General features: G+C 46.2%; 2 protein-coding genes across 3 annotated transcripts; both read right to left on the reverse strand.

Annotated features, from left to right (window-relative positions):
* Positions 1-17,453: 17,453 nt before the first annotated feature.
* On the reverse strand, positions 17,454-107,772 carry VSTM4 (V-set and transmembrane domain containing 4). Of its 2 annotated transcripts, XM_082601169.1 has the most exons (8): positions 107,679-107,772; positions 98,658-99,056; positions 84,160-84,228; positions 76,570-76,677; positions 66,733-66,766; positions 46,077-46,183; positions 44,626-44,687; positions 17,454-18,835 (listed from the first exon to the last, which is right to left on the reverse strand). In XM_082601169.1, the coding sequence occupies exons 1-8, from the start codon at positions 107,731-107,733 to the stop codon at positions 18,710-18,712; spliced, it is 960 nt and encodes a 319-aa protein (XP_082457295.1). In that variant the 5' UTR covers positions 107,734-107,772; the 3' UTR covers positions 17,454-18,709. The 2 variants fall into 2 exon arrangements, with proteins under 2 accessions (XP_082457295.1, XP_082457296.1); XM_082601170.1 differs by lacking the exons at positions 17,454-18,835; positions 44,626-44,687; positions 46,077-46,183 and adding an exon at positions 62,207-66,451.
* A 14,520-nt stretch (positions 107,773-122,292) lies between these two features.
* On the reverse strand, positions 122,293-124,481 carry FAM170B (family with sequence similarity 170 member B; the record flags this gene model as incomplete). Its single annotated transcript, XM_082643505.1, is given in 4 exon segments — positions 122,293-122,892; positions 122,896-122,943; positions 122,946-123,052; positions 124,370-124,481. Coding segments are annotated over 4 exon segments (867 nt in total).
* Positions 124,482-144,179: the final 19,698 nt, after the last annotated feature.

Here is a 144,179-nt window from a genome sequence, read left to right on the forward strand (position 1 = left end):
ACCCGGGATGTGGCTGGGGACGGTGCCAGCATCGTGGGGTGAAAAGGTCGATGCCCTCCACAGAGCTGGCAGCCGTGGAGCATCCGTGGGAGCAGGAGAGGCTGCGGGCAGAACGAGCCCCGAGGAGGCGGCAGAGAAGGAGCCGGGGAGGCAGGGTCACCGTCAGGGCGCTGTGTCAGGGAGGGTTCGGGGGACTACCTGGTGGCAGCTCCTTCCTAGTGGCACTGAACTGAGGGCCTATGTTCCACCAAGACCAGCCCCCTGTGACCTAGAGGAGGGAAGCTCGGTGCACAGATCCAGAGGGGAGCAGGGACACCCCGACCCTCGCTGCAGACTGGCCCCCCGTGGGCTCCAGCGGGGTCAGAGCAGAGTCTGCTGGAGTAACAAACAGAGTGGCCCTGGGATGGGGGCAGGGAGAGAAGCCCCAGGCACAGCGGGGGTCCAGGGTCCGAAGGTCCTCGGCAACCTGGGTGACAGGAGACTCCTGCTGGCCTCAGTATTCCAGAAGTCAGCCAGCCTGGGGTCCCTGACGATTGTCAGTGATGGAGGGAAGTCCAGGACAGAGGCCCGAGGAGTGGGGAGGGAGAGCGGGCTGGGCACCAGGGCCCCCAACAGAGGGGCAGGCAGGGCAGAAGCCAGGCACACCGGCCAACTGGGCTGAAGTGCGAGGGCCGTGCAGATACAGGCCTGCCAGCACCCCAAATCCAGCAGGGACAAGGGGCCCCCAGAGCAGGAGCTGTGCCAAACTGTGCAGCCACCGCTCCGTATCTGGAGACCAGAATCTGAGGACAGGCACGCACAGTGAAGGTCACAGATAAGAGCTGCGCCCAGGCACCAGGCAGCCTGAGCCCCGTTCCCAGTGTCCCCACTTCCTGCCAACTTCAGCCTCAGTTTCTGTATCTGGAAAATCAGATTCCAGTGTCTACACGATGGCTTGTCGTGAGATTGAAATCCTACCTGTTTATTTGATGGAGAGATGAAGCAAATGACAGACCGCCAGTCCCCGACATGATGTAATCTTTCAACACATCACTTGTTCATTCACTTACCAGTATCTTTTCTTGCTGAGCCAGGCCTTGTGCCAGGGCCCTGGGGACAGAGAGGCCATTCTGCCCTTCCCCGGGGAGTGCCCTGCCCAGCCTGGGCAGGGGACAGAGGAAACACGACAGGAAGCATGCTCACTCTCACTCCCAGAGGTTTATCAGGCTGAAGGCAGGTGCTCACACGGGAATGGCATTTCTTTGGGAACATCCTGGAAGGCAAGTCTGACTCTCAGGCTCTGGGGCTCAGTTAGAGCAGAAGCCACAGCCTTCGTGTTAAAAAAATAATCGCTTGGATGATGCTGATGTGGGCTGCAGAGTCCCCACTTGGAGGAGATATTCTGGAGTAGACAGAGACAGGACAGGGTGAGAATGGAGGCGTTTGCCCTCTGCTACCCACCCACCAAGAACAGGTGGCTTGTGAGGGGCCTCTGGGGTCAGGGACTCCCGTATTCTACTCACATTCACCAGCTCAGCCTGAGACAGCAGCCGTGCCCAGCTCTCACCCAGCTGAACCTTCTTAATAACTTCTTAATAACTGTGACGACTTCCTAATAACTCCCATGACACCTTCCTAATAACTGTGAGACCAGCCCCCAGCCCACCTCCACAAGCAACGCTGTAGCCACTGCTCCCGCCCTGGGAAAGTCTCAACTCTGTCACCATTCCCAATAAAAGCTGCTCTCCGAGCCATTCATCATGGCGACACTCCACATCCTCTGAGAGGCAGGGAAGAGGACCCAGTGCAACTGACATCCCTCTAATTGCAGAGAGGAGAGCAGGGCTTTCCAGTGGGGCTGTGAAAGCACCAGATCAGGATGTGCACCCGAGTCCACCCTCAGGGAGATGGTTCTACATACTGTGGCCCCTAGGAAGGCTTAGGACGTGCCCACCTCACCATCTCGATAGGCCTGGGCTCACCTGGACATACTTGCAAGAGAAAAGTATTCGTTGTTTATTGGAAGTTCACATGTAACTGGGCGTCTTGTATTTGTATTTGTTAAGTCTGGTCACCCTGCTCCCTGGACCCCTTAGAGGCCGGGAAGGATGGTGCCCTGCCCAAGGGCCCAACACCACCTGCTGGTACTCGGTGTGTGATGGGTGAATCCCTTCTCCTGAGCAGACTGAAATTCAACAGTGGAAGCAGGTGGAGGGCTCACATGGGGCTCGCTCTTCGTGCCACCAACCAAGTTTCCAGGGCCTCTGGGTCCCTCTGGCCCTCACTTCTGGGGGATAGAGCCTCCTGCCCCATGCTGGCCCTCTGCTCTCATTCCTTTGTGCCCTGGCCTCCAAGGAGAGCAGCCCAGGGCTCTGGAAGCTACTTGTGACAGCAACTGCCTCCCCCAAGCCCAGCCAGCAGCCAGAAGCCAAGTCCTGAGAACCCAGTCCTGGGACCTACAGAGGACTTGGAGATTGGATTTGACCACATTAACATGTAGCCAAGAAGGGCACATTTGGGCAGGAAAAGACTCTTCATATGAAAATCCTGATGAAATTTGTTTAGCATAAAATCAAATCTCTTAAACCAAAATCAGTTTTGCCTCAGTAAGTTCTTGGGTACACATCACATGCCCCGATTGGACGGGAGGTGTGTGTGTGTGTGTGTGTGTGTGTGTGTGTGTGTGTGTGTGTGGCTTCCATTGCCCTCTTGCGGGCTGCTGCCTGCAGCACCTTCATAGCTTCTTAGTAAGTAGAAGGATTCTCCCAATTGTCTCCTTCCTCCAAACCTCTGAAAGCTCAGGGAATACTGTGTTGCCCTGGCTGAGATCTCTGCCCCTAAACTGGTTAATACAGACACACCCCTTGAGCAAGACCCTTTACCGCCATTTGCCAGGAGTGCATCATTAGAGAAACACCACTGCACAATGACTTGGAAGTGGTCCAGGCCCCCAGTGTGACTGGTGCTCGGTGAAGCTGAGAGGCACAAGTATGGGGTACAAGCAGCAGGGCCAGTGGTGGGGGGCCTCACGGGGCTGGAAGCGACCCTCACAGAGAAGCTGCAGCGGTAGAGTCCATGGGGATCAGACCTTGAGGGCACGAGACGCTCCCCGGGCAACTTCTTAAAATAACTGAGGGGTCCCATGTGGATGACCCGCCACTGTACAATGGGGAACACAGCCCATGAAAGCGGGGCATTCCCACTCCTCTTGAACAACAGGCTGAAGAAGCCTGGGGATCTTGGTGTCCCATGGTACAAGTGTGAGCATCACCCTCACCAGTGTGAGGGGCCTTGGCTCTTCAGAAGCCTGCAATGACCAGGGGATTGGCCAGTTGTGCATCTGGCCCCTTTAGTCTTCAGGGCAGCCAGTTGTGATACCCCCAGCAGCCCAGGGAAGAGGGCACCCAGACTCCCAGTCTCTATACTGGTGATCTCTGAAGCTTTGAGACCATAGCAAGGTTACAAACTGGTGGTTTGGGGGACCAGGTAGAGTCTGTAAGTGCCTTCAGCTTGAGCCATTCAGTGCTAATTGTTATTTTGAGTTTAAATGCCTTGAAGAGGCTGGTTTAGCATTTGCAGTTTGCAACAGACCCTTCCTCTTCCTATTGCTGCTTCTGGCAGTCACATTATTAGACTGGCCCCAGAACCTGTTTTACTTTACCACCGCTGGGCCAGCACTTAGGGGTAGATTCACGGTGTGGGAAATGTGCAGACACCCCCGCCTCACTGCATGCAGGGCAAAAGAGCACCCCACACCATCCCACAGAGCCCAGCGCCTTAGAGGCACTCAGCGGTTTGTAAGAATTTCCAAATAATTCACTGGGGTGACACCCTCTGCCAGGCACTCTCCAATTCATTCCATATTTATTCATAATTATTTATCAAGCTCCTACGCTCCTCAGTGCCAGGGTACGATGTTGTACGAGACGGATAAGGTCCCCGCCCTCAGGGAGTTTACAGTCCACACGGGGAGGCAGACAAGGACAAAATTGAGAAGATCACAGCTGGTGAGGAAGGCTGTGGAGGAGTGCCATCCTGTGAGATGGGACATCAGGGGACTCAGGGGGCGGAGTGGTGAGGGACATCCTCCAGGGACCTGGGAGCTGAAGGGTAAAGGATCCAGATCCTGTCTGCATGTAATCCTCACATCTCACAGTTAGGGAAACTGAGGCTCAGGAAGCTGAGTGCCCCATCCCAGCTGAAGCATCCTCTGTGGGAATGAGTCTATCTCACACACACACACCCCCATCCTCCCACCCCCCACTGCAGGAGAGCCTTGTCGGGGAAGCTCTAACAGCACCGAGCCCTGCCAGCTCCCCCAGCCTCCTTTCCTTGGCTCTAGGATGTGGCCACCCTGTCCCTCCCCTGTCCTTCCAGGACACATCATTGGCTGTCTCTCTCCTGTGCCCTCACTGCCCTCACACAGGCCACCTGGGAAGCACTTTTCTATTTGCTGTCTGCCTCTCCCTGGGCGGTCCTATCACCAAGACAGGGGCCCCTGACTGCTTCCTCTGAGCGCCAGTGCAAAGGCCAGGCCCTGCTGCAGGGGAGCAGGGACCCAATGCACTAAGCGGCCCACAGCTGTACTCTTCCCTGGTCCCTTTTACTCCATGCTGCCTCTATCCCAGCCCAATGCTCTGGATTGAAATTTCCCATTTTCCAGCCAACCTCCAAGCATCTGTGAGGTCCTCAAGGTCAGAGATAATGTCCTATTTATTTGTCTCTATTCAGCCCACGGGGCCAGGAGGGCTGCTCCCACGTGGGTGCTCCATAAATATGGGAATGAATGAATGAATGAGTGAATGAATGAATGATGAATCGAAAGAAGCTCTCAAAAGTTCTGCAAACGTGTTTTCTCAGTGTCTTGCCAAGGGCATGATAAACGGAGCGTTGAGCACCACGGCAGCTGGGAGGGAGGGAGCTGAGCTCGGGCAGGAGAACCGCCTCCACCTGGGCACCAGCAGACGCTTGGCCTCGAGCTAAAAGAGCAAGGGTTGGAGGTAGGAAAACAGAGGCTCAAAGGGAATGAGAGATACAAAGAGAAAGAGTGGGCAATGTGATGGGAGCAGGGGCTGCCGACTGTCCACTTGCATGGGGCCCCTCTCAGGACAGGGCCTGGGCAGGGGGCAGGAGGCCTGGCCAACAGCTAAACACAGCTGGACCTTCCCGAGATTGGCGGGCTCTGTGCAGCTGCCATCAGCCAGGGACACTGAGCCCTGGTCAAGATGTGGCTTTGTAGTAAGACAGGCTGGGGCCCATAGCCCAGGTCTGCCCAAGCCCAGTGGGCAGGTACTGGAGGAACCTTGCACAACTCTCTGAGCCTCAGTTTCCAAATGTGTAATATGTCCACAACACCCAATCCTGGCGGAGGGTTAAAATGCATAATGTACAGCAGTAATTAATACAACATTGTAGATCAACCATACTTCAATTAAAAAAAAAGTTGTGATAAAATGCTTAACGTACAATGAATGCATTCCCTGAGCCAATTTCCTGGCATAGCTGGTAAGGGGCGAGGCTGGCCTCAGAGCCTGCTTGTCAACCAGCCTAGAGCCATGGGTTGCCCTCTCCATGGACCTTCCAACCTGGAGCTGGCCTGCTCTCCTGGCCTTCCATCCACTCACTCATTCACTATATACTGAATACTTGTCTTGAATCCATTACTGTGTGTCTGGTGCTATCAAGGCACACTGAGATGGAGCAGTGACTCCTAAAAACCCCAGCCTGCAAGGAGCTTGCCGTCTACTTTGGGACACAAATAATAGTCATGTAAGAAAAATACCAGTTAAACAAGGTACCTCTCTAAGGAGAGAAAAACAGCAACAACAACCACCAAGTGAGGAAGGGGCCAGGGAGTATGGGAAGGGAAACATGAGCCAGGGTGACCAAGCCAACCTCCCCAGTAAGATGGCACCTGAGAGCTGTAGCAGCAGGAGAGTGAGCATTGGATGTCGGTGGGAGACGGTGGGGGGAGGATATTCCAGCACACAGATGAGCACGGGCACATCCCTGAAAAAGAAGCGTGCTGCTCTGAGAAACAGCAGGGAGGTGACTGTGATTTGGGTCAGAGTGATGGAGAGTGTCAGGGACAGGGTCAGAGTGGAGATGAAGGGACGGTCATAGGAGCCTGTCACCCTGGGGCCAGGGGCTTTCAGGCTGCCTCTGCTCTGGAGAGTGGAGGGAAGCCTCTAAAAAAATGGCCACAGAAGGTACCAGTCTGGCCAGGTGTGGCCAGGTGATGTTGGCCTCACACCACCCACATCCTGGGAAGGTACCTCCTGCCTTTGCCCTACGAGGCAGAGTGCCCGCCCCCTGATCCCAGTGGCCCACCTCTGGCCTTTCCTTCCTGTCCCAGTGGCCCCGGCATCTCACATTCCTGGCAGCTGTGCCTTGGAGGCTAGGCACAGGGCTGTGCGCATTAATTGACTGGGAGGCCCAGGTCAAGCCTCCTCTCCGCACTTGGCTGAGGCCAGGCTCCCGGCAGGGACCAGTCCTGTCTGCTCCAGAACACGCATCCTCGGCCGGGGAGAAATTCCAGCTGCCAGACTCCAGGCCCAGCCCAGGGCCGCGCAAGGGGATCGCTGTGAAAAATAACAGAGATGGTGAGCTTGGCCATTTCCTGTACAACACATAATTAGGTTAGATAAGAAACTAGCTGTGTCTAAGTGCTATAAATGTCTATATTAAGCTATTTTGAAAGTGCTGAGCACTTTGACATTTGAGAGTTCAGAGTAATTGAGGTATTGAAATAAAATTGCTTCTGTTATTTAAAAGGTCATTATCGTCTTCAGCTAGATATATGAGGACTATTTTCCACTCTAGTGAGCCGTTCTCCCTGGCACAATTAGTATCGCTTGAGCAGAGGCCGCTGGGGGACTCCCATCCGCAGCCCCCGCCAGAGGCCCAAGGTAGCTGTTAAGACACATGGAGCACGAGGAAAGCAGAGGAAAGCAAAGGAAAGCCTCCGTCACCCAGAATCATCACCGGCCCAGGGAGTGCTGTCACCGTCAACTCATCACCTACTCTGTACTGGTCTCTGCATGGATGCTTTCTGTGCAATTTTGTCTCATCCTCACAAAAGGGCCTCAAGGACGCCCTTAGTGTCAGAACATTGCAGGTGAAGACTTGAGGCCCTCTGAAGGGAAGGGACGGAATGGTGGGCCGGGCAGGAGGCTAGCACTGTCCCCCATTCACTGAGCATTGAGCACGCTCCGGGAGGCCGCTAACCCTTTCCTGTCCTGGCTTCTTTAAGCCTCGTAACCATCTCAGGACGAACCATCTCTATTTCACAGATGAGAAAACTGAGACTTGGAGAGGTTAAGAAACGAAACAGCAAGAAAGTGGCTGGAAAATGCTTCAAGACAAGAATTTTAAGAATGTTGGACTTCCCTGGTGGTCCAGTGGTTAGGACTCCTCGCTTCCACGGCAGGGGACACAGGTTTGATCCCCGGTCAGGGAAGCTCTGCATGCTGTGCGGTGCGGCCAGAAAGAAAAAAAAAATAATGTCACCCAGTGCCTAACCCTTCTACACTCCAGCCCCCCACGGCTCAGACATGTCCTGACCCTCCTTCTGTCATGCCCTGCCCCTCCCCCAGCCTGTTGGACCGCATGCCTTTAAGGTTCCTCTCAAAGAACAGAAATAAGAGTGGCCCCAGCTGAACTAGTTACATGGATGGATTCAGACCAGCAGTTCTTGGGATGGAGACTCTGCTGAATGAGGGCGCTGGCCTATGGGGAGCATGCCACAGGCCTGAGACCTTCACCAGGCCCCTGAGTCTGTCCGTCCTCATCAGTCACACGGTGTTCCTGAGAGGATCCAAATTAGGTACAGACATCAAACTATGCTCAGCAAACATTACTGTTAGAATGTTCCACTATAAAAAACAAAGATGGGAGCTTTTCTCCAATTCTCACTCAAGACACTTCACCCCCCTCCCCCAATTGTTAAGGTAAATAAATAGAATGTCCTTAACTACAAATTAGATATCTAAGTTAGTACTCAATTATATCCTTGGTTATCATTGATTGGATATATCACAATTTCTAAATGTCTCTCAAAAAGATCCTTGACTTCCAAAGGCATCTTCGTCTCAATAGCAGGGGACTCACTGCTCTAGGGAATGGATAAACGGCAATAAGTCAGCACTTACAGGGCACTCCCTCTGTGTGAAGCCCTGTCCTGAGCAATGGCGATCAGCCTCTTAAAAAAATGCATCCTTTGAAAGCATGGTCTCAAACAGATACTTGTATACTCAAATTCATAGCAGCATCATTCACGGTAGCCCAAAGGTGGAGATAACCCAAGTGTCCATCGATGGATGAATGGATAAACAAACTGATCTATACGTACTACGGATTATTACTGAGCCTTAAAAAGGGAGGAAGTTCTGACATATGCCATGATATGGATGAACCTTGAGGACATAATGATGAGTGAAGTAAGTCAGTCACAATATCCTGGACTCTCCAAATCGCCAGCATCACTACTCTTGCGCTTTGAGGCCATTATTAAGTGCAATAAGGGTTACTTGAACACAAGCACAGCGATACTGATATTGCAACAGTTGATCTGATAACCGAGGCGGCTACTAAGTGACTTACAGGCAGGATACCCTGGACAAAAGGATGATTCACATCCTGGGTGGGACAGAGCAGGACGGTGTGATATTTTATCACACTACTCGGAACAGCCTGCAATTTCAAACTTATGAATTGTTTATTTCTGGAATTTTCCATTCAGTATTTCAGGACTGCTGTTGACCACGGGTAACTGAAACTGCAGAAAGTAAAACTGCGGATAAGAGGGGGGGATGACTGTAATCCATTTTACGTTTGCCTTACTTAGGTTCATTAAAAGTTCTGTTTTTCTGTTGCAAGATTTTTATGAGCTGCAGAGTCCCACTGAATTACTCAGAGGAAAACTGAGCCGGGCTGGATGTTACAAGCGGCAGGGCAGGTGGTGACGTGGCGTCACTGGGGTATGAGAGGCAACTTAACAGGGACAAGGAACAGGAGAAGGACGAGTGGGCGGGGGTATAGGGAAGCAGCAGGAGACACCCCTTCTTCTGCTAAGTAGCAGGGAAGGGCTAGAGTGGTTGGAAATTAGACCAACCCCTGCGCTTTCCTCAGAGAGGGTACTAAAAAAAAATATGTGTTGAATTTGGGGGAGAAACACAATACACCAGGAACACCCTTTGTAAAAATGTAAGCAACTTAACAAACATAAGCTACTCTCACAACCTTGCTCCAGAGCTGGGATTTCATCTGGGGAAATAAAATATTGCTGAAGCTTCTATGCATTAGCCTGAAACTGTCTCATATGGAGGCCAGGTATCTTCCTAGGAAGTCGAGGACTTTTCCCCCAGGCCCAAGACCTTAGCTGTGGTCTTCTGATGGCGGTAGTTTCAGAGGCTGCTGGAGGGTCCTGAGACTGCCTCCTGGTCCATCCTGGTCCAGTGCTTCTCTGGGAAAATACACCAGCTCCTTCTGGTCCCACAGAAGAGGCACCTCTGCAGGTCCCCGAGGTGGTAGACACCCCAGGATTCCTGTCAGGCGTCCTCCCTCCCCCCACTGGGCCAGACCACAGCCAGAGGGTGCTGGCAGCCACTGTGGCCTTGTCACCCCCCCAGACAAATGTGTTATTTCAGGCTGTTCTTTCACGGAAATTAGCAGAGGGGGCTGCCAGGAGGATAAATATAGCAGTGCCTTTTTGCTGAGTTGTAGAAGCTCTGGATGATGTGGTCTGAGGCATAGCATCTGGATGCCTTTAGGGAGGAACAAAATTTATAGGAAAAAAAAATCCATTCCACATGGGTTGTTTTTTAGTTTTCAAAGAGCCTCCCCAGTCCTTGGCTGTTGATACCCTTTCTAAGTACTGAGAAGCAGGTGGGTACCAGGCTCTGTGACAGGCTGCAGGGACAGTGTGGTGACAAGGCACACAGGGGCCTGCCCTTAGTGGCATTATTTAATTGCCCTGCTCACCAAGGCACAGCAGTCTGAGGAAGTAAAACCGGCAGCCGGAGACCGATCTCAGGGCTCAGGGAAGGCTCTGGAGAGCTTTCTCTGCACGAGGCCTGGCGTTCACACGGGTCAAATAAATACTAGCAGATGTTGTTATCCGCAGCTAAGCTGAGAACAAGCTGATGGGAGAGCCAGCCCCGGGGGGCTAGACCCTCCCAGCTCAGCATGAGCATGAGCATGAGCACTCTCAGTCCTCGGCCTGTGGGGTGGCTCTCCCTGGGGGGCAGCCACCTCTCTGTAGTCTCCACATGCCTATCCCTCCCCTGCTGTCATCCGAGGTGACTGTGAGCCCATCCCTGCCCTCTCTCCCAGCGAACTTATTCCCCACGGGAAGATAGCTCTTTATTTATTTTTTTTTATTTTATTTTTTTTATTTTTTAATTTAATTTTATTTTTTTATTAGTTTCTGCTTTATAACAAAGTGAATCAGTCACACATATACATCTGTTCCCACATCCCTTCCCTCATGCATCTCCCTCCCTCCCACCCTCCCCATCCCACCCCTCCAGGCGGTCACAAAGCACCGAGCTGATCTCCCTGTGCTCTGCGGCTGCCTCCCACTATCTATCCACCCTACGTTTGGTAGTGTATATATGTCCGTGCCTCTCCCTCGCTTTGTCACAGCTTACCCCCCACGGGAAGATAGCTCTTTAAATCCTGTTGGCCCTGGCTCTTTTTCACATGAAGACACTGTAGGTTGGAGGGCTCAGATGGCTTCTCAAAGACACACAGCAGTTAAAAGGCAGGCCCGAGATTTGGACCAGATCTTCTGCCTCTAAATCCTATACTCACGCTACTGAGTGAGAAAAGCCAGGATTCCAGCAAAAGAAAAAGAAATGTGTGGGAAGAGAAAGAACGCCAGACACGGAACTCATCTGGAGACTCTGATCCTGACTCTGGAGCCCAAGTCAGAGAGATGGCTTGGACGTATTTGCTTGGTTCATAGCCTGCTTATGGCACATGACGCAAATGATGACTTTACTTGTAAATGGAATGAAGGGGCAGGGAGAGACGAAAAGAAGGAGATGATGATAAAAAGAGATAGAGAGAGATGTGGGCCAGGGTTGGATGGGGAAGGGCATATGTGGGCATGTAGAGGAGAAGCAGAGAAGCTGACAGAGACGGAGAAGGGAGGGAGGTCCCTTTGCAGAAGGAGAGATGGAGGCCGAAGGTCCGCACGTTCTCAGCGATGGCCACCAGGTGGCACTGTCCACCCCGAGTAGCAGGGCTACGGTCCAGGGTTGGCCTCAAGAGGGACGGAGGTGGGAGAAGAAGCCTGGGAGTGGCCGCCGAGGGGCAAGGAAACTGTCACCACCACAGCCGCGTCTGTTAACTCAGGAAGTCCCTAACCCAGAATGAATCCTTCACAACATCCCTTCTTGACAGTTATATGCTGTCAACAGTCAAGCTGGCCATAAACAGAAGAGTTTGTAAATTAGCAAAGGTCTCTTTATTCACATATTCATAAACCATGTGGACAGTTGTTTGCATAAATTCCCAATCTGTCAAAATCAAGAGAACAAATCGGAGACAAAAGTAACCAGGCCACCAAGCACCCTTCATCGGGGATGAGAGTGGGGAAGAATTCCTCAATTAGGGACTTGAAGGTGGAAAACTTCTCCCTGCAGAGTATCTTTTTGGTCTCTCTGCCATCCCTTGGGCACCCCAAATGATCCCTTTTATTGCAGTTTTTCCTCACTTCAGAATGGCCTCAGTTCCTCATGATAAAATAAGGTGATCTCAAGTGCTGGTTGTGAGGGAGAGCATGACGGGGTGGGACGTTCATGATGGTGGTCAGGAAGGGACATTGGCTTCTGAGAAGTGAGAAGGATGCTTGGGGGGGACGGCTGGTGGGGATACATGGAGCTCGGGAGAGGGGTCCCGTTGGAGCCAGGAATGCGGGGTCCTGAGGCTGCAGCTAAAGAGTGGTCAGAGACACAGGTGTGCATGCAAAGAGAGAGAGAGGATGGCACTTTAGAGAAAGCCATCCCTGAAGCGCTGAGTGGAGGAGGGGTGATTACAGGGTGGCCTAGGGGGCGCAACTGGGTAAGTCAGGGAAAGGATGCCTGCGTCAAATGCTAGAACACACGCTCCACAGTAGAGCCCGTGCTCAGCCACGATCCCCGAAGGTCCGGGGCAGAGCTGCATTCAGGGATGGGGATGAAGGCAGCCAGTGGAGGCTGAGAGGCGAGAGGGGCAGAGGAGGGAGCGTAGACTCCGGGTTATGGAGGGAAAGAGAGGAGGAGACCGCGTGGGAGGTGGGCCACTCAGCCTGAGAAATGCCTGCCACTCTGGAGACTGAGGGAGCAGCTGAAGGTACAAAACAAGAGGGGGGATACCTAGTGAAGGAGACCCCTGAAGAGCCAGGAAACGGAATCCAGAAGACGTGGGGGGACGAGGAGGGGAGCAAGACATTTTAAACGACTCCAAGTTGGCCACAGGCTGGGCCAGGTGCAGTCATGGGGCCCCCAACTGGGGTTCCCTGAGAACTGGGGATGTGCAGGGGGGCTGAGGAAGGACAGGGATGGGGGAGATCCTGAAAGGGGAGGCTGGGCAGCCCTGATCCTTAGCTAGGCCAAAGATCAGCCCTGCAGCAGGCCAGGGTGGAAACAGGTAGGCTTCCTGGAGACAGAACTTGACGGTGGGCGTGGGGCTTATGGGTGGGCTTCATGGATGTCCCTGGGCTGGGAGTCACCGGCTCTGCCACCAACTAGCAGGTTCTTTTCTGTCTCCTTCGTTTCCCCAGCTACAAAGGGACCAGCTTCATCATGATGCTCTGGGGGACCTGGCAGTTAGGACCGTGGCAAAGAGTCTCTAAAGGGTCCATCTTTAGTGGCTCGTGGACCCCTTTAGAAAACCGAAGAGAGCATCAGACTCTCAGATACGCAGTGCAAACTTCTGCATAAAAATCCCCGAGTGTTTGTGGATTCTCTAAGATCCACCCATACACCCAGGAACCTGAGGTTCTAATCATACTCATAAATAGGAAGCAATCACACCCGATACCCCACCAGCTAGAAACCTGTAATAAAGGGAAATAGAACGCTAGCTCTTTCGGCAGCAGCCACGGCCCGCACACAGACCAGCTCCTAACGAGTCTTTCTCCTGTTTGCTGATGGAGGACACTTGTAATAGAGTTTAATGTGGAAGAACAAGGTGCATTTAACCAAAGCTGTAAACATCTCTAATTCTATTTAAAACTATAGGGTGTGGTACATTAACATTTAACAATCGGACACTCAATCGGTGTGAAGTTGGTTGAGCTGTGTTTATTAGAAAGCAGGCTCCAAGTCATCTTTTATCAATGACAACAGAAGCAGAAACCCTCCGTGGCAAGCCTCCCGCCCCACCCTATGCATTAATTAAGAGTCCTCTCCAAATCTTCCGCCCTGTGGAAAGACACCGATTGCTTTGGAAAAAATCCCCTGAGCAGGGCAGATGTGGCTCAGCACCAACGTCTGTCAGGCTTGTGCACTCGGAGAATTGTTTGCCCCAGTAAAACAAATCTTTTTTTAAAATGTGCAATGAACAGTTAATTCAGAATGAGCAGCGGTTTAACCTCTATTCTACTTGACCGCTGCAGAGTTCACACCCCTGAGCCCTTCCTCCTTTCAGAAACTCCCAGACACAGCTTTCTCTGACCGTCTCCGACTCCTCTGAGCTTGCTCTGCTCTGGTCCCCGTCAGGCTCCTTGCCTGCTCTCCAGACCAGACCTGCGGGCAGGGGAGTGCCCACCGCTCAGGCCTGGTACCTTCCCTCCTGGCTGACCCGCCTCTCTCTGGAGGAGTTTGCTCACTGCCAGGGCTTCAGCTGTGACCTATATTCTGAGGACACCCCCATCCCCTCTGGGGTTCCAGATCCGCATTTCCCAACAGTTTACATCCTTGCTACTCAAAGTGTGCTCTGGGGACCAGAAGCATGGGCATCCCCTGGGAGCTTGTTAGAAACACAGACTACCAGGGCCCACCCAGACTTCCTGAACCGTGAGCCACAGTTTAACAAAGATCCAGGTGATTCACACACACGTTAAAGCTTAGGGAGAACTAGTCTATCCTATCTATCTGGACACTTCCCGGAGCCCAAATTCAGCAGGTCCAGGCTGAAGGCAGATCCTTCCTCCAAAACACGAAGTCCTTCTTTGTTTTCCATCCCAGTGAATAGCTTCTATCTGGTGTATGGGGCGGGGGTGGGGTGTGTTATGCTGGGTTGGGGGGAAGGTCAACATTCCCAGCAAGTGGCTGCCTCATCTTATAACAGGCTCCCTCCTGCCCAGGGATACTGGAAAGACAGCATGTTCTATGTGGAAGCCTGCCTAAACTTCAGGGCCAGCCAGCACAAAAAGGCTCCCTCCAAGGTCCACATGATAGGGCTCGCCCTGTCAAGTCTCTACCCTGTGCCCTTCCCCTGTTGCCACCAGCATGGCTCAGTACTGCCAGGGTCCCTACTCCAAAACAGAGAGTCCCTCTCTTAGGAGAGCATCAGGCCTGAACCCTGATGGTCCCTCTCCATGGAGAAGGGCATCTTCGGAGCCCTGTGAGGGCCCCACTGAGTGAGAAACAGAGGGCAGCAGGAGCTCGTGGCTGCCAGTTCAGTTGCTGGATGTGATGGAAGTGGGCTCCTTGGGTGGTACCCTCAGTAAAATTCTTTGTTTCCTGGGCTGGAAACAGCTTTTTTTTTTTTTTTTTTTTTTTTTTTGCGGTACGCGTGCCTCTCACTGCTGTGGCCTCTCCCGTTGTGGAGCACAGGCTCTGGACGCGCAGGCTCAGTGGCCATGGCTCACGGGCCTAGCTGCTCCGCGGCATGTGGGATCTTCCCGGACCGGGGCACGAACCTGCGTCCCCTGCATCGTCAGGCGGACCCTCAACCACTGTGCCACCCGGGAAGCCCTGGGAAACAGCTTTGATGCATACTGTATTAGTCAGAATTCTCTCCACTGCAATCTGACTAGCTTGAGCAAAACCAGGATTTAGATAGTAGGAGAAGTGGGTAGTTTATTGAATCGAAAGAAGATCTAAAGGAAAAAGAAGAGTCTGGGGGATCTTAGGGGATGGGAGCTGGGATTCCGTGCTCCCAGGACCCTGTCCTCCCTGCTGCTTTCTCAGCATCTCCTTCACTCGCCAAGCCTTCTCCGCTTGGCAGGAGACGTCGCTGTAGGTGGTTCTGATAGGTGGCATCCCAGCTTAGCTGCCCAAGGGAAAGATGCTTTCTTTTCCCTAAGAATTCTGATCAGCCAAGACCAGGCCTCATGCACGCTTTGGCCCATTTTTTTGTGGCCTGGGACATGAGTCCCATTCTTGGCCCAGCCTAGGTTGTAGTCATGCGTATCAGGGGCTGAGTGATGAACAAGGCCATGAGCAGTCCCTAAAAGCATCAACTGGTTTAGCGTTCTTATCCCAAGTGAGTCTTTGGGCATATCAATGTGTGGGATGATGACTATGCACTAAAAAATATGAAGTGTGGGCTTCCCTGGTGGCGCAGTGGTTGAGAGTCTGCCTGCCGATGCAGGGGACACGGGTTCGTGCCCCGGTCCGGGAAGATTCCACATGCCGCGGAGCGGCTAGGCCCGTGAGCCATGGCTGCTGGGCCTGCGCGTCCGGAGCCTGTGCTCCGCAATGGGAGAGGCCACAGCAGTGAGAGGCCCATGTACCGCAAAAAAAATAAATAAATTAAAAAAATGAAGTGCCCCATGTCATTTTCACACCAACAAATATGAGGGGGAGGGTTAGGCTTGGCTTTTACTTCTATGCCCTGTGAGTTAACAGAGATATGATGATTTAATGAAGAGGTGATCTTAAAGAAATCCCAGCCCTGTCCTCCTACCACAGCTGCTTTAGTTCAGGGCCTGGGCCTTTGACTTGGCAAGACAGTTGCATTCGGGGAATACCCCTTTCCCCCTCCTCTCCTCCTGTGAAGATTCTGCCATGCATGGTCTAGGCCGAAATCCACCACCGAATCTGAGAGTATGTGCACTCTGCCTGCAAGTACCACTGCATTCCATTCTGAGCAATGGGTTCTTTGTTCTAACTTTATTTAAATGCACAGGCCATTTTCCATGTTGAAAACAGCTTGTCTATAGTTGTTCCCACAGATGCTTTATAGCAAAACAAATGGAAGAACTTTTCCTAATTTCTATTTGAATGATGTGTATTCCTTTACTTATCTTTAGAAATGTCAATACAGACTTAGTGGTGTATTTGATAGAGAACAAATAAGTAGACCCATTTTTAAGTTTATTATGACAATAATATCAAGGTTTATCATCCCGAAGAAGCGTCAGGTGCAAATCATCCATCGCTCCCAGTTCTGAGCAGAGCTTGGACAGTTTGCTTCTAAAGATAATAGTGGGACAAGCTCTGCTTAGATGTTGTCAAGAGCTTCCATGATTCCCTTGGGAAGCATTTTCAGTAGACAGTGATGGTCTTGCCGCCTCCTTTTATACCCTAGGTCAGCAGGTCCCCCGCTCACGCACCTCAGTGTGGATGTATGCAGCTATGACCAGAGTTTAGGAGAGTCTGAATTGAATCATTGAATAGCAATGACTTGTTGGACTTAACCTACAGCTACCAGCTCTTCAAAGCTTGTGCTCTTCTTGGTGGAATGCATTCACTTCCATATGTGATGGCACGGAGCTCCCACTGAATTTAAGGGGGTGTGTTTGGGGGTGATTGAAGTTCAGTTCTGCAGAGGCCTGGAGATCTCCTACTCCATGGCCCTCTCCCCAACATCGCCTCTTCACACACCCCAACTCTCCACTCTCACCTGGCACTCCCAGGGCCCCACCAGTCCAAATAGGTCCTTGTGTAAATCAGGGAATCATCCTCCTGCCCCAAAACACCATATAACCATGTTCTGCTGGAAGACTGCTATGATAAAAATATGATAGGATGCCTAGGATAATTATGATATGAATGGTATACTAACCTTATATCCTCCTGTCCTAAAGAGATGCTCTGGGAAGTTCCTCCTCAAAAACTGCGCAGTTTATTCACTACCTTGGAAATCGGGCAGCGAGGGAGGGAATGAGACGCAGGTACAGGCTACAGAGAATGACTTCCTCTTTGTAAAGTCAGGTTATTTTTGCTTCTGGAAAATCATTACCTGCTCCCGATTGGTCCCTTTCCAGTAAGCTATCATGGGTCTTTGGGAAAGTTACTGTAGAGCTAAGTTTTATGGACAAATATTTACTTTTTAAAGTTATTGCAATGAGAGCCTTAAATAGTAAAGACATTTTCATTTTTTGAAAATATGGACTGGTTTTAGCATGTATGTTAACATAGTGTACTTGTGTAGCTATTTATAGTGTCCAGAATCTTCCAATAGTCATTATCCTATTACAAGAATTCTATGAGAGGTTAACTCACCTTTGTATAAACATAGAGTCTGAGACAATTAGGGGATAAGAAACTAAACCAAGTTCACATGGCTGTACAGAGGGGCACAACTCACACTCAAGGTTGTGTTTAAAATATATAATTTACCATATATACACGGTCCATTACAAAGCCAAACTTCTGTAGTGTGCACTAAAAATCAACCCAGACCACACTCACACATCAAGAAGTGTGTCCTTAACAACACAGCTGATAGGATGACTCTGTACCAAAACGGATCCATCTTCAGTGAGATCCCGGATGTCATATAGGCCCACAGAGCCACTTCCCCATGGATCTATTTGCCATATGCATCACTGCCTCCCAGCCAAGCCAATTAGAATTCACATGCAAAGTTGAGTCAGGCAAGGCACTTTATAACAGAAGGGTGTTCAGGACACGTTTTTCCAGCCCTGCTAATACTTCCTACTCTCCTACCATTGGGGAACCAGGCAAAAGACTACGCTCTCACATGAGTGGACATTCAATTAGAGTTGGTAACCCCGGCACACTTCTAAGAGGTCCCCTTCTTCCATTCTGTCAATTGATGGCAAACCCCCCGGCTCCTTTGGAAAAGGGTGAGTGAGAACTTCTTGAAGAATATAAGTCTCTATACCAGGATAAGCCCCCGTGCCAAAGGGGTGGAAGCCCTTCAGAATGAAAGATGTTCTACTTGTCCGGTGGCCGTGGGTGATAGTGGGTAGAGAAACGGGCACTGGGGTATCCAGATAGTTCACTGTCAGCTTAGATGTCAGACTGCCTCACAGTCTGTCTCTCTGCCCTTGAATCACCAGGGTCAGTGCATCTATTTAAAACAAGAGATGCTATCTTGAGTGACCGCTTGCAATAAGCACTTTGCACTGCTCTGGGTGCCCTGGCAATGTTATCTGATCCTTTGAAAACCAATTAGTACATATCTACCATCTCACACTTGGGCCTATAATGGCATTTCCTCTAGCTATATATTATGAGCTTGATATCACAGATACAGGAAAGGTAGAAGATCAAAATTCAGATTAAAAATTATAAAACCCAGAGAAACAAGAAGAAACATGAAGGGGTTTGGCTCAGCAGAAAATCTCCTTGGATGGTCTCAGAATCAAGAGTCCTCACCGCTCAGGACTCAGACCCAGAAAATCTTGTTCTGGGAGATTTGTCCAAGGGCTGCAGCCCCTGCTCTTTTGCAGAGAGGAGCCTTGTACCTCTCTGAAGGCACCTGGGATGCCATTGGAATGGGGCTCCCACCACACAGAAGGCACTAGTGAAAATACAAAAATAAGGACTTTGTATCCAAGGTTTCATAAATAACTGGGGTGGCAGATATTAAATACAATGCAGAGTTACAGTTTGTTCTCCTCAAAGAGGATCTGGGCATAGACGGTGCTGGTGGGAATGCCTTTGGCAACCTGGTGGGGCTTGATCAGCTCCAGCTCAGCATAGGTCAAATTCTCTTCGGCAATCTTTGGCTATAAGACAAAACACAACACAATTTGAGCTGACTGCTGGGAGTTCAACATCACACATACATTCATCAGGCATGTATTTTCATAGCATTTTGGGGATTCAAAGGGAAACAAATGGACGAAAAATTTAAAAGGGTATGTAAAACCTAAATAACATAAGATAGATCTTGTTATCTTATACAGAACACTATGTCTTGCAAAAAACACTATGATTTATTTTTAAGTTGTCACAGAATACTAACAAAAAAAATTATTAAACATGAGGCCACAAAGTAAACTTTAATTCTGAAAAGTAAAAATAATGTAACTACAGTCTCTCATCAAAAGGATAAACTAGAGGTAGAGACAGAAACAAAAAGTCCAAAACTTGACAACAAAACTAGAATGCTACCATCTAGAAATTTTCAGTGACTTAACCTGTATAAAACTGAAATTTCAGCATATCTTGAAAATAATGATGAAGATATTACATGCCAGAACCTAAAGAATGTAGTACTCAGAGAAAAATCACAACCTTAAATATCTATATTAAACAACATGAATTAAATGGATCAAGCATCCAACTGAAGTTAGTAAAAAAAAAAGAACAAAATAAAGAAAAGCAGAAGGAAGAATGAAAAAAATTAACACTAGACTGTATAAGTCAGAAAATAGAAAACAGTAGAATAAACAAAAATATCCAAAAGCTTGTGCTTGAAAAACACCAATGAGACAAACAAAAAAATTAATCAAGATAAAAAGGGAAAAAGCAAAAATGAATCAAATAGGAAATGAGAAAGGAGGTATAATAAAATGAAAGACGTTTTAAAACTTCAACTTTGCTCAACATATTGCAAAAACCTTGAAATACAGGATAAAATGAGTACTAGTCCAGAAAAATATAAATTATGAACATTAGCTCCAGAAAATGTCAATGTACTAACTACCATCAAAAATAAAGAATGAAAAGAAAGGAACAGAGGAAGGAAGGCCAGAAGGCAGGCAAGAAAATATTGTCAAAAGCACCAGGCACAGGCAGTTTGATAAGAGAATTTCTAAGAGAGATTCCTTTAAGGAACAGACAATTCCAATATAATTAAACTGATCCAGAGCATTACAGAAAAGTAAAAACTTCACATATTTTAGAACAATTTCATGTATTAGTATAAATTAGCATAAATCAGATTTACTCAGAGACTATGAAAAGGCACACTAAAGATAGATAATCATGTTCAAGTTGACTTTTTTCCAGGAATGCAAAGATGGTTCAATATTAGAAAAATCTATTAATATAATTCACAGTAGTAACAGAGAGAAAAACCATATGGTTATCTCTATAGATGCTGTAAAGGCATTTAATAAAAATTTTAAAATTTTTGTTAAAAATAATTCTTGATAATGTAGCCATAGATTTTTTTTCTTACCATGATTAAGAAACATTATTAAAATAAAGAATAATTGATGATCCAACTCCAGTCATATTAAAAATAAAGCTGCTATAATTAAAACACTGTGGTATCAACAAATGAATAGACCTCAGTGGGACTGATGAAAACATCCAGAAATTAACCCAAATATTATTTTTCAAATAACGGTGTTGGGATACTCGGGTAGCCATTTGAAAAACAAATCATATCCTTTATGTCATTCTTTACATTAGGTAAATTCCAGATGAATTAAAATTTTAATATGGAAAATGAACTCATAAAAGTGTTAGAAGAATGTGTGGGGAAATTTTCAAAAAAATAATCTCAGCATATGGAAGGTGTTTCAAAGTCTAACACAAAATCCAGGAGCAACAGAAAAAAGATATGTAAATTTTCATGCTGTATATTGCAGAATATTCTCTAAATAAAGTCAAAGGACAATTGAAAACATGAGCAAAATATTTGCAACTCATATGAAAGGGCCTTACAGTTTAACAAAGATAATGGCCAACAGTCCATTAGAAAATTAAGCAAAGAACAAGAGACAGGACCAGAGAGTGCACAGGAAGAGAAACACAAAGGCTCTTACACATATTAAGTGTGACTTAACCTCTCTCAAAATAAGACAAGAGAGATTTAAAATCACTTAGACATCAGTTTTTGTCTTTCAAGTTGACAAAGAAACTAAAAGTTTTCCAAAAGAAACAGAAAGAAACAGGTCCTCTTGTATATTGTTGGTGGAAGTGTTTATTGGTACAAGCAAAAAACTGCAAGCACTTCAGTGGACATCAATAGGAGCCTGATGCATTCATAATGGAGTATCCGGTACAGTCTTTAAAAAGAATGATGGATGGAGCTGTATATGTATACTGTATGTTTTCCTATCATTTGTGTACTGTATAGGAGTATATATACATGTATATATGTTATATACTCAGAAAACCCTTGGAACTTGCCTGGAAGTCAAGAACCTGGTCTCCAAGGTTCCCTCTGGGGAAGTAAATGGGGTGGCTGGAGAGAGACTCAACCTTTTTTGTAGACATTGGTTGGCACCTTTCAAATTTTCTAGATGGTACATTATTTAAACAGCACATTAATTAATTTTAATTCACAATTAGAAAAATAAAAGCTGGTCACTAATTTATAGTCGTAAAAGACACATCACTTTCATTTAAGCAGCCCTGCTTTTGTTTTTTGGCTGCTTTGGCTGTGTTGTCATTGTTTTATTTTTATTTTTGGGGTTATACCTTGGTTAACTCACCAGAATTCAGGACAAATAAATCGTACACATTCAATTTAAGTTTCTTAAAAAGTATGCCAAAAGCAAAAAGCCTCTTTTCTTTTGAGATGAAGCATCACACTAGAGGACAGGGAGCAAGAGACAAAGAGAGAATGTAAAGAACTCCTTACGGCCAGTATTGACTGGTCAGGGGCGACCGCTGAGCGACCTTCAAAATTGTCTGGCCCTTTTTAAATTTCAACGTTAAGGACAATTTAGGGATCAGAGCCTTCTGCTTGTCTTTTGATACCAAAAATCTTTATGTTGTTTCTTAGTCGTCCATATCTTACCAGCCAACAAAAATACCATTTACATCTTGCCTTTCAGTTTAATTACATTTCACATTATAATGATTCCATTTAGAAATGCCATGTGTCCTCAAATAAGCACACAAAACCCAACTCATGTAAATTTTAGAACCAAGATTTATGAAATCATATTGTCCAGGTGTTTTATTACATTACTTTGAAATTGCATTGTTTTCTAGCATAGATTCTGTTTATTCTTAAGTTATTCCATTACGTTTGGATATGAAAAATAACACTAGCTTTCTCAATATAGGTCACCAGGCCGGCTTGGCTGATGTGTTGTTTTCATACATTTTTATGATGTTCCTATAGTAAACATAATTTAATAAAGCCAAAAGCACACTAAATAAATAATTGCATCTAGAAAAGCAATAAAAACAAATAAAATTAGTACTTTCATAAGTGGAAAGGTACTTCAATTACTGCTACAAGCAACAACCCACCATAACATGTGTAGAATCATTTCCCTTATGCATATTTCTGGAATATTATAATTTGATTGAAGATATGAGGCAGCACGCAGGAGGCGCTGAATTGTGAAGTGTATACAGTTTCCAACAGGAGATGCATAATATTAGCCCTTGGCACCTTTAAAGAACGTATTGTTTTTCTGGCATGCACCCTTGGTTATCCCCATCAACCATGTGCTTAATTACATTTCCCAGCTTGTTTAACTAGAAATAAATTCCTAACAGCCACTGAAATGGGCAAAACGTAGACTCCTCACCAGTTTTCACCCAGCTACCTTTCTTTGCACTGACGCTTTAGTGGAAGGTTTAGGCGCATTAAGAAGTAGCTTAGAGAAAATTAATGGCGTATCAGTGAGACCAGGTAAGACTGTAGAACTGGTAGTAAAACTGGGAGCCAGGAGCAGAATGTAAAGGTTAAAGTGGGCAATTGCAACGAGGCAGAGGCAGGGTGAGGGACCTGCTGCAGAGCCCTACCTGTATGTCAGGTGATGTCTGCCATCTTGCCAACACAAACCTGTTTGGATTTAAGATAAGGAATCACTCCTAATGTGTACGGCAATTCAAGAACTGGAGTACAGTGAATGGGTCTCCGAAGGTGAGTCAAGACATACTTCTGTTAGTTCCCTGACAGCTTCTGGCCCTCAAATGACCCTCTCTTCAAGCCCCCGTCCTGTTCCTGGTGGTTCAGGAAGTACATGGGGCATCAGCACTCAAGAAGACAAAATTTAATACTTTTTGTGTGTGTGTGTGTGGTACGCGGGCCTCTCACTGTTGTGGCCTCTCCCGTTGTGGAGCACAGGCTCCGGACGCACATGCTCCACGGCCATGGCTCATGGGCCCAGCCGCTCTGCGGCATGTGGGATCTTCCCGGACCGGGGCACGAACCCGTGTCCCCTGCATCGGCAGGCGGACTCTCAACCACTGTGCCACCAGGGAAGCCCAGAATTTAATACTCTTGAACTGGCTGTTCACAAACACGCCTGCAGCAGCTCTCGATTGCACTGGAAAACACAAAGGAAACTGTGGACGGCTTCCAGGCCTCAGACATGAGCTTTACACTTAGGTCTGCTGTTGCTGTGTTCCCGGAAACAGGAGGGGGCTGGGGACCAACAGCTGGAAGTTCTGGTAGGGTCCTTTAGAAGAGGCTCCAGAACTTTCTAAACATGTGAGAAGCAATAGTGCCATTTCCTCTTTCCCAGGACTGTTTGGTTTTACTTTCTTTTCCCTTTCACCCAGCCTGAAGAGACTCCTGGTCCATTTCTCTTTCTACTCCTCCAACAAAGGCCTGGTATTTGTGTCAACTGCTTGGAGTCTCGTAGGTTCTAAACCCCTTTGTTTTATGTGCCTTTAATCTCACTTTTCATACATTTCCTCCTAGTCATGAAGAATCCACTCCCTAGTCTGGAATGGGATTCTATGAGCAAGAGGGGATGGAGGTTCAGATGTAGACACGTGTCACTGCACCCAAGGAAGGTGAGAATAAAAGGAAATTCTCCCAGTTCAGTGAAAGTGTTCACGGCAAGGAGGTGAGGAGAGAGGCCGTCACCCGGTGGCTGCGTGCAGAGCGTGGGTGCAGGAGGAACTGGGTCAAATGCCAGCTGTGGGACCTTGGGCCAGTTCCATCACGGGCACTCAAGGACCTACCCTGCTGATGTAAATGAAGACTTAAATGAGATGATGTATGGAATGAGTCTGGCACCACTGGGCCTACCCCACAGAAGATGCTAAACACGTGCCTGCTGAATGAATAAATGTTCTGGTGTCATCATTTTTCTCTAGAGTGTCAGCTCAACTATCCATTTGTGTACCTTCTGAGATCTTCATGAGTTACCAACAACTATGTGAACTAAGTAGTCCTGGATATCTTCTGACACATAAGGAAGAGATTCCAGGAAATTAGTTGTTATGGGCTGAATTGTGTCCCTGCAAAACTCATATGTTGAAGCCCTTACCTGCAATACCCCAGAATGTGACTATATCTGGAATCAGGGTTTTTAAAGAGGTAATTCAGGTAAAATGAGGTCATTAGAGTGGGCCCTAATCCGAGATGACTTGTGTCCTTATAAGGAGAGGACATTAGGACTCATATACATATAGAGAGAAGATCATGTAAAGATACAGGGAGAAGATGGCCATTTATCAGCCAAGGCAAGAGGCCTCAGAAGACACTAGCCCTGCAGACAACTTGATCTCAGACTTCTAGTCTCCAGAACTGTGAGAAATATTTGTTTAAGCCACCCAATCTATGGTACTTTGTCTGACAGCTGAGCAGACTGATAGATTAGTCAGGATGGTGACAGAAGAGAAGGGAACAGGGAATGGGCTGCCTTAGTGGGAGAGGACTGGGGTGGGTGCATATAATAAGTCACTGCATTTTATGTCAGCATGGGAGGAGAGCCGTCCTCTCCCCCTATTTGGTGAGGAACAACACTGGAATAAAGAGGCTCTAGGACTCTCTCATATGGCACAACTCCCACCCCCCAAGACACACACACACACACACACACCCCTCCAACCCCTGCAGCCCTGCCCCCCATGGCGTAGCTGGACCCTGGGCTGCAACAGACCTAGCTGCATTGCTGGGCCATATACCTATTAGCTTTTAGGAAACATGGGATGGGGATGCTGGCATTTATATCCTGCTAAGAAGGGCGCTTGGTTCCAGCCATGAGAAGGAGGCTACTGCAGGCAGCAACCGAGGCCCAGGCACGGCTGCCTCCATGTGAATAATGGGCTGCAAGACAGTCTTGCCCTCTGAACTGAATCCAGGGCACAGACAGAGCCCACGCTTATCCTCATCTTTACGACTGAGCAAACAGAGCTCTGAGTGTGGAGCAGTCAGCTTTATCGAATCAGGTTGCTTCTGCCCGAATCCCAGTGCACCCACCTGCCCCTCCCCAGCTCTCCCTGAAGCCACTGCTTTTGTTGCCATTTCTCATGCAGCTGGTATAAGGAGAAGCAAACCTCAGGAAAAGACTTGGACGAGGTTTAGCAAGTGTTGAGTAGAAGACAGATTGAAATCCCACAGAAAAGGGCTCCTTGATCCAGGGAGGTGATGATACATCTGTGCGCTCAGACCTTCTTGGGCAAGGTGTCTTGTCTCTTCCCAGTGAAAAATAAATGGAATTAATTTTGAGACTTGTGGCAAAAAGAATGGAAACCAGGGTCCACGTGCTCAAGATACTGGAGCCTCTTGGTCTCAGGAAACCAAGGCCCCGAGGTTTAGGTAACTGAGGGTTGAAATTCACTCCATGCTCAGCTTTCCCAAGAGGGTGCAGGGCTGTTCCAACAGTGCCGCGGAGCTCTTCTGCAATCCGTCTATTCAGAAGGGGCGCTCTTCTATGATCTACATAAAAGTGCCGCATGCACTAGCACTGGCCCTCGCCTGTGCCCAGATACCTTGTTGTAAAAGACAAATAAATGACAATCTGTTTCAAAATAAAATGAAATACGTAAAATAAACCAAGATTTTGGAAACTCCTACTCCCAGGGCTAAGTGGAAGTGGCCAGATGGTGTGGGGCAGTGACCTGTGATCTCCGGTAGCTCTCAGCAATCATGGCAGCCTGGAGTCTGCTGCCTCTGGTACGGAAAAAGAGGACCCAGCCCGCTGTGGGTGTAGGATTGGGTGGGGCTCAGGATATGTGTGTCAACATGAGCCAGAAGCAGGGCTAGATTTATTCTTTCACAGTACCTTCCTCTCGGATCTTTCTGATCAAAGAAGTTCTTTAGCAATACGTGTTGTTAGGTTGCAAGCCCCCAAGGGAAGGCACTGATGTCCTTTGGACATCCTGCCACTGCTAAGAGTGCCAAGGCTTATGCTCTAGCTGCAAACTATCCCACGTGACTTGCTTTCAGTCTTCCTCCCAGGTTCCCCACCTGTAACGTCCCAAGCAGGTGAGGGGAGCTCAGGTTTCAATTGATGCTGGATCCCTCAGCATGGAATTCCCTCTCCCCTCATACATACACAAGGCGGACCCCTCCTTCTTCAAAACCCAACCAAGCCCTCGGTGAGGCCTCCTGGACACTATCTTTGGCCACATCTTCCTCCATACCACTGCCCAACCTTGTGAGGTCTTCTGAGATTGCACTGGGATCCACCATGACATATTCTCTTGCCCCCCCCACCTCTAATAATAGTAATCATCAAACTGCTCACTGGCCAAAGAATGAAGAGATGTTATAATAAATTCTTATTTATTTATTTACATAAATAAATATTTAAACCTTTCTAAGCATGCTCCTGAGCTATGTTCTCCAACACAGGCAACACCCCCTAACCCCCCAGCCCACAGGTTCACGCACGCACCGTGCACCCCCAGCCCTAGGATTACAGATTTATTCACACCTCTCACTATGCCTTCCAGAGACACCAAGGAGATTTTTATTTCACTTTTTAATTTAATTTTCTTAAAAGACATGCAGTAAAAGTGACTTTTTAGGGGGATCGTTGTATGCATCTGAACACAAGTACAGGTTTCTGGGCCCAGGACACAGGACAGTCCCATCACATGCCCTCATGCTTTCCTCTGAGGTCATGTCCTCCCTCCAACCTGACCATGGGGCAACCTGATCTGTGTTCTGTCACTATGGTTTTCTCTCTTAGAGAATGTCATATGGAAGGCATCATACAGTATGTAACCTTGTGGGATCAGCTTTTTTCTCTCAGCATAATTCCCTCACATTTCATCCAAATTGCTGCATGTATCAACAGTTTGCTCCTTTCGATTGTAAGGAGTATTCCATGGTGTGTCACATGCCACACTTTGCTTATACATTCACCTGCTGAAGAACATTTGGGTCGTTTTAAGTTTTTGGTGGTTATGAATCAAGTTGCTATAAATATTCATTGCAGGTTTGTGTGTGATGTGTCATTACTCCAGGGTAAACATCCAGCAATGGGGTTGCTGGGTTGCATGAAAAGTACGTTTAACTTCAAAAGAAACTGCCATACTATTTGTCCAAAGCGTCTACACCATTCTTCCCTCCCTCCAGCAATATCCGAGAGTTTTAATTGCTCTGCATACATGATGGCACTTGGTGTTGCCTGTATTTTTTACTTTAGCCATTCGAGTAGGTGCTAGTGATCCAGTAATTACTATTTCACTGTCCACGAGGGACTCACCAATTCTAGACTTGCACTCAAGTTCTCACTGAGGGCCACTGAGCCAGATTAAATTCCCACACAGCATGACACCCCCTCAGAAGAACTGGGAAAGGATTATCACACAGACCAGTTTTCTGATGCAGTGATGGAATCTTCTGGACTCCAGGCGTAACAAAGTGAGTATGCAAGTTTCAAAGTCTGAAACACCATGTCTCCCATCCCCTATCCTTCTGTTCTGCCAGTGAAGAGACACTGCTACAGCAGACGACAGCCTCCAGGCTGGACCTCCCACTTCTCATTTAAGCCCCACTTACCCCCAGTTTTAGGGTGATGATTATGGGACATATATCTATGGGGAATGATTTACTGGATAAAACTAGCACCAGAAAAGTCGACCCCCAAAAGGCAGAAGTTGTGTAACTCTTGGGAACACACCTCACTTCGAGCTCCTAACTGGAAGTTTCTTGAGTATTTCATTTTGTAGGTGTGTTTCTGAGATTCAAGCCAAGAATGAACTTTCCTACTAGGAGAGAGAGAGATTTAACATTCTATGCAGACTTCTGCAAAACAACACTTTTTCACAGAGATCACAGTTGGACGTGCGAGTTGAATTAAATTGCAGGAATAAAAGAAAAATGCAATTGCAGCCACTGCAAGTTCTCCAATGTCAGAAGTTCAATTGGGTAATACCATTACCGCAGCAACAGATCAATAACTAGGACATGGGATGTTTATGCTAACGTCACCTTAGAGTTTAAAAATGTGATTGCAGTTCTACTGAGTTGCATGATCAGGAATCTATTTACCCAAGAGAGAATTACATATTATCCATATTATCAAGGGCAGACTTCCTCTTCCCCCTTTGAGATAAGTGCTCATTTTTTATTCAACAGAGGAGTACCTGCTAAAACAAACTCTCGCCTCCCGATATCCGTACACATGTGACTATGGCCACTGGGGTGAGGGATGCTGTGCATTCAGTGAAGCTCTATTTGATGGAGGGCCCTCAATGGATACCTGTAGGTCCCAACTCAGGAAAGAAAACTCTGTTGTGGTCCTTATATGTCCTGTAAGAATCAACATGCCTTGGAAATGAACTTGACTTAATTTTGAGTTCCAAAGGTCTGCTGTTTACGTTTATATGTTTATTTATATTTAAACATATTATAGAAAGAAAAAGTAGAGTTCCCTGGTATGCACGTTAAATTAAAGAATCAAACTGAACAAACGAGACACCTTTCCAAGACAGAGGTGTTAAACTGTGGTATGAAGGACACAATGCAGAAGTGACTTTGGGAGGCGACAGAGGATGGGGGTTGAGAAGTGGTCCTTCCGAGACAGAACTCAGGAAATGTCAACTAACCTTCACCAACTCAGTCAGTCCTCACATACCAGCCCTGAGGTATGCGAGGTGGAGGCAACGGTCATGCCCACTTCACAGAGGGGCAAACAGGCTTTAAAAGACAGGTACATCACTCACGGTCCTGCAGCCATTGCTGGATGGAGTCTGGACTCAGAGCCAGGCAGTGCCCTCTGCTCATGAGCAGTGCCCCACACTTACAAGTACAGGGCCAGCCGCAGTGACTAAGGCTCTGGTGTGGATGCCTGGTACCCAGGTGAGCCAGCCAGGCAGACAGCAGACCTTGAAATCCCAAGGGGGAAAAGAGTAACCTTCCAAAGACAAGGGGGAAGATTCACTGGGACAAATCTCAGGAGAGTGTGTTTTCAGAACAGGTCTGCACTGCTCAGTGGGCAGGTGAGCTCCAGCTAAAGGGGAACTGGGGCAAGGAGAGCTGCCTCGTGCTCATCAGAGGCCTGGCTTGGTGTGGAGGGACAGAGTACGTGAGGGCGTGGCTCCAAGAGCAGACACGTGCTGCTGACACTGACGAGAGGATGATGAAGGAAGAGGGAATCCCTTCAGGTGACCACTTGTCTTGCTCCACAGTCTCACCCACAAAGGACTCAACCTCCAAGGATGGAGCAAGTGTGCCTCTTACCAGCATGGGATGGAAGTGACAAGGGTGCAGGCTCTGCTTTGGCCAGGCTGCGTGTGAGGTGGCAACAGACTCTTGATTAGAGGTGCCCATTGAACAGGTAGAAATATGAAGCCAAGCGTCAATGGGGTAGGACTGGAAAATCCAGGGGAATTTTCCGAGGTACCCGCCGGAGCCACATGCCAGGTCTGCTCTCACCGTGTCCTTGGGGCTGAGGTCAGTGGTCCAATGGGACCTCTGGCTCTAGTGGTATAAATGATACCAGAATCCTCCCTCAGAGCTGGGAGCTGGAATCCAGCTGCATTCTCACATCCAGCAGGCAGCTGTGACTGCTGACTTAGGTGCATCTTGACAATCTGAGCCAGGACCCAGAGACCAGGACCCTTCGTTTCTGTGCACGGAGATAGAGGCGCTCTCTGAGGCCCACTTCCTTTGTTGTTTCAGCCATCGCCTTGCAATTATATTTGCCTACCTCACACCCAGCTTCCCTTCCACATGGTTACTCGGTGACTAATGGCCAATAACCCAGTGTTCTCTAGGACTTTGGAAGGCTTAGAAAGGCTCTGTAACTCAGTAGAGAAGCCTTGGATGGAGATGAAGATTTTAAAGTCTTATCCAGGCGTGTTGGCACCTTGGGTTGGATGAAGTCATTCAGAAATCATGAGCTGAGCAAATTCACATCATACTCCTGAATCTGGAGAATTCAAAGGCTCTTTAGCAAAGTGCATTACCAGAATGAATTTGACATGACGGAAAGTCACATGCCCCTGGCTAATTGCTCTGAGGACAGACAGAAGTGACCAGCTTTAGAAAGTGCTGAAGCTTTGCACTGAAAGGCCTGAGGCATTACAAGTCATCAGACAGATGGATATCTCTAGATTTCACCAACATATGTTTTGGAAGCTAAAATGTGATTATAGATAACGCTCTTGGGGAGGGTCCTGATACATGAAACTTTTAACAGTGGCACAGTGAGAGCTCCATGATCTAATACAGTCACGTATTTTCTCTTCCCCGTGGACCATAGATGTATGTTTTCCCAGCTGCCTTCCAAAATTACTTTTCCTGGCAGTATTATTCAAGAGAATGCTTATGCTTTGAAAAAGAAAGTGTTTGGTTACCTACTACATAGGAGTCCACTCTGAGAGTCTTCAGTCTTGAACACTCTTGATCTTCTAATCAACTGCAATCTTTAACACTTTTCTAGATTCATCGGATTGGGCAAGGGTCTGTCTAGGGGTACTTAAGAGCATGGACTCTCGGAGACTGAAAGACTGCTATTTACTGGCTGTGTGACCTTAGGTAAGTTACTTAACCACTCTGTGCCTCTGTTTCCTCATCAGAGGCATGGGATTCATAAAGTGGGATTAATAATAGTACCTATCTCACGGGATTATTTTGAGGATTAAATGCATTAATATATGTAACGTACTTAGAAAATTACCTGGTAGCTCAACAGTAAATGCTACACAAGGGCTCGACTATGACTACAATTTTTATCATAGAAACGAACAAGTGTTGCTTTAACAATTTCCCTTTGAAATATTTAGAGGCAGAGAACTGAAGATATTCAGAGGTCATTTGGAAAACATCATGTACCAGATGCTGCTGGATGCCATTGGACCTCAGAAACCAAGGCAAAGAAATGGGAGGCTTGGGCTCAATAGCTAGCAAGCGACAGAGCCAGCGCAAGAGCTGGCCTATAATCACACCACTCAGGTCCATGGGAGTGGTAACTTTGTCAAACTTATCCACTGCTGCACCCAGTGGTGTGCAGGGAAATTGCCGAGCAACTGGCCCTCCAAGAAGAAAACTCTAATTTGTAGCATTTGCTGATTTACATGTGTAAATCCTCCCACAATGGCTGATTTCAAGATGCCAAAGGGATTTGTTTTCCTCTAGTGGATAGGAGTGGGCTGGAGCACTCCACTGTTTATAACTTAGCTCCTAGGAAGATACCTGACCCAGGTGCTACCTGGCACATAGGAGATACTCAGTGCTCATTTTTAAATGAATGAGTGAATGAATGAATAAGACAAAATGAAAGAAAACCAGTCTGACACTCATTAAAAACTGTTCTGTGGATATCCTTGGTCCCAGGAATGTAGGGAGGGGATGCTCTCAGAAATCATGGGCAGAACCATGGGACTCATTTCTCTTTCAGCCTATCTAGGGTTTCCATGAGGACAGTCTACTGAGAAGTAGGATGCCTGGGTTCTACTACTTGGAATCATGTAAAATCTGCATATGGCTTTCAACTTTATGGTTTTAAAGATAGATGATAGATAGATATAGATAGATGATAGATAGATAGATAGATAGATAGATAGAGAGATGATAGAAAGAAAGATATCCTACACTGGGGAGGGTATGAGGAAATATTCGCTCTCATCCTTTGTTGGTGGGAGAATAAAATAAGAAAACACTTTGGGACGGTAATTGGGCAGAATCTATCAAAATTGAAAATGCAGATATACTTTCCCATCATAATCCCATTTCTAAAAATCTCTCCTACAGAAACACCATTAAGCAAATTTGTATCTGAAAGAATATTCACTAGAGCATTGATCCAAAGAGTTAGAAATTAGAGTTGGGACTGATTAAAGAAACAATGATGCCATAACACTTTGCAGTCATGAGAAGAATGGGGTAGATCTATATGTACTGACATAGAAATATGAGCCTGATATATTGTTAATGAGAAGACAATTCAACGTGTGAACATTTTGTTTAGGATTGTTTTTAGGGAACACACAGAAATGGATTTGTCATAATCTGTGGACAGGACCTACAATGACTGTGGGTCGACTGTACATACACTTTGGGAATATACACATATATATGGATTTAAGTTTACATGTACATAGAAAAATTCTTAGAAGAATATAAGCCAATCTTCTAACAGAAGCCACCTGTTAGGAGGCCCAAGGAAGAATTTTACTTTCTGTTTTAAATAGAGATCCTGAATTGCCAGCCTTACTCCTGCACCCCATGCAGAATTACCATTACAGCTTTCATCATGAAAACACATCCAGTAAAGTCAGGACAGAGAACACCCTAGACCCAGTGGCCTAGGACTTTACTGAGTGCTTTTGATGAGAGGCAGAAGACCCCAGAGTCCAGGGAGGAAGAACAGGGACTGGGGGCCAAGTGTCTGGTCAGATCCAGCTCTGCCACTTCCTGGAGGGGGAGTTTGTGCTGGTACTACTTCCCTATGCCTCCCCTGCCTCATCTATGAGATGGACACATTACAATGCATAGGTCAGAGTCATCCCAATGTTCATATTGGTAAACACTGGGATAGTGCCTGCATGGGCAAGTGCCATCAAAATGAAGTGTGTATATCATCACCATCACCATCATCATCAACATCATCACCACCAGCATTATGTTCTAGACACAATGTACAGGCAAGCATTAGGAGAAAATACAAAATAGTAGGAGGTATGCTAGCTTATTTGTTGGATTCATATGTAATATGGGCAATGGGCACATACGATTGAATTCATAGTTCGTATTCATCATCTTTCTATGCACACTCTAATCTTAATTCACAAGACTGTGTCTTATTGCATCACATGTACTTGTTGGAATTTATAAATTCAACTTTAGGAACTTATAATAATAAATGAGAATTGAATCTGGCTAGGGAAACAAAATCCCCTACATGTACCATTAGTTTGTCATGAACTCAGGGTTTCACATAGAAATTTTCTTCCTGATATTTTGGATGCCTACCTTGATGTTACAGATAGGTTGATGATGTTTTTCTTTCTTTTCTTTTTTTCCAAAATGGCACTTCATTTCTAGTATTCTCTATTTGAGACTGAAAAAGTCTTTTAATAACAACTCTGAAGTGCTCCGCATTCAAAACTGAAGTTTTAAATGAAATAGGCTTTTTAAAAAAAAAATCAAATGTGAGCACAAATGATATTGTTCCAGGAGATTACAAAAATAAAATAGAGTGAAAAAGTTACAAAAAAATATTTCCCAGCAGTGCAATGATCCCAGCAATGAAGTGCCCAATAAAGGCAGCAAATCAGCTGAGCTGAGATGGAAAACAAGCTACCACTCTGAAGGGACATTCCCTGCAGATACACAGAGATGGCCCTGCCCCAGAGTGGGCCCAGGACCCCCGGGAGCAGGGTGGGCCTGTGCAACCAGGCGGGGTCACTCAGAGGACTGGACCCGCTGGGCTTCTGACCTGCCTCCAGCCTGGACCATCCTCGGGCCCAGCTCACCTCTCTGCTGCCTGTTCACCTTTGTCAGGGGGCTCCAAGGCTCCTGTCCCCATAGCACCTCGTACGCTGCCTGTCAACACTGAGTGGGAGACTGCAAAATGATCCAAAGGAATCTGTGATGCAGCAAACTGGAGAAACACAGCTCCAAGGTGGTCAATTCCGAAATCACCTCCCTCCTGAAAGCACAAAGCCACACTACCCTTCTAGAACAGGGCGAGGCAGACTCCCTCTGCATCACTTCTAGAGGATCCCTGTCATCTCCCAAAAGGGGGTTCCCAATGAGCGCTTAAAAGACTCCTGAAGGTAACGGCTTCACGGGGCCCATTGTTAGTAACATCAGAGCCTCAACCAACCTCCACTGGCCCATGATGAAGCTGAGAAGCATCCAGCCCCGTAGCTGTTTTTAGACAGTGCGAAGCACAGAGGGGCCTCGGCACGGACCTCGTGGCCTGAGGGGAAGTGACAGCCCTGCGTCAGGGCTAAGAGTCTCTAATACAAGATGTTCCCACTGCCACTTCGGGGAGGCCTGATCTCGCCTCCTTGGTGATCACATCCCACTTACGAAAGGCCCAGCCACCTGCCCTCCCCCGACTGAAGGAAGCCCATGAAACGAAATGACTTCTGTTTTCCCCACTCTCATCCCTTCCGAAGCCCCGGCATCTATTCTTCCCTCCAGTCGACATACATAACTCCCTGTGACAATAATGGGATGTGCATGTGTACCGAGGGGGGCATAGAATTTTTATCTCTGTAAAAATGGTGCTAGCGTGGTACAAGCAAAGTTTTTGTTTTCTTCCCAAGGCTTTTACTTGGGGAGATATATTGTTCATGTGCTTGTGGGTTTTTCCTTCTTTTTAATTTTAAATCGAGATTATGAACATATTTTATGCAGGTTAATATATTCTTTTCATGCAAAATTTAACTGAAACCAGTGTTAGCACATTTAATGACAACAAGAGAAATTCTTCAGCTTATTATAAACATCCTTCAAGAAACCTGAAATGCGTGTCCTCTGGAAATAATTTTGCTGGGATTTGGGTTATTATTAAAATCCTCTCAGAATTCTATCACTGGTGTCTAATGTGCCTCAAAGCCCTTTTCTGCTACTGAGCAGAGAAAAACACTTTTTGGTCTTGCAAGTACACTGTCGATAGTGAAAACTGAACTGGAAGAGGGGGCTTCTTTCCTGACACCAGGCAAACACTCAGTAGGGCTGGCATCTCAGTCCTGGGCTGACCACTGGGTGCAAGTCCCACTCCTAAGACAGGTTCCCTTCAACTATGATGGAATGAACCTCGTCCCTCTGTTTTAAGTGCTCTGATCTTTCAGATTCCATGAGAGGAGGCAGGTTTACTGCAGACTTTAAACTCAAGGGAATCCCAGACAAGCAGGCCTTGGTCATACATTCCCTACGTGTCAGAATTCTCTACCTGCGACTGTGAGGGGTCCTAGGAGATCGTAGGGCAGGGCTACACACAGCTGAGACAGGGATGAGCTATCCAGGAAAGGTTTACAGGAATGAAAGAGAGTCACAATACCCTTTAGAAGCAGATTCTCATGTTTAATTCTCTCTTTGTGGATAAATAAGAAAACCCACCATTCTCCCAAGTGGGCTGAACTGTCTCACTAAAATGTAAATACAACTGTCTCCGGAGGTGGCCGGGGATGACTCTGTCCCACCAGCCATGACCTAACCAGAGTTGGCTGCTGTTTGTTAAGTTACTTAGAGCTGCACTTCTTAAACTTCAACGTTCACCAGATTCATCTGGAACCTTATTGAATTGCAGATTCTAATTCAGTAGGTCTAGGGCGGGGCCTGAGCTTCCATTTTTCCAACAAGCTCCCAGGCAATGCCCAGGCTGCTGGTCCGTGGACCTCACGTTGAGCAGTGAGGACTTAGATCTCCAATCTCAGATCTCTGCCCTCAATTGTTCATTCATTCTACACATAGTCTGCAGATCCCAGCTCCCCCACTGGGGACAGAGTGATGGGCAGGTTGTCGATGACTTTAAAACTAATGCTAATCAAAATTTTAAACTTCTGGGCATCAAAGGATATATCAACAAAGTGCAAAGGCAACCTACAGAATGGATGAAAATACGTGCAAATTGTATATCCAAAAGGGGTTAATATCCAGAGTATATACAGAACTTCTATAAACACAACAAAAAGCAAGCAATCTGATTTTAAAATGGGGGAAAGACTTGAATAGACATTTCTCCAAAGAAGATATACAAATGGCCAACAGGCACATGAAAAGATGCTCAACATCACTAATCATTATGGAAATGCAAATCAAAACCACAATACGATACCATCTCACACCCATTAGGCTGGCTACTATATTAAAAAAAAAAAAACAGAAAATAACGAGTGTCAGTAAGGATGTAGAGAAACTAGAACCCTTGTGCACTGTTGGTGGGAATGTAAAATCATGCAACCACTATGGAAAAGAGTACAGCAGTTCCTCAAAAAATTAAACAGAGAACTACCATGTGATCCAGGGATTCCACTTCTAGGTACATATCCAAAATATTTGAATGCAGGGACTCAAAGAGATATTTGTACAACCATATTCACAGCAGTATTATTCATAATAGCTAACATGTGGAAGTAACCCAAGTGTCCATCCACAGATGAATCGATAAACAAAATGTAGTATGTATACATAAACTGAAATATTATTCAGCCTTTAAAAAGGAAGAAAATTCTGACCCATGTTGCAACATAAATGATCCTTGACAACATCATGCTAAGTAAAATAAGCCAGTCACAGAAGGATAAACACCATATGATTCTACTTATATGAGGTACCCAGAGTGGTCAAATTTATAGACAAAGTAGAAGGGTACTTTTCAAGGGCTGGAGGAGGAGAGAGTAGAGATGAGTACTTAATGAGTACAGACCTTTGCAAGATGAAGAGCTGTGGAGATTGCACAGCAATATGAATATACTTAACACCACTGAACTGTACACTTCAGAATGGTTAAGATGGTAAATTTTATGTTATGTGTATTTTAACATAATTAAAAAAAAACCAGTTCCCACAGTCTGCACTGTCTAAGGTGTCTACAATGTACAGCCTTCACAGCAAGAGAGATGTAGAGGTCACTTTGTAAAAAGGAACCACGTGGTTGCAGTGGAGGAGAAAGTCCATTCAGGTGGGTTAACATGACTTCAACATGGAGTGGGAAGTGCTGAGACACAGGTGAGGCCAAGTGCTGTAGGAGGCCTGTGGAGAGACCCTGGAGTCAGATGGATGGGGAGGTGGTGGGTGTGACAACCAGCCATGGCGGGGGGTTAGCCTGGGGTCAAGCCCAGGCTCCTGCGAAGTAACAGACAGGCTTCGGTCACCAGTAGACATGGGGGTAAGGGAGAAGGCACATAGATTCTGGACAGCATGATATCCCAGGTGGAGCAGGACTGTGGGAAGGTGATGAGGTCTGTGTGTGCCGTGGTAAGTTTGGGGCACGCTTGGAGCCTCCTGCGGGGTGTATCATAAACAGTCAGAAGAACCAGGCTGGAATTGACTTGAAGACCCAGGTTAGGGAATCAGTGGGCTGCACAGGTGGCCGCTGCACCTGTGAGAGTGTTGACCCTCGCAGGCAATGTGTTCAAGGAGAAGAGGACCCCAGAGACAGGTAATACTCTAGAGAAGTGGAGCGGGGGAAGCCAGCCTAACCATCTGGGGAGGGGCGACAGCCAGGAGGGAAAGCAGTCAGCTGGGGCTATGGCAGGTGACCCACGTTTACCTCCAGGGACAAGGGCATCGATGCATCGAGGGTCAGAAATGAGAGATTAACTGAAAAGGGTCCTGAGAGTTGGCGATGGGAGGTCCCTGACATGCAGAGCATAACTCTGATGCCTGGGCGAGTCCAGATTTGTGGAGAAGTGGGACTGAAGGGACAGGAGGCCTCAAAAAGAAGGAGGTGAGCGATCCCCATCTTGGAGGTGAGCGGCAGCTCTGTGGGAGGACGAGCAGGGCAACAGGTCCGGACAGAGCCCGTGGGGCCCAGGGTAAGATGACCTGGACCACACGGGGTAACGGGGTGGAGCGTGAGACAGATGATGACAGCTGCCACGCGCGGGAAGCCCTGCTTCATCCTGGAGGCAAGGGGGGGCCCACGAGAGTATTTTAAGCAGGGAAATGACATGATTGGAGTTGCGTTTTAGAAAAATCCCTAGGCAGCAATGTGGGAGAGGGATCAGAGTGGGAGACCAGATACAAGAGACCCACTGGGAAACTGGTGGTAATTAAGCCCCTGATGTTCCTACTTTTCCTGTGTCTTCAGTCTTTTGCTCACAAGTGACAGTTTTCTCCTTATAGAACGGGGGTGGCCTGACCTTTCTGGCTAGCGAGTGCTACATACGAGTGACTTGATTATGGAGAGAGAGAACTCAGAGGTGAGGTACTGACGGACCCTCCATGAGGAGGCATGACCCTGAGGCAGAAGGAGCCCACGGGACTGCATCCTCCTCTGTGAGTTGGTCTGGGGATGCTGCCCACCCTCCCTTCCAGCTCACGGTCCCTGTTGCTACTGAGGTCTCGCCTCCACATCACAGAAACTATTTGCTTTCTCTTCCTCCACTCAGTCTCTGAATCAATAAGTGACCTAAGGCAAGAAAAACAAATCAAATGCACTTCCGGCTTTCTCTGCTTCTTCTGAAACAAGGAAGCAGTGACAGCTTTTCCTGGAAGTGTGTGAATTAGCTCAGTGGGTTCAGGGAGCCCTAAACCATAGGGAAGAAATGTGGGTCTTCACTGTCAGTGTTCAAGGTTGTTAGACAAAGGGATCACATTGCCCATCAGAAAGAGCCTTGGTGGGCTTCCCTGGTGGCGCAGTGGTTGAGAGTCCGCCTGCCGATACAGGGGACATGGGTTTGTGCCCCGGTCCGGGAAGATCCCACATGCCGTGGAGCAGCTGGGCCCGTGAGCCATGGCCTATGAGCCTGCGCGTCCGGAGCCTGTGCTCTGCAACGGGAGAGGCCACAACAGTGAGAGGGCCAGGTACCGCAAAAAAAAAAAAAAAAAAAAAAGAGGCTTGGTGATAACACGTGGCTTCATGAGCTGATGAGCTAACTTTGAGAGCAGGTTGTTGTGTTAAAATAGGGGAGAACAATTTTGATAACTTGATTATAAAAAGTCTAAAGTGCCTTTCTCACCTCTGTTTTTCTTCTTGAGTCCTATCATTTTTTTAAACCTTCCAACCACTGTTAGTCTCTGGTATACACAGTTCTTGCAAAATGCCATGTTATCTTGGAAACATAAGAAAAGATGCCCACTTGTTAATGCTCTGAGGGTGAAAACACAAGGAGCCAGGCTTGTCATTTTCGCCTGGAGTCTGAGGGTCTGCTGGGAGTTGGCATGTGAGATGAGGTGAGGGAGATGGAGCCTACAAAGCACCTAGCAGAGGGGTTGGCACACAGTAGGTGCTCAGTAAATGGGGGTTCTTGCTTTTTGCCAATGAGTCAGTGGAGGTGGCAGGCAGGTTGATTCCTTGGGATGAGCATGGGTCAGTATCACTCTGGAAAGAGCAGCTGGGTGACTGAAGGGCTCTGTGGCCTGTGACCACTCCAGGAAGCATGGTTTTATGGATTTTGTGGCAAAATGCAACAATTACAGAATTAAACACCTAAACTGGTACCAGACCCCAAAGAAAAGATGTCAAATTATTTTCTAAATTACCCACTAAGGCCTGTGTGAGTCAACAAGTAGCTATTGACTTTAGTTTCAGCTGCCATCAAGACTTATTGATTTGAGAGAGAAATATTGACCAAATTGAGACCAAGGTCAATGCTGGCCTCCTGGGAAAATAAATCTTAATATTAACCAAAAACTGCAGACGCTAGGCCTGGTATTTTTGACTCTAAACTGCTGGTCAGACAGAGGTCCACTCAAAGTCAGCTCTTTACTTCACTGTGTATTGTTAGAGGTGCAAACTGGTCTCCAAATTGACTCGTTTCTGGAAAATTTGGTATAAAAATTTCAAGCTTTTTCATATCTTAAAAGATCAAAGGACAATTGGTATTTAAGAACTGTAATGGGTGATATTTCCATAAAACAAAGAATCCATTTTGAAGTGCAGATAAGTGCCCCAACTTACTTTCTGTGAAAATTAAGAATTTCCTATGTTGAATCTCCATCCAGAGGGGCATACCAGCTCAAAGAAAAACTTAACCATAAAAACTTGCAATTAAGACCAGTTATTTTTGAAAATGCTGTTGAATCTACTTTGTTTATAAATGCCCCAAATTGCTTAAGGCAAACTGCTTTTACAGCTGTGGACTAAAGAAAGTTGTCCATTCAAGGCTGCTGACACTGCCCCATCTATTAGGACAGCAGCACTGTCTTCATGAGAGATGAAACACTACCCGCTGTGGGTTGTAGGAACTCACTTCTCTGAAACAGAGTGTTTGTGTGTCCTCACAGGCAAATCTGGGAGTGGGGGGACTTACTGTGAGAATTAAATATGATGACATGCAAAAAGCACTTTTTCTTATATATCCCTGGGATATATCAATGGAACGTCAAATGAAGAGCGGTTTCTGTTGTTACCAGGGGTAAAAGATTGGATAAGAAACAACAGGCCCTGAGCAACTTAGAATGTAAGATGGGGGAAATTTACAAAGTATAATCATTCTTGAGATTGTTGATAAATATCAGGATTAAGAACAGAAGATCTGGAAAAGATACACACACAGATGTGTAGTGATATGGACCGCTGGGAGAGAGTGAGCTCAGACTATCTGGGGAAACTGACTCTCAACGGATGGGATGAAGGATGCTCCAAGGAAAGTTGATAGTTTTAGCCTTTGTGTTCAGTTGAGTTTCCCAAAGTCTACTGAATGATCAGAAATCTATTAAAATCAGCAAAAACCCCGCTGCTACATTTGAGGACAAGACAGTGTAGTCAACAGAGCAGAACTGATAAGGAATTTTTGATGATATGAACCTGACGGAATCACACTGTATGAAAAGCCCTTCAGGACCCACAACTCATTGCAGGCAAAAGGAGGCTTTCTTTGGAAAACAGAGGAACCATCCTGTCTAGGAGAACAGCAGAAACCTGGGCACAGAATAGGAAGGTGAGGGGCAAGGCTGAGCCATGAGAGGATGTCAGAATCATGCGCAGAGATCCAGGTTCCACTCTGAGACAAGGATTCAATTAAGCTGGTTAAAACCTTATGCTCTGGCTTCAGAAGGACAAAGGTTCAAGTCCTGACTGCAGCCCACAAGCTGCATGACCTTGGGTTAGTCGTCCATCTGTCACCTTACTGACTCCGAGTCTCACTGTGCCCATCTATAAAAGCACAATGAAGCAGCCGCATAACACAGGGAGATCAGCTCGGTGCTTTGTGACCGCCTGGAGGGGTGGGATAGGGAGGGTGGGAGGGAGGGAGACGCAAGAGGGAAGAGATATGGGAACATATGTACATGTATAACTGATTCACTTTGTTATAAAGCAGAAACTAACACACCATTGTAAAGCAATTATACTCCAATAAAGATGTTAAAAAAAAAAAAGCACAATGACAGAACCTACTCCACAAAGCTGGGGTGCAAAATCACACATCCCCATCCTGTTGGACACTGCTCTGGTGTGGAGAACACAGCACTGACCAGAGCAGACAACCTCCCTGCCTTCATGGACCTTGCATTCTGAGAAGAGAAAGGCAGGTAATAGATACATGTAAAAGTACATCAGGATGCCTCTCATGGGGAGTTCCTTCAGAGGGTGGGTGGTGTTTTACATAGAGTTTCAGGAAGGCTTCTCCACTGAGTTGATATTTGAATAGAGACCCTAAGGGGTGAGTAATAAGCCACAGACATAGCCTGGGGAGGACGGTCCAGGCATATAAGACAACAAAAGCCATACCAGAACATGCTTGGTATGTTTAAGGACTAGCAAGGAAGACAGAATGATGGGAGGGGAACGAGAAAGGGGGACAGTGGTAAAAATCATGTCAAAGAGGTCATGGGGGCTAGATCATTATAGGGCTGCGCTGTCCAATATGGTAACCAATAGCCAAATGTGACTATTAAGCTCTTGAACTGTGGTTCTGAAATGAGATGTGCAGGAAGCATAACATACACACTGGATTTTGAAGACTTAGCAGAACAATAAGCATTAAAATGTTTCATTAATAATTTTTATACTGGTTATATGTTTAAATGATAATATTTTGATATATTGGGTTAAATAAGCCATATTATGAAAATTGGTTTCACCTGTTTGTTTTTACGTCTTTAATGTGGTTACTGGAAAATTTAAATTACATGTGTCTCGCATGATATAAGGCATTAGATGCCACAGTAATGAGCATGGCATTTATGCTGAGCAATATGGGAAGTAAACAGAAATGCACACAAAGTGCTTAGCATATTTCCCAGAACAGAGTGAAAATGTTTATGAAACTAGAATTCCATTCACAGACAAACTACTCAAATGTAAAGGCAAATACATTTAGGGGGGAAGACGCTGGATTCAAGAAAAGATAATAACAGAACTAATAAAAGTTAAGTGTAAATAATTGTTTAGAATGTAGTGATGAAGTATAATGAAACTGGCAAGTAGCGATTATTGAAATATGAAACATAAAGTTAAATAAAAAAGAATCTGACAAAAAAGAATGACAGATAAAACTGGAGCCATTCCTAAATTCCAAACGGATCAGAGAAAAACAGGCAGAAAAAGAAAGGAAACCATATAAGTATTTCACTGTAGCCATCCTGGTAGATGTGAACTGGTTTTCTGCTTCTAACCTCCATTTCCATGACACCAATGAGATTAAATACTTTTCATGTGCTGACTGGCTATTTGTATGTCTTCTTTGGTGAAGCACATGTTTAAGACTTCTGCCTATTTTTTTTGTAGTGTTGCCTTTTTCTTTTTTATTGATTTGTAGGTGTTCACAAATGCTAGGTAAGAAGCCTTCATCAAATATACACGTGGCAGGTACACTCTCCCCATAGGTGGCTTCCCTTTTCATTCTTGTACTGATATCTTTAATCAGAATAGACCTTCTAAATTTTAATGTAATCCAAAGTTTTCAATCTTTTCCTTTTGGGCTCATACATTACATGTCTTGTTTAAAAATCTTTGCTTGCCCTGACCTTATGTAGATAAGCTAATTTTAGGGAGTTTTATTTTTACCTTTCTTACTTAAGTGTATGAACCTTCTCTAATTAATTTGTGTGTGTGGTGTGAAGTACAGGTTATGGATCATTGTTTTTCATGTGGAGATCCTACAGACCCATCAGTGTATACTGAAAATATAATCCTTTCTTCACTGCACTGCAATGTCACTTTTGTCATAAAATCAAGTGACAATACATATGTAGATATGTTTGGGGCTCTTTATTATGTTCCTTTGGTTTATTTGTCTGTTCTTGTGCTAATACCATTACTTACTATACAGCTTAATTACTATGGCTTTAATATAAATCTTGTGGATTGGTATATAATTTCTTCACTTTGTTCTTTTCCTTCAAGATTATCTTGGCCCTCCGCAAGGCCAAGATAATCTTATTATCTTACACACACATTTTAAAATTGGTTTGCCAGTTTCTCTGCCTCTCTCTCCCTCTTTCTCTCTTTCTCTCTCTCACACACAAATACACAGCTGCTGAACAAAATTGGCAACAAAATAAATAACAATACGATTACAAACTTAAAAGAAATTAAATCTTCATGCATCCATACTGATATAAAGAAATTACTGAATAAGTCAATGAGGAAAGGGATCCAGCTCTTCCTTACAGAAGAATTTCAAGTAGTAAATGGAGATGGATTGAGGAAAACAGAAAATCACCATCAGTTCACCATAGTAATAAGTGCTGCAAGCAAAATCCACGGATGAATGCTAAAACGAGTAGACGAAAGTTCAAGGAAAAACAGGCTATTTGCACAGGCTTGATGTATCTCCCCTAAAATACCTATTAATTACTGTGGTGGTCTTCATATGTGTCCACAAAGTCTTTGAGACCCCTTCCTGAATTCAGGAGGTGCCGCTTCACTCTCCTCCCCTTGAGTGTGACCAGTGACTTAATGACTGGCTTCTAACAAATAAAGTATGGAAAGGGAAAAATAGTGATTTATACTGAAGGAACCTGGTAGACCCACCTTCACCAAGTGGTCACGGTCAGCATCATAGCACGTCTGCTCCATGGGACGCTATGAGAAAGGCATATCTCCTCTGTGTTGTTCTTCCCTCAAATCCATAACCTCATTTCTAATCATCAGAAAACCTCAGAGAAACCCAAATCAAGAGGCACTGTAAAAAATGCAGCTACTACTCTTTAAAAGTGTCAAGGCTGTAGAAGCAGACAGACGGAGGCGCTGGCCCTGATTGGAGGAGACTAAGGAGACAAGACCACGAAATGCGATGTGACAGCCTGGATGGGATCCTGCACCAGAAAAAGAACATTCGTGGAAAAACTGCTGAAATCTGATCCAAGTCTGGAGTGCAGTTAATGGTAATGTGCTGATGGTAACTTCTTAGTTTTGACAAATACACCATGGCTATGTGAGAAGTTAAGCTTAGGAGAAGCTGGGCAAAGGGTAGACGGGAACTCTCTGTACCATCTTTCTAACTCTTCTGTAAAACTGAAATTGTTTCAAAATTAAAAGTATAACATGTTTTCTGGAAAGTTCTTCAGCAGTCTCTTCTGAGTGGTTATCAAGACAAATTTATACAAGCTGGTCCACTTTCTATTTTATACCTTTCTGAGTGCGATTTTTTCCCCTTCTTTTCAAAAAAGGAGCATTGATAATGAAAAGTAATTCCATTTGGATTTTTAAAAAGCCACTCTGTGGGAACTAGCTATGGAGAAAAGCTGACTCAAAAGCTGACCCAAGAAGAGAGAATGCCTTTGCTTGGGAACAAAGCACCAAGAACTTGGAGCATGTTTTCAGTCAATAAAGGTACTCCTTGGACCAGAGTTGTGTTTAGGGCTTGAGGGGACAACACAGAGAATGTGGTTACTCACCAGGGCGACTTTCCTTTGTGGCTTCAGCAGCTTCGGTTTATGGAACGGGGCAGCGATGGGAGCTGTGGAAGCACATCAAAGGTTTAGTTTGCAATTCCTCCCAGGACTCTTAAAACCCACATATCATGAGCACCACAGACAGAGAGCCTCAGACATAGGGCCACTTCCTGTCCTCGTGGAGGAACTCTAGTTTCTGATCCAGGTAACAGCTGGACTGGTGCCCCTCGGGGGAGGGTGATCCTCTCCTAGCCTTTGGATACGTCATCCTCTCCTCTCAACAAGGTCAACAAAACCACAGCATAAAACACCGCCAGCTACAAAGAGGTCAGATGTGCAGGTGAGAACCAGGTGCACTTGGTAAAGGCTGAGGCTGGGACCTTCCCTGGGGCTTCCTCCTAGCTGCATGCTAACGCTGACAGCGGTGACCTTTGACCCTCACAGCTGCCCTGGGAGGTCAGCAAGGAGGGTCTTATCGTCCCCATCTAACAGAGGAGGAAACCAAGGCTCTTCTTCTAACATCATGTAACTACCTAGTATTTAGATGCATTGGGACTTGAACTCAAAGCCAGGCTCAACCACGTGGCTCTCTGAGTCTCATTTTCTTCTTTCATAAAGTAGGGCACCATCTATGCTGATTGAATGAGGTGATACAGCAGTACAACGCCTGGCGCAGAGCAGGGACAGCCCCCTTCCCTCCCCAGATCCACAAGTGTCATGCCTCGCAGGATGCTCACGCCTCCCAGCCCCTTCTGTCCACCCAGTATACGTTCAGTCTCAGCACCACTGCCTTCCACCACAGGGCGCAAAGGGTGCCAAGGGGCCATCCTGGAAAACCCCAGTTGAGGGATAAAATGGATCCTGTCTTGTTCTTAAATTATTCACCTGGGCAACCCTTGTACTCCTAACTGTATATCAAATCCTTTGATGTATGACCTTCTCCTAAATTGGCCACAGTTATTTTAGGAACGATTTATAAACAGTTTTACTTCTCGCCTCAGGAAATGCCCATCTTCCTCATTTATGTTGCTCTAAGTCATAATTGGAATCAGGTAATAACCCTCATTTTAATCCCCAGAACAAATCCAAAACAAATTACACACCTGGTTTTTATCTTCAGGAAAATCACAGAGCCTTCTTTCCCTTGAATGAACCAAGAGGATGCTGACACTCCCCAGGTCCACCCTGCTATGTGCAGAGCATGTTAGTACTTCAAAGGGAAATACACTGTGGAATAGTCTGTAGAGGTTGACCCCTGCTAAAGCCATGCGCAGCCAATGGCAATGCCCCCAGCCCACCTCAGGGAGGGGCTCAGTTATGACCAGAATCTAGGTGGGGTTCTCCAGACCATATAATCAGGGCTGTCACATCCTCCACCTGCCTACTCTCCTGTCCTGATCTCACATCAGACCCCAGGTGCTCTCCACATGGATGACTGCTGGCTGGCTTCCTACCTTTGGCAGGGACTGCGGGAGGAACATCAGCTTTTTCCTTCCGCCTCTTTCCCTTCTTGGGCTGCAGTGGGACCAAGCTGGTCACGCTGGTGACAGTCTCGCCTGAGCTGGAGAAGAAAAAGGTCCTGGTGAAGGCAAAGGCAGGCTTGTTCCGGGGAAAGGAAAAGGAAGCAATAGTTTCCGAGTACCCCATGTACCTGAGTGTAAGGTAGGGTACTCTTAGAGCTGGACTGGATCACTCTGTGCCTATCTCCAGGGATGGCTGGAGGTCTGGTACTGACCCTTGGCTAAGGATGATGAGTTGAGCTAGTTAGGGATTTGTAATGTGCTGTGTAAAGTTCTAAAATCTCTGGAGAGACCCAGGGCCAGCTTGCCTACATTGTTTTGGGATGTATAGATTGTTTGTAGAGATTGTTTACACCTGGTTAATGGGTTTACACAGTCTGGCTTGGTTACATCACCAGTAGGATATTAAGATATCACTAAAAACTTCTCCTTGAGCTTCCCTAAAACCAACGTTCCCTGCACACATCTTTGTGGTTCACAATCCAGAGACAGAGCAGCACCTGTGCAAGTGAGAAGGGACCCTGGGGAGTTGCAGCTGGGAGTCCCTAGGGTCCCCCATGATTGTTCACACTTTCTCCTCCTGCTGTATGAACCTTCACCTTTAAGGTAAAGACTGAGTTAACCCTCAGGAGTGTTGTGAGTGTTTTCAATTATCTGGGTGGTTACCTGTGTAATCACTGTAGTATCAGATTCTATGTGTTATCGTTATAACACAAAGTAATAGGTAAGCCTTACATTACAGGTAACAAAACCAAGATTCAAAGATGCTAAGTGGGGCTTCCCTGGTGGCGCAGTGGTTGAGAGTCCGCCTGCCGATGCAGGAGACACGGGTTCGTGCCCCGGTCCAGGAGGATCCCATATGCCATGGAGTGGCTGGGCCACGCAGGCTCCAGAGCCTGTGCTCCACAGCGGGAGTGGCCACAGCGGTAAGAGGCCCGCGTACCGCAAAAAAAAAAAAAAAAAAAAAAAGACGCTAAGTGACTTGCTCTAAGTGACACTGTTTGTAAGCAGACAACACGAAAGCTGCAAACCAGACTGGCCTGATGTGAAGCCTGTTCTCCATGCTACCTGTGGGGTGGAGTCCAAGCACTTCCTTGAATGGCCATCGTCTTATTTCAAATGCATCCTATGGCTCCAGCAACCCAGAGGGCAGCCTCTTTTGGAATCTCTTGTCCTCAGGCACATATTCCAGCCAGGTAGGTACAGTTACCAAGACAGGCTTGGTAACTCCCTTGATCTCCCTAATACAAAGGATTTCTAGAAATCCATAAGATATGACCTAATAGTCAAAATGAATGAAGGTGGTAAACAGTTTTCACACAAGAGGAAAGGCTCGTACCTAAGAAAACATGCTAAAACTTCCTCAAGAAAGAGAAAGCCAAATTAAAATGTACTGCACTTTCTTTCTGCACATATCAGAATGGCAACAATCAAACTTAAGGCAAAGCGCTCTTTTGGCAGGGGTGTGAGGAATCAGGCACTCAGAAGTATTGCTGGTACAAGCGTAAACCCTTCCTGATGGAGAGTAATTCGGCAATCAGGATCACAGGGACTATCAGAATTACAGAGGCTTATACTCTGTGACCCGGCAATTTCACTTCTGGGAATTTATTCTGTGGATATCTTTGCATGGGTATGAAATGTACATATAAGTCATTATAGTCCTGTTGGTAATAGCAATAGATTAGAAACAACCCAACTGTCCATCAGTGGGGGACTGGTTAAGGAAATTATGGTGAATCCACAAATCCACACATGGGGTCCTTTGTAACTGTAATGAGGAATGAGGAAGCTATTTATACAGGGATAAGAAAAGACACATTGTTAAGTGAAAAAGCTAGGTGTTGGACAATGTGTAAGATGTGTCATTTCTTTTGTATAAAAATACAGGAAAATAATATATATTAGTATTTATGTATACAAATAGAGAAACTTTGGAAATATTCACAAGAATTTAAAAATAGTGGTTCCTTAAAATAGGGGTGCTGAGGAAACAGAAGGAAGATTGGACAAGGAGAATTATTTTTCATTATTATTATTACATATTACATAATATAATATAATAATAATAAAATTAATAATTATATTATATAATAATATATTATTATATAATTGAATTATTATTACATATATTTTAAAATTAATTATTTAACTTTAAATTTTAATTATTAAATCATGTGATTGTATAATCTGTGAAAAACAGTAAACACTAATAAATATTTACATATATTTAATGAAAGAAAACAGACTATTCTAATATAGTCCTGGAGTTTTAAAGATAAACAAAGACTGAGTCATGCTGTGGGGAAATTTCCAAGGATACAGTTCACACTGAGAGTCCCCAAAGATAGCTTATTTTTATTGGGAACAGAAATTCTAACTGGCCATGGCTTTAGAGTACAGGGTCAACTGTGTAAATTTACAAATAGCTAAAAGGGATGTGTGTTTACAAAACTCTGGCCACAAAGAGAAAACAAGGGATCAGAAACCCTCAGAACTGTTTAAATACACAACCACACATATAGCTTCATTTCCTAGCTTTTTAAACTCTTGAAATGTTTATTTTTTCTTTCCATTATAAATTAATGCACGTTCATGTTTTAAAATGGTAATTACAAGCATGGAGACGAAAGAAAATAAGTCTATCGTAACCAAAACATGACCTTCATAAATATTCCCAGCCTTTTTCCTCTTCCTTGATTTATTTTTTTAAAAAGACTTTATCTTTTAGAGCGGTTCTATGTTCACAACAAAATTGAGCAAAAGATACAGAGATTTTCCATAGACCCCTGACCACCCCCATTATGAACATCCCCACCAGAGTGGTACATTTGTTTTAATTGATGAAACTACCTTGACACACATCATCACCCAAAGTCCACAGTTTACATTAGGGTTCACTCTTGGTGTTGTACATTCTATGGGTTTGGACAAATTTATAATGTAGCCATTACTGTACTATCATACAGAATAGCTTCCATGCCCTAAAATTCCTCTGTGCTCTTCCTGTTCATCCCTCCCTCCCCCACCTCTGGCAACCACTGATCTATTAACTGTCTCTACAGCTTTGCCTTTTCCAGAATGTCACATATAGTTTGAATCATACAGTATGTAGCCTTTTCAGATTGGCTTCATTAACTTAGAAATATGCATTTAAGTTTTCTCCATGTCTTTTCATAGCTTGATAGCTTATTTCTTTTTAATGTTGAATAATATTACATTGTCTGGATGTACCAGGGTTTATTTATTTATTCATCTACTGAAGGACATCTTTTTTGCTCCCGAGTTTTGGAAATTATGACTAAAGCTGCTGTCAACATCCATATGCAGGCTTTTTGGGGACATAGGTTTCAACTCTTCCTTGGTTCTTATACATTGTTTTTTTTAAAAAATAATATTGTATTACAATTTTGCATCCTCCTTTTTACTTAATCTACATTTTCCATATTGTTACATCCTCCCACTATTCCAGTGAGAAGACATGCCACAGTTTACTTAGCCTTCCCGACGTCTAAACATCTGATTTGTTTCCCAGTTTGATATACAAATAACATTGCTATAAATATATTTGTGCATAATGGTTTTCCATTCTGAGACTTTTGTTTTTGGATTCTTAGACCTGGAAATACTAGTTCACAGAGGAGGATCATTTTCAAGGTTATTCAATACCCACTGTCAAAAAAAAAAAAAATTACCCACTGTCAAAATGATTTCCGACAAGTTAGTACTGCTTTATAGCCTCTTGGTCAATGGATGAGGACATTTATCTTTTCATCCTTTTTAACACCAGATTTATCAGTTTAAAAAATTTCTCACTTAATGAAGAAAAATGTGATATCTCCTTTTACTTGCACTTTTTGCTTGCTAGGAGGAACATTTCCTGTGTTTGTCTGTGTTTCCTTATTTATGAATGATGTATGGACACCTTCTGCTATTACTTATTAGGATTGTGAGTCATTCTTATAGATCTGTTTGCATCTTTGATATCAATCTGACATGCTTATTACAAACATTTCCCTACTTTTGAATTTTGACTTTTTGTTAAATGCATGGTCATTTGTTTTTGCTAAAATCGTTTGATAGTTTCCTTTTGTCTATTGCCTCTGAGTTGGGATTATCCTCCCCAGTTGCACCTCACACCCCGCAAAATCAAATAATATCCCCCCTTCCTCTTCTCTTTTCTTGGCTTTAATTCTTTAGCTCTTTAACATAAAATGAAAATTTTGAGACATCATAAACTTAGGCCATTATGCCCAGGGCTTTCAGTAAGCTGAAAAAAGATCTGCTTTGTCATCACCATTCTCCTTGAAAACAGTAAAACTGCACTAAACTAAATTTAGTTCTACTTCATACCTCAATCATGAACACTCAGATACAATGAGTCACCACAATGACATACGATAGACAGTTACTCCCTCAGAATCTTACGTCTCCCGTTGAGCCAGCAGGGCTGGTAGGAATTTTTGACAAAGTCCGTCTTATGATTCACTTACGAGAAAAGTTATTCTACGTCTTGGGTTGCAACAGGACTGTATTTTGTGTCTGACACAAGGGAGTGGGCATTGCTGGAGCCAGTCAAACCAAGGAAGATAGAAAATAGGCCGGAAACTCCAGCTAAATTAGAGAGCTGTGTGATTGGAGAGAAGTGCTATTTGTGGGGAACAGGGCTGTTTTTCTGGCTCCAACAAGGGTAGGGCAGGAGGTGCACATGTGGGACCCTTGTTGTGACATGTACAAAGTTCCGGCCTGGCCGCCTCTCATAGGAGTCTCTGTCCTACAAAGACTGGGCACCTCTGCTCCGTGGCACGTAGTGGCTGGATCTAGCAAAACGGGCACTGGACAGGGGCAGAAAGCCTGCACTAAATCTGCTTCCACTCTGACTAGAGAGGTGATACAGGGCAAGTCACTCACTTCCCTGGGCCGCATCCCCCAACCTGTAAGATGGGAAGATGTACCCTTGCTATCTATCTCACAGGGTTATAGTTAGGGTTAGATAAGAAAGCTCAGCCTAAATTAGATGGGGCATGAAATGGCTAAACAGCATGGATCCTAATCTCCAGCATGTAGATGCAGTAGGGGGGTAGGGGCATGTCATGGTGTTACCCAGGGAAAACAATTCTGCTACTTGGGTATCTCATGATGCCATGTCTTGGCCCTGAGGGGAAGCACAAACTTCAACTTAAACTTTGATCTGAAAATCTTTCTGCCGAGGGAGCACAGTGCACCCTCCTAGAGCCACAGACGTACCAGTGCTGTACAAGTGCCAAGTAGGACAGAGCAGGCGAGCAGGGCGTAGAGAAAGGCTGAACCCCTGAGGAATGGGTGGCCACTCCAGGACACTAGGTAAAGCAGGCAACCTGGATTTTACCAGGCACTGAACAAATTGTGAGCAATCATATTTTGCAGAAGCCAAAGTTAGTAAGAGCTATGTCTGTCTACCCTATGCAAAGCACTGTGAAAAGTGCCTGACATCCATAATCTCTGACCCGCCCAGATGGGAAAATTAAGCCTCGGAGAGGTCCAGGCAGGAGATCTGGGATCTGATCCGGGTGGACCTGCCTCCTTGGCCCTGAAGCAAGGACTCTGAGCCCAGCCCAGACAACAGAGAACAAGAGAACTAGGGCAGGAAGAAGGTCAATCAAGCCAGATCCACAATGGCTGCTCTAGGCTTAAACCAGCTCCCCAAAAAGGTACCGGAAGGCGATATCAGCATTCCACTGCACTTTCAGTCTATAATAAATCCAGGACTGTTACAGCTGCTCAAAGCCCTGCCCTGGTGGGAGGAAGAGGGGCCAGCCCGAGTGCTAGGGTCCTGGAGGCAGGAGCAGTGACTGGTGCCCAAGACCAAGGGCCATCCTGGCCCAAGACTGGGTAGAGAAGGAGGGGAACACATGCCTGTCCCTGGGATTGTCTGAAATAAACAATATCAGCTGCCCAAAGGGAGGTGGGTGTGGGTAGGCCCGCCATGTGGAAATTCTTTGCCTCTACAACTAAGTGTGTCTGGGAGCAGAAAAAAAAAAAAAGTATAAACTGAGATGAACCCACCAAGGAACATTTTTAAAATGAAGAGCCAGGCACACCTTGCTTTCATAAGTGAATGTAAGCTCAAAGCGCCCTCATACTGAACCACAGCGCCTGTGCGTAAGGAGTGCCACCCCTCCATCAAATACCTGCCTCACTGGGATACACCAGAGGAGCAGTTAACTGTTCCCACCAAGGAGCATTCAGACACCCAACCTTCATCCCCCAGATGCCTGGTGTTTCCCTGGATCCAGGACAAGCTTTGTGCCTCCACATATGAACTACGCCCCCTTGGGGTCTGTTCAATCCCGTTTCCGGCTGAATGAGCAGAGTAGCCTCATTCTGGCATAAAGCTGTCCATCACATACTGCAGAGGGTTTCAGTGTGGCCTGAACTGGGATGGCTGGGATGCCAAGTGTGGTCTGTCAGGCAAAAGATCCCGACCCAGAAAGCCCTCCGCGAGCAGGGCTGAGGAAGATGTGCCAACCTGGCCCTGCCAGCATCCTTCTGGGCCTGCCCTCCCTGAACCCTTCCCGCTCCCACACCAGCTTTGAAAGTGTTTCCGTTGATCCATTTTACCTTCCGGAGTGTCCACGTGCTTCCTTTCCTCCATCCTGCACACCTCAGTTCAGACCGTGAGAACTCACCAGGACCCCCAGAGGGCTTCCTCAGTCCCTCTCCGAGCAGCTCCAGGCTGCCTTTCTGAGACTGCCCGCGACACACTCGTCACCCTATAACCTTGTGCCCTGCAATGTCAAGTGTGGAATCTTGCAGGAGGAACGCAGGTCTCAACAACTATGTTAGCATCTCACTGTCATTTACAATGACAGGTCCCCCGCCCAAGGTAGCTGCCGTTGATAAAGGCCAAGGACTAGTGCAAATAGGGCGAGTTTCCTGACATCTCGCTCTAGGCTTTTGAAAGTGCTCCACGGGCTTTCCTTGCCACACAAGGTCAATTGACAGCACATGCCAAGGAGCTGCGTACAAGTTACAGAACTTAACTTTCGAGGCAGACGAATGGTGCCTCCCTTGAGATGACTCTTTCTCATAAATGAGTAATACACGTCAAGCACGTAGAACTGCATCTGGTACGTTGTGTCACCTATTACTATCTTACCAGCATTATGATCATCATTATTATGGAATCTGCTCTCTGAGTCCTTGAATAGGGACTGGACGGACATGCCAGGGTTCTCAGAAACCTGTGCCAGAGTGGGAGCACCCAGAAAGGACCTGCAGACCCCGGGGGTCCTGATGCACTACTTTCTGCAGCTTTCATCCTATGTATGACATTTTTGCATGCATTTTGTGAAGAGCACCAGGATAAAAGCTGCTCCTTCGTGAGGCAGTTGCCAAGGCACCTCCCTGTCCACAGCCTCCCCATGGCCTTTCATCATAAATGGTTTACATCCCCTCAGAGGTTCTGCTGGGCCTCACCATGAGAGCTCATCCTTTGTGGTCCCTGCCTGTTTCACAGAGTCTGCACAAAGGCTTGGAGGTGGTTTAGTTTGTAAGTTTGAAATCTCTGAACACTAACTGGTAAGGTCAGGAGGTGCTTCCTTAATATTGGGTGGGCCAAAAAGTGCCTTCAGTTTTGTAAGTAAAAATAAAAGACACATTTTTCATTTTCACCAAGAACTTTATTGAAAAACGTATTCACCCTTTTGTTCCACTATCTTCTGCCATTTGTCAGGCAACTTCATAATTCCATCTTCCCAAAACTTTTTTTTTCTTAACATCCTTATTGGAGTATAATTGCTTTACAGTGTTGTGTTAGTTTCTGCTGTATAACAGAGTGAATCAGCTGTACGTATACATGTATCCCCATATCCCCTCCCTCTTGTGCGTCCCTCCCACCCTCCCTATCCCACCCCTCTAGGTGGTCACAAAGCACTGAGCTGATCTCCCTGTGCTATGTGGCTGCTTCCCACTAGCTATCTATTTTACATTTGGTAGTATATATTAGTCCATGCCACTCTCTCACTTCATCCCAGCTTACCCTTCCCCCTCCCCGGGTCCTCAAGTCCATTCTCTACATCTGCATCTTTATTCCTGTCCTGCCCCTAGGTTCATCAGAACCTTTTTTTTTTTTTTTTAGATTCCATATATATATGCGTTAGCATACAGTATTTGTTTTTCTCTTTCTGACTTACTTCACTCTGTATGACAGATTCTAGGTCCATCCACCTCACTACAAATAACTCAATTTCATTTCTTTTTATGGCTGAGTAATACTCCATTGTATATATGTGCCACATCTTCTTTATCCATTCATCTGTCGATGGACACTTAGGTTGCTTCCATATCCTGGCTATTGTAAATAGTGCTGCAATGAACACTGTGGTACATGTATCTTTTTGAATTATGGTTTTCTCAAAACTTTTTATCTTCCTGAGCAAAAAACTGTTTCAGGTGCCTTTTATAGTCTTCCTGGGAATTGAAATTTTTTCCATTATGATAATTTTGTAAAGACCAAAATAAATGGAAATCCGAAGGTGCAATGTCTGGTGAATACAGCAGATGAATCAGAACTTCCCAGTCAAGCTGTAACAGTTTTTGCCTGGTCACCAAAGAAACATGCAGTCTTGCGTTATCCTGATGGAAGATTATGCGTTTTCTGTTGACTAATTCTGGTTGCTTTTCGTCGAGTGCTGCTCTCAGTTGGTCTAACTGGGAGCAGTACTTCTTGTGATTAATCGTTTGGTTTTCCGGAAGGAGCTCATAATAGAGGACTCCCTTCCAATCCCACCATATACACAACATCACCTTCTTTGGATGAAGACCGGCCTTTGGTGTGGTTGGTGGTGGTTCATTTCCCTTGCCCCATGATCTCATCGGTTCCACATTGTACAGCATCCACTTTTCATTGCCTGTTACAATTTGTTTTAAAAACAGAACGTTTTCATTATGTTTCAGTGGAGAATCGAATGCGGAAATATGGTCAAGAAGGTTTTTTTCCCTTAACTTACGTGGAACCCAAACATCAAAGCGATTCACATAACCAAGCTGGTGTAAATGATTTTCAACCCTTGATTTGGATATTTTGAGCACGTTGGCTGTCTCCCATGTGGTATAATGTTGATTGTTCTTAATTATTGTTTCGATTTGATTGCTATCAACTTCAGCTGGTCTACCTGACTGTGGAGCATCGTCCAGTGAGAAATCTCCAGCACGAAACTTCACAAACCACTTTTGACATGTTCGATCAGTCACAGCACCTTCTCCATACACTGCACAAATCTTTTTGTGCATTTTGGTTGCATTTTTACCTTCCTTGAAATAATAAAGCATAATATGCCGAAAATGTTGCTTTTTTTCTTCCAACTTCAATATTAAAAAGGCTACACAAAAATCCACCAATTTTGATATCTTTTTTTAAATGCATGCTGATATGACAGCTGTCACATACGATCTAACAAAATTGTTTCGAATGAAGTTAAAGACAACTAAGTGCTACTAGAGCCATCTTACGGAAAAAACTGAACGAACCTTTTGGGCCACCCAAAATTTAGCAGTTCTGTGTAGTGTTGGTCTTGGGTCATAAGAATAAAAGCAAGGAGAGGTCGCTGGGGTTACCTGCCCAGCATCCACTCCCTGCCGCCTAGGGCTAAAGACACATGTTTGGGTGGCACTGACCCCCACCCCCTGCTCGGCAAAGTTTTATCCTCTGGCCTTAGTGCTTGGTTCAGGTTGGTCCCATAACAGTGAGTTCAGTTGTGTTTGCTCATTAGGAAGCAAGATGACTCCTTCATGAGGCCAGGGGTGAAAGCACGTGCTGCCACCGTTCCCTTCCCAAGGGGAGCTGGCCTGGCCTGAGGACACATCAAAGCCTGGAGGCAGCACTGCCCAGAGAAGGGCTGGGAGCAGAAGCCACTGCCCTAAGGACCCTGTGCCCCCGGAGCAAAGCCCACCTACTGCAGCATCCCCGGTCAGGTGAGCCAGCCAAGTCCCTTCCTGGGTAAGACCATCTGAGCTGGCTTTTCTGTTACCTTGAATCAAAAGGTCCGTAAATAGTACAGAGGGCTAGCTCTTCATCTAAGAGTTGGCAGTTTTATTCATGTTCTTAATCTGGGGAGATTAATTTGTACCTTGCAGGGTTTTTATGAGGATTAGAAGTAAATCCCATAAAGTGTTCAGCTGCAGAGGTACACGGGCACTCCGTGAGTAATTATGAGGAATTAGTCCACAGCCGGTATTATCTCACTGAATCCTCACAACGACCCTGAGCCATAGGGACAAAGGCAGGTTTGTGCCCATTTTGTGGAGGGTGAAATATTCCCAGAGAAGCTGAGTGACTGGTCCAACATCACCAAGCTGCTGAGTGGCACAGCTCAAACTGACACTAAAACCAGGTGGATGTTTGTCACGTTATTCCAAGAATAACAACCAGGTCCCATTGCACAGGCCTGTCCTCCTCATGCCTGCCTCTGCCTAGGGCTCTGGAAGGAGGGAGCTGAGCCTGAGCCCTGGGGTGGGGTGAGGACAAGACTGCACAGAAATGATGTCAGGGATGCAGGAGGAAGGTCAGGAGACACACACCCAAGTCTGCCATCCCTGCCTTCACCCCCTTGCTTGCTCAGCTGAATGTGGACAGAGGCTCAGACACCCACAAATCGATGCCTATGACCAGAGGGATGCACTTTTCAAAGTCAAGGGATGCAGGGAAGCTGCAGCCATCCCCAGCATCGATAGCCAAACCCTTCCCGCTTCTCCTTCCATTGCCCTAACATTTCTGCAGCATCTACTTCTTGTTCATTTGTGTGAATGCCAACACCAAAGCTCTCACAGTCAGATCCAAGCTTCCCAGCACACCTATGCTAATGTGTGAGCCCTGGAGCCAGGTGGTCTGGGCTGGCAGCCCTCACTGTTCTTCCTCTCACTGGCCAGGAGACCTTACCAACATCGACACTTTTTGTATTGGTTTCTCATCTGTAGCATGGAGATAATCACAGCACCCACTCATGGGGCTGTTGTGAGGCGGGAAGAAGATGGTGTGTGTCCCATGCTTAGCACTGTGCCAGGGCACGGCATTTAATAACAGTGTGGCTCCATTATTGTTATTACTATGATGACTACCATCCCCTGGCATCTGGCCCTGCCACCAACTCCAGCCTCACCTCCCTGCTGCTCTGCCCTGAATCTCCAGGGTTCCTCACCTCCATGGACTAAGTCCCTTCATCCGCTGTGCTTTTCTCTCCCCAGTTCTGGGTGCTGCCCTCCCCCAACCCTCTTCTCCTGTAATGCGCTAACTCACCCTTCAAGACTTGGCCCAGATTTCACCCCCAGGAAGCCTTCCCTATCACCCAAAGACCCCTGGGACAGAGTTAGGAGCACCTCCTCTGGGTGTCCGTGACAGCTCCGTGGGCATCCCATGGGTGCTGCCACGGTCTTGTTTCTCTGGGTCTCCCACTAGAGGCAGACCTCAGGGCATGGGCTGTGTGTTATTTCATCCTTGTTCTATGGGCCTTACAAGCTTACAGAAGAATCAATCGTAAGTATTGACTGAATAATAACAGAACCATTTGCATAGAACTCACCATTTACCTGTTGGAAGCACTTTATACAGACTAACTCATGAAATCCTCCCAACACACTATATGCTAGGACAATTATTGTATCAGAGAGGTTTTATCAGAGAGGTTGAAAAATTAGCTAAAGGCACACAGCAATCAGTGGCAGAGCCCAGATGTGAACTGAGGCAGCCTGGCCACAGAATCTTTAACCATCACAGCAGATTGCCTTTCACAGAAGGAATAAATGTTTTATAACACTGCTACTATTCAGTATTATACAAATGAAGCAAGTAGTTACATATCTTAGTTTTGAGCATATATCTTCATATTCTCTTTGAAATCACATCTCTGCCTTCACTCTAAATCCTGAACAAATCACTTATTAAATCCCATACTTCGACTGTGGGAGTATGTTTAAAAATCTCTGATGGTTCAGAAAAGACTGAAAAATGCTTTAAACTAAGCTCACAAAGTACAGTAAAACTGTGCCTGTAATCTATCCAACATGTGAATAGTCTATGGCCCTGACTCTTTATCCTTGAGAAAGCGTATGCACCAGAAAACATGAAGAAAGTTTACACAACTTCAGCTGTAACTGCATCAGCACAGGTGACACAATGTCCATTTTAATTTCTCCCATCTGCAAAAATTTATTATCTCAAACCCATAAGAAGAGGTCAAGCAAAAGGTCAGGAAACGTACTGGCTGGGAATCGCCTTTTAGGTGCCCCCGTCCACCCTCTTGACAATTTTCTTGAACTTGAAGAAAGGCACCTGAGTGCACTGAGGAGGTATCATGGTATGAAAACACGTTATAACTCTATGAAATTGGTGGCATTTCAACTAAAATCTGATTTTCCAGGACTCTGGGGTACAGTTTCATACCTACCAGTTGAGCTGCTCTCAGGGCTGCTTTCCCCAGGGAGGGAACGCTTAAAATCTTGCAGAATCCTGAGCAGCTCGCTAAGGCCTGGATCTCTGCTGCGGAAGAGAGCACTCTGCCATCAGAAAGGAACTGTCCCCAGCCCCACAGGTCAAGGCCGCCCCTCCCAGGATATGGCAACTTCCAACTTCAAGGGTGACACACATTCGAGATGAGACTTGTTTTCCTTCTGTTTGAGCTTCTCTCAGTAAGTCATGGAAGTCCCTAGAGTCCCCAGGTTCTGCCCTAGTCACTAGGCAAGGTCCCTGTCTCAGTGACCACAGCCTCAGCGCCAGCATGTGGCCTCTTCCTGAGAGTCCCTCCCCTGCCTGAGGGTTTCTGTTCCTGGCATCTTGCCCTGGTCTTGTGCTCTCTGCCCATTCTCCCTTAGGAGGAAGTGGTCAGAGGACAGAGAAGGACATTTGTTCCGATCACAGATTGAGACTCCAGGGCCCGGCTGCCCACTGCCATAGCACAGATGAAGGAGCTGGGATCCGGGAGCCCTCTGGCACAACAGGGACGGAACAAAAAAATGCCTGGGCTGCAGAGGCAGAGAACAATTCGGGTCAAGGCCAGTTAAAATGGCAAGGATTGACCAGTTCACAAGTGAGGCCCTGTCGCAGGGAATGGGCTGCACTAGGTCAAATCAGCATGAGGTTCTAATAGAAAGATGAATGCAAGTCAGAAGGGCACCCGCTACCAGGTTCATGGGGGCAGGCCTGGCCCCTGCAGGGTCCTGGGGTGCAGTGGACTAGAAGAGGCAGGCTTTTCCAGAGGCAGATCTGTGGGCTGGCCCGACAGGAGATACGCCAACAGGGAGCGCTCAACTCAGGCGCCCAACCAGTTTCACTGACAGCACCAGCGGGTAGAGGGGGCAGCATTTAAGCAGGACTCTGTGGTCATCTCTGACCTCTGGCAGGCATCGCAGGGCTGGGGGAGACCAAACTCTAATGCCCACCAGGCTGGGGTGACATCTCCGCTGTACTTCCAGCCTCAGCACCAGCTCTGAATAGGGGCAGCTGAAGGGGAAGGCCAGGGAATGGAAGGAAGTGGATCCCAAATTCCCACACTGCTTGCTAAGAATGTAAGGCCAGATGCTAGATCACAGTATGCAAATCCTGAGAAACACTGGCAGGCTGGTCCCTCCACAGCCTCTGATCACCTGAGCCATAACCTTCCCCCACGCCTGAAATGTGGGTCCTTGGAGCCTTTTCGGGGCATATGCTTTAAAAAAGAAACAAATAGCTTTATTGAAGCATAATTTAATCCCCATAAAATTCACTGATCATAAGTGTACAATTCAATAATTTTAGTAGATTCATAAAGTTATACTATCATCACCGCAATACAGTTTTAGAACATCTCTATCACCCCCCAAAACTATAAATAAATAGTTATTTATAGTTAATCCCTATTCCCACCCTCAGCCCTAAGCAACTACTAATCTACTTTCTGACTCTATAAATCTCCCTTTTCAGGACAGTTCAAATAAGTGGAATCATACAATACGTAATTTTTTGCATCTGGCTTAGCTGACTTAGTACAACGTTTTTTGAGGTTCACCGCTGTGGTAGCATAGATCAGCAGTTTCTTACTTTTTATTATCAAATCGTATTTCAGTGAATGAATTACTAAATTTTGTTTATCCATTCACCAGTTGATGGATATATTTAGATTGTTTCCAGCTTCTGGTGATTATGAATAAAGCAGCTATGAAAAGCTGCATGCATGGATTTGTGTGGACATATGTTTTCATTCTCCTGGGTAGATTCCTACCAGTGAAATTACTGGGTCATATGGTTAAGTTTATGTTTAACGTTTTAAGAAATCACCAAACCATTTCTCCAAAATAGCTACACCATTTTACATTCCCACCAGCAATGTACAGGGTTCCAGTTTCACCACAACATGGCCAACACTTGACATTTTCTATCTTTTTTATGATAGCCATTGTAGTGGGTGTTTAGTGGCACCACGTTGTGGTTTTATTCACACTTCTCTAATGACTAATCATATTGAACATATTTTCATGAACTTGCAAGCCATTTATGTATCTTCTTTAGGGAAATATCTATTCAAGTCTTTTTTGTTCATTTTTTTAAATTGAGATATAGTTGCTGTACAATATTATGCAAGTTTCAGGTGTACAACATAGTGATTCACAATTTTTTTTTTTTTTTTTTTTTTTGCAGTACACGAGCCGCTCACTGTAGTGGCCTCTCCCGTTGCGGAGCACAGGCTCCGGACGTGCAGGCTTAGCAGCCATGGCTCACGGGCCTAGCCGCTCCATGGCATGTGGGATCTTCCTGGACCGGGGCACGAACCCGTGTCCCCTGCATCGGCAGGCGGACTCTCAACCACTGCGCCACCAGGGAAGCCCGATTCACAATTTTTTAAGGTTATACTCCATTTATAGTTATTATAAAATACTGGCTATATTCCCTGTGTTGCACCATATATCCTTGTACCTTATTTATTTTATACATAGCAATTTGTACCTCTTAATCCCCTTCCCTCTCCCCACTGGTAACTACCAGTTTGTTCTCTATATCTGTGAGTCAGTTCCTTTTTTATTATATTTACTGGTTTTTTAGATTCCACGTATAAGTGATATCACACAGTATTTGTCTTTCTGTCTGGCTTGTTTCACTTAGCATAATACCCTCCAAGTCCATCCATGTTGCTGCAAATGGCAAAATTTCATTCTTTTTTATGGCTGAGTAGTATTCCATTGTATATATATACCACATCTTCTTTATCCACTCATCTGTTGATGGACACTTAGGTTGCTTCCATATCTTGGCAATCATAAATAGTGCTCTTATGAACATAGGAGTGCACGTATCTTTTCAAATTAGTGTTTTTGTTTTTTTTCAAATATATACCCAGGAGTGGAATTACTGGGTCATGTGGTAGTTCTATTTTTAGTTTTTTGAGAAACCTCCACACTGTTTTCCACAGTGGCTATACCAACTTACCTCCCCACCAACAGTGTATGAGGGTTCCCTTCTCTCTACATCCTTGCCAACATTTGTTATTTGTGTTATTTTTGATTCTAGCCATTCTGACAGGTATGAGATGATATCTCACTGTGGTTTAATTTGCATTTCTCTGATGATTAATGATGCTGAGCATATTTTCATGTGCCTGTTGGCCATCTGTATGTTTTCTTTATCCATTTTTAATTGTGTTATTTATCATGTTATTATTGAGTTGTAAGTGTTCTTTATATATTTTGTCCTAGCATCATTTGTTGAAAAGACTACGCTTTCTCAACTTTTTGGAAAGACTTTGTGAGAGGTTGGTATTCTTATTTGCCTTTAATACTTGGTATGCTTCACCAGTAAATCAAGGTGGGCTTAGGCTTTTCATGGCTGGAAAGTTTTTAGTTAACAATTTAACTTCTGGACTTATTATAGGTTTATTCAGACTATAGCTTTCTTTTTAAATCAGTTTTGGAAATTTGTGTTTTTCTAGGAATTTTTCCATTTCATTTATGTTGTCTAATTTGTTAGAATATACCTGGATTATCAGGATTATAACCTTTTAATTTTTGTAGGGTTTGTAGTGATTCCTTTTTCCTTTCCTAATTTTGGTAATTGGTTATTTTCTCTCTTTTTTATTTTCATGGACAGTCTAACTTAAGGTTTGTCAAGTCCATTGATCTTTTCAAAGAACCAACTTTTGGTTTCATTGATACTTCTTTTTTTTTTTTTTTGTGATATGCGGGCCTCTCACTGTTGCGGCCTCTCCCGTTGCGGAGCCCAGGATCTGGAAGTGCAGGCACAGTGGCCATGGCTCATGGGCCCAGCAGCTCCGCGGCATGTGGGATCTTCCCGGTCCGGGGCACGAATCCTTGTCCCCTGCATCGGCAGGCGGACTCTCAACCACTGCGCCACCAGGGAAGCCCTCATTGATACTTCTTTATGTGTGTGTGTGTGTGTGTGTGTGTGTGTGTAAGTGTTTTCCATGCCATTGATTTCTGTTCTAATCTCTATTATAACCTTTCTTCTGCTTACTTTGGATTTCACTTACACTTCTTTTTTCTAGTCTCTTATGGTGAAAGCTTGTATTGATTTTAGACCCTTCTCCTTGTCTGATATAGGCATTTAAAGGCCATAAATTTTTCTCTAAGCACTACTTTAGCTGCATCCTATAGGTTTGATATGCTGTGTTTTCATTTTTATTTAATTCAAAATATTTTCTAATTTTTCTTTTGATTTCTTCTTTGACCCACATATTATTTTAAAGTATGTTGTTTGAAATTCAAAACATTTAGGAATTTCCCAGATTTCTTTCTGTCACTAATTTCTATTTAATTCTGTTGTGGTCAGAGAACAGACCTCATATGATTTCTTACATAAATAAAATACTAATTTTATAAAGATTTGCTTTATGGCCTAGCATACGGCCTATCCTGGAGAATGTGCCAAATAAACTTGAAAAGAATACATTATGCAGTCACTGGGTAAAGCATTCTTATTTGTCAGGTAAAACTGCTTCATCTTCTGTGTCCTGGTTGATTTTCTCTCTCAGTATTCTATCAATTATTGAGAGTGGAGCATTGAAATTTCCAGCTATTACTCTAGAATAATTGAAAATTTTCATCTTTTAATTTTCTGTTTTTGCTTCATGTATGTTGAGGCTCTGTTGTTTGGTCCATGCAATGTGTTAAATTATCCTGATATGTTGATCTTTTATAGTTAAAAAACTTCTTTCTTTGTCTCTAGTAATATTTCTTGTCTTAAAGTATGTCTTATTAACTTAGCTACCACCTCTCTTATTGTTACTACTTTCATGGTTTATCTTTTTCTATCCTTTGCGTGCCCTCCACTCTCCTCTGCACATGCATGTTGTCTCAGCCAGAGATATGCTTGACCCAACTGTGACCCAAACCTCAGGCTAGCAGAACCACTGGGCCTCCCTGCTCAGTACTGCTAAGACTGCCACTTCCACTGCCAACACTGCTGAACGTGGGCTTTGCACACTGCTCCAAGTCAAGTGAGCCCCCTTCTACCACAATAGAGAGGCTGATGGTCCTCCCAGCACTTCCTGCCTTAAAAGAATCTCCTCATCAGCCAAGCTGGGAGGGGAGAATATCAGGGCAGCCCAAGGCCAAAACTCCACAGGGTATCACTGTTCCTCTCAGCAGTTCAGCAGTTTTTCAAGTAGAAAAGCCTCTCAGGTTGATATATACCTCTGGTCTTTCCAAAGTGCTAAAATGGTTACTTCTGTCAATTTTGTTAAGATTTATAGTTGCTTTCTGGGGGAGAGGACTTGCTAATCCCCTCACTCAACCATACTCAGACATCTCTCCTGGGGACATAGACACATACATTTGCACTCACGAAGGCAGGGACTTCTGTCTCTTTACTTCACTACTGCCTCCCAAGCTCCTAGAACAGTACCTGGTAGACAGTAAGCTCTCGATAAAATAACTTTTCATTTTGATATGAGTAACAGGATTTCTGAGGATCCCAAACTCAATAGCAGGAACACAAAGCAGTCAAGTATAGGGATTGTTGGGACTGTAAACAGGATCCCCCAGAGATATCAAATACAATTTTTAATTGAAACTTTAACAGAGGTAATTGTACATTCACATACAGTCATAAGAAATAAAGCAGAGAGATCCTATGTACACGTTTCCCATTTTTTCCCAAAGGTTTCCTAAGAAACAGCTTTTTGTTTCATTGATTTTCTCTATCACATTGCTGTTTTCAATTTCATCAGTTCCTGCTTTGATCTTTATTATCTCCTTCCTTCTGTTTGCTTCAGGTTTATTTTGCTCTTTTCCTAATTTCCTGAGGTGAGACCTCAGAATGTTGATTGGAGGGCTTTCCTCTCTTCTAATGTAAGCGTTTAATACTATAAATTTCACTGTTAGCACAGCTTTAGCTGCATACCACATATTCTGTTATGTTTATTCTCATTTTTGGTCAATCCTATGTATTTTTTATTTCCTTCTAGACTCCCTCTTTGACCCATGGATTTTTTTTTAAGTGTGCTGTTTAATTTCCACATGGTTAGAGATTTTCTTGCTGTTGTTTTATTTCTGCTTTATGGTTTGATTCCACTGTAGCCAGAGAACACATTTTATATGATTTTAATTATTTTAAATTTGTTGGGATTTGTTTTATAACCCAGGATTTGGTCTAAGACAAACCATATCTTATGGTGAATGTTGCATGGGGGATGGAAAAAAAATGTGTTCTGCTGTTGGTGGTTGGAGTGTTTGATACATATCAATTTGGTCCTCTTGGGTGACTGTGTTGTTTAGATCTTCAAAATCCTTGCTAATCCTCTATCTAGTTTGTCTATCTACTGTTGAGAGGGGATGTTGAAGTTGCCAATTATCATTGTGGACTTATCTATTTCTTCTTTCAGTTTTTGCTTTAGGCATTTTGTGGTTCTGCTATTTGATATGTACACATTTAGGATCTTTGTCTTCCTGGTGGATTGACACTTTTATCATTATTTAATGTCCCTCTTTATCTCTAGTAAGTTTCTTTGCTCTGAAGTCTATTTTATCATGTATTAGTATGCCCACTCTTGAATTTTTTGGTAATGTTTGCATGGTATATCTTTTTCCATCCTTCTATTTCAATCTTCCTATGTCACTGTGTTTGAAATGAGTTCCTTGTAAAGAGCATATATTTAGGTCATTTTTTTTTAATCCACTCTGTCAGCCTCTGTCATCTGATGTATTTAAACCACTTACATTTAAGATAAATAGTATGTCAGCAATTAAGTCTGCCATTTTATTATTTGCTTTCTGTCTGTTTTCTGCGGTTCTCATCCCTCTGTTTCTTTATGTTACTTGAACATATTTTAGGATTCTATCTTTATTATTCTATATTGTTTTTGAATGTATTTTTCATAATTCTTTAATAATTGCTTTGAGCATTGCAATACACACACGTGACACCACAGCGCATTGGTAAAAATGTTCTATCACTTGAAGTAAAGTGTGGAAATCTCATTTCTATTTAGGTCACTTACCCTCCTCATTTTTACATATCATAATGCTCTTCTTGAGTATCAGATGGTTTTATAATTTTTGTTTCAATCATCAAATATTATTTTTTAAATTCATGAAGAAAAGAATAGTCTACTTATGCACCCAGATTTCTGCTCTTTCAATTCTTCCTTCTTCCTTCCTAATGCATCAAGATATTTCCTTTTATTTCAAGAATTTCTTTTAGCCATTCTTTTAAAGTAGGCCTGATAGTGAAACTAAAAATTCTTTTCGTTTCCCTTCATCTGAGAATGTCTTTATATCCCCTTCATTCCTAAAGGATAGTTTTGCTGAATATAGAATTTGTGGGTGACAGTTCTTTTCTTGCAGTATTTGAAAAATGGGCTGCTTCTTTCTGCCCTCCACGGATTCAGATGAAAAATGCACTGTCATTCAAATTTGCGTTTCCCTGTAGGTAATGCATTGTTTCTCTCTGATGCTTTTAACATATTTCTCTTTGCCTTTGTCTTTCATCATTTTCTTCTTACTACCTTTCAGAGTCCTCCTTTGTCTGTCTCTTATATTATTTCCAGAATTGATAGTTGTGCTTATTAGCAGGGAAGAGCAGAGAGAAATTGATCTAATCCATCCTGTCTGGACCAGAAGTCCCAAATTTTTAAATACTATGAGTTTGCAATATCTACCATAATTCCATAACTATTGTTACCTGTGAGGTGTGTCCCATCAGCTAAAAGGCTAGCATCTTAGCACATGTATCACTAATGGACGCATTCTGTAGAGTAGGACATAGGACAAGCAGGCGTTGGTGGAAGGGGATCAGGAGTGTTTGTGGCCAGAAGGCATCAAAGTGGTTCAGTCCACCTGCCAGCTCCTTCCTAAACAGGGGAACTGTCATTCAAGAGCAGGCGTCAAGCCTCCTCCAGCATTTATGTTGGGCCAGCATGAGCCACATGTTTGCTGGCCCCTCTCAGGGCAACAGTCAGAACATGAAATCTGGAAACATGCAAGTGCATGCAGAACACACATTTTAGGCCAATTTTTGAACTACTATGCAGATGTTAAGGTAAAGATATGAATTTAACCATTTCTTGGTAATATCAAAAGAAAGTAAAATAGCAAAGAGTTTTACTTGAAAACAAGAAGAAAATATTCCTACCTGTTCTGAGGGCATTTCACCAAATAGTGTCTCACTGTGAAAGGAAAAAGAAATAGAAGATGGTAAATAAATGCTACTTTAGATATATAATCTCCAGGAATTCCTAGGAAATGTAGGTGGCCAGGTATTGCCCAAATGTTGGCACAAACCACCTCTCAGGGCTATTATACTTATCTTTGGATGAGTACAGCAGAGCCAGGGCAAAGACACTACAGTGACTTGATATTGTTCCATACCTGGATCAAGCCAGGCATGAAGCCATACACCTCAGGCTTCCTGGTTACATAACCCCCAAAATTCATTTTTGTTTGCCAAGCCAGGTTGAAATGGTTCTAACCTAGAGTTATAGAGTCACCCAACTTCTGAGCTCTGCCTTAGTCATGAGAAAGCCTTCTTGGGGCAACTTTTCTCCACTTAGGCGCTCCTCTCTATAAAATGGGTTTTAATTCTCTGATCAAAGCTCTTCTAGGACTAAGAGAAGGTCCTGGGGGAAAAAATAGCCTTTTTTTAATTTTTATTTTTTGCAATGACATCCTCCATAGTAGGTCTCCTTCAGAAAAACCGTGTTCTAGCTACAGAGGAAAAATAAGAATACCTAGGCAGTTATCCTAACAAGTGTCCAATCTAAGCTCATCGTTGAGTTCACTTCAAATAGAAGTAAAGCTGAAACAGCCACAGGGCCCTGGAGTTGTGTAGTAGAGTGTTACATCAATGGCCCCAATGAATCACACATTAATATATCTATCCACATCCTTGTGTAACTCCCTCCCACACTGACTCTGAGCTTGGCCACACGATGTGCTTTGGCCAATGAAATATTAGCCAATCAGTCACAAGCAGAAGCATAAAAGGCCCTGTGCTCTGAGGTTTGTGAGCTGTCTCTCTCTCTCTCTCTCTCTCTCTCTCTCTCTCTCTCTCCTCTCTCTCATTGCAGGGAACTCTTCTGCTATCACATGAAGAAGCCTGGCTAGCCTACTGGAAGATGAGACCACATGAAACAGACACGAGTCATCCCAGATGAGGCGCCGAAGGAGCCAGGCCCCAGCTGACCCACTAGCAGGCTGCAGCTGCATGAGTGATCCAGCTGAGGCCAGAAGAACTGCTCAGCTGAGCCCAGGTCAACTTGCTGACCTGCAGAATTGTGAGCAAATAAAACAGTTGTTGTTTCAAGCTCCTACACTTGAAGTGATCTGTGATGCAAGTGACCAATGCAGGCTCCAAACCAGAATGACAGAATCAGCTTTAGAGGGGCTTTTTTGGTTTGTCTTGTCCAGCCCCCTAATAGTATCTGAACTCTTTCTGCATTCCATTTACTTAATACCTACTATATGCTGGATAATTTATAGATGCAATAATAATAAAACCATAGTTCATACTTCCTGAACACTTCATATGTTCCTGGCACTATTCTAAGCTTATTATATAGATCAGTGGTCTTTAGTCTGGGGTTTGCATTCCCCTGGGCACTCTTAGGAAGAACAGTTTTAAGGACATCTGTTTCTGGATCCTCACCTCCCATGGTATTCTTTCCTTAGAATTCATTCCCCTGGAACTTGCCTGAGGTCTGGCTGTATTCCTTTCCCTCCCTCCCTGTTATATCACCCTTTCTACTTCATAAAATCAAGGCATACCTCTTACCCATCCTGACTTGTACTACAGAGACCTGTCCTGGGGGTAAAAGCCAGTGGGCACATCAATAGCCCCAATGAATCAATAAATGATTTAAAATATTGGTGTCAGTGTTGAGAAAGCAATGACTGGGCAAATAAACTTTTCACTAGAGGAAAGCTTTCCAATATTTTGCTTTCAACAAGGATTGAAATATGACCTAATCCAGTCGTCAGCTAGTAGAGTATTAAAATCATTTTCGATGATAGATCATTGTGACTTTTGACATAAAACTCAGAAGCAGTTTAAAGTACTGAGTGGTATAAGGAAACTTCATCCATTCCTGCCTCTTTTTATATTGAAAGAGGTATTTCAGAGCTAACATCTCTTAAAAATATAGGAATAGAAATGATGCTGAATTCTATTGCAAATTCATACAAGAATATAGGAAGTAAAAATAAAAATCTATTTCAATAAATATACATTTCCAATAAAATTTTACTTCTTATGATTATTATTTATCTAAACTTGTATTTATGTGGTTTTGATTAATTTTATATACATTTCTAAATCTTTACTAATTGTGCAGTATTTACTGATAACTCAATCCAGGAAAAAAATTTAGCACCTAGAGACTTGTGGAATAAGGAAATTTTTAAAATCTTAATTTAAATTTTTATACACATACTATTTTACAGAGAAACATAATCAGTGATCAACAAAGAACTTTCAAAACAAAAATGTATGAAAATAGGATAAAATTTTGTGGGGGAAGTGGACTGAAGATAAAAATTCAAAGAGAAGAAGGGACAATATAAAATTTCTAACAGCTAAAGTTTGTTTATGGAGTCTTTTTAAATCAACAGATGTAGTTAAATTCATGATACTTAGATGTAAAGGAAAGATTTAACCATTTCTTTTCTTTTCTTTTCTTTTCTTTTTTTTTGCGGTACGCGGGCCTCTGACTGTTGTGGCCTCTCCCGTTGCGGAGCACAGGCTCCGGACATGCAGGCTGAGCAGCCACGGCTCACGGGCTCAGCCGCTCCGCGGCATGTGGGATCCTCCCAGACCGGGGCACGAACCTGCATCCCCTGCATTGGCAGGCAGACTCTCAACCACTGCTCCACCAGGGAAGCCCCAACCATTTCTTAAGATGTCAATATTTGCCTTGGAGATTTCATCCTTTACAACAATTTATATTTATGATGAAAAAGTTTAGATGTCAAAAATAAAAAACGTTCAATGATGCATAAACTTTTAAATGATTTTAGGGGTTATGCAAACAAAAATGTTTGAAGACCACAACTTTGTACTCTAATTCAATCTTCACAATAACTTTGTCATCATACCTATTTTACAGTGGAGGACACTGAGGCACAGAGAGGTTAAGGGCCTTGCCCAAGGTCACACAGCTAATATTATGGGCTGAGCTGTACCCCCTCCCAAATTCATATGTTGAAGCCCTAAAGGCCAATACCTCAAAATACGACTGCATTTGGAGATAGGGCCTTTAAAGGAGTGAGTAAGTTAAAATGAGGTCATTAGGGTGGGCTGGTGTCCTTATAAGAAGAGATTAGGGATACCGACATGCACAGAGGGAAAACCATGTGAAGACACAGGGAGACAACGGCCACCTATAAGCTTTGCTATGGCAGCCCAAGCAAACTAACACATCTGCGAAGGGACAAAACTGGGCAGCCTGACTCCAGAGCCCTCTTGTAACTACTCCACACCATTCTCAGACGAACTGGGCGGCTGGTATTAGGGCTCCTACAGACGAAAAAAGTAGTGTCCAGGATAAACAGCTGGTCCCCTGTCCCAGGGCTGGAACAGGGCAGAGCCGGGACTGGGCCCTAGAGAACCCCGTGCTCTGACCTGTGTTTGGGAAAGTCCGGTCCAGGGGCAGGAAGGCGGGCAGCCTTCAGATCAGGAAGCCAGGGAGCAGGAGAGCAGCTGGGGGGCTCCTTAGTAATTGGCCATGGGGGCGGGGGGCTAACTCAGAAGGGCCAGGAGCCTGGCGAGGAGAGTCAGTGCCAGGCACAGGCCGTGCACCTCGTCCAGCACTTGCCAACTGAAGCTTATGAAGTCTCAGCCCAGTGAATGCAGGGCTGATGTCCCTTTAATGAAGAGGGACAGCCCAGCGGCCAAAAGTGATCCTGGACACCAAGGGGAAGAATTATGGGCATCTGAGAAATAGACCTTGCCTGGAATCTCCCTTAAATATGCATAGCATAATCACTGCTGATTACATAACTGTGTCACCTGTCTTAGCTAGGGGTTCCCAGAAGTGGAGCCTGTAAGACAGGGATTCAAGTGCAGAGTCTATGTGGGAGGTGATCCTAAGAGTGGAGAGTGGGGAAATGAGACCAGGAAGAGAAGAAAAGCAATGAAGGGTGATTTTAGAGCCAGTCTCCACCACAGGCCACAGCCTGGCACCCAGGGCACTTGACCCAAAGGCTCCCGGCTCCACGCAAGGCAACCAACCTGCAGAGAAATGAAAACTCGGGACATGGTGTTTTTTAAGTGGTGACTTGTGATCTTCAGGACTCTGAGGACTCTAGAAGAAAGGGCTGTTTTTCTCACCTCTTCTGATAGGAAGACATCTGTGAGCACGAGGTCCTGAGCCACCCTTCCTCTGCCTCGTAGCCTGGGGCCACACTGCACCCAGACGCCACCACGTGGCCAAACCTCCCAGATGACATGTCCAGGCTGGAGGCCATCACTGTCACCTGGGACTGTCCCTGTCACCACTACCTACCCCACTATGGTTAATTTGGGGTGGAGGCAGCCATGCCTCCCATCCTATCACACTCTGTAGCAGTGTTAGGGCCTCTGAGGTATGGCTGACCTTCCCCCTCATTGCCCCCCAACTTGCCTGCACCTTCTTCAGGACCCCAGGCCTTGCAGAGACTCTGAGATAGGTCCTGTGGATATTCCTGCTCCGCTCACAGAGCATTCTAGATGCACGGTGAGCGCAGTGGCATCCCCTGCACAGGGCCCGGTGCATTTGCACAGTGCTCTCCCAGCATCCTCCCGCCCCAGCACAGGCAGGTGCCCTGCAGCCTGGAAAAGCACCATCTGCCTCTCTCTGGAGGGAGGGTCAGGACTGGGATGCCCTCTTCCTATCCCAGCCGTTTCCTCTGTGCAGCAGGGTGCTCCCGCCACGCCAAGCTCAAGAGCCAGCCCCTCCAGGAAGCAGCCCTGCCTTGACCACGTTTCCAGGCCGGCACGGTTACAGGTAAAGCCGTCTCCCTCAGTCACCAGGTGGAAGGCTGAGGGGGAGAACCAAGTTTTCTACCTCCTGTTGTCTTGGTACAAAGAGCATTTTAGGGCCACAGCCGTTCAGTGAAAGCACCAGTGCATAAAGCTCTCTAGAGTCATGCTGTCCTGTATGGTAGTCGTGAGCTGGGGTGGCTATCAAGTACGGGAAATGTAACTGGTCCAGAATATGATGTGCTGGAACTGTGAAATCTTAGGGGCTCAGGGTGTTTATTTGGGGCCTGAGAAGACCTGCTGGATTTCAGCCTTCGTATGGAAAAAGGAATGTAAAATATCTCTTTCAGAATCTTTATGATGATGCTTGTTGAAATGGTATTTCAGATATATTGGGTTTAATAAAATGGATTAAAATTAATGTCACCTGTTATCTTTTTGCTTTTTAAATGTGACTACTAAAAAAAAAATGTCCAACTACATGCACAGCCCATCTTGTATTTCTACTCAGGACAGTGCACAGGGGGGTTGTATTTGCCCTAGCCGTCAGGAGGGCTGAGCCACCGTCACCATGACTACAATGGAGGGATGCCACCTGGAGAGGTGGACCACACACAGAAGAAGGTGGCCCCTGGAGCTGCCCAGGTCCAGGACTGGCAGCCACGGCACCGGGAAAAGTGTCCCCAGAGCCCTGTGAGGTAAGAGTAACTTTTATCCCCATTTCCCAGTGAGGACACATGGGGCTCAGGACATTTATTTGGGGCTTGAGAAGACCTGTTTTACAAGTAAAGGAGCTTGAATCCAGGCCCTAGGTCCAGCGCTCTATTCATGAAGCTACTGGGGAGGCTTCCGAGCACCCAATCGGGGAGACGGGCTCCCTTCTGATGGGGCAGTGGGCCCAGGAGAGCTCACTGAGCCTTCCCACAAGCTCTGATGACCAAGCCTGCGTCTCAGAAGTGTTTGGCGGGGAGAGCTCGTGCTGGGGTGTCCCAGTGTCCGAGCGTCTCTGATGCCAGGCTGGTGAGCCCTTCATCCTCCCCAAGGTCCCAGGGACACCTTGTCCACAGCCACCCCATTCCGTACCTGGCAGCCTCCTGCCTCCACTAAGCGGGGCTGTGAGTGGGAGGCAGCGCCCCAGCTCCCTCTTTCTTGGACTTCTGGGAGAAAAGATCACAGGCCCTTCGATCCCATCACCACGGGGAAGCAAGCGGAGAGCCAGTTTGTGGCAGGCGGATGTGGGTGCCTAGCAAGCCGTGGGGAGCCTGGCTTTGGAGCGAGGGTTTTAGCACATCAAGTGCAAGCTAAATGCAGTCATGACAAGCATGAGAGCCGAGACAAAGGGGCTAGACCCCTCTCCCTCTGGTTGCATGTGCCTTCAAAGCCCTCCTTTTAAAAGCTCAAACATGGAAGGTTGCGGGATCGTTGGGGCCACACCAAAGCAGCAGGTATGGACTCATTCCGGGAGAAGCAAAGGCCTTTGAAACCAGTGTGCTTGAAAATCCACTAGAGTAACGCCACCAGGATTGGTGCATTCCAGGGTGACTCAGAGCTGCAGAGGCCCTGGGATGAAGTTCCAGGCATCCCGGCACTCACAAAGATTAGGGATGGAGACTCACAGCTCAGAGGAAAGTAGAAAGTAAGTCACACGTGGGGCAATTAACTCCAGCTCTATGAACAATGAGCGCCCTAGGAGGACAGGGTGAGGGCAGGGCGGCAGGAAGGTGAGAGAGAAGGGGACTGGCCCTCAGGTCCCCTGGCTTCCAGGATGGGGTGTGTGTATCTCAGGGGCCCAGCGGGAGATCACATCAGGAGCAGAGACAGCTACTCTGACATCCTCTTTTCAGACAGATCTTGCTGAGCAAGCGGGAGAGCGGGTTCCAGGCTGTCCTCTGCTTCCCACGTGTGTGTGAGGAGCCTGCAAACCTGGGTGCTCTGTGGCTCCCACGCAGGCAAGAGGATGCAGAAGGACCAACAAACACACTTGCATAGGAAACCCAGAAACTGTCTATATAACAAGGGGGTCTGGGCCTGATTTGATTGTTGTGCATCCAGGGAGCATAAGTTTATCTATGAGTTTCATTTCAAGATAGTAATGGGATCATTTCAAAATATTCACTGTAAAGAGAAGTGCTGAGTAGGCTAGAGTGAAGAAGAACTGGTTCTAAGGCCTTGCTACTCAAAGTGAGGCCTCCCATCATCAGGGTGGCACTGCCTTGCGCTTCTCATTAGAAATGCAGACTGTCAGGCCTGCCCTTATGCTCTGAATCAGAATCTGCATTGGAGCACGTTCCCAGGTGAGCAGTCTGTTCCTGAAGGTTTGGGCAGTGCTGCTCTAAGCCTCCCAGGTCCAGGTGAGGGCTAACGCCAGGCCTAACATGCACGGTCCTGCCAGGGATACAGGATGCCAGCCTGCGGGCAGAGGTTGTACCAGATGGATGCCAAGCCCCCGAGGAGCTGCGGGAGCCGTGAACTGCTGCCTGGGGAGGACCTAAGCAACAACCGCATTGAAGGCTGAAGGAAAATTCCTCGGCAACGTCGGCCCCCAGATGGCTGAGGTTTTCTTGAACAGAAACACGGAGGCTGAGGATCGGGCTGGGCTTGGGCTCTGCCACTCCCTTGTTTCAGGACTTGATCAAGTTCCCCAGCTGTGTCCTCTGTCAAATGGGAGCAATATGGGCTGTCATTCGGGCTGGTGGTGAGGACTCATGAGAATGTGGGGGGGCCAGCAAGGGGTCTGACCCACAGCAGGTGCTCAGGCAAAGCTCTTGACAGATCATAGGGCTTCAGATGCTGTGCACAGGCACACATGAGGCCATCTGGAGCCCACTCCCAGGGGCACGAGGGCAGCTAAGATCTGGGTTCTCAGTGGCTCTGTGGGAAGCCTGGAGCTTATGTCCCAGTCTGCCTTGTTGGCTTTGGAGGAGAAGGACTTCTCCTGAACTGCCTACGTTGCTTTGTTTCCCTGCTCCTCCCCACGGTCTAACAGGGCCTGCACTCCAGGCAGATTTCTCTATCATGCCCCTGAGCCCAGGCAGAGGTGCCTTTCGAGCAAAACAGGCTTGGAGACTGCCAATGTGGCATGAAAACTCCAACAGCTGGGAACAAAGCAGCTGGGAAACAAAGCCATTTGCCCACCATTTGTTGAGCAGCTGTCATGAGCCGAATTCCAAGGAGAATGGGTCAGATGCATGGTCCCTGTCTTACACACCATCCTCCTGGAGGGAGGCAAATACATTTGCACGTGTGCAACATGTGCCACGAGCTCATCAAAGCCATCAAGTCTTTGGAACAGGAGAAAAGCTCGGGCGCCGTGGATGAGGTATGCGCAGGCGTGGAGGGAGGCTCTCAGAGTGCAGCACAGACACACAGAGCACGGTAGGCAGGGCACGGGCTGCGGAAGAAGGATCTGGCTAGAGCTCTGGCTCTGATTCCCGTGCTGCATGGCTCTGCGCACCCGTCCAGCTCCCCATCCCTTCTCCACCCTGCTCAGGCCCTGGAGGCTGACCTCTGTGCACGTCCTCTGGCTTCCGGTCTGGGTGGTAGGACCAAAGGAAAGCAGCCGAGGGACACCTGAAGGCAGGGGGCAGGGAGGGGCTGAGGAAGGTAGGCTCCTGGCTCCCTCCCTGCTGCAGCCTGGTTTGGCATTGCCTAAGTCCCTCTTCTAAGGCTCTTATTGGTGACAATTCTCCCACAGCTTCAGCTCTCAAAAGTTCCAGAAACCTCTTCTCCCCTTGTTCCCTAAGCTCTAGGGTGGAAACAGCATCCCCCGGGTGCTGGTCCCTGAATGCCTTTCTCTCCGTCCCTCCCAGATTCCTTTAGCCCTGACTGCACCTCTGGGGAGAGTCCCCTCTGGAAACTGTGCTCAGTTTCCCTGTTTAATTGTCCCCCTAAGCCATGACCACCAAATCTAATACTTCCCAGCTTTATGACCTTGGGCTAATAGTAATAATTACTATATATAATTATAACCATATGTCATCATAAATGCAGGACACTTACAAGGAGGTGGAATGGGTAAAGGGTTTTATTTGTGGGGTTTTTTTCCCAACTTAATCCTCACAACAATCCTGTGAGACTGGTATACTGGTATTTTCCCCATTATTTAGAGGGAGAAGGTGAGGCACAGCAGGTAAGTCATCAGCTGGTAGGTGAACAGTCGCCATTTGAACCAGAGTTATTCTAATTCCAGAGCCCAGCTCTTACCCAGATCATCTCTGGGAGCTGCAGGGTCCCCATCTGTTTCAGAAATTCTGAAGTCGGGGTGCACAGGGAGGGTATTTCAGAGGAAACAGGAGCTGGTGGAAACATGACCTGGAGGTTTGGTGAGAGGCGGGGACTAGAGAGAGAAAGCAGGCAGCATTCATAGGGAGATAAGAGTCAGAGCCATGAGAACTATAATCACTAAGGGAGAAAGAGTAAAGCAAGAAGGGGCTAAGGACAGAACCCAGGGGACCCAGAACCCAGAAAGGAGACAGAAGGAAGGGAACACTCAGACTGGACAGGAAGAGAAGGGAAGGGGTGCCTTTCCAGTCCCATCTGCCTGCCAGGCACAGCGTCAGGTACTGTAATTAAATTATGAACACACAACAACATTCAATCTAAGGAAGGTGGTGTCCATCCCATGTCATTTAATAAATGAGGAAACCAAAGTCCAGAGTGGTTAAGGAACGTGTCTAAAAACTCAGTCTTAAGCGGCAGAGCCAGAATCAAACCCTGGGTCATCTGACTCCACAGCCTCTTCTGGGAGGAAGTGAGAGGTAAGGGCCCTCAGAAACCACCGAAGGAAGGGATTTGAGAAAAGGGGGTACTGAAATGATGTCAACAGTGGCCACAGTTGATTTTAGCAGAGTCTAAGGTAGACACATCTCCTCACTCATGCTGCTTACCAGTCACAGGTAAATAATCCCTGACTCAGGATGCATCTTTCAACCAAAGTGATACTTTGCCCAACATCTTCTGCCTGTCTGTGGATTGGTTGTGCCCCCACTTCAGACATGACTTTATCTGTTCTCTTACCTCTGGATTTCCTCTTGCTAAACACAGACTGCCAGATGATGGTCAGAGTGAAGAGCAGAACGCTGAGAATCCCCACACAGCACACGAGCACAGCATACACGTAGAGGTCTAAAAGGCAGGGACACACAGGTGATTGTCGGGACAGGCCACACCACAGGAGATGCTCCAAATAAAAAAACTTCACACATTATCAAAACTCAACTCAAAATGAACCACAAGCCTAAATGTAAAACAGAAACAAGAAAACTTCTGGAAAAAAACATAGAAGAAAAATCTTTGAGATCTAGGACTAAGCAGAGAATTTTTAGACTTGACACCAAAAGCACCATCCATATAAGGAAAACTTGATAAATTAGAAAAATTAGATTTCCTCAAAATTGAAAACTTTGCTCTGTAAATACCCATATGAAGAATGAGATATCCCATATATTGGGATAATACCTATCAGAACAGCCAAAATAAAAACTAGGACAATACCAAATGCTGACAAAGATATAGATAAGACATGGCTGGTGAGAATGTAAAATGGTACGGCCACTCTGGAAAAACAGTTTGGCAGTTCCTTAAAAGATACACCTTTGACTATCATGCAACTCACCAACTGCTCTCTGGGGCATTTGTCCAGAGAAATGAAAACTTAAGTTCACACAAAAACCTGTATGTGTATGTTTGTAGCAATTTTATTCATAATAACCAAAAACTGGAAACGGCCCAGATGTCCTTCAGTGTGTGAATGGGTAAACAAACTGTGGTCCATCCACACCATGAAACACTTCTCAGCAATAGAAGGGGATGAACTATTGCACAAAGCGTTATATTGAGTGGAAAAAAAATCCCCCAAAATTACATACTGTATGATTTTATTTATACAACGTTTTTGGAATGACAAAATGATAGAAATGGAGAACAGATTAGTGGTTGCCAGGGGTTAAGGAGGGAACAGACGGGAGAAAAATGGGTCTTGCTATCAGGGACCCTTGTAGTGATGGGAATGTTCTGTATCTCGGCTATATCAATGTCAATATCCTGGTTGTAATGTTATACTACAGTTTTGCAAGATGATAGATACCATTGGGAGAAATTGGATAAAAGGGTACCAACTGGTACAAGGAATCTCTCTGCATTACTTGTTAGAAATACATGTTAATCTACAATTATCTCAAAATAAGTTTGTTTTACGTTCCAATGATTCAATCATGTTCATGTATATCTTAGTTTAGGCTGCTATAACAAAATACCATAGACTGGGTGACTTAGACGACAAACATTTATATCTCACAGTCCTAGAGACTAGGAAGTCCAAGATCAAGGCACTGGCAGGTGCAGTGTCTGGTAAGGACTCTATTCCTGGTTTGGAGACGTCTTCTCTTGGTATCCTCACGTGGAGGAGAACAGAGAGCAAGCAAGCAAGCTCTCAAGGATCCCTTCTTATAAGGACCCTAATCCCATTCATGAGGTAATCCTGCTCATTACCTAATCACCTCCCAAAGGTCCTACCTCCTGATGCCATCACATTAGGGGTTAGGATTTCAACATATGAATTTTAGGGGACACGAACGTTCAGACCATAACAATATACATCCATTTCTTAAACTCCAGTGATCAACCGTGTCACCAATCTGATTGATACGATGCCCAAACTGCTAAGAAAGCAAAAGGGAAGCTAGAATCATTATTTTAATCTTCTATGAAGCAAAAGGCTGCAGATATTTGAACTTAGTAAATGTTTGAACTTAGCAAAAATGTTTCTCTGCTGATAAATTTCTTTAGCCAACAGACATATTCAGCCTGCTCTTAGGTACAAGAAATATCATGATGAACATCCAAAGGTCTTCTCGTCAAGAAAGCAGAGGGCTGCATGGTACCTGAACCATAGAAATACGTGTCCAGAACCAGAAACATGCAGAAGAGGGACCCATCCCGGTTGGGGAGGTTGGAGGGGCTTCCCAGAGGACTAGACCTCTGTGGTGAGTTGTAGTTAAAATAACACAGACAATGCAAAAATACAGAGAGAGAATAAAAATAGAGAGAGAAAAAAAGTCATCAGCCATCCATCACTTTGAGTTAACTTAACTACTGCTGTACTTTATGATGTATATGTATAATTTTTAAATTAAGATCATACTGTTTTATATCTTTCTTTTTATTTAAATTTCATTTTCTCATTATGCTCTCTTCAAAAAGTGATTTTAATTTTGAAAACTACGATAAAATTTTGTGGTATTAATACATCATCATGAAAGACTTAATATCTTATCATTGGCTACTCAAAGTGTTCCGACCTTCCCTATAATAAATGATTCTACGGTGAGTATTCACAACCTTAAACCTTAATGAGTCTCTCACACTGTGTTCTCAAGATTAAAATTCCTAGAAGTGGAATTACTGAGTCAGCAAGAATGCACTCAGGACCTAGAGAAGCAGCTGATTAAGTGCTTAAGCTGAAAAAGCAAGCAGTAAGCCTACTGGGGTGGCTGGCTTCCACGGCGAGCCTGGAGAAGCAGGTAAGGCTATATGGTCAAGGAGAGGGAAGGAGGGGGAATGGGATGGAGAGGGAAGGAGGGGGAATGGGATGGAATCACACATCTCGGATTCCCCTGGGAGGCCCGGGGATGTCCCTGCCCCTGGAGCGCCTCCCTTGGTCTCAGGTTCAGCCAGCATATTCACTTAGGCTAGTTCGAGTAGGTTTCTTAGAAGGCAACTTAGAAGCCTGGACTAAAAATAAACTAAGTAGAAAACACAATAGGACAAGGTTGCAGGTGAAGGGAGCACTTGCACTAATATTTAGGGAACAGGGCAGGTGGGTGGGAGCAAGAAAGGGTATCCTACAAAGAGAGCAGGAGCCAGGAGCCAGTCACAAGAGCCGAGGAGGACCCAGTGAGAGTTCTAGAAGCCAAGAGAGTAGAATGCTGTAAGAAAGATTCTCTAACAGCATCATCGCTACTGGAAAACCCCCATTGGGATTTCCCACTAGGAAGCTACTGGAAAAGTCCTGGAGGAAAGCCCGTTCAGTGTGATGGGAGGGACAAAGCCAGGTTACAGGGGTCGAGGAGCTCCATGGGGTATGAGGAGACTAGATAGAAATAGAGAAAACTCCCTCCTGTAACTGAGATCAAAACTGCCTTTCTAAATAGATGCCTGTGTCTCGGATGTGTGGGCCTTGCAAACTAATACGGTAGAGAACTCTGCAGGTGGTCAGTTAGGAGACAGGCTTGGGCCTCCATTTAAACAACATGAAATTCCAAGGGACAGAGCAGAGGTCACAGACTGGGACTCAGGACAGGATACAGGACAGGACAGAACACGGAGAACATAAGGCCAGTCCTGGATTTACATACTGTTGAACAAACTATTCTGGGAACAGGACTGCAGAGCCATTTCTGGCACCAGAGGCTGGGAAACAATGTGGTCACAGTGCCAGGCAGACAGAACGGGGGCTGGGGGGCGCAGCATCTGCCTCAAAAGGATTCCAGAGATTCGGGCCCCGGGACCAAAAGGCAACAGCAATTTGGCTTCAGTCTTGGGATGGAGAGAAGAACTATCTTCCTAAAGTTTCTGCACTGCTGGAGCGAAGCGACCTAACCCACGAGCTCCCCTCTTCATCAGAACTCTCTCTTTGGTTTCGGGACTGCAGGAACCAAAGGGGGAACAAGGTCGCAGCGAGACTCTCCCACGAGTGTCCCCAGAAGCATGCTGCAGACATCTGTGGCCCACTCTCAGGCAGGAGGCAAGGGGCACCAGGAGGCCCACATGATGGTTTCAGATCACAGCCTCCTCAACGCGCACAGAGGGGGCTCGCCACAGGGAGCCACAGCTGCAGTCATAAAACATCTGGCCTGTCTGGAAGGTTCAGCTACGCTGCCAAGCACACAGGCCCTCCAGGCTGTGGACACCGGCCAGCAGGCACCAGCCGCCCGCATGTGGGTCCCCACAGGCCTAGGATGGATCATGCCTGCTCTACTGTATTCTTGAAGCCACAAGAACATTAAAAAGTGTCACCTTGTAGGAGGAGGAAAAACTCAAGAGGAACACCTGAGTTTCCCTGGATTGGGCAGCAGCCACTACCCCAAGGTTCTGACTTTTTCCTCTGTTCCAAGCATTCCTTTGCTGCACAAAGGCAATCTCCCTGCTGTATCTACTCAGAATGCTAAAACCACCTCCCCTTTCTCTGAAAACAAAGGTTAAACCCTGAGCCATTTGAGCCGGGGTCACAAACTCCCAACACTCCAGGGATACATTTTGCCAGCAGGCTAGAGCCGAGCTCTGCCCCGGTGACACAGGCAGCCACAGTGCAGCTCCAGACATCGTTCTCAGGCTGGAATACTGGCCCAACGTTGCCCTATCTTCCGTCTTTTCCTTTACCTTTTATGTAAACACCTCTCTAATTATAAATGTGGGCCAGAGGTTTTCAAACTCAGACCCAGCCAAACAATGCTTGTCCAGAGGCTGAATCCAAACCTTCAGGTTCAAATTGAACAAAACATCTGCACTTAACCAAATCTGGGCTTAGCTTTTAAAATACCACAGAACACTGAACACTCAAAATAATTCTAAAAATCTTGTTATATTCTCCAAATTCACTTGCAGTTTTGTCTTCTGCCATTGGACTTCCAAAGACATTGCTTCGTTGGACTCAACTGCAAGCCGCCATGCAGAAAGTTATCTCCCTGCTGCCCCCAGCCTGGGGCCTCCCTGAAGCAGATGGTGGGGCCAGCAGGCTGCAGCGATGTGCACGTGGCAGGGAGGCCAAGACGGGGTGCACAATGTCTGCATGCCAGCTCCCACCCTCCCAGAAAGCCAGGCCACGCCAGGCAGAGCGGTCCCCGTGAAAGGCAGCCTGCACACCTCTTGCCCGGCAACCCTGAGGCCGGCTGGAGTATTCAGAGCTGCTTTGAAACCCAGTGACCCCAGCATTCCTCAGCACAGGGAAGGAACCCAACTCCGCCCGGACCACTAAATCCAGAAGGTCAATGTCCATCCTCTACATTTCCAGGGCAACGACAAATACCTAGATCACAGTTATGTTGAGAAAACCTCGTAATTCTGCTAATTTTTTTATCCAGCCGGTGATAACATCTTGCTCAGGGAGAAATACCTGAGCAATAGCCTTGAGGGATTTTAACTCATTCCAGCGTCTCACCAAGAGAACTGACAATGCTTTTTTATTGTGCTGCAGGCACACAGCCAGGCCGAGCTAAGCCCCAGGAGGATGGATATCCGTCCTCAAGCCCTGCCGCAGCTCTCCCATCCAGGAACAAAAGGGCAAAGGCCTGGGATCAGGCGCTGGGGAATTTCAACTGTATCCCTGACCTCGCCAACGCTGTGGCTGGGTTAAAAAAGCAAAACCCATAGATGCTGCCGCCGCTGCTGCTGCTGAAATCACAGAGAAAGAGCACTTTGGACACAGCTGCTCTGAGGCAGGATACACAGTGAGAATTCCAATTTAGCCTTCCTGAAGGGACCCAATTCTCTGTGTTGAGAAGACAGTGCATGTTGGCCTACAGATTTTGTGTAGAGTCAGATCGAGAATAACCCTGATATTCTGTAGCTACACATGAATTTTAAAATATCATTAATTATACAAAGTGTTTTAGAGATGCTGATTGTGCCACAAGGCGTGTGTGGACTTCTAAATGCTACAATCCTGCCAAATATATAAAGTCTTGGGTACTGTACCACAGCATTTTCAAACTGTTCTTGGATCACTTGCACCAGAAACACCTCAAGCCCTGATGAAGTGCAAATTCTTTTATCTCTTCCTAAATATAATAATCAGATTCTTGGCAGGGGGTGGGGCAGGGTGGGGGTGCATCCCAGAGTCTGGGTTACTAACAAACCCCCCCCATGATATTCTTATGCATCTGATGATAAACAGGGCTCCTGCTGTCACGTCTGCCAGTGGCCTACCTTAGGGAGCCCCCAGGACATCTCCAGACTCCCACCTCTTCCCAGTGCCTGGGTCATAGGACAGCCTCAGAAATATGGATACATCAATTGCTTTTTCTACCGCTTCACTTTATGAGGAGGAAAGTCACACATCTCTTTGTTAACAAATAGGCATTAACTGAATGAGAGACTAAGGGAGGGAATTGGGGATTATTTTACTTGGAGGCCATCAAGTAAAGAAAAAGCCATCTACAAAACGTGCAGAAGAAAAGCAGGGAATACAAAGAATCACTGTTAAAGTGCAAGCCGAGAAATGCAATATTTATGACTTCACAACGAAACAATCCTAATGGCCTACCTAAGCGACACCTTATGGTTTGCAAACCGTGTTCATAATTATGGTTACATTTTTCTGAGAGAAAGTTCCTCAATCCACTGCTTTTAACTAGCTACTGGAAGACATAGGTTTGAATCCAAGTGCTCTCCCCCAAGGGCAGGTTCCTACACTTATTGAATTAACAAAAGGTGATGGTGAAGGCCCAAGGCACACGTCTCCTTAGATCCTCTTGGCTAGGTCCATATATCATCAAAAAATGCAATGCCTTCACAAGATGTAATCCTTCACAGTTTCTTGATCACATCTTAACATTAATCTGTTTTTGTTTTTTGTTTTACTGATCAAAGGTTCTCCCTGAGAACTCACAAAATACATTCTTTCATTGCTTATGGTCATAATCCTCAACTACTTTACAATAACAATTTCTGTGAGTTTTCCATACACTAAGGCCATATACTTTCTCAGCCTCGGCACTCTTGGCTTTTGGGGCCAGATAATTCTTTGTTGTCAGGGCTAACCTGTGCATTGGAGGATGTGTAGCAGCTTCCTTGGCTTCTACCCAATAGATGCCAGGAGCACCAAAATGCTAGTCGTGGCAACCAAAAATGTATCCAGACATTGGCAAATGTTCCCTAGAGGGATAAAATCACCTCCTGTTGAGAATCACTGCTCTAAGGCTCCAGTCTGAGTGTACTTCAGAATCACTCATAGGTCTTGTTAAAACCCAGATTGCTGAGTACCACCCCCTGAGATCCTGATTCCATAAGCAAGGGTAGCACTCAACACAATGCATCTGTAACAGCCTTCCAAGTGGTGCTGATGCTGATGTGATGCTGATGCTGGTGGTCTGAAACCAGTTTTGGAAAACACCTCCCTAAGGTCATGGCTGCATGCTGGCAACCCACGAAGAGCTTTTAACAAGTTACAACTTAATCAGAATCTCTAGAGATGTGGTGCAGGCATTAGCATTTTTAAAGCTCCCCAGTGATGCTAACATGGGTTGAATATCAATTGCTTAAGGTTTACAGATGTTTCCAGAATCCCAGACTCCTTAAGAAACCTGAGATAAAATTAGTTGCAGTAGATGTAATTTGCATTTTTATATTACTTGAAGATCCCTCCCTCATATCACCTCGGAGTAGAAATTCTGGCACAAAACAAACAACCCCAAAGTATGCAGACTGGAGCTTTCATGTCTGCTTTTTCAAAATCTGTGGGCTGATACCACCAGGGATTTCCAACCTACTCTTGAGTAAGTTTAGGGCAAGAAAACCATTTGATATTAGGGCAAAACTAAGAAGTCTATTCCTTTCCTATTATCTAAAAGTGAGGCTGCATCTTATAATAAAGAAATAAGCAATCATTACCTTCAAAAAATGCCCAGGTCTCTTTCTTTTTCTCAAACGATGAATCTTCAGATGCTTTGAGGGAAATCACTGTAAGACAAAAAAGAAATGGCATAGCATGAAGTGGAGTAGCTTATGGACCTGGCCCACCTCAGTCCAAAATAATATCATATGGTATATATGGCACTTACATTTATAAAGTAATTCTCATATTTGCAAAAACCACATTTAACTGTCACAACCCACAAGCCAGGGGAAAGTGCAATGACTTACATATAACAAGTAAGAGACCAGAGAGGGGAATTAAGTTGCTGGTACTCAGTCCAGTAGAAGCCTCACTCACCCCCATATACTTGCAAAATAAAGAGTTCCCCAGTGGGAATTCCAAGAACCAAAACATTATTTATTTTACCATTTTAGTGGACATCTTTCCAAAATGTAGTGTACTTGCCTGGGTATCCCTAGATAGAGAAGCCTGAGGTCATCTGATGACTCAGGGTCAGTGCTCTGAGCACATTCCCCATGTAAGACAGTCACACAGCTGCAAGCATCTGATTTTGAGATTATTTTGTCTGCTTTCAGTCAGTGGTTGAGCACTGAATTCACTGTGCCTGCTTTCAATTGTCAGGGGAACAGAATTAAGTTACACTATGTTAAACCTTGAACATCATACTAAAGAGTCTGGAAACATGGGAAGGTTCCACATACAGGGGTAACATAATCATAGACAAAAATCAAAAAAATTAACCTGACAGAAAAATGTAAAATGTCAGGGAATGAGAGTATTGCCCAATAGAACTTTCTGAGATGATGGAAATGTTCTGTGTCTGCAAGGCACATACAGCTGCCACTGGCCACATGCTTTTATTGAGCATGTGAAATGTGGCTTGTCCACATGGGACTAAGAAACTGAATTTGTAACTGTATTTCATTTTAATTAATTTAAATTTAAATAGCTATACTTGGTCAGTGGCTACCACACTGAAGAGCTCTAGAGAAGAGACTCTCTAAGACCCAAATAACAAGACAAAGGTGGCTGGAATAAAAATTGAATCAATATGAGAGGTAAGGAATATGGCAAAGATGGTCTGGAATTTTATTTACTGCCCCTCCAACAAACTTTTATATTATTATTGTCATGGATTCCAATTCTGAATTTTCCATCTTTATTTTTCTCCAGGTCTTGCACTGGGTATTTCCATTGATCTACCACACAGATCGCTAATCTTCTCTTCACCTGTCTCTAACCTGCTGTTAAAGCCATTCTTAAATTTAAGATTTCATTTATGGATTTTTTTTCAGTTACAGATCATCCACTTAATTCTTTTTATATATCCTAGCTCTCTGATGAATTTATCCAGCATGTTATCTAATTTTTCAACCATATTTATCACATTATTTTAATGTACATGACGGATATCTTTCACATCTGCATTGCCCATAGGCTTATTTTTATTACCCATTTTTGATTTTGATCTTGTCCCTTGATGTGCCTGATAATTTTTTAATTGAATGCCAGACGTCATATATGGAAAATCCTGTAGATTCGAGATACAATTTTATTTTCCTTGTAGGAAACTAGAGTAGGGGGATGATCACCTAATCCAATGAGGATATGAACTGTTTAGAAGCTGGGTTTCAGTTTCTATAGGATATGGTTTCTCTCTGGTTTGCCCTTACTTCAGGGATCCCCAGTAGAAAGCCTCAAGTATTTATTATAGCGCTTCCAATTTTCATCTCACTGATAGAACTCTGCTCTATCAGAGGCTCTGCTTGCCTCCTAAACAACCTGACTGTCACTTTCTGTATAACTTTTCTCAACAAGCACTGCGTAAGAACAGCTGAATTTCTTAAAGAGTTAAGCGACTCTGACAATTGGTCTCATTCACTGCTCTTCTCTGCACTCTATCTATATAGTCCTTCAGAGAACAATTAAGATAGCTGAAATACATATGCACATAGACAATTGTGTAATTATGTAATACAAACATACTTATGAAATATAAATATATAATTAGGAAAGCTGAAATAAAGATTTTTTTTCAGTATTTCTAATTGTTCTCAGAAGGAGGGCTCTGTTCTGTGGGAAAGAACCCCTCTCCCAGTAGAACCTAAATTCCTCAAAACCAGAAGCTGGTCTTCTACCTCAGTATCACCATCTTGGGACACACTGCCTGGCAGCTGGTAGGTGCCCAGTAAATAAATGAATGACCTATTTCTTTCTGACAGCCCCTCAAAGGAAGAAATCTGGACATCCAGGAATGAACTCTTAGCGGACATCTGGTCTTGCGTGTGATATTAGACATGTCAGACAATTCGTCCATCACCTTTCCTGCTTAATTTGCCCCACTCACAGCTCCTGTAATCTGCTCACTGCCAGAGCAACCGATCAGATTCCCCCTTCAAGAATTTAAACTAAGAAACAGAGTACATATGGTGGCTGTAGGCCCTGGGGTTGAAAAAGCCTGTGGACTCTGGGGTGGGCAGCCGTGTTTGGAAAACAGAAAGCACGTGGAGCAGAGGGCAGAACCTGCAGGAGGAAGGTGGAGGTGGGAGGACTTGACCTTGATGGCACTCTGGGTACCGAGAGGGCTGACGTATTATTTGCTGACCTTGAATTGCATGAGCTGCATATCCTTCAACCATCCCCAACTCTCTTCTGAATTAGCTTGAATGGGTTTTCATCTTCAACCAATTAAGCCTAGGCTGCGATAACCGCAGAGTCCTAATGAAGAGAATACCGAAATGAGAAAGAAGTGGACCTCTGAGGACCGTAGTTTTCAGGAGATCAGGGATGCCCATCATGGTCCAGAGCCTTACTACTCCAAGTGTGGTCCATGGACCAGCAGCATCAGTGTCACCTGGGAGCTTGTCAGAAGTGCAGGATTGCAGGGGACCCAACACAGATCTATTGGATCAGAATCTGCTTTTAAACCCAGATTCCCTGGATGAATCATATGCACTTTAAAGTGTGAGATGCACTGATGTACACCGGGTTGAGTTGCTGTTTGCTGGTTATGTAACCTTGGGCAAGTCACTTAACTTCCCACTGCCTGAGTTTCCCCATTTGTTATGCAGAGACGATAATAAGCTCAGGGTGAGTGTGAGAACCAGATGGGTTAATATATGTGAAATACTCAGAACAGTGCTTGAGACCTAGTGAGCCATTTTTATCCACAAGGACCTTAGCTCCGTAAGACAGGGATTTGGTCTATTTTCTTCACTGCTCTAATTCCCACACCTAAATTCTAGCATGGTCCTCTGCTATCAGTCCTTTGCCTCAGAATGTGAATCTTCAGTTGTCCAAATGGTCCATGAGAAAGAGTTCCCTGACCTTGTGGCTAAACGTCTGCAACTCAGTCGGGCTGCTATCATTCCAGCAAAAGCCACTGTCTTTGGACCACTTTTGATTCATCTTTCATTTTTTAATTTCAGAAGCTGTGGGCCCTTGATTTAGTCCAATTACAATTCCCTTCGCCTTATGTGGGATAGAAGGTAACAAGGTCTCCCCAGTGGAGTTATGGAGATGGGTGTTGAAAGAGCCAACAAGCTGGGATTCAAAGCTAAGGGGGCTCTAAGCAAGGAATTCATGGAGGTTCCTCATTTCTCTCCCGTGCAGCTGTTTTATGGGAAAGTGCAGCAACTTTGTTTGGCATATGATGATCAGCAACACCAGCCATAATCTTATCTGTTCCTACAAGAAAGAAAAATCTTTTACATGAACTCTGCCAGAGCTTTTGAAATTTTCCCAAGGTTCCATGTAGCTATCTTGTTTCAGCCGCTAATCCCGTGCTGTCTCAAAATGAATGCGATCCATTGTCAAGCCACACGTCTGCGTCCACAGACCATGCTTAAGGTGGCCTCTGTCTTGCCGCATGCTCTGAGCCCAGCCTCTCAGCCAAGAGCTAATGTGGGGGTGGGCAGTGGGCACCCCCTTGGGAAGGTTCATTACTCCAGCTGCTGGGAATAATGCCAGCCCTGCTTCCCGGGGAGCCTTGCCTCTTCCATCCTTCCTGCATCCAGAGGTCCCGTGAGGGAGGGCGGTACCAGGACCACCTCCTCCCACAAGGTGTGGGGCCTGGGAAGAGGGTAGTGCAACTGATCAGAGAAGCAGAAGGAACCCCAGTTTGGCCTCAGCACCAAACCACTCTTCTCAATACAGCTTTATCAGAAAGTGGGCCTTTTGATTTCTGACTCCTGTGCACATTCATGAATCAGTCTGGGCCACAGTATAAAAGGAGAGTGAAGAGAGCTCAAAAGCTAAGTCATCAACTGACCTATTGACTGCTTGGTAATCTCCTGGGGACCCCGGCACCCAGTGCACAGAGCCTGGCTGACCTTCTTGTGAGGTGGTGGCCCGGATAACTGAGCAGCAGGCTGTCCTGGGTCCCTCCCCAAGACAGCAGAATCCGATGAAATCTAAGAAGGGGTGGGGTGTGAGAGTCACCACGTCTCGGGCCTCTGGGAAGAACCGGTTGAAAGTGCTGCAGGATCAAACAGTCTGGAAGAACCCAGCCCAGAGGCACCGAGACAAAACGATCCTATCAGCCTCATGTCTGGAGGAAGCAGGTTGGAAAGAAAGAATCTTAGCCAAGTCCCCTTTGCTGGGACCTGCGGGGAAACCATCACTCAGAGAGGTGTGAAAACTGAGACCCTTGATTTCTGACTTGGACAGACCGTCCCACCGACTCCCCTGGGGAGGGCATGTTTCACAGGCTGTGGCAGACCATGTCCCCTGAGTTCACGCCAAGACCCTGTGACAATGCCCTCCGGCTAAGGGACCTCCTGTTTCCTTCCTGGTCTCCTGTTCACCGATGATAGAGAGCATTTACCTGAGCCTGCATTGAAGGACTGACCCCAGTCATCCAGCGAACAGATGGCTCATGATTTTTAGAGGCCCTGGGAAGACTCCCCTTCTCCCAGTATTCTTTCCTGCCTGCTCACCTATGCCTCCAGTTCCTTTAACAAAGAATCCTATAATTAAAGGAGCTTAAATTGCAACCATGGGTTACACCCAAAGTAGGGTGCACCTTTCTGACACAGAACACCTTCCGGAAGGCAGAGGTTGATGGAGAGGAGTGTAGGGAGGGCCCTGGAACAGACAGAGGAGTGAGGAAGCCACAGGGAGCAGCGGCACGGATGCGGGAAAGACTGGCCCTGAGTTTGAGAGACACACCTTCACCTTCCTATTTCTACTACCGGTTAGGCTAGGCTGAAGCATTCTCTAGGATACTATAACTCCTGATGGTAGAGGGTGTTGCCTTCACCGAGCACCTGAAGACCAAGATTTCTAAAACTTTAGTGTGTGGGAGAATTAATTAGGCCTCTTGTTAAAATGGGGATCCCCAGGCATGACCCCTGAGCTTCTAGTTCAAGGAGTTTGGGGAGGGCCTGGGAACCTGCATGATTAGGGAGCACACGGTCATGGAAATTCTGAGGCTTGAGGTCCCAGGACCCCAAGTGGAGAAGCCCTGTCTCACATACCCCTAATACAGACAGCAGTGGGCACCAAGTCCCAAGAGACATGGGAGAGGGGATTCAGGTCATGAGGAGCCAGATCCTGGGCCTCAGTCTCCCACTGAGTCCAGGTTGGGGTCCAGAACTCAGAACTCAACCAATGCTCTTCAATTTAATCCAGGGAAAATGAGAGTAACAGCAAAACCTAAGGAATAAGTCTATCACATAAGTGTTGTTTACAAAGGACTCCCAAAAGGACTCCCCTTAATAACATGTCTCAGAGCAGAGGAATACAAGGTGAAGAACACAGCTTTCAAGAAAGTTATTTTCAAAAGAGCAGACTGTCTATAAGGGCTGATGCGTCTCCCCAAGTGGCCGACTCAAACTTGGGAACTAGACAGAATTTAAGTCAGAGAGACCTTCCTCCAACGCTTATCTAGTATTTCACACCCTCTGTGCCTGATGAACACATTGCCTTAGAACACATCACTATGCTTTACTCATTTCTCCTGTTCATTGTCCGCCTCCTCCAGCAGAAGGGAAGTTCCATGCGGGCTGGAATTGCATCTGTTTTCACTTCCTGGGATCCTTCTTGGCCCATAACAAGTCATAGTTAATTTGAGCGCACAAATGAATGGAATGAATATGATGCTGTATTGGTGGATCAAGGTCTCCCAAAGAAAGCTTGGTGCTGGGACAAACTTATATTGTGGAAGGCTGGGAAGAAAGCCCAGGGCAGGGGACCCTGGCCTACCCAGCACCTTCTTTCCCATGGAAGACCTGTCTCAGAAGCAGGGGGAACACACTAGCTCACCAGGCCTTCAGGGCTGACTTCTCTGCAGTGCTCTAACTTTGGAGCTGCATGCTTTGGGTCTGTCATGATTTACTTTACGGCCTCTGAGTTCTTAGTTTCTAACAGAAAGGAAGCAGGAAGCCCAGAAACCTTAAGCATAAGGTGATTAAGCTCTTTTGAGTTGAAAGGAGAGGGGCAGAAGTTTAAGGCCCTGGACCTTGCATGTAGACCTTGCTAATTTGCACCCAGGGGGTGTAGAAAGCTGGAGAGCGGACACACCCTACCTCAGTTTCCTCAGGCAGCATTCTGCACAGATCAATGGGAAAGGGAAATCTCCAAGGACCAGAAGGGGCTGGGGATATGAAATATGCACAAGAAAAGACCCTTACATAAAATAAAGAGGAGTCAACACTTTTGCTCCAAATTCAAAAAGTAATATAGTCAGTTCACTGGCCCTTCTTATTCAATGATCAGATGGTTTCCCAAGGAAAAAACTAAATGTGGCTGTGTCCCCACTATTTATAACTGGGTCAGTGTTCTCAAGAAAGGCAACTACAACCCAGAGAGACACAGAGAACTTCTCTGTTTCTGCTCTCAGATGTTTGCCTATTGCTTCCTTTCCCCCTTGCCCCTCCAAGACTCAGGCCAAAGGCAGTCTCTCTTGGGGCCTGGACAAAGCCGTATATGTGACTAGGATCTCTGAGTGACCTGCACTGATGGGGCAGCTGATGAGAAACAGAAAAGCTCCAGCTTTGTCTATTTTAAGCCACTCTTTCCTTTGCATTCACTCTAAGACAAATTCTAGAAAACAAAGCAAAAAAGCAAACGAAAAACCATGTTAAACAGACTTCCCATTGTGACAAGGCGGTTAGATAAGAACTTCACATTCTGAGACGGAATCAGCTGCAGAATACAAAGGCCATGTGTATATCCCCACATAGCGATTAGGAAATCCTAAACCTTAGGGCTTGGTAACGGGCCCTCTCCAGACACAAGCCCAGGGTAGATCTATATATTACTCTCTTGCTACCACCTTCCACTCCTTGTTGCCATTAATTAAAATGGCATTATACCAAAGAGTCTGGACCACTCATTCAGTCCTTCATCTAAAAATTTCGTTATGGAGCCCTTCTGTGTACCAGGCACTGTGTCAGGCATGTGGGTGCATTTAAGAAGAATCTGGCAGGGTCCCTGGAGTCCAGGTCCCCGGGCAGGGCCACCACGCCAACTTTTCCTCTTATCACTGCCCACCTCAGCCCTTACCAATCACAAACATGCATCCAACCCCATTAAGTTATTTGCAAATCCCTCTTCTCCTTCATCCATATCTTTGCTCCAGCTGTTTCATCTCCTGACATGGCACGGCCCATAGTCGTCACATCCCTCCTCACCCTGTGGTCCCAGCGGAATGCCACATCCTCCAGGTGGCCTTCTCCTATTCCCCAAAGAATGTAACCTTTCTTCCGCTGACTCCCCCGTACCCGCTTCACCCTCTTGTACGGCCTTTTCATACTCTCTTTCTATTAGCTTTGTCGATAATGTCTACCAAACCTATACCCATATTGACATATGTCTCCTCCTCCAGATTGTGAGGCAGGGGACCCCAGAGGGAGGGGATCAAACCTCCCCACGCATAACTCTCTTTGGACAAAGCACAGGGACCACAGGCTCATAAACTGGGGCTCCATACATGGTGCTGAGCTTAAATTCCAATCTCTTAAACTCTTCCAAGAACATGGCAGTCGCAAGGAGCGTAGATATAATGAAGAAGTGTTTGAAGTGGTGTTTAAATTACACTCCAGTTGTGAATTTGTTCCTTTTGAGTATAGGACCTGTTGACACTTTAAACATCATGATGTGAGCTTGCTTAATTAAGCAGTAGCACTAAATGTTTCATTAATCTCATTCCTAATTATCTGTTCCACGTTTCTGGAGAAAAAGGAATTCTTTAATTTCTGCCACTGAAACTTGAAATATCGGCTCCCTGTCGTGGTACTTTCAGATCCAATTATTAAATTCCCTCTAATATTCTGGGGTTAAATAGATAAGAAATTATATTATAATTTTATCTTTGCCCCCAAATACTTTTTAGGGTAAACAGAGTTTTCTATTTGCTTTGTCCACTCCTAACATTTAAAGCTCACTTATATAATCTGAAGTCAAATAACAATTTGGCTTGTTAAAATATGTTGTTTGGGGTTAGACTGAAATACTGTTTAAATTGCAGGAGACAGCCCTTGCAAATTGCTTCTATTATTAGCATTTTCACCGGTGATGAAAACATCTCCATCTGAAAAGACGGATATTCGGTTCTGCTCAGAATATCAGACTGCTTCTGAGTCAGTGGGTGGCAGAACTGGGCTGAAAAGCCGTTGAGGACAATTTTGTACGAGGCCTGGGGAATGGGGAATCCAAGCGGTTGTACTCTTAAGACCAGAAGCTTAAAATGAATGACAATGTCACTCTTGAGAACCCCGGGGGGCTCACACGCCCTGGTGCTAAGGGCCCATGTGGCGCCCTCAAGCACAGCATCAAACTGGCCATGTCAGAGCTCAACAACTGTTAGGGACTTGTGGCACCCAGGACCGTGCTACAGCCTGCCCCTGACCGGGATCCCCAGGGACTCTCAGGCTTCATCCCGGAAATCCTCCTGAAGAAAATCCAGGCTTAGGAACTGGCCCAGCCTCCCATTCCCACACCCACACCAGGGCTGTCCTTGCACTTAGAACTCTCCAGGGTCTGCGTGTCCTGGGAGGGACCAGGCCACATCAGTGCCTGAGGAGGACAGGGATGGGGGGTCACAGGGACATCAAGCAGGATGGAGAAGGCACAAAGGTAGGGAGACCCCCAAAGCTTGGGGAGCAGAGACAGCAAAGGGAGGTCAAGGGATTACTAAAGAAAGCGGGCACAAAACACAACGGGCAAGTGCCTGGACATGGGGACGTGGGGCAGACAGGGTGAAGGGCGTGTGGAGAGGCAACAAGACCTGCCGTACCAGCTTAGGGAAGACGGCGGGCTTAATTTAAACTGCACGCCTGAGGCATAGCAAGTACCAGTCAGCGCTGAGTGCGGAGAACAAACGCAGGGTCAGACACTACCTCTGTGTCTACAGGGACAGAGGAAAGCGAACTTCAGAAAGCATCACAATTTGCCAAGAAATTGACCACAAGTAGCTATCGGACTGCTTCTGAAATAACGAAAGTGCTTTTGCACCTATAGGAGAGAGGTTGGCCCCCTAAAATAGCAAGCTTCAACTCAATTCGAAAGTGATATTGGAATTTACCCCAAAGAGAACAGCTTGTCTCCACGTCTAGGGACGTGTTATGCTCTCAGGACGTATTAGGACAGAAATCCTTTTTTAAGTTGTTGGACCCAACTACTTAAAAAGCAAAGCTGTTAGTTATTTCTTTTGGCCTAAAGGAACCAAGAACTTTTGGAAAACTCTGCACTAGTCTATCTATGAAGCCTCCAGCTCAGAAAACCTTGAACAGCCCAAGCATAAATAAGGCACCCCTTAGAGAGAGACCCCGCTGAGCAGCTTCATCTCCCTGTTGGAAATTACCCCGAACCCCTGCTCGTGCTCCCTTTATTTCCATCCTGACTTCCCTGTTCCACCAACTCCAGCCTTGCTCAGCCTGCTCAGTGCTAGGGACAGGGCACTCAGGACCTGACCTCCCCATATTCTTGGGTTCGGGCAGGGCAGGACCACGCAGTTCATTTCCTCCTATTTCACCTACAGCGAGACCCACCCCTGCATCTCACCTGCTCATGATAAATGAGCCAGAAGCTGTTACCTAGAGATGGTTGTCATCAGAAAGGAGGACACAGGGCTCACCAGGCTGCCAGGATTAAGGTCAATGCACCTCAGTCCTGCCTGGAACACTGTGCACCTCTAGATTTCCCAAAGATTGACTTTTTGCACTCCTGGGAAGAAACTGCTACATCTTCGCTCTGCAGTGCTGCTCTCCTACTGAAAACACTTTGCCTTTTCCAGACCACCAGGGGGCTGGCCCAGAGGAGCCTGTTCCAAACACCAAGTCTGCTGCCCCCAATACTGGTGTTTCCCAGGGCTTCACCCTTGGCCCCTGTCCCTTGGGAATCCCCTTGGGGATTTTACCCACCCCCGTGGTTTCACCTGCCTGACTCAGAATCAGTTCTCACTGGCCAGATCAGATGGGCGCTTCAGCTCCACATTTCTGCGTGCTTACTGGACATCAGTGCGGGATGGCCTCCAGCCAACGTCACTCTCAATTCCTCTGTGGCCAGCTTCATCTCTTATGCTCCCTTTGTCAGCCGTGGGCACCGTCCTGCACACACTGAGTTAGACTCCTGGGTATCATCCCAAAGCTTTCTCCCTTCCTTGCACCCAGTTATTAAAAACTTCTTATTTGACCTCCAATGTCTCTCCATTCCTCCTGCCAAACTTTGCATCATTTCAAGCCTGAGCAAATACAAAAGACTCTGCCTCTTCACCCTGTAGTCTGATTCCCCCAAATCCATGTCCCAAGCAGCCAACAGAGGAGTCTGTCAAAAGACTTTAAACGCTTCTCAGGGTTTCCAAGGACGAAAGCAGAGATTCCCCAAAATGCCTGATGATAAAATCATCTAGACTGGATGTTAAATATTCAAATTCCAACCCAGACCTAATAGACTAGAATCTCCAGCATGTTAACAATGGCCCCTTATCATTAGGCAAGGTTGAGAATGCTGGCCTACAAAATCAAGTGTAAATTCCTTAATATTCAGTACAGGCCCCTCCACGATCAGCCCTGCCTGCCTCCCCTCGTTACCCACTGCCGGCCCGACCTTCCAGTTCAGGCGCCAGCAGTCCTGACCCACGGCTGTAGGGCCCTCCATCCACTGATTTACCGTCCCCTCTGGCTCCCTGCCCCACATAAACAGCCAGTGTCCGCTCAAGCACTGCCCCCTGCCTCATCCTTAGGAGCCCTCCTGTGCATGTGCACAATGCTCCATGCACACCTTTATCACTGCACCTGACTCTGTGACATCGTATCTGTTTCTCTATCTGCCACCCTCTAAACAGATCCGCCCCTGTGTCCCCAAGTTTCCAGCAGAGCAGATGCACCATAAAATAAATGCCCACTGAGTGAGAGATAAATGAATCCACCGAGCGCCGCGGAACACTGTAGGCCGTATTATTTTCCAATGCAATGTCTTCGCTGAAGCTTCCTCAGCTGAACTGATCGTCTCTCTGAAGGCTGCCACTCATTTCCTCATCACGTTTGCTCCTCTTCTCTAGATTGAATCTATCTTTCTGAAAGTGAGGTTCCCCAAACGGACGGTGTAGTCCACATTAGTGTCTCCCTAGCACACTACACATGACACAACCAACTTCCTTCTCAGGGACACCAGGCCAACTTACGGTGTGCGGAGGGAAATAACACAGGCTGTTCCTGCTGCCATATCACCCTGCAGATGCGCATCTAATTCACCACCGACGTCACCAAAGTCCCTTCACAGAGAGCCTCCCGTTGACTCTCCAACACTGCCTGTGATTCGTTTTCCCCAAATGTATCACTCTGCCATTTTCCAAATTGAACCTCATTCTGTTATTTCCTGCTTGTATTTCTTACCTCCCTGGATTCCCTTTTCATTATGTTTTACTCCTTGCTGATGTTAAAAACTTCCCAATTTTGTACTTTCTGTAAAGTTCATTAAGGTGATGTGTGCCCCCTTTTCAATGTCACTGATAAGACAATTAAATGAAATCAAACCTAACATCAACCCCCCTGGAAACCGCTCCAGAGGGTTCCAACACCATGTGTCACTTAGGGTTTCTGGATCCATGTCCTCTGCAGGCAGGGCTTCTGGCTCAGTGAAATGGTCACATGGCATAAGCAACTGAAGAAACTGTGTAACATTCCTTGTCTTTCCTTCTACCTCTGTGTGATAAAAATGACACTAAGTTCACGTGGTATGACAGGTTCTCTAAAATAAGCCAAGTGTGACTCCATTGTCACCCAGAGGATCACACATTTTCATTCTTCATTATTTATCATATTGTTTGGTACCAACAACACTGAAGGCAGGATCTCCCCCCACCCACAATCTCATACATATGCGGTTTCCAGACAAACCCCAATTTACTACTTCCCTATTCCTCAACATCCCCAATTCTCCGGCTTCCCTGGTGGCGCAGTGGTTGAGAGCCTGCCTGCCGATGCAGGGGACACGGGTTCGTGCCCCGGTCCGGGAAGATCCCACATGCCGCAGAGCAGCTGGGTCCGTGAGCCATGGCCGCTGAGCCTGCGTGTCTGGAGCCTGTGCTCCACAACGGGAGAGGCCACAACAGTGAGAGGCCCGCATACCACAAAAAAAAAAAAACCACCAATTCTCCATCATATTTTAATAATTTGCACAGTTAAAACATAAAATGGCAACTTATGCTTTGTCCCAAATTAATATAGCCAATATTTTTTTAGCCCCATACTTTCAGAGGTGGAAAAAAGTCATGACAAATTTATTTATTAACATAGTTTTTTTTCCCAATAATTGCTACTTTTTTTTTTTTTTTTCACCACACACACACACATGCTCAAGGACTTACTCTGATTCGGGGGAAACTCAAAAACATACAGAGTAAAATAAAGCAAGTAACACTGCAATTATGGGGGAAATTGTTATTTGGTCTGTTCTTAAATTTCTGTTCGTTTTTCATTTTGCATGACACTGGTAAAGCACTCTGCAAGCACGTGGCTAACGAGCTGGACTTTGTCAGGAGCCAGCATCTCAGGGACCAGCAGGGATGTGACAGGCTGCGGTTTACACACAATTCCCTGGACACGCCTTGTAACTCCACCCCTTCCTCTTCCACCCATAAAAGCAAATCAAAGTACCGAGAAGTGGGGAAAAGAGATTAGTTCCACTGAAGTCTTAAGAGCCACCTCAGGTTTTTGCAGCACGTACCCAAATAAATGTTCTAGAAGGAACCCAGCTTCATTCACTGAAAGCAGACGCACATGAAATAACAGACTTGATGACGGCACTCACTTGAACGTAGGAAATCTTTTTATCTGTTCTAACTGGCAGAGCGGTCGTCACTGCCGAGAGATTTACTACACGGCTCCGGAATACACCCAGACATAAAAATTCAAAGGGCATATATAAGATCTTATGTTTCAGAGCCAAGTAATATCCAGAGTGGATTCCCTCCTTAGCCTGTGGTCATCCGATGTATTTTTCTATTTTCTGTGCCAAAATACATATTTATATTAATAGTCATTTGTTTTCTTGAATTAATTTGCTTAAGGAGAAAAAGTGCACAACATTTCAGATGATATATCATTCCGTGCTTAAGAACATTAAAATAAGCGAACTCCAAAGACAAATGAAGTTGGACTATCCAGGTAAATTATTTACTTTAACATACAGGATATTAAAAATGCCTATTCACAACAGAGTTTTATCCCTTCAACATCACTAATGCCTTTAATATTATATGACATGTACACAACAAAATTAGATTCTTTTTCACACTTGGGATCATCAGCTTTACTCTGTGATTCTCTTGATCTTCTACCAGACCAAATTCAGGTTCCAAGCACTCCAAGATGTAATTTTAGTACACAGTAGCCAGTTTTATTAAAATTGTGAGAGGTGTCTTCTTGAATGGAACATCAGTGGCAAAAAATGATAGCCCTCAAATATGGCACTTAGTAGCTAAGATGTTCCGGAACGCGGCCCACGCCTATCTGTCTCCAGGAAGGGAGGGCCACCTCTGGTCCCTTGCCCACTTTCCGATGAATTTCTCAGTGAGCTGTTGCCAGAGGCTTGGATCAGTTCCTCTGGGCGATGGGTCAGAGCCACTCAGGCTGCCCGGCTCTGAGGCCTGGCAACTCACATCAGGCATCAGGACCTCCCAATGCGGGCCTCCTCCCATAGTGCCCGGCACCCTGCCAGGCAAAGCGATCAAGGCTGTGCAGATCTGAGCTGGAGGCAAAGAACACAGCCAGACCAATCTTTCAGCTGCAAAACAGGTTTTGGCCAGGGGTGGGTTGGGTGGCATGGGGCCAGACACTTGCCCCTTTCTGTTCAGCCTTCCACGCCTATAATACAAGTTAGCCACAGCATCCATGTAAAGATCTATCCTCATTCCCATGGCCTGCCTCATACGGCTTGGCCCTTAGAGGCCAAAAAGATGTGTTCTAGCTCAGCAGAGCCGTCCTGGAGGCCACTGCCTGGCCAGCTGGAGGGAGGCCCACGGACCTGTCACCCTACCACTCTCCCCAGAGAGTGGATGCACCCTTACCTCTCATTTCTGTCGCCGAGGAGCCGTTGGACCAAGCTGTCCACTTATTCCTGTGCTTGCTGATTTCCTGGACTTTGCACACGTAATGCCCTTGATCGGCTGGCCGGAGGGTCAAGACGGAGAGGGTGTAGAGCACGCCGCGCCGCTCCTCGAGGAGGCGCAGCCTCTGACGGTAGGCGCTGCGGCTGAAGTTCCCATAGTACTGCACCACCCGGAGCTTGGTCATCTTAACCATCAGGGCCTCCTGGGAGTCCGGGCGTGCAAAGAACCAGCGCACGGCCAGCAAGCTGTCCTTCCGCCTCTTCTGGGAGACGTGGCAGAGGAGAGTAGCATTTTCCCCCTCCAGGTAGTCAACCACGGGCCCCGGGGACACGGTGACATTGAGGGCCCCACAGACCTCTGCAGAGGAAAAAGGAAAGAAGAAAATGAGGAAGGCCACCGCCTTTCCCCAGGTGAAAACACATGGCATCTTCTCTCCAGGAGCCCGGTTGGTCTGCGTGGCCAGAGAGGTGGGCCGCCCCCATCCCCTCTATGCTCACTCCGCCTTCTCGAAAGAGCCCTCCTTGGGGTGTGGAGTGTGCCCCTGTGGGCACCCATGTCCTCATCTAGGAGATGATCCCAGCCAAGCGGGATGCCATGGACCACCTGGCCCAGATGTTGTTTTTTTTTTAATTAGTTGCTGACATTTAAAATTCAGGAGATATCATATAAAGATTTGGATTTGGGGAAGCTCTTAAAAATTTCCAGCTCACATCCAGTTCCCCCTCCCCACCTGCCTCCCAAGGCCTGCTTCCATCAGTTTCATCACCTTCCTGAGTAGAAAATGCTGTAGCCCCTTTCCCTGTCTCAGGTATTTCAACTGTAACCAAGGCAGATGATCAGTATTGGTCAGGTGGGTGTTAAACTAGTACCAGGAAGCTGGAATGACAGGGGTGTCTCAGTTTCTTGTTCCAAGTCTCTTAGGACCATGATCCATGGTCAAGGAGTTGAAGTGCAAGAATAAAGAATGAAGGAGCCCAGGAGCAGGGAGGGGTGCCAGACTCTCCCGGCAACCCAAAAGATGCTCCAGGATTCCAGGCCCAGGCCGCTACTTCCTGTCCTTTGGCTTCTTAGTTAGGGCTGCCCCTCCTAGCCGTCATTCTGCCCCAAGCTGACTTTTGAGAGTGCCACTCCCTGGCCACCCAAGATCATCCAGCGTAGCCGCCCTCACAGAGGCCTTCTCCCAGGAGACGCGCTGCATGGCGTCTGCAAGGATTGTGCAGTGCGGCGGTGCAGCCCCGGAGCTCACAGTCGGGGGAACCTCCCCCTGGCAGGCAGAGCCCAGAAAGGGACAGGATGCCCAGAGCTTCCTTCTGTCCAAGCTGGGCTGTCTTCTCACCAGGTCCCACATCGTCACCCCTGCGCTGCCCAGCACATGACTCCAGGAAGCACCATTTCCTGCCCACTCCAGTGTTCGAGCAGGTGCCCCCAAGGTCATCCCAAATTACAAATGGCCCCCAAACACCGCCTTCTGGTCACATGAAGGGACTTGGGCCCTGATGGCAGAGTCACCCAAAGCTTTGAACTCTGGTCAGTGCTGCAGGTAAGCAAGGAGGAAGGATGAGAAAGGGAGCAAAGATTTGGATCTTCTACTGTGAAGAGGCTGTGAGTCAACAAGGTGAGGCCCTGTGTGTGTTGGGGTGGTAGTTATTGGGGGGGAGTGTGACCTACAAAGTATCCTTCATCGTAAAAACCCAGGCAATAAGCTCATCCTTATGTATGGTTTCCGCTATTGATTTAATAAACTAAACACCTTGAGAGATATGACTTGAGGGTCAATTTCATTTCATTTTCTTTCTCATCTCTTAAAAGCCAGGCCACCAGGACACTCCAGGATACTCCAAGATCCTTAACTCAATCACACCCATGAAGCACCTTTTGCCATATAAGGTGACATTCATAGTTCCAGGGATGAGGACACAGACATCTTTGGGGGTCATTATTCAACTCACTGCACTGTGATAGTCTTTTGTCACCATAAAAAAAAAAAAAGATGGAAGTGAATTCAGAAGAAAAAGGTTGATGCTTGGCTGGACTCAGCTCTTTGTGGACAAGAACGAGGTCTTCTAGGTCTACAGTGACAAAGGACAAAGCCGCCCAGGGAGATACTCGGGGAATGCAGATCAACAGGTAACCAAGGAAGGCACACGCTCCCGAGTAACAATCTCACTGTCCGCACAAGTCACTCACGCGGACAAAAAGAGGAGGAACTGCCCTTACCGTCTCCCCGCACCTCACCCCCCCCGCCCCCACCCTGCCCACACACCATGTTAAATTAGTCCAAAAGCATTTTCCCCGAATGCCAGGATCCAGGCTGAAGCTCACACGGGTTCCACAGCAGGAGTTCCCTGGTGAGTGGCCACACAGCCGGGAACACAAGGCTGACCCCACTCCACTAGCTGCCCGGGGCTTTGGCAGGTCGAGAGCAGCAGAGATGGAGCAGCTGGCTTCCAGAACTGAAGTCCTGCTCTGCCCGCCCCCGAGGGCTCTCCACTGGAGGCAAGGAGAGCTGGGGAAGGCAGGAAATTGAAACAATATGGACGGGATGAGAGCACAGCCAGGACCCCACACCCTAGTCTCCTCCTATTAATGCTGCATGAAGGAGGGATTATTTATAGTGACTGAAACCAGGAGAATGTGCCAAGTGCTCCGGTCCCCATGAGAGGCCAGATTCCATCCTAGAGGCGAACCAGTAACTCTTCCTCTTCTGCAGCTCAGGCCGAGTCAGCAGCTCCCAGGAAAGGGAACGGACGGAACTATCTTCCCCAGAGGAACCCTCGTTCTTTCCTTACTAGTGTGCCTCTCTGCCTTCAGTTAGCCCCATACTCTCTTACAAATGGCCCAGGCACGTTTCTCCCACTGTAGTGCAAGACCCTTGTTACGGGCTGAATGGCGTCCCCTGCAAATTCCTATACTGAAGCCCGAATCCCCAGGACCTCTGAATGGGACTGTATTGGAGAGGAAACCTTATAGAGAGATGACTAAGTTAAAATGAGGCCCAGGGCTTCCCTGGTGGCGCGGTGGTTGAGAGTCCGCCTGCCGATGCAGGGGACACGGGTTCGTGCCCCGGTCCGGGAAGATCCCACATGCCGCGGAACGGCTGGGCCCGTGAGCCATGGCCACTGGGCCTCGCGTCCAGAGCCTGTGCTCCGCAACGAGAGAGGCCACAACAGTGAGAGGCCCGCGTACCACAAAAAAAAAGAGAAAAAAAAAATGAGGCCCATAAGGTGTACCCCAATCCAACGTGACCGGTGTCCTTATAATGAGGGGAGATTAGGACGCAGACACAGACAGAGGAAAGACCATGTGAAGACACAGGGAGAAGACAGCCATCTATAGGCCAAGTAAAGAGACCTCAGAAGACACCAACCCTGCAGACACCTTGACCTCAGACTTCGGGCCTCTAGAATTGGGAGAAACAAAATTCTGTTGTTGAAGCCCCCTGTCTGTGGCATTTTGTGATAGCAGCCCTAGTGAACCAATACAACCTTGCTCTCAGGAAGGTTCATTTCAGGCCTAGTCCTACCACCAGCCCGAATATTTACACCCACTTTCAATGAGAGTGTATGGGGGTGGGACTGAAACGATGATGCTCACAGGCTCCTCGGCAGCATTAAGCTTTGCTAGAAGACACAGGCTCTCAGGTTGTGTAGATCGCTGTGCCTGCAATGCCCTTTCTCAGAAAGCTGGTGCCCCAGCTAATGCCCTCCCCTTGACACTGGAAGTGACTACCTTAAGCCCAGGGAACACAACTCAGCTCTCAGGCACGCAGCTGTGAGAGGTGGCATTGCTTGAGGAAGGGGAGAAAATGCAGATAGAGGACCCAGTGCTTGGCCAATGTTAGCTGAGCTGGATGTTTAAATACTAGGAGAGGGCATCACACAGCTTCTGCCCCATGCCAGTCATCAGGCTGCAGAGGGGCCAAGAGGCAGGCAGTGGAGGCAGGCTGACTAGAGTGAGGGGCCGGGGCTGGGGGGTGGGGGTTCAGGCCTTTCCCTTCTGGGTTTCCACACCTTGCAGGGCAGAGGGGCAAGGCAAGCAAACATGGGCCAAGCCAACTACAAGACAGGGGAGGTGGGGTGTCACTAGACCCTCTGACACCAGGTAAGGTAAGGGAGCAGCCCGGGGCAGGGCAGAGCCTCCCCTCTCCTGGCCAAGGAGGGAGAAGCATCGAAGTCATTCTAGTCTGGAGAAGTTAATTTCTTGCTTTCTGACCCTGCACTGCAGGGAAATGAGGTGGGAGGTAGATCCCCCACCCCCATCCCCTGGCCACCTCCACATTCAGTGCTCCGCTTCCTCCAGCTTACACCCCAGCTTATGCTTTGTTCACTTAATCACTCAACAAATAGTTGCTGAGAACTGCCATGTACCAGACACTGTGAGAAGAAGACACATCCCTAACTTTGCAGAGCTGAGAGTCCAGTGGGCTAGGCACTGGTCATCAGGAAAAAGACACAGGAGAATGTGACTACAAACAGCAACACATGCTACAGAGAAAAGGTGCGGGGCTTATGAAAATCAGGGTGAGAGACTTCCTTCGTGGCGCAGTGGTTAAGAATCCGCCTGCCAATGCACGGAACACGGGTTTGAGCCCTGGTCCGGGGATATCCCACATGCCACGGAGCAGCTAAGCCTGTGTGCCACAACTACTGAGCCTGTGCTCTAGAGCCTGCGAGCCACAACTACTGAGCCGCGTGCCACAACTACTGAAGCCCACATGCCTAGAGCCTGCGCTCCACAACAAGAGAAGCCACTGCAATGAGAAGCCCACACACCACAACGAAGAGTAGCCCCTGCCGTCCGCAACTAGAGAAAGCCCGTGTGCAGCAACAAAGACCCAACACAGCAAAAAAAAAATAAATAAATAAATTTATTTTAAAAACCCAAAAAATCAGGGTGAGATTTTGATCTCTGCGTGTCAGGGAGGAAAGAGACCCTGGAGAGGTGACCGTGAGCTGAAGGTTGAGGTAGAATTCATGACATAAATTCAGGTCAGCAGTGAAGAATGATCTTCCTGGAAGACGATTCTACCTGTGCAAAGGCCCTGAGGCAGGAGGAGCATGGTGCAGGCTGGAAATGGAAAGATCAGTGTCCTCCAGTGAAGTGCACCACACCATCGCCCAGGCAGCCACCTGTGTTTGCAGACTGGCCTCAGGAGGGGCCGTTGCACCTCAGTCAGGGCCCCCAAGACCAGTTCTTAAAGGAGGAATATGACAACATGGGCAGGAAAGAGACTGACCCAAAACAGAGGGTTGGGATTCCTGCTGCAGAGAACCATATTCCTTCAACAAGCACATGCTCCATGACTTGGTAGGTGGGTGTGCCCGCCCCACCGTGGGCTGGGCGCTAGGATGCTCAAGGCCCAGAGCCTTCCCAGTGGTGTAGTGGGGCTAGGCAGAGAGCCAGGGGTTGGAATCCAACAAACCCGGGCTGGAACCCTGGTTCTATTAGGAGTGAGGCCCTCAGAGCCTCAGTTTCCTCATCTCAAAAATAGGAAGATGATGCCTTGCGTGGTGGGTATAAGGCTCCAACAAGAAAGCATCTTGAAAATATCGATAAAATTTGCACTCCCTGAGGGCGCAACAGGTGGGGATAACAGAAAGTGACACGCACAGTGACCTGTAAGCAGGATGGGCTTCCTGTGGGTATGATCTGCAGTCACACATGGCCCTATGCTTGGAGGGCCCCCACTTGATTTAATCTCTGCTGTTGCTGTCTTAAAAGCTTAAGAATTTTTAAATGACGGGTCCCGCATTTCCATTTTGCACTGGATCCCACAAATTATGCAGCTGGTTCTGCCTGTAAGTGAACATTAAGTTGCTGTGGATACGATTTATGGGGTCTAATCCTCTTGTTCCCATTTGGATAATGTTGTGAAAAGGACTAAAGTTCAGAAAACAGCCTAAAAGGACATCAGTGTAGCCCAACAGTACACAACCAACTCACGTAGCACTCAACCTCCCCCTCTCCCTCCGTCCCTCTCTCTCTTCCTCTCACACTCGTCATGAAGTGAGAAATAGCAACTTACAGGTGCAGGGGAGTATAGAACTTCTAACAAAAACAAGGCACCTGCCTCACCTGGGACACAGAGGTGGCAAGGCTGGGGCCCCTCTGTTCCGACCTGGCTAGAGATGTGTTAGTGGTTCTGTGCTCCACACTTCTTCTCTGTCCTGAACAGACTGCCCCCAGCTTTTCAGGGAGCCAGGAGCTCCTGGCTCCCTGAATGCAAATTGTGTGTTCCAGTCGGCAGTGTAAAGCTCATTCTTATTAAAAGGACAGTCTGAATTCATGACAAATAAATCTCTGAAAGAAATACAATTGTATTACTTAAAAACCCATGGCACTAGAAGCCAGTATTTACCGAGCACCAAGCAGAGACCCAGTCTATAGGGTAGGTAATGTGTTCATATTAAGGCGGTCACCTTAAAATAGTTCTCACCCAGGACAAACACATGGCCTTGACCAAAGATGAACGCTAACATTTGCTGGGTGTGACCTCTAGACCAAGTACTGTTCTAAGCACTGTAGATGTATTTTCTCAATTTATCCTCATAGTATGTTTATCCCCATTTTTACAGACAAGAAGGCTGAGGCCCAGAGAGGCTAAGCCACTTACTCAAGCTCACACAGAAAATGGCAGAGCTGGAATTAGCACCTAGGCCATCTGGCATCAGAGACAACACTCACTCACCAATCTGGACCACAGCACGGCTTTTAGTAAATATTTGCCCCTCACTTTGCTTTGCTGTAAAATGATAGGTGGGACTAGGTAACCCCTAAGGTCCCGCTTCTCCCCACAATGGAGAGGTAGAAAAGTGCACCAGTTAAGAGTCCAGACTTATGTATAAAGTGGTTCTGCCAGGCTCTCTCTTGAGGGGGATCATGACGAGGGATTGTGGGTGAAAAAATTTGTTTGTTTGTTTTTGGTTTTTTTTCTTCTTTTTTTTTTTTTGCGGTACGCGGGCCTCTCACTGTTGTGGCCTCTCCCGTTGCGGAGCACAGGCTCCAGACGCACAGGCTCAGTGGCCATGTCGCACAGGCCCAGCCGCTCCATGGCATGTGGGATCTTCCCGGACCGGGGCACGAACCCGTGTCCCCTGCATCGACAGGCGGACTCTCAACCACTGCGCCACCAGGGAAGCCCGTGGGTGAACAATTTAGAAGAGACAGGCGCACGGTGAGTGCTGCACTAGCAGGGGCTGTCATCATTACACAGCCTTAGGCACAGCCAGGGTGGACTCTAACGGTTCTCTAATTCCAGCTCTCTAAGGCTCCTGAGGTCTCCTGGAAACATGAGAATGTCTTTGACCCCCAAAAAGCCCCTCTCTGGGGACACCCTCTCTGACAGCACCTGCAATTAAGAAGGTGGTTGTGGGGCTTCCCTGGTGGCGCAGTGGTTGAGAGTCCGCCTGCCGATGCAGGGGACACGGGTTCGTGCCCCGATCCCGGAAGATCCCACATGCCGCGGAGCGGCTGGGCCCGCGAGCCATGGCCGCGGAGCCTGTGTGTCCGGAGCCTGTGCTCCGCAACGGGAGAGGCCACAGCAGTGAGAGGCCCGCGTACCACAAAAAAAAAAAAAAAAAAAAAAAAGAAGGTGGTTGTGGAGCACAGGTGACAAAGATCCCTGTGCCCCCTGTATCTCACTGGCTGCTAGCCACTAGAGCTGCCCTGGCCCAACCATCTCAGTCAAACCTCCAGTAACTGTCAGCCAAGACAGTGACAACTGTGAAAGGAACATTTTCCAAAGGGCCAGATTTCAAGTTCACTGGAAACTCCACTGCACTGGTAGCCAGGGGACAATGGGTAAATTTCTTCCCGCTGTGATCCAAGTTCCTCCCCCCTAAAACTCTGATCTATGCTGGCTCAAATGCCAGCTCCACCATTTGGTAGCTGGGCCACCCTTGGAAAATTACTTAACTCTACGCATCAGCCCCCTTACTTACAAAACACCAGGAACACAGCCTAGCCAGGCCTCCTGTGTTCAAATCCCAGCTCCACCACGTATAAGCCCTGTGACTTAAAGCAAGTCAATGCATGGACCTGGCCTCAGTTTCCTCATCTATAAAATGGGGGTAATAATAATAGCACCTCCCTCAGAGGCAAGCTTAACTGAGTTAATGTTTGCAAAGCACTTGGATATATATATTTACTCTCCTCATTATTACTTTGAGGCACTGTCATGATTATATGAGATAACTGTAGCTCCCAATGGACACCCAGGAAATGTGAGTGCCATCGATATATTTATTATTACTATTATTCTAGCCAGCACAGCCCTTTCAGCCTTGAGAAATAAGGAGAGAAAATTCTTCGGCAAATTAGAAGTGGGAGCAGAAACCCCAAATGAAAGTTAGCAATGCGGGTAGGGGCTGCCCCTAAAGCACGGTGGTTTGGAAAAGGGTAAAGGGCCCGCGGCTCCAGGCAGCCGCGGATCCCCTATCTCCCCAGGCCTGGTCATCATGAAACTCCCGCGAACAAGTCCTCAGACCCCAACCGCCAGCGGCGCAGATCCGGCCCCTTCGGACCGGGTCCTCCGAGGAACTCTCCGAAGAGAGTTAAAGGGAAGTTGCTGCCCACACTAACCTGCCAACAGCTGTCGGTGCTGCCTGTTGGGAAGAAAACAGAAAACAAACCAAAACTAGGGCTCGCACGGTTCTGCTCGCATCTTCCACTTGGAGGCCTGGCCCCTGGAAGGGAACCGGGCTGCGGAGAGTCTCCGCGGAGCGCTGGGGTCCCGGCCGGGCGGGGAGCGAGGAAGGGGCGCAGCATCCCCGACCCTTGGGAGGCGCCGCTGTGCTCCGCCGCCTGGCCAACCAGACCCGGGCCCACGGATGCCGACGGGGACCGGGAGGGGACAGCCCAGAGGCGGCAGGGCCTCCCGGCCAGGCCCAAGCCCCGAGCCCCGAGCCCCGGGCTCCCCGGCGCCGGCCGCCCTCGCCCCACCCGAGGGGTCCCCGAGGCGCCCGGTCCCAACGCGCTTACCCGGGGCCGGAGCCCGCGCCAGCAGCACGGCCGCCGCCAGCGCCAGGAGCCGCATCTCCCCGCCGCGCCCGGCGCTGTGACGCGGGAGCAGCGCCGCCGCCCGCCTGCCACCACAACCAACCCCCACCCGCCTCCCCACACCGACCCCGCCGCCGCGCAGCCCGCCCCGCGCCCGCCCCCGGCTCGGTCCCGGCCCCCGCCCCCGCCCCTCGGGCCGCCTGCCCCCGCCGGGCCAGGGCTTCTGGGCGCCCTGAGCGGCATAGGGCGGAGGCGCGGGCCGCCGCTGGAGATCCTCTCTGTGATCTGTGGGCAACTAATTTCACAACCCCTATTTCACAGATGCGAAAACTGAGGTTCTGGGAGGCGATGGCTCAGACACAGGACATACTAGATGCAATGACATTGGAAGTCACTTTGCATTACAGCCCAGTTATTGCTAAGGGGAGGGTGTCTTGGAGGTTGGGCAGAGGGTGGGGGGCAACTCCCAAATGCGGGGGCTTCCCTGACCTAAGGCTAACCTGCTGCCCAGGGAACCTCCTACAGTCGCTCCACAGAGACCTTTGGGAACCAAGGAGCAGCTGAATTTGGATGCGGGTGGGAGGGTATCAGGGACGGCGACGCTTGGAAAATTGAGAAGGTCCACACAGATAAGCTCAGAGTGTGTGGACACTATAAACAATGATGTCTGCTTAGGGTGCCCTCAGCCACAGACCTGGGCTAGATACTTTGCACCATGTCACTAAATCCCGACACTGTGAGACCCTGGGACAGCTTTTCAATCTCCATGTGCCTCAGTTTCCTCCACCTGTACAATGGGAAAATTGGCATGTCCCTCATTGGGTGTTGAAGAAGATCAAGTAAGACATTTCCAGTTAAGGCACTGCACCTGGACCCTGGCCTGTGAATGTCACCTATCTTTACTCTTATTATTACAAATAAGGAAGCAGAGGCAGAGAGATGAAAGGGCTGATCCTTGCCAGGATGTGATGACAAGGCCATTCAGCCCAGATTACTCTGAGCCAGTGGTCTTTTCACCCTGCGTCTAAATTTGGGGCCTGAGCCTGACTGATGTGCTAATCCAGCATCTCTACAGCAAAGAAAGTGTATATTAGGTATGTTTTGTGCATGTCTGTCAGGGGAGGGCTTTGTGGGGTTCCAGAAAAGGTGGGCCCTAATTGGGACCGGGGTCCCTGGAAGAGGAAGAGAACATGGCACCCTCTCCTCCTCTCTAAAAGCAGTGAATGGGGGTGGGGAAGGCATGGAGACAGAGGTGGTGCTGCCCACTGGTGCTCAGCCCCAGGGCACGTCCCAGAGGAGACGTCCACCCTGCAGCCCAGGCCAGTGGGTGTACAGCCCTTGTGATCTCTCCAAATGCCAGGTATTCCCTGGGGTCCAGGGTCTCCCTAGGGCTCTTCTAGCTGGGCACCCTCACAAGGAGCAGGGCCCTGCAGGAACTGGGCTGACTGTCCAGACAGTCTGACTGGAGGGAGCAGCCCCATCTCTCGCCACCAGGTGGGTGATGGAACTGGGGAGCCAACGGGGAACTGGCTGCAAGGCTGCTGGGTCTGATGCCAAGGACAAGAAGTGAGGGCAAGAACGGATGTCAAACTGGATCCTACAGCCCAGGAATGCACACATTTCTGGGAGACTTCCAGACCAGAGCTTGGAAACCACTTTGCATGTGTGAGCGACTAAGCCTCACACCCCATCCCTGTGAGGTCCCAGGCTCCAATTTATGGGTTAGTAAGCTCAGGCTCAAAGAGGACTGGAGACCTGTCTGGGGCTCTTGGGCCACAGAGTATCTGGACGGGGAACTTGGATTCTGACTATGGAAGACAGCGCTTGGTGAGACAGGGGAGAGGATGCCAGAGGAGGAGCACTGGTTCTGAAAGTCAACCAGCATCCCACCCTGGGTACCACTTGTGGGTCCTTGGGCAACATAACCTCTCTGAGCCTCATTGTCCAGATGAAGGTGACACATGTAAAATGGCATGTCAGCATGACTGCACATGGGCAGGGCGCTAAGGAAGCGGCAGGACTGTTTGGTGTCCTCCATGACCTCCCACCTCAACCTTTGTGCTTGCTATTTACTCCCCATTGGTAGGATGTAGAAAGGGACCTTTACACAGGTCAGTCACATTTAAAGGAGCCAATTTTTGCTTTGTATCACTTTTTTTTAAGGTTTCTTTTTTTGATGTGGACCATTTGTTTAGTCTTTATTGAATTTGTTACAATATTGCTTCTGTTTTATGTTTTGTTTTTTTGGCCGTGTGAGGAGCCTGTGGGATCTTAGCTCCCCGACCTGGGATTGAACCCACACCCCTTGCATTGGAAGGTGAAGTCTTAACCACTGGATGGCCAGGGAAGTCCCCCATTGTATCATTTCTAAATATCGTTCTCTCCTCGCAGAATTCAGCAGATATTCCACTCAGCATTAGACTTAAATGCCCACCCTTTGCCTCGCTTTCTCTTTGCCAGAATTGATGCTGTGCTGGAGATTTAGGGACTGGAAAGTGCTTTTCTTGCAGTTCTGCGACACGTAACGTTGTTCTCTTTTCAGCTGTGTGCTCTCTCAATACTTTTCAGCTTCCCAAATAATCTACCAGACCATCTTGATAAGACCTTTGCTGCATGACCCGGAACGGGGAAACACAGCCAGCCTCCAGGGCAGACACCGCCAATGACCCAGATGAGATGCTGTATTTCAGTTGTTCTGGACTACAGTAGCAAAGGCCTTCCAGATATTTACCTTCACCCTGCTGCCTGCTCACTCGCTTACAACCTTAGGACAATTTGAAAATCCTCCACCAACTTATTTGTCCAACCCCTGGCTCCATCAGGTCTATGTTCTGAATTAGAAGAATAATACAATCCAATTATTTTTAAAAGTTATCTCTTCCAAAAATCCCCCTGTCTGGGGTTTCTGGACGAGCATTCAGACGGTTTTGAAGTTGATCCAGGTCCCGGTGGACACTAAGCTATGCGGAGGCCCTACTCAACTAATCCTGATTCTATCGGTCACCACCAAAAGAATCTTAGAAATCCAAATTCCCTCAAAATAAATGTGTTCTGCTATCACATGGCAGGCTGGGGAGTGGAGGTCTCCTTTTCCTCTTCCATTATTCAGTTGTTTGCTAAAACCTGGTCTGAGATGAAAGAAGAGTGTGTGGTTTTTTAATCAGCTTGATTTTGTGTATAGCAAGTCTATTCCTAAACTAAAAGCACCAAAGAAAAGTAAACACCCCCTTCTAAGGTGTTCGGTGGGTTTCTGTGTTGCTTTTTCAGTCTGGATTTATACAAGTAATTGTTAAGATCTCCTCCTCCTTAACGTTCGCAGGCGTTTTGGAGCCAAAAACACTTAGTTGCATGCTTGAATGATCACCAATAGGGAGTGAACAAAGAGTACACTCCGGACAGAAAGGGTTTCAGCTGTGCCTGATGGAGGGAGGATAGGAAAGAAGAGATCATGGTTACAGAGGACGCATCCATCCAATCAGAAGGAGAAGCCATCAACCAGCAATGGTGGAGCTTTCATGAAACCTGCAGCATCTTTCCCATGCACAGCTAGGGAAGGGGTGTGGAGTGCACTGGTTTTTCCCTAAAGGTAAGGAAATATGAAGCTATGAGGCTGACAGTACTTCTAGATAGAAATAGCTTCTCCAAACCAAGCTGTAGTATATAAGTTTGGGTCATTCCATGACCTTAGCAGTGATTGTGAGCTTGGTTGTCAGGCTATGCAGGCTGGATGCAGGAAGAAACGGCCCCCAGATTCTAGAAGTCTCCAGATGGAAGGAACTGGAAAGAGGGTGGGATTAGGAACTGGACAGGTCATCTATATCACTGATCACAACAGAGCCCATGCCTGTTTCCTCTTCCTATAGTCCTGCTGGCAACATCTACCATGAAAGCAGCCCTCGAACTGAAAATTAAAGGATGCTGGGAGAGTCCCGCCAGCAGCGGGTGAGCGACTGTTCCAGGCAAGGGAACATGTGCCAAAGCACAGAGGCTAAAGGACACAAGACTTTCAAGTCCTGCAGGTGGCTTCTGGGGGCCTAAAAGACCAGTTGAGTCTGGGGAGTGAGATGTGGATGGAGGGACAGGCAGGATCAAAGCCCTAGCAGCCCCCCAAATGGCAGATCCAGGAGATTGTACATCGTCCCAATGATGGTGGGTGCCATCAGTGAAGGAGGGGAGATGTCGCAAGGGTTCCCCAGGCATCACAGAGGAGGCATCACTAGGTTTGGAGGCAGGGGCTACGTTGAGTCTAATATCTCCAATGCTATTGACAATAATCCAAGAGAAATGTTGAATGTCAGAGTCTATAACTCACAGTGAGGGTAGAGAAAAAGGAAAGACAACTGACTCATTCTCAAGCCAATGTGAGATGCCTTGAAAACAAGGGTCACTGTCCAGGATCTGAGACAAGAGAAGGTCTGGGTACTGAGCCCTAGAAAACCCATTCCTGCACAGTGCCCAGTGCATGGTGGGCCATCAATATATGTCTCAGGGGTGAAGGAGAAAGAAAGGAAGCTGTTTCTTGGGCTACCATAACAAAGTGCCACAAACTGGGGGGCTTAAACCACAAAAATGTATTGTACTCACTGTTCTGGAGGCTAGAAGCCTGAGATCAAGGTGTCAGCAGGTTTGGTTTCCTCTGAGGCTTCTCTCCTTGGCTTGTGGATGGCCATCTTCTCCCTGTGTCTTCACCTGGTCTTCTTTGTGTGTCTGTGTCCTAATCTTCTCTTCTTTTGAGGACACCAGTCATATCGGATTAGGGTCCACGCTAATGACCTCATTTTAATTTAATTACCTCCCTAAAGTCCCTATCTCCAAATACAGTCACTGCCTGAGGTGCTAGGGTTTAGGACTTCAGCATGTGAATTCTGGGGGAGATACAATTCAGCCCATAATGGCAGGGAAGAAGGGAGGAGGAGGAGGAGGGAAGAAGAAGGCAGCCAAAGAGGAAGCTGATGAAGGCGGCTGACAAATAGAGATGGGGATAGGGAGCCAGGAGAACAGAGACTCAGTCACCAAGGTCAGCTATCAAGGAGAGGGACAGCTGATCCCAAAACCAAGGCAACAAGAGAACCAAGAAAATTTACTCACCCTAGCCTGGGATTGAAAAACATAGCCTGGGAGTCTGGGAGAAGATACTTCTCTCCTCTCGTGCATTTCAGATGTTCCTAAATAGCAGCCTTTATTGGGCCACAGAGATCTGGAGCTGGGAGCAGCTTTCATGCCAGCACCCACCCCCTCAGCACCCCATCATCCCCTCGTGGATGAACCCATCCTGGTCTCCCTGCTCCATCTCCTGTGCCCTGTGGGTACTTATTACTTTGGGCTAATCAAACAAGGAAAGGTCAGTGCTAGAGGTTGGCAGAGGCTGTCCTTGGAGAGACAACCTTCAATAGGCAGCTTGGACCCCCTAGGGGGTCTTTGGAAATGTGTGGGACATTTTTGATTGTCACAATGATTTGAGGGGTGGATGCACAACTGTCATTCAGAGGCAGGGGCCATGACATGGATGCCCTACATTGCAGTGGGCAGTCCTGCATGGGAAATAACAGTCCACGCAAAATGCCAATCATCATGCACACTTTAGAAACAGAGAGAGTGATGGGAAGTCAATGACGCAGTCACTGGGGCAACTGAGGGCTTCTGGGGTTTTGTGAGAAGAGGGTGCACAAGATTCAGAGTCATGTCCAAGAATAAACTGGCTGTTGACTGTCTTCCAACAGCTCCAGGTCACCATGCTGTTCTTAGACTAGGCATCTTTCAGCCGAGTCTCTCACAGCCAGCCTGGCTGTCCTCTCTGCCTCTGCAGAGGAGTGCTGAGTCCAGCTCTCAGCTCCCCCCAGGCCAGTAAAATCAGAGTCAGGACTGCTCAGGCTCCTCCAAAACACTGGCCCAAATAGAGCCAGGGCTGGTCAAAAGGGAAGCCTGGCTGATAGCTCAGCCATCCTCTATCTCAGGCAGGCCAGGTTGCACCTCCCAGCCTTCCTGTCTGGATGAGGACAAGATACAAGAAGCTAGTGCTTTGCGCAGCATCTAGAGTAACCTCCTTCAGAGGTGAGTGAGAAGACATCCCACTCTACCTACCCTTTTACTCCCCTGAGGGCACACTCATACGCACCCCACTCCAGACACGGACGGATGAGAGATACAAGACATCTTCAGGGTATATTTCCCTCTTCCTGGCACCCACCCCTCCACAGGTGAGCTCCAAGATCTGGTCCCACTTCTCTTCCACAGCCCTGCCCTAACTCCGTTCCCATTCCTTCAGGGACTTTCTCTGAACCTCTAGCTAACTGATGAGATAATTCATGTAAAAGGCTGATATTGTCTTAGTGTGTGAGCTTTCCAAGGATATTGTAATTACAATAGAGAAGAACAAGTCTTAAGTCAATGAATGGCTCTCTGATGATGAAATTGCTGAACTGTTAATTGCCTGAAGAGGAGATCATGGGGACAAAGGGACGAGCTCTCTAGAGGGCAAAACAAACTCTTTTCCTTCTTTATAGTGATAGTCTTTATTCTAGAAATGCAGAGCCCCAGTCCTAGCTCAGTTTGGGATGTTTGGGCTAGTTGCCCCTTCAGGGGGGTGCTGGGTTTCTAACCTTTCAAGACTCTACTTGAAGGGGTATCACCTCTTCCAGGAAGCATTCCAAGCCCCCAAAGGCTGAGTTAGGGCCCCTCTTCAGAGCCCCCATGGTTTCCTGTACAAATCTCTACACACAGCATCGTAAATGTCCCTGCTGGACTCTCTGATACCTAATACAAGACACCGGCCATCAATCATCTCTGTGTCTTTCCTGCATGTAGGTTAGCAATGGGATGATCTCCGATGGTATAGCTTTACATACTGTCCACACTGGGAGACTGTGTCATCTTAGCATGCTGCAGTGAGAACCCATCAGCCCCAGAAGAATCCACCTTGTATTCAGTCCCATATTCATTTAGGAAGCAACTTGTTTTTGCAAACACCAAGCTCAGCAGTGACATAAAACTAATGTTGTTAGAGTTTTATTGCTGTTGTAATTGTGTTTGTATTTAATGTGTAAATTTGTTTTTATTTTTATGGTTATCAAGGAACTATAAACTTGAATATTTGTGTTGTTTAAGTCATTGTGTAAGCAGCAATAACTAAGTCAACCCGGGCCTGTTCTTGGCCTTTGAAAGGATAGTATTCAAGTTTGCAAAATACTGCTGTAGGGAATTCTCACTCTCTTCTCCTAAGATTGATGGTACCTCACACTGCAGTTCCTGGGTGTGCCCTGGGAGGGGCTGCAGGAAGTCTGGCAGCAGAGCATCAACAAGCCCTCAGGTGTTAGAGCATCATTCATGGACCTTCTCTCCAGGTCCTTGTGCCCCACCCCAGCCAGGCACAGCACGGCCCAGTGCACAGCAGCACGTACCACATGCACACACACGTGCGCACACACGTTCACACCCACTCACACACAAATGCACACACACGTGCTTACATGTACACACAGGGTCTGGCTCCTGGCGCCATGCTTTGAGCTCAAGACATGGCATTTTCATGAACTGTTTTTGTGAACTCTTGTTCCGTCTTGCCTACAGCTCAGCACATCCTGGTCCTCATCATCTCTGGCCCAGCTCATTTCTAGGTGGGGGCTTCCAGTCAGTCTCACTGACAGGGGAAGCAGTAGAGACTTAGAAGAGAATGGAAGGGAACATACTGTATTCTCTTAACCAACCTACATGCCACCACGCACACACACACACCAGATCCCCTCTGATGGGAGCCCAAAGCACTCTGAGTGCTCAGGTCCAGTAATCCCACTCCGTATCTGCCAAATGTCAGCCTCTTGGTCCCAAATTCAGTCATGCCATTCTGGGCATATAAATCAACAAAATACTGATTAAGCACTCACTGTGTGCTTGCTCTCCTGAGGGCCTGAGACCCGGAAGCCTCCCCACCAGCAGCAGGGACTTCTCAAGCCTTCCTGGCTGCCTCCTGCCTGCCTCTGGTTCTTGCTCTTCAGCATCTGTATTCATTGGTTAGGGCTGCCATAACAAGACACTGCAGACTGGGGAGCTTAAGCAACAGACATGTATTATCTCCCAGCTCTGGAGGACAAGTTCAAGATCAAGACGTCTGCAGGGTTAGTGTCTTGTGAGGCCTCACTCCTTGGTTTGCAGATGGCTGTCTTCTCCCTGTATCTTCATTTTGTGGTCTTTCTTCTGTGTGTGTCTGTGTCCTAATCTCCTCTTCTTATAAAGGCATCAGTCATATTGGATTAGAGCCCAGCCTAATGATGACCTTATTTTACTTTACTTACTTCCTTAAAGACCTTATCTCCAAGTAAGGTCACATTCTGAGGTACTAGGGGTTAGGACTTCAACCTTTAAATTTGGGGGAGGGGCACACAATTCTGCCCATGACAGCATCCATAGCTGAGCACCTCAGAGACTCCCATGGAAAGGTCAGTCAGGACTCTGACATCTTTTTTTTTTTTTTTTTTTTGCGGCACGCGGGCCTCTCACTGTTGTGGCCTCTCCCGTTGCGGAGTACAGGCTCCGGACGCGCAGGCTCAGCGGCCATGGCTCACGGACCCAGCCGCTCCGCGGCATGTGGGATCCTCCCGGACTGGGGCACGAACCCGTGTCCCCTGCATTGGCAGGCAGACTCTCAAGCACTGCGCCACCAGGGAAGCCCAGGACTCTGACATCTTTGATGGACCCTCATCTTCCCCCACCGAAGCCTCATACCTGGGCCGCCTTTGTGATGTCACGTTCCCCTGTTGCTGTATCCTCCTTAACATCTGCCTTTCTCTCTTTCCCCTTCTGTCTCCCTTCTCCAGTTTCCTTCATCCTGTTGCAGTGCCTTCCCCTTCTTCTCCCTGCAAAGCCCCGTTTTCATGATCTTGTTTTCTTCCCAGTTTCACTATCTTTTACCCTTTCTTGCTGTTGAGCTCCCACCACAGTTTTCTCATGAGATCTCCCTCTCACTCACAGCTTTCAGCCTTTATAAGAAATGAGGACACACCACAAAAAGAGCTTTGTAATTTAACTCTTTTGAGTTGGCTGAGTCCTCTTTTGTTATAAAGTGCTCTTAAAATCAAAGCTAACTTGATTCAGAAGAGCCAAGGATTAAGATGTCCAGAGCTGGGCTTCTCAGAATGTGGTCTATAGACCACAGATGTGGACATGGAAGGCCCCCAGTGTCACTTCTAACCTCAGGTAATGTTTGATTAAATGTTTTATTGCCTTTTTATTATAAAAGCCATACTTCCTCAAATGGAAAACAAAGAATAATGCATGTTACACAAAACCAAAATTTATCAACAATTATCAACTGGAGATAATCACTTTGATGTTTCATTGCACTTGCAATATTTCCAAGAATATCTGTGTATCTAGTGAATGGAATATTTTCCATGTTATTTCCTAATTAGTCACATTTAGTACATAGGAAATCTTTTGATATATATTTTGTCTCAATCCTTCGATTATCTCGTTTTTGGAAATTCATTTGAGTTTCCAAGGTAAGTATATTGTCTTTTTCTTAAAAAATGAACAGAATTTTCCGTCCATTATATATAACATTTCTGTTTCATGTTTTATTGAATTGGTTGTAACCTCCGGAACAATGTTAAATAAAAATTGTAATAGATGACATATTTTACCTGATTTCAATGGGAATACTCGTAGATTTTTTGCTACTTGGTTTAAGATAAATACTCTATATCATCTGAAGAAAATTTCTATACTTAGTTCTAAAAATAATATAGGAATTATTGTTGTATTTACTACATTTTTAATTATGATATAATTTGCGTACCATAAAATTCAGCTTTTTAAAGCGTGCGATTCAGTGGTTTATAGGCTATTCACAAAGTGTGTAATCATCACTGCTATCTAATTTCAGAATGCTTTCATTACCCCAAGAAGAAACCCCATATCCATTAGCAGTCACTTCTCGCTCCTCTCCTTTCCCTGAATCCCAGGCAACCATCAATATGCTTTCTGTCTCTATAAATTTGCCTGTTTGGAAATTTCATATAAATAGAATAAAGCATTTTGTAGCCTTTTGTGTCTGGCTTCTTTCACTTAGAAATAATATTTTCAAGGTTCATTCACGTTATAGCATAGATCAGTACTGAATTCTTTTCATGGCTGAATAATTTTGTTTATCCATTCATCACTTGATGGACATGTAGGTTGTTTTCACTTTTTTGTATTAGAAATAATGTTGCTATGAATATTCATGTACAAGTTTTTGTGTGGACATTTGTTTTCAATTATCAGAATTGCTGAGCTGTATAGTAACTCTATTTTTAACTTTTTAAGGAACTGCCAGAATGTTTTCTAAAGTGGCTGCACCCTTTTACATTCCTGCCAGCATTGTACAAGGGTTCCAATTTCTCCACATCCTCACCAACTCTTATTATTATGTCCTTTTTTGTTATAGCCATCCTGGTGGGTTTCTCATGTAGTTTTGATTTGCATTTCCCTAAAGACAAATGATGTTGAGTATATTTTCATATGCTTATTAGTCATTTGTATATCTCCTTTGAAGAAATATTTTTCAAATCTTTAGCCCATTTTTAAATTGGGATACTTGTTTTTTATTGTTGAGTTATAAGACTTCTTTATATATTTTGGATACCAGACTTTATCAGATATGTGATGTGCAACTATTTCTCCCATTTTGTGGATTGTTTTCCACTTTCTTTTTTTTTTTTTTTTCGGTACGCGGGCCTCTCACTGTCGTGGCCTCTCCCGTTGCAGAGCACAGGCTCCGGACGCGCAGGCCCAGCGGCCATGGCTCACGGGCCCAGCCGCTCCGCGGCACGTGGGATCTTCCCGGACCGGGGCATGAACCCGCGTCCCCTGCATGGGCAGGCGGACTCTCAACCACTGCGCCACCAGGGAAGCCCTCCGCTTTCTTAATAGTATCCTCTGAACACAAAAGTTTTTCATTTTGATGAAGCCCAATTTATATAATTTTTGTTTGCTTGTGCTTTTGGTGTCATATCTAAGAGAAATCATTGCCTAATCCAAGATCATGAAGATTTACATCTCTGTTTTCCTCTAAGAGTTTTATAGTTTTAACTCTTACATTTAGATCTTTTTTATTTTAATTTGTATATGTGGTATGAAGTAGAAAGCCACCTTCACTCTTTTGCATACAGATATCCAGTTGTCCCAGCCCATTTGCTGAAAAGATTATTCTTTCCCCCATTGAATTATCTGGGCACCATAGGTGAAAAACAATTGACCATAAATGTATGGGGTTATTTTTGAATATTTTTCTTTTTAATATCTACTAAGACTATCATAAGATCCTTCTTTCAATATGAAGTATTGTTAGATTTAACAATTTCTGTCTTTACAGTCATGAGATGCCCCAAACTCAAGTCATGGTGAATTGTTCTTTTCACACTCTATAAATTTGATTAGATATCATTTTGTGTTTATAAGTGAGATCAATGTATTTTTACTCTTTTAGTGCCATCTTTGCCAGGTTTTGTTGTCACATTTCTGTAAATTTCATAAAATAATTTCCATCTCTTTCTGTAGTTTGGGAAAATAAAGGCTGTAAAGTAGTTCAAGATCTAAAATGTTTGAGGTCCCTTGATCCTCTGGAAAGGTTCCCCTTACTCACCCTGATCCTCGTCTTATTTGGTGGAGGTCCCAGGTCTCTACAAAGTGACGAGTTTAAACAATGAATGAATACTTACCTCAGCTGAGTTTGAGATATGTTTTAAAAATAAGTCACTATCTGAAGAACAATTTTATCCCCTCCTTCCTCCATCCATGTCAGCTGAAGTTATCCTCTACATTAAAAATGTGTTTCCCCAATGGTCTTGTCATCTTTCATTTGTCCTTAATGTCCGTCATCTTTCCCCCTGTCTCCAGCTGCTACTACTTAATCTAAAGAAAATACAACCTGTGGAGTTGACATGTTTGCTTTTCTGAATATCTTGCATCTGTCTTTATGTTAAAATTTTGCTTCTTCATGTGATGGTTAGAGTGTAGGCTCTGGAACCAGGCTGCTTGGGTGTGAAGCTGGTTCTGCTGTACACCAGCTCTATGACCTTGACAAGGTCTTAGCTTACTCACCTATAAAACAGGACTAATCCTAGGACCCACCTCATTGGTTTGTGGTGGGTTATTAATAATAAGTATATTATAATAAGTTATAATATACATATATAATATATAATATAATATACATTACATGACTTATTATTCATAAAGTGTTTAGAAAAATGGTTGGCCCTTAGAATATCCATGTTTAACATATAAATACATTGTCTTTTAAAGGCTAAAATTCCAGAGCTTAGATGCCATGCCTCATTTTGTTCCCTCTGCAACAGATTTCTAAATATAAATGTTCTCCTCCTCACCAGTGCTCACTATTTCTGGTTCAGCTGCCTCCTCTCCCCTTAGACAGTCCTTGGATTCTACCTGCCTACTGAGCTCCCTCCAACACCACATAGCTCTTCTCGGAAGAGCTTGACAAAGTTTGGACCATTGTCCTATCCTTTTTTTTTCTTCCTGAAGGCCCTCCAGCCCTATTCACAGTGAATTGAGAAAGTCTGTGACTCTGCTGCATCTTGAAAATTGGGCTGCAATATCATCCCCACAGTTGACATCCATTCCAAAATGATCCCATAGCTTCTGCTGCACTGGGACTGGTACAGAGAATGCATCTAACACAAGGCAACGGAAAGGGCCATGGTAACCACACATACATAGATGACCACAAATCTATCTCCATCCCGTTTAACACTCTTCAAAGCCCCAGATCCTTCTAACTAGCTCCCTTCCAAAGGTTTCTATCATAAACTGAGCTTATTCAAAAGTGGGCTCATGGGCATCCCAGCAAATCTTGTCCTTTGGTGCTCCAAAATGGAACCCATATTCACCAACCACTCAGGTAAAAAAAAAAAAAAAAAAAAAAAAAAAAAAAAAAAACTTGGAAGTTGTTGTGGACAATTTCCTCTCACCACCCTCATCAAACACTAGCCCAAACCTGTAATTTGCATCTCCTAAATCTCTTTGAACTCACACTGCCTACAGCTCTTCAACTGCCCTTCTTGTCACCAGTGATGCTCTCTCATCCATTCTTGACCCTGCTCACCACAGAGATCTTTCACAAAGGCCAACCTGATTTGCTAAAAATTCCTCAGGAGCTCCTTGCAGTTTTCAGGGGAAAAAATTCAAGTTCCATCCTTTTGGCTCCCAAGCCCTACTTGACCTAACACCTGCCTACGACAGAGAACATGAAGTTTCTCTCGTCAGGGGCTGGTTTCTCCGTATCTGGTAGGGATCCAGCGTCCTCTTAGTTGGCTCTTCTTTCCCCATTTTTCTTGCATTCTCAGCCTCCCTCTCTCTTTCGGATCATTCCCACTACATATAAACTTGCTCTCTCCCCATCTTTGCCTTTTTGTAGTTTCCTTTTGTCCAGCTAAGCCATCATTGCTTTCCTTTTCAGACAAGCTTGCCAGCAGAGCTGTCTAATGTTTGTGTCCAGTGGTTTTTTGTGTGTCCACTACTGCCCCATGCCCGCCTGGCTTCTGCCACCCTCAGTCCCTGGCACTGCTCTCATCACAGCCATCAGCAACCTCCACGTGCCAAATGAAAGGAAACATTTTACCCTCAGCTCACTCCCACTCACTCTCACTTTTAACGTGGCTCACCCGCTCCTAGAAACAATCTTTCCTAGTTTTAATGACTCTGAAGAAAACTCCTGGTCTCACTAATTCTACCTGGCCTCCCAGCCTTTGTGAACATCAGCCTCTTTGGAACATTTTCCTTCCTCAACAACCAGCATGAGTTTGGGGCCCTCCGCTGGGCTCCCCAAACCTCCTTTAGGTGATTCATCCCCTTGGCTTGCAGTTGTCTGTCCTATCTGCCTCTCACTGCATGACTGGGGTACATGTCTCATCAGCATGCCTAACACACAGCGGGCCATCCATGTAGTTTCTTGAATGAATGCAGCCCCTTGTAAGGGTAAAGAAAAATTCTGTAGCAACATTTTAAAACAGAGTTGACATATCTGAACTCATGGGTCAGCAGGACTTACCCAGCCCCCATCTCTACCTCTGGGACCCTGCTGTCTTGGGATGTCCGTGCCAGTGTGTAACCTGCAGAAATGGCAATTTCCAGTGGGTCCAATCCAATAACATGATTCACTCAATTAGTCATTGCCTTAAACTTTGAGTTATTCAAGTTTAATCCCATTAAAATAAGACATAGAACTAGGGCCTATGATGAGTTCCTAACCATGAAAAAAATAGGGCCGATGCTTCAATTGCAGTTGGCTCTCCTGCGAGTCACGACCCGCTAGACCCACCAGAAAAAATAAGAATTGCCTTGGCCACACACTTGCGGGCTTCAGGTCTTGCACCCACCGTCAGAAACACTTGATTTGGGTTTTGAAATGGACTCTAGTTGAAATGCTGTGCCCTTTGGAGGGTGCGTTCCCCGTCCCTTCTCACGGCCCTCCCATCTCCGCACGCTTCCTTCCCCGGCCCTCATCCTCTCTCCCTGGCCCCGTGGCTGTAGTCCTGATGGCCTGGAAAGGAGCAGCTGCGGTGCCGGAGGTGAGCGCAGGGCGGGGCACATCCCCTCCAGCTCATTGCTTCTCTGACCGTGACTGTGACGGAAGCACCTTGACATGGGGTCTTGGACTTCCACTACTGTCCGAAGTGCTGTGTCCCTCCTCCTCTGGCTCTTGCTCCTGCACTTGGCCCCGGGCCCACCTTCTCTCCAGCAACTCCTCGTAAAAGATCTGGCAGCTGAAGCCCTCTTGGATGCCCTCCTGGGCGTGCTCCAGCAGCACCTCCAGCGTGGGGAAGACCCGGCAGCAGGCCACACACCACGGCCCGTGGTTGGTGGTGACCAGCCAGCCCGGGGTGGCCCGCAGCTCCTGCAGGCAGCACTCCAGGGGCACCAGCAGCTCCATGTCGTCCGGCTCTGGGCGGGTGTCGTTCTTGCCGGCTTCCAGTTCCCAGCGCAGGTCGGTGTTGGAAGCCATCTCAAAGGAGGAGCCTTTCCGCCTCTGCCTCTTGATGAACTCTGCTTCGTGGATGCGGGGCTGCCGACGGACCAGCTCAAAGCCACAGTCGGTCTCCCAGGCCACGGCCACACGCTGCACGGTCTTCCCATGGGTGTAGAAGGCGCACATGCTTTGCCGGGCAGTGTCCTCGCCGCCACACGTGCTGGAAGAGCAAGACTAGTACTGGGAGTAGGACTGGTACTCGGAGGAGGACCGGGATGACCAGGCTGGCTGCTCCAGCCCAGAACGCCCCGACCCTTGCCCGAGAAGTAGATGTCCTCCTCGTGGGGAACAGCCAGGCCAGGCCGTGGAGATGGCTCCTCTCTCTTAGAGGTCTCTGGGAGGCGGAAGGACATTTTCATCGGTGCTGAGGCATCCGTGCCACAACCCACCTCAGGTCTCTGGGCAGGTACTTTCTTCTCCCTGGGCCTGTTTCCCCATAACGTGGGGATGAAATGCCTTTCTCTTGGGGCGAGGATAAGGATCAAATGTATAAACAGATATATCTTAAAGTTATGGATGTGATGACGGGGATCAAATAATGTATGAATGTAATATCCAAGGCCTTGACTAAACCCGAAAAGGCCATCAACTGCTGAATACAGACTGTGCGACACCTACCCACACAGGGCAATCCTCTTTGTTGATAAGAAGGAATAAACTACTGTTACATGCGAAACATGGATGAGTCTCTAATGCATTCTGCTAAATGAAAGAACTCAGGGTAAAAAGGTCATAGAGTATTTGATTCCATTTAGATGACATTCTAGAAAAGGCAAAACTATAGGGAGAGAGAACAGAACAGGGGTTACCGGAAGCCAAGGGCAGCAGGGGAACTGACTGCAAAGGGTCACTAAGAACTTTTAGAGGGTGATGAAAATATTCTGCATCATGATCTTTGTGGTGGTTAAACAAATGTGTACATGTCAGAATTCTCCAAACTGTACACAAAATCGGTGAGGTTTGTGTATTTAAATCACAGCTCAATAAAACCAGTTTAGAAAGCCAGACTTGGGAAGTGCTTTGGCCAGGCCACTCAGCCCAACCTTCCCCCTGGCATTTGTAACATGTCTCGTCTTCCCCCAGGGGCATCTCACCCTTTCCTTGAACATCCATTGGATCCCGTCACCATATAAGTGCTAAGTGCTTGCCACATTTTAACTCATTTAATATTTTTAAAAAACCCTAAGAAATTCCATTGTTATGATTTTTGACAAATTAAGAAACTGAGGCACAGAACATTGAAATGATTGATGGAGCCAGAGCTGGTGCCGGTCACTCAGTCCCAAAAGCCGGTGTGACCCTTAGGTGCTGCCCACGGTCACTTCAAATTGATGTTCTAGATTAACTTTAATCCATTTATTATAAAGGAATTTTTTACATCACTGCTGAAATCACAGAACTGACATGTCAATTCTGGTTTTTTCAAAGCACATTAAAATATATGACTAACATTTTAGGATTTCATCCTCATACCTTCTGAAATCACCTCATGTGCTCACAACAGCGGCCTCAGTCAGACCCACATCCATTTTTATGGTCAACAAAGCACTTTGGTGACAGCACTGAGGGGCAATCTGGTGCTTTCCCTCCCCTTCCCCTCCAGGACCACCCTCTCAGGGACACATCAGCCACACCCCTTCTTTCGACCTACCTGACCAGTGCACTTCCACGCTCTCCTCCACGGACCCTGGGCTGGCCAGGCTGAGGGTGGTCCCGTCCGTTGGTGACTGTTCTCCCCTATGGTCCATGAAGTGACGCTTCATGATGACACCAGTGCCCAGGGACTCAGAGCTCCAGCTGTTGGGTGAGAGTTGGCTCGGGCAGTGCTGAAGCCCTCCACTGGCCCCAGGCCAAGTGGCTGCTAGGCATCCATGGTCACTAGGCTCCTGGCTTTATTCTGTGGCCTCATCAGTGACACTGGTCTGTTCTGTGACCCATGGCAAAGACAGAGTCCCAGCCAGGATGCCAAGAGAGGCTCCCCACCAGGATCTCATTCCCTGTTGGGACCTTTCCTGCTTTGTGTATTGTCAGGGACTCAAACATAAAGCACAGACACACACACATATAAACACATGTACACACAAATAGACACAAACACCTAAACACACACACAGACACTTACACACATGTGGACACATGTATACTCATACCGACACACACATAATCACTCAGGCACACATACACTCAAACATACATAAACACACACATTTAAACACGCAGAAACAGACACACACATACAAATTCAGACCACATTCACTTAACCACACACATGCTCACATACGGACTATCATCACCCAACATCAAAGTGGGCCTACCTTGAACTGTTGCAGCAGCAGGTGACCTGAAATCTTGCCTCCCCACCACTACTCCAGTCGCCACTGCTGCCTCATGAGGGCTCTTGGAGCTCCGTGGCCTGGGTCCCCAGGCACCTCCTCAAGTCTGCCCCCTCTCTGCTCACCCTCGCTCAGCTCCAGGGACTCAAACATACCAGGGATGCTCCTGCCTCTGGGCTTTGCATTTGCCCTACCTTCTGCCAGAAGCGCCCTCCCCTAGGGCCCGCATGGCTCACTCTGTCACTGCAATCTCTGCTGAAACAGCTCAGAACCACCTAGCATCCATCACCCTCAGACTCTATAACATGTGCATGTATATGCATGACAACTTCCCTGCATTCATCTGCTTCTTCCTAAATGTCAGCTCCATGAGGAGAGAGACGTCATTCATTTCCCCCTCTATATCCCTAGCATCTGGAATACATTGACACATTAACAAGCATTCTAGAGATAATTGTCAGATTAATGAATAAATAAATGATGAACACGTTGGACAGTATTTGGATGAGCTGACAGGGGCCTGCCTGCCTAGGGGAGCTGCCTTCTTTCTACCCCTCAGATCCCTGTAGCCCCAAGGCAGGCTGGTTCTCACCCCACAACTCGGAGTCCCCTCCTGCTTCTCCACCTGCACAAACCTCACTCCACACGCAATCACTCTGACACATCTTCCAGCTTGCCGTCTCTCTCTGCTCCAGGATGTCTTAGGATTTGAAGATATTTCCTCCAAAACACTTCTCCCCATATACCCCCAACCCCTGCTCAGTCTCACCAACTCTATTCCTCTGGATCTCAAATTCTCAACAGCTCAAAAGGTGATAGATTGAAAACAATCCCAATATCCTGAAGGCAACACCAACCCCATCAGCAGAGCCAGAATCTAGGAATATACTCCCCTCCAGAACTAGAAGCCACTATGTAAAGGAAAATACCACAGAGCTTTACTGAGCAATGGAAAGTCACACTTGCACCTACAAAGAGACAATGTTCCCTGGCAGGAAGAGGAAGCACTGCACATGTATTCTTTCTTGCCTTTAAAGACAAGGGGTACCAGCACCAAAATTAAACAGATCAATGGAAGACAAAGATCGTCCAGAAAAAGATCACATGACCTATTTGAATTTTTTAAGAGATAAAGTAAATAGCAAAAGTCTGGGAGGAAAAAAAATGATGCTGAAAACTTTTATTCACTTTAAAAAAAATCAACTTTGGTATCACCTCATATAAGACAGCTAAGACTATTTTTTATGGCTCTGGGGTTGCTTTTTAATTTAAAATGTTTAGAAAGAAAATATAAGTTAACAGTCGTAATTATAGGGTAGCTTTTCTAAACTTAAATGTATCAATCACAAGCATTGAGAATCTTTGTCATCTTTTTTATTATTTTTTAAATTTTTTAATTTAATTTTTTTATACAGCAGGTTTTATTAGTCATCAATTTTATACACATCAGTGTATACATGTCAATCTTTTTTAGTTTCATGGCTAAAAAAAAAATCTCACTGTTTAAATTTGCATTTCTCTGCTTTTCAGTAAAACTGAAATGAACAGTTCAGTAAAGGAAATGAACAGCCAATTCCCAGGAGAAGGGCAGATGGCTGATAAACATATGAGAAGATGTTCAACCTAACTCTAGGAAGGAAACTACAAATTAAAAACACATGCTATATAGTATATTGTTTTCACCCACAAGGCAAGCAAGAATTTAAAAGATTGACAGTTGCTAAGTGCTGGTGAGAACAAAAGGAAATGAACACATTTACACTCTACTGGTAAGTGCATGACTTGCCTTTCTCAAAGGAAATTTGGTAGCACCCATTATAATTCAAAGTGGGCTCTTTCAGGGCTTCCCTGGTGGCGCAGTGGTTAAGAATCCGCCTGCTAATGCCAGGGACATGGGTTCGAGCCCTGGTCTGGGAAGATCCCACATGCCATGGAGCAACTAAGCTCGTGCGCCACAACTACTGATCCTGTGCGTGTAGAGCCCGTGCTCCGCAACAAGAGAAGCCTGGCTTAGTGCAATGAAAAGCCCGTACACCACAATGAACAGTAGCCCCTGCTTTCTGCAACTAGAGAAAGCCCGCGGTGCAGCAATGAAGACCCAATGCAGCCAAAAATAAAAATGATAATAAATAAATATTTTTTTTAAAAAGTGGGCTCTTTCAACTCAGCAATTTACTTAACACCTCCTTCCTGGGAAACGTTCACATTTTGTGTATGTGGGTGAAAGGACACATCGAGAAATATTTATTACAGTATTATCCATACTAGAAAATAAAAGGAAACTTTTCAAAGATCCATCAAAATAAAGAAGTAGTTAAATAAATTACAACATAACCAAACTGTGGAATACTATACTTCAATAAAGAGATCTACATGTACTAATAAGTAAATCCATGTTAAGTGAAAAAAGCAAGATGTAAGGGAATTCCACTTATATAAAAACTAAATATGTATCCCCTCCCCCAAAAGCCCTAAACCAAGTCTATACTGTCTATGAATGCAAAGGCACAGAGGAGATAATCACACCTCACTGGGAACAGTGGTGACCTCAGGGAAAGGGAAAAAAATTAGGAGGGGCTATGGGAGATTGTAGGTATTTTCCAAAAATGACCACACCAGTGCTCCCATCCCATGTGTTCTTCTTACAGTGTGAAGTTGACAGTCCTCCACTGAGAGACAGGGTCCCTCTTCCTGAACCAGAGTGGACTTTTTAACTACCTCCCGCAATAGAATGTAGAGGAGTGAGGCTTGGAGACTTTCAATGCTAGGTCATGAAAGACAATATGACTTCCTCTGGGTTCTCTCTCTGTCTATCTCTCTGTCTCCACTCTCCCTCTCTCTCCACTCTCTTTTGGACTCAGCCACCATGTTGTAAGGAAGCCCAGGCCACATGGAGGTGTTCCAGCCAACCGTTCCAGCAAAGGTCTTAGCCAGCCATCAGACATGTGAATGAACCAGCCTTCAGATGATTCCAACTTCCAGCGTTTGAATCTTCCAGCTGGGGCCCCAGGCATCTCAGGGCAGAGGTAAGCCACCACCTCTGAATTCAGCCATCTCCTTCCTGAACTCCTGCCCCTCAGAAACTGTGAGCATAGATTCACGCACTAATTTTGGGGCAATTTGTTACTCAGCCGTAGTAATTCAGCAGACTTTGATTTTCAATGCAATGTTTAAGCATGTTCTGGTGAGACAGCTCACCGACCAGCGTCTGGACTGCAGTGCACCATCCTGGCCCAGCTGAGCGCTGTGGCTCCCCCAGCACAACTTGGGAGGAAGGCTCCCACCACCCACTGTCCATTTACCCACTTGTTCAACCCCAGTATGCACGTATAACAGCTTCAAAGTTGTTAGCCCTTGGGAAACTACTTTACCAACTAGAGTACAGTGTTTACACACAGTTCCTTTTGCCTTTAGCCTTATAGTTTCTAGTTGAAAACACCATTTTCCAAAGTTACTTGGGTCAGTTCCTTCTTGCCCCAGAATGTGCATACGTCCTTCTAACCCTCTCAACAATCTCACCAGGGAGACACAATTAACCACATATTCCAGAGGGAGGTAGAGACACCAAGGGGTTAGATGAAGTACAGGCAGGAGATAGGAGGGTGGGGTGCTGACCCCTCACCCCAGAGGCAGGGCTGCTTTGTCAGACTGTCCGATGCTGTCCCCCTCTGGCTGCTGCACAGGGGCGGCTTAGAGCAAAGCCCCACCGAAGTGTGCCACTGTCCTTCACTTTCATGTGGGCTCTGGGCTGCTTCCAGCCACAAGAAGGCCCTCTGTCCCAGCCCTGCTTCCTGCTCCAAGCAGATGTTTAGCCAAGGCCACCCATACAGGGTTTCTGCCCTCCCTGGGGAAGAGCTGGGGCGGGGGTGTTATGGCCCAGACCCACCCAGCCCCCTACATCCCAGCCTCCTCAGTTTTCCAGCTGGGTCTCCAGCCTCGCCAAGAACTTCATGCTCCACTGCTGAAGCCGGCAGGGTTGGTGTGCAAAACCCCAAAAGGACCAACGCAGCACTTTCTCGGAGCTCTGACTCCTGGCCAACTCATTTCACACATCACATGTGAGTCTTAAACCTCATCAGGAAGGCCTGGAGGATTTTCCAGTCTCCACTTTTCTTCCAAAACCTCCTCTTCTCAGCCCCACCGCCCAACTATTTTTTTCTCAGCTGAGAAGAAGCTAACAGGAAATGAACCAGCCCCAGCCCCAGCAGGAAGCAGAGATGCCACCTCTGGCTTCCCTTCACTTCTGACTCCAGAGATGGGCTTGTGCCACAATCTAGGCTACAGGGAGAATCAGATCATTCATCCCAGAGCCGATGAGCCTCCAGAAATAGCCTGTCCACTTGGCCAAGGAGCCTGACGTTACCTGGGGTGGTGCATCGGTCGCAGCATTTCTGTGGCTGAGCCGCTGTGTAAAGGGTTTAAAGTGGGCAACACTCCTCTCTTCACACTAGAAAACAGGGCCCCCTGAGGGGACACCAGCCACCTTGTCACTGCCTCTCTCAAAAAACTCCTATTATCACACTTAACACCGAGGGAGGTGGGGAAGTGGTGAGTTGCCTTAGATGCTGCGGGCCAGGTGGTAGGGCGACCTCCAGACTGGGAGTCCATCCCACTGAAAGCCTATTCCCAGGAATTATTGATGGCCTCAGCCTGTGCTAACTCTGCAGAGAACGTGACAGAAGATAAGTTGAGGATCAGAGTAGGGAAGTATCATCTTTCGAGTTCATTTTCTGTTGTTTCTCGTCACTATTTAAAAAGAAGTGAGTCAGTGGACCGCATAAGGGAAAACCCAGCCACAGAGAAATATAATACGAAGAGTTCTCCCTCAGTCTCCCCAAGCAAATGGGGAAGGGAGTTTTGCTTTTGTTTTCCTTCAGACTTAATAACAGGCTGCTGCTGCTCCGTGGTTTGTTTGGAGCTGTCTCAGGGTTTTGACCTTAACCTCAGGACACCCACACAAATAGCCTAGGACTTCTCTGTCATCAGGGAGCAGGGTGAGGGACACCTGTGCGGGGCTCTCAGGCATGTCCTTGGCTGTGCTCCGGACCTCAGAGCCCCAACCTGGCCCAGAGCCCCTCCACCCCAGCTCTGGCTCCATGGAACTGCAAAGGTTCAACGAGATTTTTGGATTCAGAAGTGTCTTTTTCCAACTTGTGTTTCCTTGGAAAGGTGACCTCAGCTGGGAGGAAGGACATCCCAGCTGAGGCCCACGCATGTGACCCAGAAGCTCTAGGATCGCAGCTGCTGGTCTCTCCCCTTGAATGTTCTCCCAGAGCCACGCGGAGAGCTCTGGGGAAAGGGCTGAGTCTTCCTTCTCTCTATGTCCAAAATGTGCTGGCCATAGGTCACCCTGGACCCAGCTCTGAGGACATCAGCTACTACCTCGTACTGAGTGAACCTTCTGGAAGCATGGCTCCCACATGGAGGGGGAGATCCCAGGACCCTAAAGACCAACAGTGAGTTAGCACAGTTTCTAAACGTGCTGGGCTTACCCCCATGCAGGCTTCAGCCGACATCCAAGGTATTTGCACGCCTGCTGAAAAGCAGCTCACGGATCACCAGAGCAGAACTCGGATGATTTATTTTTATCCCCATAATCAGAATGGCTATTGCAGACTCTTGTCTTAAGACTGGCTTTTCCTATCCCAGTCCTTCAGAGAAAGTGGCTCTTTTGTAAGATGATGCAGTTGCTTATTGGATGGTAGAGGTGTCCCAGGGGAAACCAGCCACTGTCTCTCCCCAGCCTACCACCCAAAGCCTTGCAGCTGATCCCATGCCTTCTTCTGGGAATGCAGTGGCGGTAGGGTGGGGGATTTCTGGGAAGGCTGGATCAGGCTGCGTGGAATTACCACAGGAAAGTTCCCAAGAAAGGAACCCAAGGCTGAGACTTAGGGGCCGGCACGTGAGGCAGCCCATTGAGCCACACCAGTCGCTGCTGGCTGACCCCGCAGTGCGGTGAGACTGGTTCCAGCTCCCCCTCCACAGTGGGGTTTGTGTCTGTGTGTTTTCAGTGTACAAACCCTGCCTTCCTTGATTAAAATTGATTCCTAAGTATTTTATTCTTTTGGATGTTGTGTAAATGGATCTGTTTTCTTAATGTCTTTTTCAGATTGTTCATTACTGTTGTACAGAAATGCGACTTTTTAAAATTCAATTTTGTTGAATTTGCTTATTAATTCAAACAGGTTTTTTTGGGGTGTGTGGATTCTTTAGGGTTTTTGATACATAAGATCATGTCATCTGCAAATAGAGCTAGTTTTACTTCTTTTTCAATTTGGACACATTTTATTGCTTTTCCTTGCCTAATTGCTCCAACAAGAACTTGAGTATTCTGTTGAATTGAAAGCTGCCATCCTTGTCTTATTTCTTATCTTCAGGGAAAGCGTTCAGCCTTTTACCATCGAGAACATCGCTGGCTTTTGTATAGGGCCTTTTTCATGCTGTGGAAGTTCCCTTCTAATCCTAGTTTACTGAGTGCTTTTATCATGAAAGGATGTTGATTTTTGTGGATTGCTTTTTCTGCATCAATTGACATGATTATGTCCCTTCATTCTATTTATGTGATGCATTACATTGCCTGATTTTTTCAAATGTTGAACCACCCTTGCCTTCCCAGGTTAAATCCCATTTGGCTTTGCTGCGGTAGGCAGGCTGCTTCATGTGATCAGCATGTCCATGTGGGTGAAGTGGAGTATCTCAGGGTCAAGGAGGCAGGACCGGGCTCTAGCACGCCCACAAGTGCACAGGGAATGGGCAGAAAGCAGCGAGATCAGTGCGCCTCCTACCTGTCACCTGAACCAGCCAGCATCCTTGGCGCTATGAGCACCAATCCTGGGGAGGAAAGAGAAGCCCCGCCAGTGTTGGTGAGAAGGAGGTCAGCGCTGATTCGCTTCACAAGGGGACAGACAACTCTCCTCAGATGCCATCCCAAGTCTACTCTGGCTGTCAGAAATTCAACAAATATGATAAAGATCGGAGGGGAGCATACATGAATTTTTTATTATTTGCAAGAGAAGACTAAAAGGATCTGCATATTATTTAAATTTTGAGTTATAGTTTTAAATGATTCCCTAAAACTTGAAGATAACCCAGCAAATATATTATTACTTTGTTAGCTACAACACATAATAGGCTATTGACATAGCACAAATTCACAGGCAGTTGTGCATGACAGTGAAATAGCGCTGTAGAGACCCCAAAATAATGTTTCATATTATTTACCTGCCTTTGTGAAAGAAGTATGACTAGCTCGTATTTGGACCACAATGTATATACAAATTCAAGTCGGCTTTTTGGAAAATGATGGGCCACGAACACTAGTAATGTGATAAGGAGGAGTCACACTGTAGGATCCACCACCCAACGCACAACAAATTAAATTGATCACAATAAAGCCAAACAAAGATAATTAAAAGGCAAGAATGGCAGCAACTGAAAACGGATCTCTCAAGACATCAGTGATGAGGTTCTGGAAACAAAGCCTGCTTCTCCCACATTGCTGGGTTTCTCTCTGCACCAGACGTATGCTGGAGGAGTTTGGCAGCCCTGCATGAGAGCCAAACGTCTTAGCAGGACCCCAGACCTCAGTCCTTGCACAGCCTCATGTTGGACTATTTTAATATATAAATGCCAAACCTTTGGAACCTAAATAATTCAGATTGCCAGTTAGTTGCCCACAGCCAGATGCAAAAACTGAAGTCAGCATAACCAGGCATTATTCCTCCAGAAAGATGGAAAAGTGACTTGCATTTTTAATGAGTTCCCAGCCAAGAGGGGCATCCAGTGCTGTGCTGGGGCCACCTAGGACTGGCTAAGGAAAGCCAATTATTAAATCTTTCAAAAATTTTTGCAAGCCAATTGTGAAACACAGCCATTATCGCAATTAAAACCGTATAAACTTCCAATTAAATAGATTATATTATACACAAAAGTAATAAATATTCAAAACTCATCAATTCCTAACTATTTTACTACATTTCGTGACACACTGGCAGCTTGTAAGAGGGCTTGGAGGGTGGATTTACACCATGGTAATTGGCAAAGGCTAAAGTCAAGGCCTTTCCTACCACCACGCCCCCACACCCCCCAGACCCCACCACCACCCCAGGGAGGGAGCAGGTTGTTAAACATTTACCGTTGCACCACTGGGGGCTCCTACATGCAGTTAATGGAGCCCACAGTTCTGGCTGGGAAAACAAGCCCTTTAGGCAAATTTCCCCGAGTAATTCTAACTTTCTGGAAGTTTCCACAATAGACCCTGTTTCTTAATCCTTCGGGGAAGTGCTCAGGCCCTCCCACTTGCATGTAGGTCACAGTGTAGAAAAAACACTTACTCACACCATCATTTTATGATTCTCACAGCAACCTAGACATGTGGGCAAAGGAGTATCCTTTCCCCATCAACATGAAGAAACAGCCTTGGAGCAGTGGGTGTGGTTTCCTGGGGTCACACAGCCTGTGGGAGGGGAATTCAGCTTTCTTAGCTAGATTAGCTAGATCAGCTAGATCAGATGGACACATTTTAGGTTTAAAAAAAAGAATTAAATAAACACAAGGTCCAGAACTGGTATACTGGTTAGAAATGTTAATTGAAACAAATGTTCTGCCAATATGTAGCAACAACTTTAAACCTGTGATACCCTCAGTCTCAGCAATCTCGCTTCTAGAACTTTATCTTTGAGGAAGTTAACCGTATGCCAAGATTTCTCTGGCCTATTTTCAATACGGTGTTATTTATACACACAAACTCGGAAGCAACCAGTGTCCCAAGCAAGGAGGTTCAATTGATTGGGTTACATCAGCCTCACCTGGAAATTTCTTAGAAATGCAAATTCTTGGGTTCCACCCCAGTGCATCCAGCCATCTGGGTTTAAATAAGCCCTCTGTGTGATTGATTCAGACGTCTGCTAGAGTTTGAGAATAAAATATCGGACAACCAAAAAAGGGATGCAATGCAGTTCATGAAGAACTCAGGAAAATATGTTCCCAATATAGGAAGTACAACCATATACAATTGACCCTTGAACACATCGGGGGGTTGGGGGTACCCATCCTCCACAAGTTAAAAATAGGTCAGCCCTCGATATCCGAGGTTCCTCATCCACGGATTCAACCTACTGCAGTACTTACTATTGGAAAAAATCCACGTATAAGTGGACTTGCATAATTCAAACCCGTGTTGTTCAAGGGTCCAATGTACCATACAATCCCAGTTATGGAAACCTAGTATATGTATATATATGCATGCTCACATATGTAAAGTCTGGAATGATACATACCAAAAAGTGAGCAACATTTATCTTTGGAAAAGGGGCTCTCCCATCTTTTTGCTTATCCTTATTTTCTAATTTTTGTACAATAAACATGTAAGAAAATAAGCAATAAATTACTTCTAGTGTTATTTAAATATTAATGATTTTTGAAAAAATACTAAATTTAAAAAAATATTTATATATTATATATAATATATATATGTATATATACACACACATATGCTCACAAGCAAGATTTTGCAAAACCCCACACTTCCTGCCCATCCATCCCCAGGATGCTTCATACCAGGTCCCGTGGGCACGTCCCTCACCCCAGGACCTTGGGACAGGTGTCAGAAGGCAGCAGCAATTGGCTCACTGGGTGCAGGAAATGCGGCTGGGGCAAAGAGCAGAAACTTGGCCCTATCTACACAGGGTTAAAATAAACTGGCTACAGAGAAGCCCGTGGGAAAGGCATTACATTTGTTTGCAAGGAAGCATAAAGAAGGACGAATGAAAACAGAAAAGTGGCTCAGTGAGAAACTGATCAAAGCCAGCTGGGCAAGCAGGCCCCGACTTCAGGGAAGAAGGCAGCTGTAGGCGGGTTGGGGGCTGGCAGGCGGGGTCAGGCCTGGGGGCAGGGCAGGGCAGCCTCTCTACACGCATTGTCTGAGGGGGCGAGAGAGGGGAAATTGCGTATGACTGGGCTTCAGGCATTTTGAGACCTGAATTAGCTGTTCCAGTCACTTGGATGGGAGGAAGGATCACCCAGATTCTGTCTTCTCAGCCCCAAGTTCATAAACAGAAAATAATCAGCATCTATCTACCATCAACCATGTGCCCGGCACAGAGCAAGGCATTTCATCATGTCTTTTAATCCTTATGATGGTCCCGGAGAACCCCCAGCCCCTTCCACTCCTGCCAATTTGCCTGTCTAACTTGCCCAAGGTCAAGTAGCTGCTGAGCTGTGGACCAGGTGTCCAAACTAGGACTAGAGCACAGGCTTGCCCTATCACAGAAAGCCGGGTTTGGCGGTTTTCTGTGATAGCCTCTGGCGACCACCAGAGTCCTCCCAGTGCCTTCCCCATCTCCCTTCCCACCCACTCTGGACACCTGTCCCTGCACACAGCTCCTCCACCCACCGCCATCCACCAGTCCTGAGCAACTGAGCCCCTTAAAGAGCTAGTGTGAGCCTCAGCCTTGGCATCATTTCCATCTTGCAAAAGCTAAGGCAGCTTTACAATGTTTATTTTCAATTGTGCCAGGCAAATGCTAAGACATGTTGTAAATGATCATTAATTTGAAGAGATGTTTCCCTTTGAGAGACAAAATGCCTTGCTGATTTCATGAACAATAGCTGAAGCTTAGAAGTTACACTACACTTAAGTTTTCTCTTGTCCTTGGCCTAAATCTGACCTTTTGTTCCTCCCCCTCATTGCTTTCAGAGCACAGACATAGTATACCCACTCAGAATGGGGGAGGAGGTGGAGGGGTTCCCTCAGGACCAGGTGATGTCTAAGAGCATGACCGGCCCCCAGCTGCAGGGCTCAGGTGTCAGTCAGCTCCGGTCACCCCCCTGGTACTGTGCCCATTCCTCGTCCCTCTTCTCTCCCCTCTTCCCTCATCTGGGTGAGTCATTGCCATCCTCATTTAAGTTGATGAAAGGAGATGATTTTAGCCTGCTTGAGGCCAAGTCATGCCCATCTTGGCTGGCACTCATTTTTCTTTATCGGGACATCAAGGGTTTTACATGGCTCAACTTCTGATAAAGGTTCTTTAGATATTATTTCCTCTGAAAAGGTTTCATTTGCTTGGAAAAACTCTCTTTCTTTGCGGGCAAACTCCCTTCCCACCATTCTGCACATCTGCCCACCTCCTTCTCTGGGGAAGTGGAGTCCACCCCTCTGCCTGGAGTTTCTTGGGGAGTGGGGGAGGCACCCGCAATTCAGGTGCACAAAACCCTCCACATGGTCCTCTACAACCCTGATGGTTCTTTTAGGGATGAGCCATTAATAAATGCACGGCCGCCATGACAAGTTGAGAATGTCTGGGTTCTGTGCCTTCCAGCACTTCAGAGATTCCTGTACTGAAGGCCTGTTCCATATGAGTCCATCCAACTGATGGAAATAACAGCCATCATCTCTACGTTAGCTACTCCTCCCAAACCGGAGAAGAGACATCAGTGTAGTCCTTCCCCTCCTTCTGCTTATTCTACCTCTCCTGACACCCACAGGTCCCCCTCAGCCTGACTCAGCCCATACCCGCAGCTGTCCTCACAGCATCCCCACCCTCTGCCTCACCAGCCTCACCAGGCACTGGGCTGTCCTGTCCCCTACTCTTATTTTTACAGTGTTGCTGCCCTTGCTGCCAAAGTGGTTTCACAGTTCATTCTGTCTGCTCCCCTAGCCGAGGACTCTCTTGGCCAAGACCACTGGAAGCCACCCTCTCAGGCTGGCAGAAACAGCATTTATTTCTCTTACTCTCTCCCGGGGCAGTCTGGCATTGGAGCCAAGTCTGAGGTGCAAAGGAGGGCAAAGAGGTCAGAGAGGGATGTGCTTCCATTCCAATATCTGGGTGCAGCAGCCTTGGAGACCAGGCTCCCCCAAATACTAAGATGATCTGCCAGTCAGATCATCTCACACTGGCCATGCCACACATACGCTACATTTTTAGGAATAAAAATTGTATCTGCCCTAGAGAAATTCTCATGTCTGTGACAAAAGAATATACATAAGAATTTTCATTCTTCTACTTCCCCTCCTCCTCCAAATTCTTCCTCTCTTTCTCCTTTTTCTTTTCCCCTAATGTTTGTAATTGCTTTGACGTTTTCCATCCCACCTATTTTTTATTCTAGGAGCTCTTCCTGAATTTATGTTACACAAATTCAGTACTATATTTTTCTATCATTGCTGAGAATTAATCAATATTCTATTGATATATTATGTCCCTGAACAATATAATGCTTTCATATCTGTCTCCCATACAACCTCCCATATTGAGATCATGTGGGATTTCAATGTACAGGAATGGCAATGTATAGTAATTTTTAAAATAATCCTTACTTATTTAAATTTAAATATAAATTTTACTGGTTTCTTTACTCACTGCCACTTCTTTTATCTCACACATTCCTCTTAAATTCATTTTTCATTTTGCTGAAGTTCATCTTCCAGTCATTTTTTTCAGGAAGAATTTTGGGGTAGTAAATTTTCTGAGTTTTTGAGGTTTTTTTTCCATTTCACTTGAATGATAGCTTGTTTGGGTAGAGAATACTCTGATGCATAATCATATCCCCTGAGAAGTTTGAAAATATTGCTTCTTTATCTTCTTTCATTCAGTTCTGCCAGTGAGAAGTCTAATTTCGGTCAAAGTCCCATTTTTTATAGGTCATTTGCTTTGCTTTTTTCTTGGTACTCTCAAATTTTACTTTGATTTTGCTGTATATAGTTGGTTGTGCATTTGTCTCACTACATTCTTCCTTTTAAGCTGTGTTCTAGTATCTTTCTGCACCTTTGGTCAATTTTATTCTCTCTCTTTTGATATGTCCTTGTTTTTGTTCTGTTTGCTCCTTCCTTCCAGAACACCTCGTAAATGAGTAGGACTCCTGGATCTTTCCTTCATGACTCTGAACTTCTATTTCACATATTTGCTTACCGTCTTTCTGCAACTACTTTCATGAAAGAGAAAACAGACTTCACAAATCCAGACAACCAAATGGCAGGATACTGTGTATCACAGGCTTCCTGACCCTCCTCCCACGCAGCCTAAGCCTGGGCACGGTGATTGTTTTGCCCTTTCTTAGCTTTGCCGTGGTCTTTTATACTCCTGGGTATTGGCACACCAGGTTCCAGAATGTTCTGCCCTCCTCCCTGACTCATAAACTCCTCACGTCCAGGCCTGAATGACTTCGCCGCAGTCTGCGTACACAGCCTTTGTCATCCAATGATAACGTCCACGTGAAAAATCATATTCTTTGAAGGATGCTTAATTTATCTGACAAGTCTGGGATTATGACAAATGACTCGGAAGAGAAAGAATCAGTCAGTGGGAGGAGCCCCGAGCGCAGACTGGCCCTGGCCCTTCTAGGCTTCATGTCACAGGCACCACCCGCTCTGCTTGCATCTTCAGCTCAGCTCAGCTTCCCTCTGTCTAAGCAACCCCTCTGCACACTCCATCTCACCGTAAAAGAGCCTTATGGCTCCTCCAGGCCGATTCTCCCTTGCTTTTTTCATGGATCTCAGAGAACATTCTAGAACAATCTCCGATATGTGTGTTTTTAACCCCAGTTCACAAGCTTGAACTCCTGTAGGAACACGGGGTTCACTCTCTCTCTCCAAGTGCAGCCCATCCTTCAACTCCCTAAGAGTTGATTCAAGAGACCTGAGACCAGCTGCAGACCCTTCCCAAGACTAGCACTCCCCAGGTCTTCCACATCCTCATAAATGGCACCAAACCCTAGGACTGAGGCTGAGTCACTCTCTCCCTCACCCCCAAATCTATGTCAGCAAGTCCTGGCATCACTACCTCTAAACCCCATCCCAAACCCACCCTTCCTCTGCATCCTTGCTGTTGGCACTCCAACCCCAACCTCTTGCTTGGACTGGGGCAAGGACCAATCTGGACTCTAGGGCCTGCAGAGTGATATTGACATGTCATGACTCATTCGAAAATCAGAATAACTGATACTTTCATCTCCATCTGCCTAAGTTGTTTGTCTGCCTCTCAGCTCTTTCCAAATTTGGATGATGAAAAGAGCTGTTATTTACCTACTTATTCAAGCCCCCATATATTCTATGATGCAATATATTAGAATTCCACAATATGTATACTTTTAACACACATAGAAGAGTATATACACATATTTATTTAATTTTTATGTGTTGACTTTAATTTATAGATTCCATGTCAAATATATTCTTAACTTAAAGACATAGAGATTGATACATATGTGTAATTTGTTGATCTTGCCAGATAACCCGATCCCATCTTACCTTCTCCTCCAGGTACTGAGCCCTGGAGGCAGCAAACCACAGCCATGACTTTAGATCCTGGCTGGCTGCTGCCATCTGCGGCTCGCTCCCCCTGTGCCAGGGCTAACTCTTCCTCCTGGTGTTTGAGTACCATCTGTCCCTTCCCCTTTGGGCAGGATGTTCTGCCCACTGAGATGGGCTGTCTGGGATCTGCATGTGTTCTGGGGGCCACTGGGCTGGGAAGGCCTCTGCTAGCATCCTCCCAAACCACAGGGTGGGGCAGGAGGAACGGCCCTCACTCAAGACATCGCACCTACAGACACAATGACTTCTTGCTGTTGCTTCAAAAACATGTCCAAGGGCTCCTGCCCATTGGCACCTTTATCCCCAGGAGCTGCTCCCAGGGCATGTCTGCCTTTATAAGCCAAGGAGAAAGCACTGGTCTTCAGCATACTTCTCTGTGTTCTTCACACAGGAGACCTTGTGTGGGGCACAAACAAAACCAGAGCCCGGGAGTGGTGCTGGGAAAATATGTCATGAAGTGGGATGGGGGAGAGGATCCCACATTCTATTGAGTTTATAGAAATTAAAACGATTACTGAGAATCCAGATGCATTCACCTTCAGTTCACAACCAGCTGTCTTAATTAAAATGTGGCTAAAAGAAGCAAATCAATTAACAGATACCTTACAAGATGGTTTATTCTATCTTACACACAGAAAATTGCTTATGAGTATTGCATTATTGCTTTAGGTTATCAGTTAACCAAGTCTGCTAATGAACTACATTGTTATCAAGTCAGATAAAAGATGCCCTGGGAATCCAGGCAAATTATTACAACACAGCATTTTGTTTTGAAACATAGCTCATCTTTCATCACACACAAGGAGAGTAACCTTATCTAAGTAGTGAACCAGTCCATAGAGCCACCCAGATTTCTGTTGAACGAAAAGGCAAAGAGTATTCCTTAATGCAGCCCGGAAATATAGGGTCTACATTACAGGGGAGAGAAATGTGAGTGGGGCCTGTGCCACGGAGGCTTACATTTACAGCAATAATCAAAGACGTGGGTTTCCTAAGCCTCTGCCAGCTGTGTCCTCCATGATAAAGTATAGACATTGTCACAGTCACCACAAAATAATTATGTAAGCATAACAATAATTGCTTGCATTTGTAAAGCTCTCTACAAGGCATGGCAGCTGCTTTCTCATTTAATTCTTTGTTGGCTCCACCATTTGAAGAGCTACAGAGCTGCAGACCCATTCCACGGCCATCAGACCCCTTTCTCCCACTCCAGCCCAGCCTGCCATTTCATCTTTTGGAAGGTCTGTCTTTCACTTATAGGAATGGAGACTGCCCCATAGTTTCCATGTTTCAGGGCCCCTGAATGTTGACAAGGGTTTTCTTTTGGCAGCTGAGGTGAGGCCTTCTGTTCTAGAAAATGCTGCTCACCTCTTGGTAAGATGGTGGTGCTGGAGAGGCTGTGTCTTGAGTCTGGGTCTCATTCCATGAGTCATTTGCTGCCAGTAAGATCCACTGACATGGACACAATGCCATCCTGAAGCAAGACCAGCTCCGACTGGGGAACCAGGATAGCCAGTGAGCATTTATTGGCTTCCAAACTTTCTCACTACTGGAAAGAGAGCTCTTACTTCCCTCTATGCAGTCAGCTTCTTGCAGAAGAGAAGCAATATTTTCCTTCAGGACAGAGGCACTTTAGATTCTCTAAGTTCTATTATTTGCCCTGGATTTTGGGTTCCATGTGAAGGTCCATCACCAGCTTTGGTTGCTCAAACTTAAGCTATCTACAAGACTGCAAGCTTGGGCAGCTGTCCAGAGTGCCAAACCCCTCCTGAAGAGGCTGCTTTCTCAGAGCTCAATCACTTGTGCATTTCTGGAAAGAAAAAGAAGCATCTGGAAGACTTACTGACAAGAGTGACTATGTCTAACTAATCATGGCATATGTTAATGCACCCCACACAATTAAACAGGTATGAAAGAGTTCAACAGCAAATCTTAGCAAAGTGGGGCATTTCCTTGTGTGACATAGGAAGGGACCTGAAGACCAGTGGCTCTAGATAAAGGGGAGAGTTTTTCAGATAGAGCTCAACCTAAAGGTTGTTTTCTGCCTGCCAAACCAAGGCCACAAAACCTCATCCACTTTGGTGACAAAAAGGGAAGAAGTCAGTCCCCAAGGTTAATAAGTATATCGAGGGGAAAGTGCCACTTTCTGTATTCGAAGAGTTTGCAATGACCTGAGCAGGTGCTACAAGGTAGACAGGCCGATGGGAATGTAACTAGAAACTGATACCTTCACATCTGAACTATACACTGTTACAGAGGGTGAGACTTCTCCACACTTAGTGTATCAGCTTTGATGTGAGGGAATGGCAGTAAAGATATATATTAAAAAGTAGGAACATGGAAGAAAAGATGGTCACTGAACCAGACCCTGATATGGTAGAGCTTGGGCTGAAAGTACAGCAGAGACCCTGCTGTAGCCACTCTTGGCTAAGGGTCTCACCCACACTTCCATGTTGAGGCCAAATTCCCACCAAAACTTCATTGTAGTTTCACATAAACATTACCCATAGTTATAACAGCATGACATACTTATGCTTACATTGTATACTTGTTTATCCCATTCCATTGTGCATATTCAGTCCTAATACCTTGAGTCTAGCATCTGCCCATGAGAGAAGGGGCAGAAATAGCAGAAAGACAGGGCAGAATGAAGCCTCAATGGGGCAAGCCAAGTCAACATCCGTAAAAAGGACAGCATATACCTAACTACCCCATGTGTGGAGGACCAAGGGCACACGTCGAGGTCAGGGTTACAAAGCTTGATGGCATCAGAGCCTACATGGAAGACAAGCAAGTTGGAAACAAGCAAGGATAGTGAGAGAGAGAAGAGGAAGAAGGGATTCCAAGAGAAAGCCTCAAATGCTGTCAGGTTGTTGTGCTTCTCCTTTAAAGGATGGTGGGTCCAGAAGAACAAAGAGTTTGACTTGGCTGGTCTAGAGGTCCAGGGGCTTAACAGAAAGTTTATCCCTCCTATTATCTTTAAAAATTCCTGAGTTGAAAGGACCCCTTCAGGTGTTGCTAAGGAGAGGATCAAAAGTGGCTGGACCTAGTCATCATTTGCACTTGAGATACCAATGCCCAGAGAAGATGGGCAGACCAGGAGAGCTGTCTCCTCCCACCCCCAGTGTCCCTGAGCTGGGGAAGTGGCACCTGTGAGTTACCACATTGAGGAACTGTTCTCTGACAGGAAAGGGATTCCTCTACAAACAGGTGTGCCACCAGCCCCTAGAGATCCAGACATAACCTGCAGGAAAAGATAAGCTGGGCAGCGGCTGGGATAGCATCTGCTGGCTGGACTAGTAAGTGAATCAGGCTGAAAACATGGACTGGGTATCAAGAGGAAGAGAAAGAGACTTTTAGAGACTCTAAGATCATAGTGGCGGCCTAAACACAAATCTTCCACCACATCCTCCAAAAATCATGCAGACCAAAAAGGACAAAAGGAAAAAGCTAAACTAGTAACAAGGTGCCTATATGTCCTGGTTTGCCTGGGACTATCCCAGGGTATAAATGTTGAGGATAAGTTAATTCCTGCTAATGCTGAAAAGCCTTTTGACCAAATCCCACACACATTTCTGAAAAACTCAGTAAAATCGGAATTGATGGGTGTTCCCGTAACATGATAAAACATGTGTACTTTAGCCCAAAAGCTAAATTTTACTTAATGAAAACCACTAGAGGATTTTCCACCAAGATCAGGCACAAGACAAGTATACTCACTGTTTCCACTATTATTTAACATTGGTGGTTTTAGCCAATGCAATCAGAGAAGAGAAAAAATTAGAGGCTTAAGAATTGGGAGAGAAAATCTACAATTTGGCAGATGACATAATATGATGAAAACTCAAGGAGATCAAGAAGAAAACGAACAAAACAATAAAAGCATTCAATAAGGTAGCTGCTATCATGTTAACACACCAAAAAAAAAAATCCATAAGCAATCAATGAACAAGTAGGAGACATAATGGGAAATTTCATTTACAAAAGCAACAAAAACATAAAATATTTAGAAGTAAACTTAACAAGAAATGTGAAAAGTCCATAAGAGTAAAATCTGAAAACTCTCCTGAGACAAGCAAAAAAACAGACTTGTAAAAAATATATTTCTTGTCAGTGAAAGATAATATCATAAAGAAGTCAATTGTCTTCAATTTAATATGTGAACATAATGCAACTCCAATAAAAATACCAAGATGTTTGTTTCTGTAGCTAGATTCTGAAGTTGACTGTAAAGTTTATATGGAAAAACAAATGCACAGGAATAGCTAAAACAGAATAGCAGGGTGTGCAGGAACCAGCCCTGCCAAGTAATAGAGCATACATGAAGGTAATAGCACATGAATAATCACAAATACCATTGGAGAATACCATGAAGTCTAGAAATATCTAAACATATGTGGAAACTTAGAACATTATAAAGGTGGCAAGTAAAACACTGGTGAAAATTGGGTGGTTTTGAAAAATGATATTGAAATAACTGGATTGCTATTTGGGAAAAAGATAAAATTGGAACTATATCTCATACCACATACCATACCAAATGAATCAGAGATCCAAATAAAAATAAACCCATATAAGAACCAGAATAATATATATTTATATATATATACATATATAAACATTTATCTAATTTTATAAACATTGTATATATGTAAAAAAAATTTTAATTAAATATATTTTTGTCAAAAGGAACACAGGAAGAATAAAATGGGAACTATTGAGATTAATTACCTCAAAGCAGTGGGTGGGAGCAGGGTGGAGTGGACAGTATGAGAGCAAAACGTCTCTGAGTTTACCTGTTTACATGTTTTTAGTTTTGAACC

The sequence above is a fragment of the Mesoplodon mirus genome (genome assembly GCF_964341445.2).
Source record: "Mesoplodon mirus genome assembly, chromosome: 2".
In the NCBI taxonomy this organism is placed as follows: domain Eukaryota; kingdom Metazoa; phylum Chordata; class Mammalia; order Artiodactyla; family Ziphiidae; genus Mesoplodon; species Mesoplodon mirus.

Excerpts from the sequence above, each read along its gene's own strand:
- VSTM4 (XM_082601169.1), bottom strand. The coding sequence starts at position 107,733 with ATGCGGCTCCTGGCGCTGGCGGCGGCCGTGCTGCTGGCGCGGGCTCCG. Across the intron at positions 46,184-66,732 it reads GTGAAATGCCCTCAGAACAG|CTCAGGCGAGACTGTCACCA; the intron begins GTAGGAATATTT and ends TTTCTTCTCCAG. Across the intron at positions 18,836-44,625 it reads CACAAAGGAAAGTCGCCCTG|CCAAAGATTGCCGAAGAGAA; the intron begins GTGAGTAACCAC and ends TTTGTCTTATAG.